Raw genomic sequence first — 103,327 nt, forward strand, 5'->3', positions numbered from 1 at the left:
GCTCAGAGTCTAAGGCAGCTATTTGCCTTTGGGAAGAGGAACGATTTGAAACTCACATTGTGCCCATGCCTTTTCTCACCCCAGGAAGCCACTGCTGATCCTAATGCTGTGGTTTATGGAAGGAAGTCTGTAACTGTATAAACAAAGGAAAAAGAAAAAAGTGACTATAAAAGGAAGTGACAGACTGAAACCAAAATGGAATTTAGAACGTCAACCATTGTCATTCATCACTATGTGAAATTGCTGCTACAAAAGCATTAACAATCCTGCCTTTCCTTTTGGCAAATCAGCTCCTGTCTTTCTCTTTTCCAGTAGGTTTTTCCATCTCCTCCTAACTGCACCATTCCACTGGCAACCAATTGCAGAGCCATGGGAAAGACATGATTCTCTGCTTCTTTGATCTTTGCATATAAGGTCTCCTGAGTATCTTCTGCCTTTACACACGCTGGCTCTTGTACAATTATTGCTTCAGGACTGGTCTCCTCCTGAAAGAAAGAGAAGGGAAAACATTCCTTATCCGGAAAATTACCTACCAAGATTAACGTGAAAGAGAAATAGCTAAAAACTGAGCGGTATCACTGAAACTTACTTTAATTATACAAATAATAGAAATGTTCATTAGGATATGAGACAATGAATTAACAGAACATTTAGAAATGGGACAGCAAAAGGCTATTTTATTTAGATAGTGTAGAATTTTGCTCAAGCATGAAATCAAGACAATATTCCTCTTTCAATATATTGAAGTAGCCAGAGCAAAATACTACCTTCCATACTAACGAGTAGGTGGAGTTGTAGTCCAATATATCTGAAGAACATTTGATTATAAATAATTGCATCAGTGGTAGATGCTACAAAATTAATTACCAAAAACATTAAATATGGACAGAGGAGGTATAATTTGGAATGTTTAAGTTGATTCCTTCACACAAAGGTAAAGGAATAACAATATTCCTTAGTCTCAATTTGTACAAAAAGATTTCTCAAATCTTGATAGGTATTACTAATTTATTAATGAAGTTGCAGTAAACAGCAGAGAAGTCATGCTAGTTGTGACTATAATAATTGTTACCTACCAATATATAGAATACAAAAAAATGTGTTAATTGCCAATCCAGAAAAACACACTTACAAGTACAAAATGCACAATACAGCCCACAATTTTGTCTGTAGATGGATGTGCTTGATTAGAGATGTTTCTTCTCTTACTTAATGGTGAAACTGATGGATAAGTTCCCAGCATCTTCCCTACAATTAATAATCATATTGGGAATTATCAAATGATATGGACATAAAGACACAAACAGATAATTAATTTAAATTTATTGTTTGAGATTATACATCTAAAACTTAATGCTTAGTAGAAAGTTTTTCTTATATATGCCAAAGTTTCAGCAGTAAATATAGGTATATCTTCTTAGTAGTAATGAGGAATAACAGCAATAGCAGTCAGATTTATATGCTTTACTGAACTCTCTGAGTGGTTTACAAATGTTAGCATATTGCCCCCAACAATCTGGGTCTTCATTTTACTGATTTCTGAAGGATGAAAGGCTGAGTCAACCTTGAGCCTGTCAGGATTGAACTCCAGACTGTGGGCAGAGTTAGCCTGTAATACTGCTTTCTATGCACTGCGACACCACAGCTCAATAAATATGCCAAATTCAAATTCCAAAGCAGATATCTGCCCAAAGCCCCCTCTTTGTTTATTTTTTAAATGTTTAAATTTTAATTTAAAAGTCATGTAAAATGTAGTGGCAACTTGGCCTACTCTAACACACCTAAAACCCTATAGAATGCAGAAATATGGTGGAGCAGATTTGGATATAGAGGCAGAAATGGGATGCTATGTGATTGGGGCAAAAGGTGGTGAATGTATCTTTGAGAGAAGGGATGGTCCTGCACTGTTTAAGGAAGTGGTGATCCAACCTCTCCTCAAGGAGCCATCACCAGATACAACCATGCTGAATAATTTCTGCCTGTCTCCAACATTTCCTTTACAGGAAATGTTGTTGAGAAGGTATTCAGGCTGTTGCTTGAAAATACTCTGGACAAGGCAGATTATCTGGATCCTTGCAGACAGGGCTCAGTACAAAGATGGCCCTGATCACACTTGATGATCTGTAGGGAGGGGGCTGAAGTGTTATATTCGATCTGGTCCTCCTTGATATCTCAGCATCCTTCAATACCATCAATTATGGTATCCTTCTGGATTGATTAAGGGATTGGGAATGCAAGACAAGATGCTATGGTGATTTTCCTTTTTTCTCTGGGGCTAATTCTTGTCAGTTTGATGGGGGTAGGGGATGAGAGATCTAGCCCAGGATATCTTAGGATATAATTCTCTATCCACTCCTATTTAATTTCTTCATGAGATCAATGAGGGAGGTCATCTGTCAGCACAGAATGAGATATCATCAGTATGTTGATGGTGCTCAGTTGTGCATCTCATCCCTGGGCCACCCAAATGATGCTATTGATGTTCTGTAACCAATATGTGGCATCTTTAGAGACCTGCATGGAGAACAGGCTTAAATGGAACCCTCACAAAACCAAGTGGCTGTGGATTTTTGGATCATCTGGCTCTGGAATCTTTCCGTTTTTGTTTCTGGAAGGGGTTACACTGTTCTAAACAGACTCAGTGAGCAATTTGGGGCTCCTCCTAGATTCTTGGTTCCTGCTTGTGGAGCAGATAGCAGCAGTGGTTCATCTGCAGAGCATTTGCAGAGGTGTACCTTGTGTGCCAATTGGGGACATGATCCTTAATGCCTTAGTCACTTTGCAATTGAATTGTTACAGTGCACTATACTTGGGCTGCCCTTGATATCCATTTGGAAGCTGCAACTGGCACAAAACACAGCCATAGGGATGTTTATGGGAATATTTCAGTATGCATATACCACCTCTTCTTCATGAGCTGCACTGGTTACCAATGAGCTTTTAGGTGCAATTCAGGATACTGATTCTCACCTATAAAGCTCTTTATGGCTCAGGGCCAGGTTACCTTCAATTATGCTTTTTGTCTGTCAAGATCTGAAAGGTTGGCATACTCTGGATTCTGTTGTTTAGGCAATATCATCTTGCAGGATCCAGGAGAAATTCCTTCTCTATTGCTGGCCTTTGCCTTTGGAACAGCATCTCCTCATTTTGTTGGCCCTGCATGTCCTTTGAAAAGTACTAAAGACCTGGCTCTTTCTCCAGGCACTGAACCTGCTGAATGAATTTTCCTGAAACTTTATGTCCTCGTGTCTTTGTATTTGTTTTTCTTGTTTATTATATTGTTTTGTATGAATCTACTGCTTTTTGTTGATGAGATATTTTACCCTGAGGCATGTGTGGATTCAACAGCTTTATAAAATAAACAAACAAGTAAGAATAAATCCATTACTGTTAACAGCAATATTTCATCTAACTTGCTTACCATACCATTTCCTAAGGAAGTTACTGGACAAAATTCTTATAAATCCCGATAGACAAATCAATTCAATAGAGAATTCTTCAAGGACACTATCAATTGTGCCTTCATATTCTGATCTGCTTCCATACAATTTATGATCAATTACCTGCAATAGTTAAGACGAAATTAAAGAGGGGAAAAAACCTCCTAAACAACCCATCTATGGGTAAACACTGAAAGTAATTCTCTCAATTTATTGAACTTTGAAGATGCTTATTGATACTAATCATGGAAGTCAGTCTTGGAAAAGTTATTTCCACCCCCATGGCTGCAATGCATTTCTATTCTTAGAAGTATAGTGTAGTGCCATGTTTTTCACTTCATTTGTTTATTTCTTTTCCTACGTATTTATTTTAACTTGGACTTCTCCCAATGTGGAAAAATTGACACAAAGCTAAATAGATGAATCTTCTACTAGTATCTAACAGCACCTTGCAAAGACACAGACATACCCTGAGCAGAATTCCTTGGCAATTGGCGCAAGGACAAATTTATGGTCAAAACAAAGTAAAATTGTAAATACAAATTGGAGACATTTGATTTGGGGTGGGGGAACTTTGGTATAAACCATGCAGAAGATACTATGCTCCATTTTATCAGCTGGGGATGTCATTTGCTGTTCTGGAGGGGTCTCTGGCAGCACAATGGATATAAATTTGAGTAATATTTCCCTCATATTTATTTCTGTACTTTAAATCTTGTAGTAAGTAAGCTGTTCTTGCATTGACTGCATTCTCTAGTTGGGGTTATCTATATACTAATAAAACTCACATTCCTGTAACCTTTAACTGGGTGAAACAATGCATCATATGGCAATAATTTTTGAATCAAGATACCACAAATAGAATAATTTACAGAATATGTCAAAAATTTGGGAACGATGACTCCTATAGAACTGAAATTTGGCAAGTTTGGAAATATTTATATGATATTAAGTTATCATATTTTTGTATTTGTTTATGACCAATACAAAATGTCATACATTATTTCCTATACTAATGTTTGACCGTGAGCTATTTTCAAGGGAGATATATCTCTGAATCTATTCCAACTTTTCCAGTGAAGGCAGTACATGAGAACGTCTCTCACTGTTGAAGGCAATATACCTGAAAGGATGACCAAGTGGGTCACAGATTATCCAGTTGTCTCTAAATATTAAAAGAGGTTAGTGCCTCTTGGCTTAGCTGGCTACCACTCCCAGACACACTTAGGCTGAAGTGATTAAACCTTTACTGAATGTGTGTGAAGGCAGTGTGAGTGTTTTGCTAGTAGGTTAGGGATGTATTCAAATAAATAGTATATTATATCTTAATGTGGAACTATATATACATTAATGAATTGGGTTATGTGGGGCCTTTTTATCTGTGGAGCATCCAAAGTAGTAAATGTAATTTTTTAAGAATGCATATTACAATAAGTAACACATGAATTAATGACAAAAGCAGACTGAAAGCAATATTTCAAAAAGGGGGGGGGGAGTGGTGCCATAACATAAGACTAAGTAAATCAGATAGCTATAAAGCTTCCTTGCACATTACAGCCTGAAAGTTGGGTTGTTTTCTTAGCTGAGTGAAAACAATAGAATGTACTTACTCTGGTTGGGATCCCAGCCAGGGTTGCATTCCTTAGTTCTTCCACCCCAGATCTGTTGGCAATTACTAGGACTACCTCAGAGCAACTTGCAGGCTCTTTTGCATATGCCAGGAGTGCTGAAAGGCTTGTACCTCAAAATAAAAGAAAAACATACAAAATGCATCAAAACTCCATCCTGAAATGCTCAAAAATGACATTTTCTTGAGACAAGCAAAAGAAATGCTACATTAATAATGCAGTAACTGTTTATTCATTCATTTATTTATTTAACACATATATAACCACTCTGCTTATGACCAACTCCAGATAGCTCACACTCAAAAGTTAAAACAACACATAAAAGCATATTAATACTATCAAACTGAGCAGATTATAACATTATAAACAGCAAAAGCCTGGCCCCAAATCAATCTTCTAATAGGCAATTATCTGATCTTATCTCAGTGCTTGGAGAAAAAAACAGGTCTTCAAAGCTTTACAGAAAGCTCAGAGGATGAAGGCCTGCAGAATTTCAAGGGCAGAGTGTTCCAGAGGGCAGGATCTGCCATGGAAAGACCATGCTTCCTAATTTCCATCAGATGGCAATATTTCGTGAAAAGGACCAGGAATGTAAATCCTTGGTGTCCTCTGAGCTCAGTTGTTTTCTTACAGACATTTCATTATCCAAACTAGGTTACATCATCAGTGTTAGCATCATGTAGCACTGATGATGTTACCTTGTTTGGGTAATGAAACATCTGCAAGAAAACAACTAAGCTCAGAGAGCACCAAGGATCTCTCATTTCAATCCTGAGCTACAAATATTCTCCTTTATTGGGACTAGGAATGTGTCCATCCTATCTCACCTAATAAGATTGGCAGAGGCCCTTAGGGAAAGGCGATCCCACAGATAACTTGGCCCTGTGCCATGTGATATAATAGTAATTATATCCAATAATAACAATAATAACAATAACAACAACAACAATAATAATCATAATTATATCTATTAATAGTAATACTAATAGTATTATTATCACATTGTATATTTGGGGGCTCAGAACAAGAAAGGCTTATTTTGACATTCAGACAGAAAATATAAGTTCATATTTTCCTTCCTTTTATTGTGAAAAGTTTCTTGATTATTTAATAGTTTGAAGCCTATTACTAAAAAATTATCAGCTGAAAATGTTTAAAAACAACACAGCACAGCATAGCATAGTTAAATTCAAATGATTATTTTAACATTGTTTCTTTTCTGTCTTGTTTGCCTATTAAGTTTAGAAATCAACTGAAGCGTATTTTTCATCTCAGACTTACCCATTTTGAGAAAACTCCATTGATCTTATTGATTAAGTTTACCATTCATGGATTTTGAGTAAGTGAGCTCAATTGAGTTCATTGGGATGTACTGCAAGGTACTATTGCGTTCCTAGGCAGCCTAAGAAACTGAAGGTTTCAAATTCTGTTCAGTTATACAAATCCAGGCTGAAAGAGTTTTCCTGTCATGCCATAGTGCCATCCTGCTTTCTTTAGGAATTTTAATCCTAAAATGTGAAGATCTATCCAAGTTACTCAAAATTGCTGAAATTGCTATTAAAGATATTCAATGGATTTGAACAACTGGTTTAATGGAAATTTGGGGTAATGGAAGTTAATTTTCAATCTGATCCAAAGCGTAACTACTAGAAATGTGATAAGTTTTCACAAATCTTAAGAATGTAGCTTCAAGCAGATATGAAAAGTACAGACAAGCAACTTTAACTATAAGACATGGTATGCATCAAATATATAAGGTGATATCAGCAACCACAGAAAATAATTGTATAATTACCTGTTCCAGAAATAAGAATGGCTACTTTAACTTTATGCTTTCTGTGTATGATATGAGGTTGATTGTCTGCATTTGAAACATCCTTCAAAAATGGCCATTTATTTTGTAGCAGCACTTCAGAGAGATTCTTGATTTCTATCCGGGGATACGCTGAAGAAGCACATGCTTAAAATATAATAACTACAAGCATTATATTCAGAATTCAGTTAAATTTGGCTTTCTCCAAACACAGCATCTTTCTCACTAAGGCCATTACATAGACAGGAATAGGAAACTTTAACATCTTCTGAAGTTTAATTCTAAAGCAACCCTAGTTAGAATGGTTAATGTCTAGAGAGTATGGGAATTGTAACCCAAGAGATCAGGAGATCAACAGGTTACTTAAAACAAGTTACCAAATATCCATAAAAGCTAGACCACAATTTACACAACCTTAGAGTAGATACCAAAATCAATTTGTCTATTCTGACTCCAATACTTTCTAATTAGTTTATATAATATAATACTGGAGAAAGACTGTGTGTATTTTGAGAACCCATTCAAGGAGACAATGAACATTTATGCTTCTCATAATGAATACTGCATACTGAAAGGAAGACTTGAAATTCTTGTTCTTGTGTCTATATGGATAGAAGTAAAATTATAACAGGGCATGAAATTACTATGAATAACTCCGAGATGAATATGAATTTGTATTTCTCTTTCTCCTTGAACTGCAGCTAAATGTTAATCTACAGTATTCATTAAAACAAGCTCAGCACTGTATATGTACCTGCTTGAAAAACCATAATATGAATTGGAAATAGTTTTAGTTCTTAAATTGGTCATAACTGTTTTCTGAAATCTGATGGATTTTCATAAGTATAAATTCTGATATAGCTGCAGAAACTTAACGCAGATTATTTAAAACCAAGAAGAATTATTTCCACACTTTAATTCTTCTTATACATGCTTAGTCAGTTAAGTAACCTGCAGTTCGGTGGACAACTTTTCCAATCACCCATGCATCCTCATGTTTCTGGACATCATTCAGCACCTTCTTGGCAGCTTCTCTGTGGACTACTAAAACAGCACCAATCCCACAGTTGAATATTTGCCCCATCTCCTCTTCTGAGAGGTTTCCTTCCTCTTGGAGCCAAGAGAAAACTGATGGAATCTTCCACTTATGGGTATCTAAAAAGCAGATGATTTGTAAAGCACAACCCAGTTCTTACACAGCAGTGTGATTATAGATTATATTCTGTTGTCCCCAAGGTGCTTTTTCAAGAGGCAACTGGATTTTCTGGCCCAAAAGTTCAGTTGCCTCTTGAAAAAGCACCTTTGGGACATGACCTGGATGTTTGAAACTAAACCATATGACTAGAAGAAAAGACAAAGACAAGCAGAGGAAATCCAGATGACAGGAAGTAATAAATAGCCATTGATAAAGCATCAATTTATCAAATTGCTATCTTCTTTTGGCATCCATTTTGTGAATTGGTAACCTTTCCACAATCATTTTGGAAGAATACCAATAAAATGTTCTCAAAATTCCAAATGTGCTTATCAGCCCCTCAAAGTTGGGGATTCCTACACAGGCTTTTCTTGTTAATTCCTAGACCAGAAATTAAAATCAAGCAGTTGATTTTTGATATGACCAGAATCCCAAGGATATATTCCTATATCCTTAGATTCCTATTCTCCTCTCTGAACAGTGTAGAAAATCTTGGAATTGATAGCATAAGAGACACTGAAACTCATTTCCTAAGGAAATGGTTTTCCTCTTCCATCCTTTCTTTCATGAATTTTCCACATTCCAGATGTTTTCTTTTCTATTCCGCCAAATTTATTATACAATATATTATACATTATACAATCTATTTACACTGTACATTATATTATACATGTCCAACAGAGGATATGTCTACATTCATTCTTTAGCAGATTTTTTTCACTGTCTTTGTCAGGGCATTTATTAATCCCATGTTTGGCTCTGGGACTAATCACCCTGGTTTAATTAGAGGAGATGAATCGTGGCTCCTCTAATTAAACCAGGGTGATTAGTCCCAGAGCCAAACATGGGATTAATAAATGCCCTGACATCTGGTAGCAGAGGATGGTTTTTTTTTTTTCTCTAATAAAACTCATTTTTTTGTTTTAAGAAAATAAAACACCTCACTAACTAAGAAAAGTAATTGCTACATTTTTGAAAATAAATCGGGCCAGCTGCCTTTCAGCAACCGGCACTCCCGTGGCAAGAGAACAAAGGAAAGAGTGTGTGAAGCAAGTGAAAGAATGTGGGTGGATACGGAAACACATAGCTTACTGATAAGAAGTTGGCAAGCTACGGAGAGTCTGACAGTCCAGAAATGATGAGTTCAGCTGGCAGATAAAATAACGCAGTGACAGTCTTATTAGACATGAAAATATTTTTTAAAATTTAGCCCCAAACTACAGTTGGTAAAACATTCCAAGCCTTTTCTACTTACCCAAAACAACACTAAAGCATTCAGGAAGGATCTGGGAAAAACCTCCCAACAATCCTCCATCAGCAATGTGGATAAAGGCTTTCACATTTCCCGAACGGAGGACAGGAAGGAGGGATCTGCTATAGATTTTGGTTGGAGTTAGCAACTGGTCTCCTGTTAAAATACAAGGAAATTAATTTTAAGAAATAGAAGATAACTCTTTTCTGTTTACTAAGGAAACAAATTAAATTAAATGTCTAATCTCAAAATGTTTTAGAGATGTTCCTCAACATTTAACAGAGGGTACAAAGAGATGCAATTAATACAATAAACTATAGTTTATTTATTTATTTATTCAAACTTCTATACCGCCCTTCTCCTTCCGGACTCAGGGCGGTGAACAGCCAAGATAAAAAACATTTATACATAAAGTTAAAAATAGATTTAAAATAATTAAATAAATTTGACCCGTAATTTAAAACTTATCAATTTAAAAATCCGTATCAAATTTTAAAACCAAACATAAAATCAGGACAGACCGGCTAACTGAAAAAAAAAAACGTTTTTAGGGCCTGACGAAAAGTCCGGAAGTCAGAGATCACTCGTATCTCTGGGGGTAGATTGTTCCAAAGGGTAGGTGCCACCACAGAGAAGGCTCTCCTCCTGGGGGTCGCCAGCCGACATTGTCTGGCCGACGGCACCCTGAGGAGGCCCTCTCTGTGGGAGCGAACTGGCCGGTGGGAGGCTATTGGTGGCAGAAGGCGGTCCCGTAAGTACCCCGGTCCTAAGCCATGGAACGCTTTAAAGGTGATCACCAACACCTTGAAGCGCACCCGGAAGTCCACTGGAAGCCAATGCAGCTCGTGCAGGAGAGGAGTCACATGGGAGCGCCCCATCGCTCCCATAATCCCCCGCGCGGCTGCATTCTGCACCAGTTGGAGCCTCCGGGTGTACCCCAAGGGGAGCCCCATGTAGAGAGCGTTACAATAGTATAATAATGGTATTCATGCACAATGCCTAATAACAAAACATTATTTCTTTCCAAGAAAAGTGTGGAATAAAAAAGTAACAGATGTTTACATGCCTAAAGTATGGTTGCCATATCCACCAGGAATTGGAGAAAAATAGTGTAGGGATGATGTTAAAAAAATCTTTCTCACAAGATCAAATCCTTGGTGATGAAGCCCTGAAGAAGCTATTCCAATCACAATATCTTCATTGACAATGTCCCCTTGCTGAGGAAACTTCATGCCTCGCTCCACAGCACCAACTGCAAAGCCAACCAGGTTGTATTCTCCAGCTGCACAAGTGGCAGGCATTTCATTGGTTTCTCTTCCTGGGAAAAAGGGAGGAATCAAAAACAGTGCATCCCAAGAAAGCCTAGAAACCAATTGAAATCCATTGAAACCAATTTCTTTCCATTGAAATCCAGTTTAAAATAGCCCAGATTAGTAAAAGTTGCCTGACTTCTGATTTTATATGACCAACAACAAAATGCACTATACTGATAAAGGCCAACAAAAGCATGCAACAAAATGAATAAATTGGAGGAATGCTTCCAAAATCTGTACACATGCGCATGCAACTGGTACAGCTTTGTAGAGTCAATGAACAGGCCATTTTTCTATTGGCCAGAAAGTCTACATCACCCCTCTTCTTAGGTTCTACATTGTACAATTGTAGAATTACTATCTGTTCTTTTTGTGACCCATACATGGCCTGTGCAGCTGGTGGCTGATTTGGACAGCGAGGAGGCTGGTGTGGTGCTGCACCAGCAACCTGTGCAGCTGGCACTTGAGTCGGACAATGAGCTGGAGAAGATGTGGTGCCAGAGGCGGGGATTCAGCCAAGGCCTTCAGAACCTCCAGAAGCTCCCTTAAGTGAAGAGGACGAAGAGGAGGAGCCTCTTCTCGATGCACGGGCGCGCAGAGCTGCCAAAAGGCAGGAGTGGCTCCTCAGGAAGAGGTCTCCTCGAGAGTAAGGCTTGGAGCTAATTGGCCACTCCCTTAGCCTACTTAAGGAGGAATGCCGACTGAAGCAATTTGCAGGGAACAACTTCGTTCACTCTCCTTCGTGCCTTGATCTTAGTTCTCTGCAAATTGCTTCTGGGTTTTCTGCCAACCATAGTAAGATTAAGATTATTTATTCTTTGGATTCTTGTAGGCTGTTAAGAAAGTTAATTAACAGCCTTTGTTTGAAAAAAAACCTGTTTAATTTAGTAAACTAAGGTTTGTACAGACTTTGTGTGTGCTGCGTTCTTTGGGGTCTGTAGCTGGGGCAGAACAGTTCTTCTCCAAAAGCTATGCAGTAGTATCCTTTTCCTGTGGCCTGCCTATAAACATTCTAAATAATGCCTCTCTTTTTCTCTTTGTTCAGTTGCTGTAGCAGTGGGCAACCATGGTTAAAAGTATTGACAGGTTTGATTGCAATAGTGCCAAACATTTTATCATAACATAACAAAAGAAGAATTATGCCTTTGTGGCTAGGAAGTTCTCCATTGTATGAACAGCTCAGAATGTTTTGTCTGGCTGGTTTGCAAATGGACAAATGTGCATAACGTGTACTGAAAATGTGCAGGAGAGGGGCAGTAGCTGTCCGAATGAGAGCGAGAATTTTCTCACTCCACAAGGAAAAGACACCACTTAGGTGACTTTCCTTTTGGCAGTGCATTATCTCAGTGTCTCAAGCTCAGCAGAAATGAAGTTCTTTCTCAGGGATTAGGGAATGGAAGTAGCTTAAAAACTGATTTAAAAGTGCTCATACCAAGGAAGGTGCATCCTGCCAGTTTACAAGCTTCAGCTATCCCATCTGATATAACCTGAGTGAGCTGAGCCACATCAGCATCCAGTTTCCCAAATGCAAAATGGCCATGGAAGAAGAGAGGTTCAGCTCCTTGAACCAGCAGGTCATTAACGCACATAGCCACCAAGTCCTGACCAATCATGTCATGCTTATTGCACAACTGGGCAATCTGTAATAAGACATACAAATTAGCCACATATTGTAATGAAAATAGTTCATACAAAATATTACTTCAATGTATTTTGATGGATCCAAAAACTCAGCTGAAAACCATCCAGTATTGTTTGGCCACTAGAAAGTTTGTGTTGTCCACCAGCAGCCTGCGGAACTGGCAACAGAGTTGGACAGTGAGGAGGCTGGGGAGGACAATGGGCCAGTCCTGGAGTCAGGGGAAGCCCCAGACAAGGGCTCTGCGTCGGAGGCAGAGATGGGGCCAGGGCCATCTGGGAGTGATGCGTGGACTCTGGAGCCTCCAGCGGTGGATAGCAAAGAGGCAGAGGAACAGGAGGAGCCTGATCCTAGTGCACACATGCGAAGAGCTGCCAGAAGGCAAGAGCAGCTAAAGCAAAAAGGACGACTCGGGAGTAAGGCCAGGAGATGATTGGCCCCTCCCATAAGGCTTAAAAGAGCAGCAACGGCTTTGTTTCGTGTCTGAGTCTCTTGCTTCTGAACTTTTGCCAAGAAAAGCCTTTGGCAGGGTGCCAAAGAAGTCAAGGTTGTGATAAGGCCGAAGAACAGTTTATGAAGAATTTGTTTTGGACTTAATTTGGACTAAGATGAGAATGAAGTAATTCTCAGCTGTTCTAATAAAATATTTTGTTTAGGACTGATTGTGTCTGGTAATAACTACTTGGGTCTAGGTCACAACAGCTTCCATCAGTACAGCAGAAGAGTATACAGTAGTGTACATTTTCTCTCTTCTCTGATTATTATTAGAAAGTATATAGAAGCTGCACTGGAAGGGATAATTCGTGATAAAATAAATTTGCTCATTCACAAAAGGGGTTGGGATTTTCAGTAATTCAGGATGATAAACAATTGTAAGTAAACAAATACAGTAAAATACAATCAATTGTATGAGTCTTGCAGAATCAGACCAGTTATCTTCCTAGCAATCTAATAAAAGTCACAAAAAGCAATAGATATAAATGTACCAAACAAATCACAACTTTGAGAAAGGGAAATAAATAGCTAAAAAACTCCACACTCTTACATACATTGCATTTAGTGCAACCTTAATGTTTGAAGATATGTTGTCCAGCAAGATTATATCATCAATCCAGGAAAAAGGAAATAGAAAGGAAAAAGTATGAAGGCTATTGCTTAACGCATTGTAAGCCGTTCTGAGTCTCCGGAGAAGGGCGGCATATAAATCAAAATTAAAAAAAAAAAAAAAAAAGACAAAGGGTCAAAACAGAGTTTATTGAAATTATGAGGGAGAACTATATAAAGTGGACTGACTGCACATTGCCAGCATGATCAGTGTAGAAAAATATAAGCAGAATTTTAAAATAAACAAGTAAGTGATTTTTGTCTTTATGAGCAAGCCATTCCCTTCTGATCTGACTAAAAAAAGTTTATTTTTTTTAGTCACGTGCTTATGTACAAGCAATCACGTCCAGTTTAAAGATGGATGTACCTCTGTTTACCTTAAGTTTTGTCCCAATGCTATTAGCATGCGATACTAGAATTGGATCACAATAACCAGAGACTTTCAAGTCAAAGAAGGCAGGAATGATCCCATCACGTCCAGGGCAACCTGCAACCCATAAAAGTGTAAGACATTATGGACCATAACATTGTTTCGAAAAACTTAAAACATCACTATTCTCCATTTCAATTCAACATGCTTGTAGGAGGATGAGGACATAGTGGACGAGCACTCTCTTAAGTTCTCATATATGCACAGGGATCATTTTGTACTGCATAATTTGGTGTAACAGGCATAAGCTGCAATATGTGCTGTATAGAAATCAACACAATTACCCAGGGGAAAAAAATCTGCATTCATGGTAACCAAGAATCCAGCTGCTCTCAATAACAAAATGGCCACTGTTATCACAGGTATCAAATAAGGTTATAGGTCCATACTTAAACTATGAACTATAAGTACATTCTCTCTCTCTCTCTCTCTCTCTCTCTCTCTCTCTCTCTCTCTCTCTCTTCCCCCCCCCCTTCTCATCTGGCTTCCACCAGGGCCGGATTTAGATTGAAAGAGGCCCTAGGCTATTCCACTTATGAGGCCCTTTCACCAGTGGTGGGATTCAATTTTTTAACAACAGGTTCTGTGGGCGTGGCTTAGTTGGAGGTGTGGCTTGGCAATCATGTGACTGAGTGGGTGTGGCTAGCTGGTCACGTGACTGTGTAGGCGTGGGTAGCTCGTCATGTGACCGGGTGGGCGTGGTTATGTGCATAGACTTTTTTCAGAGGGCTGAAAAAAGTCATTTCTGACTGGGCCTCGCACTTTTGACCGGTCCTCACACTTATGACCATCCTCACATTTATGCCCGTGCAGCTTTCTTAACAACCATGTCACTCATTTCACAACTGCTTTTCTTCACCATGGTGACAAGATAGGGCAAAAACGTAAAATGTGAGGACAGTTGTAAGTTCGAGGACTGGTCAAAAGTGCGAGGACCAGTCAAAAATAACTTTTTCAGCCCTCTGAGTAGTCCATATGCACAAAAGGACTACCCAGAGGGCTGAAAAAAGTCATTTCTGACTGGGCCTCGCACTTTTGACCGGTCCTCACACTTATGACCATCCTCACATTTATGCCCGTGCAGCTTTCTTAACAACCATGTCACTCATTTCACAACTGCTTTTCTTCACCATGGTGACAAGATAGGGCAAAAACGTAAAATGTGAGGACAGTCGTAAGTTCGAGGACTGGTCAAAAGTGCGAGGACCAGTCAAAAATAACTTTTTCAGCCCTCTGAGTAGTCCATATGCACAAAAGGACTACCCAGAGGGCTGAAAAAAGTCATTTCTGACTGGGCCTCGCACTTTTGACCGGTCCTCACACTTATGACCATCCTCACATTTATGCCCGTGCAGCTTTCTTAACAACCATGTCACTCATTTCACAACTGCTTCTCTTCACCATGGTGACAAGATAGGGTAAAAATGTAAAATGTGAGGACAGTCGTAAGTTCGAGGACTGATCAAAAGTGCGAGGACCAGTCAGAAATAACTTTTTCAGCCCTCTGAGTAGTCCATATGCATAAAAGGATACAGCAATAGAGAGGGATGAAGGAAGGGAAGGGAAATTAGAGTAGGAGAGAGAGGGAGGAAGAGAGGAGGAGAAGGAGAAAGGAAGAGGAAGTAGGGAGGAGAAGAAGAGGGGGAGGAAGAGAAAGTAAGAAGGAAAGAAAAGAGAGGTGGTAGGTTTGAGGAGAAAGATTGCTGTACAATAAAAAAGATGAAAGGGAAGAAAGCCAACCCCAAACAAATATAAAGATATTAAGATAAAGAATGAATTGTTAAACTTTAAAGAATAAAAGAGAACAAATATGAATAAATAACAATAATTAGAAACACACATACAAACATACAATGTATTTTCTTTGAACAGAGTATTTGGCCAGTTCACAAATTTGAACAGTGTTTAGTCATTTCAATTAAATTTACAATTTCTATATTTCCTTTTTGCCATATTTATTCCTCATCTATTTTTGTAAAAAACCAATATTACCCTCATCCTCATCTCTAATCTTAATCAAATTCAATTTTTCCCTTCTATTCTATATTATACCCCTTCCCATTGTCATCTATTTTTATATCCATCCTCACATTGGTTAATTATGTAATATTACAGTTGTTTAATATGAATTCAACATTTTAATATAAATCAATTAGTTATATAACTACCTTTTTTGTATATTAATCAATATGAACATGAATATTCCAATTATTTCCATGCATTCCAATTTCTTACAAATCCATTAATTATATTTACCAATAATAATAAACCAAATAATTTCCCCCATATATTCCTCCAAACCACAACTTAACCATTTCTGCTTTCAACACAATATACAATTAATAGTATCTCAATTATTACAATTCCCTAGTTAAATAGAGCTTTTTTTCTTTTGTGTTTTAAAATCTCCTCTTTTTCCCTAAATTTCCTGTTGTTTGCACCTACCTTTTTTGGTGAGGAAAAAGAAATCTGCCTGCCTAATTTTCCAACATGCAAAGCCAACAGCCTGCTTTACTTTCTCTTTCGTTTTTCAGTATAGTTAGGGGGGAAAAAATCAGCACTCTTTGCAAGCAAGGAGCAGATCCGTGAGCAAATCAGCTGGGGGTCGGGAGCCGATCTAAGCAAGGGCTAATTAGCCTCTGCTGAAGCTCCGGGGGCCAATAAAATTACAAAAAAAACACCGAACCCTTTGTTAAATTGCTGGCTCCCCCGCCCCTCGCCCACCACTATAGATTGGCAATAAATAGTGGTGCGGAGGGGCGGGGCAAACCAGCAATTTAACAAAGGGTTCGGCTACAGCACTGGCTCTAGGGCGGCCCTTTGAAGCCCCGAGGCAAGAATTTGACGTTTTTTTTTCCTCCAGCCATCGGAGGCAGCAATAGATGGGGAGTGGGCGGGGTAAACGAACGGCAGAGAGTGAGGGTGAGTGAAGGCGTGGAAGCTGCTTTCTCCATCCTGCTCTCTTGCGTCCGGAGTCCACGTGGATCCCAGGCAGCGGAACTCAGGCTAGGGAAGGGGTGGGCAATTGTGGCTCTTTTACAACCTGTGGCCTTCAACTCCCAGAATTCCTCAGACAGCCAAGCTGTCTCAGGAATTCTGGAAGTTGAAGTCCACAGGTTGTAAAAGAGCCACAATTGCCTACCCCTGGCTACGGTAGGCTGGCGCCGCGTGGGTGGGAGGCGAGGGGCGGGCGAGCCAGCAATTTAACGAAGGGCTCGGCCGAACCCCCTAGAATCCCCAGAATCCCACCACTGTGTAGGCCCCTCTTGATCTTGAGGCCCTAGGCTGAAGCCTAGTTAGCCTATAGGAAAATCCGGCCCTGGCTTCCACACTGACTTTGCTTGTCAGAAGGTTGCAAAATATGATCAAATGACCCTGGGACACTGCAACAGTCATAAATATGAGCCACTTGCCAAGCATCTGAATTTTGATCACATGACAATGAGGATGTTGCAACTGTTGTAAGGTTGAAAAACAGTCATTAAGTCACTTTTTTCAATACTGTTGTAACTTTGATCACTAAATGAACTGTTGTTAAGTTGAGGACTTACCTCTATTGACTGAAACAATTCCAACTAATGATACATTATTAGCATAAAAACAATTTTTTGTGGCAAATCCCATTGTAAATATGCATTTACAACTCAGCCACATTAGCCTCTTTTTTGTTTGAGTTTACAGCAGGTACCAACACACAGTGATGCTAATTGCTAATAGTCTTGCTAATAGAAGATGAAAGCTGAGCAGCAGGTATTATAATCCAACAGCTGTTTCTATATTCTGTTCAATAACTACAATAAGTGAAGGTGGAACAATCAAAGTATGTTAGCAGTTCTACAGAAGAAACTATGCCAGCTCCGACTAGATCAGCTAGTGGGAAAAGAACTATAAAAAGAATAACAGAGAGGGGAGAAAGGGTGGAAGCAATTTCTCCCTGTTTTCATTGTGAGTATTCTATAACATTGCACTTTATCAAGGTTGCATATATGAAAATGGTAAATTAATAAGTGGAGATCTCTAAGGTGCTTTTTTTCAAGAGGCAACTTCTTCCAAGAAGGCTCCACACACATTTGCACTACTCAGGTGACTCTGAAGACACAGATAAACCTCCATGTGGCCTCAATGACTCTCTAAAACATGGGTGTCAAACTCACGTTGCCGTTACGTGACATTTCGTGACTTTTTTCCCTTTGCGGAGCTGGGTGGGTGTGGTCTGCATTTGATGCATCCGGCCCACGGGCCACCCCTGTTCTAAAAGAATGCAAATGACCAGCTGTCTGCAAGGAGTATAAATCCTTCCATTCCCCACCACCCAGTCAGAGCTGAAGAAGCTTCTTGGATGAGAAGCGAAACATCTTCAAAGAAAACCTTACGCACGGTCACTCAAGCACTTGTCACTTCTCGTCTGGACTATTGTAACGCTCTCTACATGGGGCTCCCCTTGGGGAGCACCCGGAGGCTCCAACTGGTGCAGAATGCGGCCGCGCGGGGGATTATGGGAGTGACAGGGCGCTCCCATGTGACTCCTCTCCTGCGCGAGCTGCATTGGCTTCCGGTGGACTTCTGGGTGCACTTCAAGGTGTTGGTGATCACCTTTAAAGCGCTCCATGGCTTAGGAACGGGGTACTTACGGGACCGCCTTCTGCCACCAATTGCCTCCCACTGGCCAGTTCGCTCCCACAGAGAGGGCCCCCTCAGGGTGCCGTCAGCCAGACAATGTCGGCTGGCGACCCCCAGGGGGAGAGCCTTCTCTGTGATGGCGCCTACCCTCTGGAACAGTCTAACCCCAGAGATACGAGTGATCCCGGACCTCCGGACTTTTCATCGGGCCCTTAAAACCTACTTTTTTCAGTTAGCCGGGCTGGCCTGATTTTATATTGGTTTTAAAATTGGTACTGATTTTAAATTGAAATGTTTTAAATTATGGGCCAAATTTTATTTAATTATTTTTAAAATTATTTTAACTTTTGTGTATAAATGTTTTATTTTTGGCTGTTCACCGCCCTGAGTCCGAAAGGAGAAGGGCGGTATAGAAATTTAAATAAATAAATAAAATAAAAAAATAAAAAAACAAGAAAGTTGAGTTGCCTCTTGAAAAAAGCACCTTTGACACAACCATGACCTGGATGGCTGAAAATCTCCATAGACAATAAATGGAGATGCACCCAATTAAGTACAGTACATGTTAATGGATTCATATTACTTGAACTTGATTCCTTGATAATTCTACTAATTAAAAGTATACCTAGATAGAACTACATTTTCCAAAGGAAAACCTATTTGCTTTTAAATGATACACTGATGAATAACATAGGAGGTCATCTTGGAAAAAACATTCCCTCTGCTGTGTGTAAGAAAATGGGAATGATTATTATGAACTTGTTCTGTAATATGTAAGACTGATTATGTGCCATTATGTAATTTTCAATTCTGAACAACCACATAGATTTTCTCCATGACTATCTGTCCCTTACCTGGTTTTTCAGATCTTCCAACTGTGCACTCATTGCCAAAACTGAGTTCATCCAACTGGCTGCTTGGTTTAAATACATTCAGGCTTATTATCCAAATAACCAAAAATTTCAGTTTATTTTTAAACAGTCCTATGAGAGAATGGAAAACCTCCTCTGCTGCTGTTATTGATTCATGAAAATCATGACAAGTTATTTATAAAAATAATAAAGACGGGATGATATGTGTGTAAATGAAAATTGCTCTTGTGAAAAGAACTAGAGAAAAACATCCGAGCCAGTGGCGGGTTTGAAAACCTGTTGCTACCGGTTCACTTGTAGGCGTGTGGGTGCTCACACATGCACCACTTCTGCACATGCACAGAAGCGTCCAGGCGGGTGGGCGGAGCCTCCTGTCATTGCCGCTACCGGTTCGCCTAATCCGGGACGAACTGGTAGCAACCCACAACTGGTCCGAGCTAAATGAAAACAATCCAGGAAACTTTTGCCAAGGGTTGTTTGGTTCACCCTGAACAAAAAACTTATTTTAATTCCAAGTTCATTGAGAATTCTTCCATTCATCCTTCCCTTACCTAGTTTAGTACCCCTTGCAGCAGATAACACAGATGAATGATCCAAGATACTGCATGCTATGGAATCTGAAATTCTGTCTTCTTGTGATGGGGACCTCAATCAGAAATAAATGCAGTTGTAATTAATAAAGCAGGCACTTGCAGGACTCATGAGACTACATTGCAGTAAATATCAAACACTACTTTGATTGCTGTTGTTGTTAAACGAATTACATCCAGAGAAATAGTGAAAAAGTTCTGCATAAAAACAAGTAACCTAATACTTTCTGTACGTGAAACTATTGACAAATTATTTTTGTTCAATGGTGTATCTATAGAAGAGAATATTTGTAGTTCAGCACAGCTCAGGGTTGAATTGTGAGGTTTCTGCTGCTCTCTGAACTTGGTTGTTTTCTTGCAGACATTTCATTACCCAACTAGGTAACATCATCACAAGCTCAGAGAGCAGCAAGGGCCTCTCAATGGTATACATTAATAAGTGATAAATAATGTCAATCATTATTATATTTCATTAATTGGAACTGCTTATTAATTATTACTTATCTAATGAATTACTGTATATTTATTGAATATTATAATGGTTTTTAACAGAATGGTTGGCCTGCTATGATTTGAAATGAACTGGTATTAAGTCTGTAGAGGTAGACCTTCACTTATGACCACATTTGGACCTGGAATCTCAGTTGCTGAGTGAAGTGGTCATTAAGTGAGATGCCACATGACCACTTTGCTCAATGACCGCAATCCTGGCTCTCCCAGTTTGTCACAGTTTGCTCTTCCAGTTTGCAGAGCAGGTAAAAGATTCAATATAGTCCTATTCCTTCATTGACTTTTATGTATGTCATCCACCAAGAAACCAAAACTGTCTCAGTTTCAATGTTGTCTGGAGTTAAGATGCCATCACATGTTCCAATATTTGCTGAAGAAACACAAATTGGACACCGTGGCAATTAGCTAAATTGATATTATTCCTCTGAACAGTTTTTCTGTATCTTTAATATGTACTAATGAAATAATGTAACTGATAAGAACCTTTATAAACCATGTTCATGGATATAGTTTTTGTTTTTTAGGTGTTCTGAGATATAAATTTATTTTTATATTATTTTATTATGTTATGTTTATATTATTTTTTATTATGTTATCCTTGTAAGCCACTCAGAGTCACTGAGAGTGTGTAGGCAGCCATATACATTTTCTTAAATAAAATAAATAAAAATAAATACATTCCCAGAACAGCCCCCATTTTTGTTTAAGATGCTGATTGCAAGAAAATCCTAGGAAAAGTCATAGGTCATGGCTTAGTACATGTTATTTTCCATTGTTCACATACACAAACTGTCTGAAGAATGCAATAGTTTGATGGCTAATTTCTTTTCTGTAGATTGCACCCTGGATAGAAATGACTGCTAGTCCTTTGTAAATATCTTCAAGGCCTGATGTGAAGTCCTGCTTGACAGCTGTTACTGTAAGGATTCTGTTTCCATTACTCAATACTTTGCCTTCCTTTATTATAGTAGCTCCATGAAAGATTTCAAGGCCTAACTCTTTAGCCTGAAGAAGCCCTAAACAAATTGAAAGGAAAATTGGCATCATTATTTTTCTCACAATATTTCCTACAAATAGTTACTATTGTACTGCAGTTATATGGATAGTTCCCATACTCTGTGATGACTGGGAGACAAATTTTCTACTAACGAAAAATCTTCAATTTAATTATTTGTTTCTGTTTAGAAACTCTTGAAAAAAGACAAACCTAGGAAATAATTAAGAATGTTACATCTCAGAGGGAGTTCTAAGATGCTATTCTTTGAGCAAAGATTACTATCATCAAATATCAGAAGAAAAGACTGAGACATAAACTACATAAAAATAACGAACTTACCAGTGATTTCCATGCTTTTTTTATGACCTTGCAGATAGCTGCCATTTTCCATGGAAACTGACACGGCAGTACAATTATCCGACCAAGCCAATATAGAATTGCAGAGTTGGCCAGCAACTACAGCTTGGATAACTTCATAAAGATCACTCTTAAGAAGTTGAAGAATTATCTACAAAATTATGTAAAAAATCAAATACAAGTATTATAATAGTTCTAACTTCAGAATTCAGCTTTGTTGTTTTTTCTTTTCCCAAATGCTATATTTGTGTCTATCTAGTGGATCTGTGTAAGCACTAACATAAAGAATGATATTTTCAGGCAACATGGCAAAGTAGAAAAGCAATGGAAATTCCCTTTGGGTTCTATAGAAGAAAATATACTAGTATAATCTAGAAGCTAAAGCAGCATCTCCTTTGTTAGCTCACAATACTAATGCTGCATTATCAGCCGTAATGTACAAAGCATTAGAAAACAAAACACAACGGAAAGTAATCTAGTCCAAAACATTAATTTATTTTTTTAGTGTTTCATTGGAATTATATACCTCTCCTTTACCTGGCATTGTGGGTCACCAAAATGACAGTCAATACTTAAAACTTTCACACCATCTTTAGTAAGCATTAATTCTACCTGCAGCACACCTACATGGGGAAAAAAGGCAAAATAATGAATTTCGTAAAGCAGAATATATTTTCTGTCTTTTTTGCCTGTGGATGTAGGGTTTGTATTCTTAATTAGGAACCCTCACCCATCAGCTTTGTTCTCAGATCAGTCCTTACCTGATGCATGTAACATGACATCTCATAGAATAACATCTGAAGCAATCATTTGCTAACAAAGAAAATCAACTGATGTAGATTTCTCGGGGCTCCCACATCAGCGGTGAAATCCAGCAGGTTCTGACAGGTTCTGGAGAACCTGTAGCGGAAATTTTGAGCAGTTCGGAGAACTGGCAAATACCACCTCTGGCTGGCCCCAGAGTGGGGTGGGAATGGCTTGCCCACCAAGCCACGCCCACCAAGCCACACCATGCCCAGCAAACCACGTCCACAGAACCGGTAGTAAAAAAAATTTGGATTTCACCACTGTTCCACATACACAACAAGACAATCATCCAGAGTTATATCCAGGGTGCCAGAACTAAGTTTTGGTGTATTCGGGTCTTTTCCCATGTAAGATTGAGAGTATCTTGTCGACGTTTCGACGAGGTCCCACTCGTCATCTTCAGGCTGGTGTCTTTGGTTTCGTGCTTGTGCCAGGAAAGCGTGATCGGAGCTGCCGTCTCTCTATAAATACTGGTGGGGAGGTGTGGGGTGCTGGCTTTGTTGCTGTGAGCAGGTTGGTTGACTGCATTGTTACATCTTGATGAGTTAATGTTTGCAAATTAGTCAGCTGTTTCGTAACATCCTGTGTGGGTGAGGTCCTTGATGTGTGCCCATTAGTCTTTTGTATTTTAATGACCTGGGTAATGGGCTGTGTGTTAACATCCTGAGTTCTAGTGTTGTGATATCCTGAGTTTTTTGATGTAATGTCCTGAGCAGATGGCTGTGATGCCACATCCCGGGCTTTGGTTTGGCTCCGAGTTTGAGGTCTTGCCATGTGTTCATGGTGTGTGTCAGTTTGCTTTGTGTGGGGATCGGAAGCGGGTGCAGCAGCTGGTGATGCCGCCGTGGTCTGGCTCCGGGATGGTGGTTGTATTTCGTCTATGGGATGGGTTTGGGTTTGAATCTGGTGAGGATGATTGGTGGTGGTGTCATGTGTTATCTTGGATCTTCTGTTAATCTTTGTGGCTGGGACTCTTCTGTTGACTAGGGCTAGTTTCCAGATGTCTGGCAGGCAGGAGGTATCATCGCACCAGCCTGAAGATGACGAGTGGGACCTCGTCAAAACGTCGCCAAGATACTCTCAATCTTACATGGGAAAAGACCCGAATACACCAAAACTTGCACACATATATATATGTACAGTATATATATATATATATATATATATATATATATGTGTGTGTGTGTGTGTGTGTGTGTGTGTGTGTGTGTGTGTGTGTGTTTCTTCTAGCCAGGTTTTGCCTACGTAGCCAAGGTTTTTTTGTAGCTCCAGCTCAGTAGAATCTCATCTACTCGGTTCTGGGCTTTTTTCTTTTCTAACACCTAGCAAGCTCTCACTGCTAGGTGGGAGACCTAAATAGATCCATTTCTAGCTCGTTAGCTTTCATCAGTAGGCCACACCCATATCCTCCCTGTAAAGGCATAGTATCAATTTTCTTACTTCTTCGTAGGGTTTATGTGTGTTTTTCTTCTAGCCAGGTTTTATAATATATATATATATATATTATTTTTCAAAATATAAACATTCCATCTTTCCTTAAACAGTATGTCGTCTGGGTACAAATATCTCTGTGCAACAATCTTCAGCATTTACAACATCATTCACCCCATAAGCTTCTTCAGAGGCATTCAATTAAGCACATCAAGCAGCTGGACTAAAACAGGATTCACAACTTTTGTCAGCTCTCAGGCTTTGCACAGTAGGCCAAAGGTACCCCATCAGGAGCTGTTTCAGCTTTAATATTTTACTATTTATTTTACCATTTAAAAGAGTAGAATTCTACTTACCCAAATAAAATGTGGCTGTTTTCTCCTTCATTTTCTTATTATGCCTGAACTGAGATTTCAATAATAAGTTTTGGAAGAACTAAGAAGTCACATGCAAGACTTTAGTGGGGTGAGATGGTTGCAACCTTGAGACCATACTTTGTGCATAACTAGTCTACTATACTATCAACAATTCCTTTAAAAAATGAAAAATAAGTATAGCCCCTTACCTGCATATGACATACCTTCTTGCTTCATACCTTCAAGAATGTGTTGAAGGAGCGTGCTTTTAATTTTTTCCAGGAGAACTTCAGAAACCTAGTAAGTCAAGGAGACGAACACATTGAGAATTCTCTATTGTACATTCTCTTCAACAGCAAGACACAAACACGAGTTTGCTACAACAGCACATCTTCTAAATCCACATTGCAACCTAAACAGAAGGGCATACTTTAGAAGTCAAGATGCCATTGATTACCGATACTTATGAATCATTCAATACTGTCAGTGTGTATCTGTGTACATTGTGTGTGTGGGCTATGTGAGTATGGCTATGGCTGTGTTTAGAAGCGCAGCTTTTACATTCTAACCAAACACAGAACTTCTGATTCTCTCCTGCCAGGCAGAAACATCCCTATCCTTGTGTCCCAAGGATAAACACGTGTATTGTATACTGTATGTATGCTAAAATACAATGTCCTTGTACTTTGGTGCCAGAGGTTCCATATTTTAATGAAGGGCATAGCCCTCTGTGCACTATGTCTTTGTTTCTATAGAGAAAGGAAACCACCAATATCACTGAACGTTTAGAAAAGATAAAGTTGAATGATTGTTTACCCAGGAAGCCTACTAAAGTAACCAAATGTTTACTTATTTACTTAATATATAAGGCTTCTTGGCATCTTTCAGTAAGATCATAGACCAAATATGATGCACCTTAGGAAAAGGGGCAAAGGCTCCTATTCCAACAATGCTTGGACTCTGATGGTCATTCAGCAGCTGCTTCTGGACCCGAACTGGTGGCATGGGAATAAAAGTGGTTCCATCAACAAAGCATAAATACTGGAAGAAGAGCAAAAAAGAATGGATTATATATATGATAAATGAAATCCATGTTTTTATTGTATTTGTATTTCAATTAACACACGCTAGACCTGCAAATTGTTCAACAAGCCTTTCCAGCTCTACTCTGGCTTCTTAACTTAAGTTTGTTTCACATCAGGGAGGTTAACATTATCCCTACAACTATCTACTCCTCTCTGGTTTTCTTCCTGTTCTTTCCCAAATCTACAAACCTTCATCTTTCCTTACTTTGAACTCCATGAATGTGGAGGTGGGAAAGGATCAATGCAAGAAAACACATTTCTATGACTCCTTCACCATAATGCTTTTAAAATTATTATTTTTTTCTGGCTTTTAATAATATTTTCAAACAAAATTCTTAAAAATGTTAAAGCTCGGCACTACTGTATTTTTAAAACTTCAATTGCCCTAAAAATTTTGGATACATGCATTCACTCTCAGCCCCCTCCCCACATATACCGGTACATACTGTGTGTGAGTGAGTGAGTGAGTGAGTGAGTGTGTGTGTACATATACATACAAAAATATATCAAGGCTTGTCGCCTGTAATCAACTTGGTTTTAGGCCACATGCTAAACCTAGAGAGTCAATGCCTTGTGTAGCTTTTGCACTTGCTTCTTTTTTAAAAATGCTGACAATGCTCTTTGCACAGGAGTTACCACAAAGAATTACATTAAAACTTGTTCTACAAGGGACTCTTTCTTTAAGCATTTGTTGGATTAGTTAAAATATTTGTGTATTCTCCAGAAACTTATGCACTTATTTTATCCATAGGAGTCCTACAGCCACCTAAACTGATTGACTAGCATGAGTTTACTCAGAGAACAGAATGAGAATTTAAATCCAAATATGTCAATCCAACAAATTAACTGTATCTGAACTTCTACAATCAATAATACTTAGCACTACTGTCATGCTCAACACTTTTCTAAGCACTATGCTAGCTTTATTTTTGATGTTAATAATCACACTAGAGTATGTAATCAGGGTAAAAAGCAACCCAAGCAAACAATGGTAATTCTCACACATATATTTAATAAAACAACATACTGAAAATTCTTCCCCTTTAAGGAGTTCTTCGATGATAACTGTCTCAGACGAGTCTCCAGAATGACAACACATCTTGTCCTGCATTATAAATAGAACAGCCACTGGTCAAATCTGTTTTTGCTTTTCATCTTTCCTTTTTTTTTAATGAAAAACTATCTTTACAGCATTTCCAATATCAATACCACTTCGTTTTTCACATATAAAACTTTTTATAGAACATATTCTACTCATGGGTAATACAAGTCAAATCCTTAATAATTTCTTATCTTATATTATCACAATTAATTATAGAATTAGAGTCAAACCCCTGCTCAATGTGTCTTAAGTAATCATAGTATCAAATGGGGTACTATACACATCAGCATACCTGCATATATAATAGCTACTGTTATTACGTTGCAAAGTTAGGCCCCAAAGTGGCAAATGGAATTAGTGTTTTGTATAATGGTCTACTCTACATAGACAAAAATACCAGCCAGGGATTAAAAAAAATTCCCTTCTCTTCCAATTTTGTTTTGTTTAAAAAAAAAAACACCTTAAAATTGTCCAAGTTTTGTTCCTGAGATGGTAGCTTTTTTTAAGCAGAAAATATTTCCAACGTAAGTGTTTTATAGGCAATGTCCTCTACATTCTCTTATGATAGGAAGAGCTCCATCACTTGTGTTTATGGATGCATAGCTAATTCAGTTGAGTGCCACTGTTAGGAAGATGTTTAATTTTAACCATATCATAGATAAGCTTTTCTCTTTGTCAGTACTATTTTATTAGAATATTTGTATCCTATTTTGGATTACACAAGTCAATGGTCAGAAGAAAATACTCTGAAAACAAAGAAACATTTAGCAGAGATCTGACTCTGCATTTATAATAAATATGCAGAAAAGAAAGGACATACCATCAAATGTAGTTTATAATCAATTTTGGCCCACTGATTCACTGATTCACTTTAATATATTGCAACTTCACTTACTGAATTCAGTAAGCTTACAGCAATTATAAACCAAAATGAATCACATTAAGGGGTTCATATATTGTCTGAAGTCATAATGTGATTTATGTATTTTCTTAGTATTATGTATAAATACAGAGAATACTTTTACATAGAAATGTAAGTCACCTGAAGAATATCTTGTGCTGCCTTAGAGGCATCTGCTCTGTTGGATGCAAGAACTATTTTTTTTCTAGGACCGAAACTACTAGGTTTGATCACCAATGGAGGAAAATCTGTGCTTTAAAATAAGATAGAGCATATTAGAAGAAAATGTACAGGATATGATCTAAGATCTCCTTCTGTAAAACTACAGACTGGAAAACTATATGACAGAATCAAGGACCAACATTATTCACAGGACTCCTACAATTCTAATCAGCATTATGTAAATGCTTCAATAAGGGTGAATATGCATAGTACAGTCTTGAAGGTAGAAGAGTAGAGGTCTCAGGATTCAATCTGGGATTACAATTATTACAATTATTCCTAGACTTCCTCTTGAGAAACCTAATAAATTACCTCTAAAGTTGCTGAAAAAACAGAACTTTGTTCTTTTTTCTAGCCTTATCTACATTTTCTGCCTCTGTTTTGAAAGATGGAAATCTTAATTTTATTACCTTATGGAGGGGCTTGGTTAAACTGCCTCACATGAGACTCAAAAGTTGACTGACCTCTGGCATAAGGTGATAATCTGCATCATTGTGCATGCAGGCTAGAATTCTCAATAATATGTTTTTTAAAAAATGATTATAGTAATGTATTACTGTCAACATATTTTTGATTGTTTATATTGTTTCTAAGACTTTTTCTATATTATTTTATCAAGGAATAATAGTACTATTTTCTTTTTACTTTATAATAGTCATGTTGACACATAAAATCTATACTTGTCCAATCTGATTCTTTTAGCTATTTAAAAGTCAAGCTTTTAGCTTCTAACTTGCATGAACTGGCCATTCATAGTGAACCTCCAGAACTGGGGTAGAACTTGCTCAGAGATGTGGCAATCTGCTTCAAGAAACTGATTAAAAAGGAAGAAAGATTAGTGTGAGGTGTGCTCTCTCACTACTGTGGACCATGATAACAGTCTTCTTTATCTAATGTTTCCTTCTGATGTGTCACCAGAAAGAATGGTTTTTGTGCTTAAATTTCTTTTTTTAATCAATGAAAACAGATTTTGGCAAATATGTTTCAGTAATGTTATATAAGTTATTTCATACTATTAGGCATAAAAAAGAGGAAATATTCTTCGTATATAGAGTCTTAAAATGCTTGTAAGGTCCTCCTGTATCAAATTATTTTATTAGAAACACAATCATTGCTTAAGAACAGATAGTCTAAATACTTCAGTGAAAGAAAGAAAGTATTTACCTGTTAATAAAAGCACATGCTTCTTTAGGATTTGAAAAGGCTTTCCATCTTGCTGTGGGAATTCCATGCTGATCAAGAAAGATGTTAGTGAAATATCTATTTGTTCCCAACTGGGCTGCCTTGGCTGTAGGGCCAAAACACTGAATTCCAGCTGCTACCAAGTCATCAACAATTCCTAGTAATGAAATACTGAAAGGCTCAGATAAAACTGCTTATGTAATTGAATGTCATATTATTGTACTGTCCCAGAAGAAAGAGCATTTTAAAAATACATCATTGCTATGAAAAGGGAAGAGTTTGGAATATAATGAGGTTGTTGGAAAGATTATGTTAATCCATTTTTAAAGACAACATTATTAGTCATCAGTGGCTATATGAATATTCATTAATACACATATTAATGGTTGTAAGAATGGAGTGCACATGGAATGAAATTTAGGATTTTGCTTATCAGTCTCTTTAGTACATTTGGGGCATGAATCTAAGAAGTAGGTAGCTGAATTACAGTTATAAGGACTCTGTCCACTTCTTCAGGTCTAACAGGATCAAACTGTTCCTAGAAACCAAATAAGACTGTACCCAGTTACCTTGCCTGGACCCAGACCAGGTGGCATTCAAATTGGAATGAATGTGAGCAATTTTGCCTGCAAATTCTTTCCTACAACTTTGTCTGAATCACCTTTCTCCAGGACGACTCAGGTCACCTTTTATTTATATTATTATTATTATTATTATTATTATTATTATTATTATTATTATTATTATTATTTTGTCAAGAACGTATTTGGTAATAAGCATAAGCATGGATTGGATACATAAAATAGATACAAATAGAAGAAACATTAGTACAGGGACGGTAGGCACGTTGGTGCTCTTATACACGCCCCTTACAGACCTCTTAAGAATGGGGTGAGGTCAACAGTAAACAGTCTTAGGTTAAAATTTTGGTGATTTTGGGATGAAACCACAGAGTCAGGTAGTGCATTCCAGGCATTGACCACTCTGTTGCTGAAGTAATATTTTCTGCAATCGAGTTTGGTGCGGTTTACCTTAAGTTTGTATCTATTGTGTGCTCGTGTATTGTTGTGGTTGAAGCTGAAGTAAGAAGACCACCAGTTGGCTATCTGTAGATAGTCAATACAGGTTGGAAAGAATTGTCACTTTGCTGCCCTGTCCATGAACCACTGGGAGTGACAGGATCCATGAGAGGGGAGAAGTCACAGGGAGATGATTTGATCCAATGATATGCGTAGGCCCATGACTGTCATGGTGGCCGTTAACTTCTGAGCACCTCAGAAGTTAATGGGAAGGCAAATTCAAGATGGAAGATACTTTGTATTATCAATTAAGTTAAATTATAGATTACTAATTAAAAGATACTGTGTGCCTAATCTATATTTTTTTCCTAGTTTTTGTAGAAAAAAGATGTGGGAAAACACAAGAAGGCTGCAAAAGTAAGATGATGGTATATGGATTCCCTATAAAATTTGCCAAATGAGGAATGGTAATTGCATGACAAAAACATCATCTGAAAGCATCCTTGTACTCCATAACAGCAAACTACAGTACTGCAAACCATTATCAAATATTTAGAATGCCATTCAATCATGATGTATCAACACTGAACTCCTTGCCCAGGATTGTACATCATTCTATAGGCCAAGACTGGGAGATTAATTTTAATCTAAGTTCAAATCCTCAGCTTTGTAGGATGTTCAGAGCTTACCAGCAGCAAGCAAAGTTTCTGGTCCAGCAATCACACACCCAATGTTATGATCTTTGCAGAACTGGGAAAGGATAGCATGGTTGCTAATTAAAACACCTGAAATATATAATAAAAACACATAATTTAAGATCCAGATACTAAATATGAGAGCTGTGCTCCCAAGGGAAGCAGAAAAAATCATGCAGTTAATGAAAATAATAATTTCAAAAATGTATATAAAGGGTTGGCTGAAGAACTCTTACATGTGAGGGGCAGTTTCCATTTTTTTTTTTTTTTACAATATGCTAAGTTTGGTTGGTTTTAGTACTGATTAGTTTTTATGCAGTAATGCAAACTCAACTTGTTTGATAAGTTTTGATTGAGGACTTCCTGGGAACATGGCTAATTGAACACACGCATGGGGAGAGATCTCAGAAGGATTTCTCCCTGGAGTGTTCCTCTTCAGCCTTCTAACTGAAGGGATTGATATCCCATCAGTTTTTTATGACCCACCCAGTAAGGATGTGTCGAATAACTTCCCCTCGGGACTTTAAATACAGCTATAAGATGGCAGATTGCTTTTGGAGTTGAACTCCAAAGCTGTCTGCATGCCAAAAGCTGGGAGGAGAGAGGCTGCAATCTGTTCGGGGGCTTAAGAAGTCCTCATTTTTGGAAATTCATGTTTCAAAATGACAGTAAGTTATGCCTTCCTTATCTTAATCACCTTCAAAGACTATTATCCTATCTCAAGTCAATTTAAAAGAGGCCCTTTCCAGCAACAGCCTGCTATACCTTTTTGAAGACCTGCACCATTTTAGGGATTTCTTTTTGTCTTAAAGAACAAGGAAGAAGGCTGCTAAGGCAAGCCAAATAAAGAAGTGGGCGGAGAGTGGGGGAAAAGGCTGACTGAGAAAGAGAAAGATTGAAAGCTATGGTTTTAGTTTACTATTGTAGTAGTAGCTTGCTTGGTCTTCTTAGCTGTGGGTAGCTAAAATCTTCTGATTCTGATTAAAAGAGAAAACCAAGATGGTGGAGCAAAGTATTATAGATATATTTGAAACATCTCTAAATAAAATACATCAATTTGTGGATCAGTTGTTCTCTGAGGATAAAAAATCCTCTCAAAATACTTCTGAGATGCAAACATGTGGAGAATGTTACCAAACTGCCAAGGCAACTTCACAAGTAGCTGAAAATGCAGAGGAGTTTATCGTAGCTTCAGAAGAGCCAGATATTAACTTTCACTTTCGTCCTCATTATTATGGTTCAAATGTAAACCTCTCAACACAACTGAAAGAAGAACTTCGAGAAAAAAGACAAATTTAGGACATTTTCTTTAAGGACATTAACAAGGTTGAGGATCTCCTGTTAAAAAGAAAGGACTACAAGTCTTTGATACTTCCAGAGAAGAAAAAGATTTTACTCCATGAAGATAAGCTGGAAGGAGTGACTTAAACTTAATGAGTTAATTGGAATCAGGATGCATTTCTCTCTGCTTGATATGTGCAACAGAAAGAAAGGTTTAACCCAAAATTTGCAAATATATTTTTTTACATATATATAAAATGCTTAAGTAACTTTTAAAGTAGGCAAAAGCTATTGAAAATGTACCTGTATTAAGAGAAAGTAAAAGAAAATGATATATCAGTTTAAAGAAAAACTCTGTATGTTAAAAAGGATGCTTATAAAAAGAAAAAATATTCTATAAGGGTAGTTTGGAGGGAGGTAAATGCATTATTGAAGTTTAAAGATTGTATGTTAAAGAATAAGATATATTAGAAGTTTTGACTTTTTAAAAAGTGTCTTTTTTGGTTTTAAAAAGTTTAGTACTTTGAAGGAAAAAAAGGGTGTGAAAGGGGAAAAAAGGTTCCCCCCTCCCCCCCTTTTTTTAGGCCAAAGAATTTAAAGAATGCAATAGATTTTGTAAATAAAAATGGTGACAGTTCATAAGGATTACCAGGTGCAAATAGAAACACATTATTTCCATAGCAAGGAAGATAAAGCAGCAATTGTTAAACTAATTAGTTTATTTAAAGAGGAAAATGTGTTCTTATTTGTGTAGGAAGTTAGCATCCACCCCTTTCCTGGAAGAATGAAATATTTTAGGAAATATTAAAAAGGCAGAATATTATATTTCCCTGGATGAGAAATGGAGAAATATGTTTTAAAGACAAAACAGCTTCCTGCCTCCCCCCCACAAACCTTTGTTAATGGGCCAGAGGCAGAAACTCAATCCTTTGTCAAAGAACCATAATCTGCAAAACAATAGGACCCATCTAGGAAAGAAACTCACCACATGGCACCTGGGAAGATTACATTAGCCAGCAAGGCTAGCTTAGACTCCCACCCCTTGGGAGTCTGACAACCAATCATGATACTCTTTCGGGGCCCCAGGAAGTTCAAAGCCAGAGAGAGCATAAAACCTGGGGACTCGCTGTATCTCGCCCTTTTCTGTTCAGGAACTCAAACCATGTGATCCTGTACACCATTATACCATCTTTCCAAGCAGTCTCCATGTTTCCAGTGTCTTTTTCCCCACTTGGAGCTGAACCCAGAAAGATATTTCTTCCTACATTTGGATATCACTTCTGGAATTTGTGCTTGTGGGGGAAAAAAAATGAAACTTTGGTCATGGTTTTGTTGATTAGAATGATTTGGTATTATAGAAATGGCTAGTTATATATTAATGTGTAAAAACAAAAAGTTGTGGCTGGAGTGTGTTATCTTGTACTCTGCTAGGAAGGGTTGGAAATCGATACCCCCTTTTCTGTTTTTTTTCTTCCCCCTTGTATTTCACACCCCCTTTCCCCATCCACTTTCCCGTCCTTAATTTCCTATTTTCTTTTTTTTTCTTTTTTTGTATTTTATATTTTCTATAATAAAATAAAAATGTTGAAAGGTAAGTTTTGATTCAATGTGTTGTACAGATCCAGAAAATTGGGTTAACTTACTAACCTAACTAAATTGACTCTATGAATCTAGCTACTTCTTCTTTCTATTTAATTCATATTAAATTGTTTTCTCTGTGTAATCATAAATCAAATGCATTGTCCTAAACATTTATTTTTGTACAATATGTAGTATAATGGATTGGGGAGGTATTATGGATTTTCCCCCCAGGGGCATTTAAATATATTAATGCATTGTCAAATAATAATCTTTTTACCTGAATTAGACATTTTCCCATCATTGGCTGTTCCGGCATTTCCTGGTGCAACCAGTACCTGTTTCAGATGTAGAGACTGTGCCAGCTTCCAAGCCAATGCATGTTCTCTGCCTCCACTGCCAATCACAAGCACTCGATCAGCCATTCTCTTATTCAAGCAAGCTGATGGATGGTGATTACTGACTTAAGACTGCATCAAAAAGGAGAATCAGTTTAAAATTTATTTGGTTAATGTCATACTAGTGACAAGCAATAGAAAAACAGTGCAAATGGTCCTGATTTATCTATAATTTAAAGCATGTTAAATGCAGTAACTGCAAAAGAATTGGCTAAAGAATTAAATTATAATAAAAGGGAATCAAAGTAATCAAAACATAATTGGACAAAAAGGTATTGACTTATATAAATATATATAGATCCTACAATGTACATTGCTCTTAATGTTACTTCCATTTATTTTGTTTCAGTAAACTGGAGCTATCATATTGGCTGCATATATCCATTTGATGGCAGGAAAAAGTTACATAAAATAACGTTGCTGCCATCCATCAGCTGTACAGATTTCTGTAGCTCTGATACAGCAGCCTTATGGTCATTCTCTTCAACTGAGAATGCAGCTTCGGGAGACAGACACATGAAGTGATGAGAGAAAAATGGGGACAACCCCATAGCCAGCCAAATCAGGCAAACTGTGATCTGTACCCCCATGGATCACCCCCTGGTGATCCATGGGGGTAGCCAGATTGTCCCCAGATCCCTAGGTTTATACAATGACTAACCTTCTAAAGTTTTTAAGTTGTGACACTTCATAAGAAGTCATTCAAGGCATGGAAGCTGGCAACCGCACAGAGAGAAATTGCAAGAATGAAAAGAAGAAGCAATTGAAAAGTGTGTTATGAAAAGAGCTATGCAATTAGCCTATCCCAATATTATTCTTGATTAGATAGTTTTATGCATGACAATAACATTGTGCCTTCATTTGTTGATTTTATTTTTTTAAAAAAATAAGCATCATAAATGCTGGGGCAGAAAAAACGGGAGTTCTCTTTAAATGTGACCTTTAAAATCCACTGCTGCACTTCTTGCCCATCAAATATGTTAATTACAGTACAGTGAAATATGTCTTTCTATCTCTACCACACATACAAAAAAAAAACCACATTACCTTTAGGTGAAAAAGCAGGCACTTGGGAAGGAGTGAGGTTATGATGGATCAGCCCTAAAGGATGTCTTAAATATAATTTCCCTCCACAAGTATGGTAGTTTAAGTCAAGATATGAGGAAAAACGGCCTCCTTTCACAAAACCTTGCATATGTCTCTGATCATGAATGATGTTGATAAAACCCTGAACATAATTTACATAAGTAGCATATGTGCCTACCCTACAATAATAACCAGCTGAAAACAAAGGGAGAAATAGCTTATTATTTACTTAACTTACCAAGGCAGTTGTAGGATCTGAGTAAATGCTACTACATTGGCAGTTTGGTTTCACTCAAAGTAGCCCACATAATTTGCTAATTTACATTGTTATTGTTTTATGCTAATAAAACATCTAATAAGCCTGACTCTTCATGCCCTTTTCTCTTCATGCCAGTATAAGAAATCCTTAGGTTGAGAGACAGTGACAGCTCCAGTGTTTTCTGTCATTAACCACTACTTCATATTGTCATTAAAAAAAAAGCCCCATCCCTAAGAAAACAAATAACAAATAAAAAACACCATAGATTGAAGAGAATTTATATTCCCATTTAGAGGACGTTTTTGATTTGAAAGATTTTGAAAATTATTTTTTTTTTACATCAATAGATGTCTATTTGGGGCTTGTGTATTATTTTCTTTTATAGTAAATTTCAGAATTCTATACAGAACTTGAAAAATCACTTTCAGCAATTTGGGAGATCTTAACTTTTCTGGGAAGGAAGGAAGGAAGGAAGGAAGGAAGGAAGGAAGGAAGGAAGGAAGGAAGGAAGGAAGGAAGGAAAGGAAGGAAAGGAAGGAAGGAAGGAAGGAAGGAAGGAAGGAAGGAAGGAAGGACACAAGATGGCAGCATAGAGATACAGAAGACATGAACTCCTTCCTGCCATGTAGTGATTATCTAATTCTTTATTACCTGGATACAGTACAGGTAGTCCTTGACTTACAGCCACAATTAACCTCAAAAATTCTGTTGATAAGTGAGACATTTGTTAAGTACGTTTTGCCCATTTTACGACCTTTCTTGCCTCAGTTGTTAAGTGAATCACTGCAGTTGATAAATTAGTAACCGGTTGTTAAGTGAATCTGGCTTCCCCATTGACTTTGCTTGTCAGAAGGTAAAAAAAGGTAATCACATGACCCCAGGACACTGCAACCGTCATAAATATAAGTCAGTTGCCAAGCATCTGAATTTTGATCACATGATCAAGAGGATGCTCTAAAGGTCGTAACTGTGAAAAATGGTCTTAAGTCACATTTTTCAGTGCTGTTGTAACTTTGAATGGTGACTAAATGAATTGTTGTAAGTCAAGGACTAGCTTTATTGTAATCCAAGTTTTTTGAGGGAACTTCTGAGATTCTCTGTGTATTATCTTCAACAGTTTGCTAGGAATTCTGGAAGTAACACTTTTGTAAATGATTTTATTACTATTAGGGCTATCAGAACTGCAAAAAAATTAGATGACAACAAAGAGATTCAGAAATCTCTAACTGTTGGTTGTAATTTATCAGTCATTTGGATTTTTGTAGTCAAGATCTGGAAGGTCCTACTACTACCACATTTACCGAAAAAGTGCTGGGCCTCAGACTATGTCTTAAAACAGCAATTTTTGAGAACAATCAATGTTTATGAATTTTGAATGGAGTTGTTCATTGCTCAGATGATGTCTGCCTAGAAATTTCCACAAGAAAAGCTTGCTGATTGCTACTGTATAATAGCAGTATTTTTCTTGGGTTTATCTACTTATCTAAAGAAGGAACTAGAAGAGGTTAAGACTGTAGACAGAATGAGCAAGCATTTATCTGGATGGTCATATGAGTCTGATTTTGCATAATGTTTTCCTTGTTTTTTCTTCATTAGAGCTATAATCTAACATCTATATTATTTCTTAAGCAGTTTATCACAAAGCAATTTTTCTTCTTGAAACTAAAACAAAATTCCAAGATTCCAAAATGGACCACATGCTCAACATTTCTGAATGAAACCTTAAATTAAAACAAACCATTAACAACATTCAGCAAAAACAGATAAAGGAATTTTTAGCAATGGTTTACTCAGCATGGAAGGAAAGCCATAATGAGTAATTCCCTTCCCTTTGTTTTCTCCCCTGGGGCTTTAAGGCAGCCTAAATTGCCCATTGCAGTTACACCTGTTTTCAACTATAAAAGGAGAAGGTGGAGAACACCAGAGTGTGGGTGTGTGTAGCTGTGTTGCTGTATGTAGGAGAGCAGAAAGAAGGAATAATAAAAAAAAAAAAAGCTATCAGCTTAACAGACAAGTGTTGACAAAGCAGGAGCAGGCATGGACTTCACCAAACCAGCAGCAAACAAGCCAAAAGGAAAGCAGAGGCCAGCAGGTTCATCACTCCAGCAGCCACATTGAGAAGCTACAGACAGACAGCAGCTAGTAAAGCATCTTTTCAGACTGGGAAGTTGCTAAGCAAACGATTCAGCAGTTTTGAACAGAAGCTGACAGTAACGGAAGCCAATTTGAAGATGGCTAATGACTTTGATGTATGCTCAAGTGACTAAGAAGAATAGGCTATGTAGGAATAAAATATAGACCAATATAAGTGATATGTATGTATAGTTTAAAATAGCATAGGCTTATGACCTGTTTGTTAAATATACATGACAGAAACTATGCTTTTTTTTTGCAAGAAAACCTTTCCTAGGGAAACAGTGAAGAAAAACCAGTCTATTTATTCTAGTCTTTACCATTTGCAAAAAGATCCTCCTCCACTCAGATTAAAAATTTTTAGTTTGATCAGGAATCAATGTGGTTATAGCAGTATATAAGTATGCAAACAGATATTTTTAACAGAAGGAATGTGGCTATCAGATACATTTGGACAGCTGAATGTGAATTATGAAAAATATAAAAAGTTGGAAAAATAGAGCTAATTTCTGAATGATAAAATTGTGCTTTTGGAAATTTTTGGAATTCTGGCACAGATAAAGACAGAGTGCATGAGCTGCTTGCAAACTGAGAAGACTGTGGATAACAATGGCAAGGAACTGGTTGGATGGAGAAGAGACAAGTAATTTTGCTCTGGTAATATAGTCTGCCAATTCCCCCTCCTGAATTTTAAAAAAGTACTGTGGAAATATGCATTATTGGATAGTCTACCAAAATAGCAGAGTATGGCGAGATAATAACTATACAATGGCATTATTGCTATCTGGATGTGTTATGAATGTATCAAAAAGGCACAGTTTAAAAACCTTGCTATCAGTTACTCTCTTAAGAACACAATTCTACAATCACAAAAAGAAACAAGATAACTGATCAAGATAATCAAGATAATTTTAAAACTCTGGGTATATTACATAATCACTGCTTTGTTTTCCCAGCCTACCTGGGCTCAGATTGAAGTTTCTCATGCATGTTCAATATATAAAATCATTAGGCTAGTCTTCAGGTAGATTCAGCCAATAGCATGGCAATATTATAATATCTCTGATATTTAGAGTATTAATTTTTTATGAGAATCACATTAAAAATGTTTTTTGCTAACATAAAAGTATTAACTGCTTTCAGTATGTTTCATTCTTTCACGTTTACATTTTACAATTTAAATACATTTACAGATTATGATGCAGAAAGTTTCACTGCCCACTTTGCTTTGTAAAATATCAGATTTAATTTAGCACATTGTAAAAAGTCTCTTTGATTAAAAAAGTAAAGAGAACTTACCCAAACCTTCCAAATTATTCTGCAAGACTATAAACCGAAGTCAGTTTCAGTGTTCTTCCTTCTAAATTGTAAAGAGCAGCACTGAAAAGAAAATCTTCAGTTGATGTCAGATTAAGTTACAAAAGCATTTAGAGCGTGGAAGGCTTTGTGTCTAGCTGAAAGAATGCTTTACTGCGCACAACTGACAGACAACTGCCTGAAATTCCATCCCTCTGTCCAATCAAGTAAGAGGAAAATGCATTTGCATTAAGTGTATTCTTAGATATAAGGAAACATTTTTCTTATATACAGGAAAGCTAGAAATGTATTGGTAAAGATAAGGATAGGATAGGATAGGATAGGATAGGATAATTTTATTTCTATATCGCTCCTCTCCCGAAGGACTCGGGGCGGTGTACAGCCAGGTAAAAACACAATACAAATATCACAATTTAAATTTAAAAAATATTAAAAGTATTTCATTCAAGGCCAATTAGCTAAAAAACCCAAAAATTTAAGAATTCCAAATTTAAAACTCAATTATGAAGCTAGCCCTGCCTGTCGGAAGAGCAGGGTCTTAAGAGCACAGCGGAAAACTCGGAGGTCAGAGATCTTGTGTATGTCCGGGGGCAGTTCATTCCAAAGGGCAGGTACCCCCACAGAGAAGGCTCTCCTCCTGGATGTCACCAGCTGACATAATTTGGCTGACGGCACCCTGAGGAGTCCCTCTCTGTGGGAGCGAACTGGTTGGTGGGAGGCTATTGGTGGCAGAAGGCGGTCTCTTAGGTACCCAGGTCCTGAGCCATGGAGCGCTTTAAAGGTGGTAACCAGCACCTTGAATCGCACCCGGAAGACCACTGGGAGCCAGTGCAGCTCACGCAGGAGAGGTGTTACATGGGCGCATCGAGTTGCACCCATAATTACCCACGCGGCCGCATTCTGGACCAGTTGGAGCCTCCGAGTGCTCTTCAAGGGGAGCCCATGTAGAGAGCATTACAGTAGTCCAGCCGGGAGGTAACAAGGGTGTGAGTGACTGTGCGAAAGGCATCCCGGTCCAGAAAGGGATGCAACTGGCGAATCAGGTGGACCTGATAAAAAGCCCCCCTGGTCACGGCCGTCATATGCTCTTCTAAAGACAGCTGTGCATCCAGGAGGATGCCCAGATTGCGAGCCCTCTCTGTGGGGGGTAGAGATTCACCCCCTATAGACAGCGATGGCGTTAGCTGACTATACCGGGACGCCGGTAGCCACAGCCACTCGGTCTTGGAAGGGTTGAGTCTGAGTCTATTTCTCCCCATCCAGACCTATACGGCCTCCAGGCAGTGGGACATCATGTCAAGGGCATCATTGGGGTGGTCTGGGGTGGAGATGTACAGCTGAGTGTCATCAGCGTACTGATGTACCCTCACCCCAAAACCATGGATGATCTCGCCCAGCGGCTTCACATAAATGTTGAACAGAAGGGGCGAGGGGACCGACCCTTGCGGCACCCCCCAAGTGAGGCGCCTCGAGGTCGACCTCTGTCCCCCTGCCAACACAAACTGCGAGCGGTCAGAGAGGAAGGAGGAGAACCACCACAACATGGTGCCCCCTATTCCTAACCCCCTCAACCGCTGCAGCATGATACCATGGTCGATGGTATCAAAAGCCGCTGAGAGATCTAATAGGACCAGAACAGAGGAACAACCTCTGTCCCGAGCCCTCCAGAGATCATCCACCAATGTGACCAATGCCGTTTCCGTGCTGTTCCCCCGTCTGAAGCCCGACTGGTAAGGGTCCAGATAGACAGCTTCATCCAGGTACTGGGGGAGCTGTCGTGCCACCACACTCTCAACAACCTTCGCCACAAAGCGAAGGTTGGAGACCGGACGGTAATTTGCTAATACAGCCGGGTCCAGGGAAGGCTTCTTGAGTAGGGGCCTCACCACTGCCTCCTTCAAGGCGGCAGGAAAGGTCCCCTCACTCAGAGAAGCATTTATAATCCCCTGGAGCCAGCCTTGTGTAACCTCCCAGGAGGCCAGTACCAACCAGGAGGGACACGGGTCCAATAAACATGTGGCAGCACTAAGCCTACCCAGGATCCTGTCCACATCCTCGGGAGCCACAGGGTCAAACTCTTCCCAGATAATGTTCTCAAGACCTACCCCCATCTCCCCCCCTGGACTCACCCAGTCGGAGTCCAAGCCTTCCCGAATCCGAGTCATTTTATCATGCAGGAACTGCACAAACTCCTCAGCACGATCCTGCAAGGGGTCTTCCTGCACTCCCCCCCCCAAAGAAGGAAACGGGTCACCCTAAACAGAGCGGCTGGGCAGTATCATATGCGATAAGAGCAGAAAAATAGTTAAATTTTGCCGCTTTTATCGCCACTAGGTAGGTCTTGATATAAGACCTCAACAGTGTTCAGTCGGATTCAGATTGACTAGTCCTCCAGACACTCTCTAGACATCTTTTCCGACGTTTCATCTCTCTCAGCTCCTCGGAGAACCAAGGAGCCAATTGAGATCGACATCGAGTCAGAGGCCGCAAAGGCACGATGCGGTCTAAAGCCCCGGCGGCTGCCCTATCCCAGGCGGCCACCAGGTCTTCAGTCGAGTCATGTGCCAGAGTCTCAGGAAATGGCCCAATCTCTGTCAGGAACCTATCAGGGTCCATCAGGTGCCTGGTCGGTTCTGTCTCCCTGCGGCGAGGGGAAGCGGCTCGGAAGTCTAAGTGAAGGAGGAACAAAAGCATTTCTGAAAAAAAGACACGATTTCTAAAAGAAAATAAATTAATATGAAATATTAATATGAAATAAAATCCCAATTTATCAGAATGTAAGCCAGAACTTAATAGTACTAATTTTCTAATAGACCTAATTTTCCAAATACAAAGATAGCATTAGCCAAACAAATATATTTTTGGCATTTGATTTATTGGATGAAAATGCCATTGTACTATAGAGGGAATTTCTATTTGCTTTATGTCTTAGATGTTCATACTTAGGTCACATATAAGAGGCGGTGGTTTGACCCCTCCTTAAGAAGCCTAACCTGGATCCTGACGTACTTAACAACTACCGTCCAGTCTCCAACCTTCGCTTTTTAGCGAAGGTTGTTGAGTCCGTGGTGGCACAGCAATTCCCTCAATTCCTGGAGGAAACTGACTACCTGGATCCTTACCAATCTGGTTTCAGGCATGGCCACAGCACGGAAACGGCATTGGTCGCCCTAGTAAATGATCTCTGGCGGGCCAGGGATGGGGGTTGCTCCTCCATCCTGGTCCTTCTTGACCTCTCAGCGGCATTCGATACCATCGACCATGGCATCCTGCTGCAGCGGCTCAGGGGGATAGGGTTAGGAGGCACTGTTTTACAGTGGTTCTCCTCCTATCTCTCGGGCCGTCTGCAGTCTGTTTGGGCGGGGGGTCAGGGATCCTCCCAGAGGCCTCTCACTTGTGGGGTGCCTCAGGGATCGGTTCTCTCCCCTCTGCTTTTTAATATCTATATGAAACCGCTGGGTGAGATCATCCGTGGTTTTGGGGTGAGGTATCATCAATATGCTGATGATACCCAGCTTTACATCTCCACCCCTGACCACCCTAGGGATGCCCTTTCCGTGATGTCCCACTGCCTGGAAGCGGTGCGGGTTTGGATGGGGAGGAACAGGCTTAGACTCAACCCTTCCAAGACTGAGTGGCTGTGGATGCCGGCATCCCGGGATCTGGAGGTTCCATCCTTAATGATCGGAGGTGAAATCCTTGCTCCCTCCGACAGGGTCCGCAACTTGGGTGTCCTCCTGGATTCTCGGCTGTCTTTAGATGACCATCTGACGGCCGTAACCAGGGGGGCCTTCGCACAGGTCCGTCTTGTGCGCCAGTTGCGCCCATTCCTAGACCGGGATGCCCTCGCCACGGTCACTCACGCCCTTGTTACCTCTAGGTTGGACTACTGTAACACCCTCTACATGGGGCTGCCCTTGGGATGTGTCCGGAGGCTTCAGCTAGTCCAAAATGCAGCCGCGCGGGTAGTTACAGGGGCGTCTAGATACTCCCGTGTAACACCTCTCCTGCGTGAGCTGCACTGGCTACCGGTGGCACTCCGGATACGTTTCAAGGTGCTGGTGCTCACCTATAAAGCCCTTCATGGCTTAGGCCCAGGGTACTTGCAGGACCATCTCCAGCCGTTCTCCCATCGTCCTGTGCGCTCTCACAGAGTCGGCCTCCTCAGGGTGCCGTCGGCCAAACAATGTCGGCTGACGACCCCCAGGGGGAGGGCGTTCTCTGTGGGAGCCCCGACCCTCTGGAATGGATTGCCCACTGAGCTCAGGACAGCCCCCGACCTTCTTTCCTTCCGTCGCGAGCTGAAGACGTGGCTCTTCCGCCAATTAAACTGATCCGTTTGGGGGTACACTGGTATAATTTTAAATCGTTTTTAATTGGGTTACTGATTTTAATTTGGTATTGTATTGTGATTTGTATTGAAGTTGTCATTTTGTAAGCCGCCTTGAGTCCCTAGGGAGAAAGGCGGCATATAAATCGCAATAAATAAAATAAATAAATAAATAAATATATGGTTCCTGAATATCTCTGGCTTTGTTTGGTTCTTTAATATAAAATTATATCCATCCACAATAGCATCATATGCTAAATAAATAAATATTCACAGTAGCCTTAATTGCTAAACAAGCTTATTATCCATGGCTATTCCCTCAGGCATATATCTCCTGGATTTGTAACCTTTGTTACATCAACAAATGGCCTTTAATTCATGAGCTGTGCCTCTATAAAATGCAACATTCCTATTAATAAGGAGAGTGTTTACAACTCTCCCCATGAGAGGCAGGGTCATACTGTCAAAATAACCAGCTTAATTGGCATTCACATTTTTCAAAGGCTAAGTATACCACATTATAAATTATTTCCCAGATTCCTATGAACTTGTATCAGTAGTATTTATCATTTGTAAAATTATCATTTGCCTATGATCCAATGCATATACATGCTCATATTCAGTCTCTGTAACCTTAGAACATTGTTGATAAACCTCAGTTCTGTTTTGCTCTGCGGACAGCAGACCATTGATTCACTATAACTTGCTGTACTTTAATAAAATGATAATGGATTCTCTCCAATTATTGGTATAATCTTAGGTATTTTTTTTCACCACAAACGGTTTAATGTTTATTGGGGATGCTAAACCATGATTTTTAAATCTTGGCATAGTTGTGAACACACATTATAAAAGGAATTGGTCATTATCCTGAACTTCTCTATCAAATTAGAATTACTAAATAACATTTTAAAACCAGTTTTTCTTTAATATGTGACACCAAGTTGGCCTCTGCATGTTCAAAATCACTAATATAGAATTGCTGATATACAGGTGATGAGTCACAAGTCAAATTTTGCATTAATAGTAGATTGTGGAATCTGAGCTGAAGTACACATTAGCATGAAGTTTTCTCTATACTCACTCTTACAGAAAAGCAGAGAGGAGACTTGCACCATGAAATTCCTATATAGTTACTTATCAAATGTAATTTCAACAGACTGCTAAATCTACAGATCAAAAATCTGGGAATGCTGGCCTCGCCTTTAAAAGGCCATCTGGGTCTTCATATCTGACATCTCCATCTTTGGATGAGCAGCTTGGTAATTTCTACTAAACTACCTAAATTTTAGGAGTTGCCTAAGGTGACCAGATTTTAATATTGATAAAGAGGGACACCATTGTGGGCGTGGCTTATTTTGTGGGCGTGGCTTGGAGGTCATGTGACTGGTGGGTGTGGCTAGCTGGTCATGTGACCGGGTGGCCATGGCTATGTGTATAGGGACTACTCAGAGGGCTGAAAAAAGTCATTTCTGACAGGTCCTCGCACTTTTGACTGGTCCTCACACTTATGACCATCCTCACATTTATGCCCGTGCAGCATTCTTAACAACCATGTCACTCATTTCACAACTGCTTCTCTTCACCATGGTGATAAGATAGGGCAAAAAACATAAAATGTGAGGACAGTCGTAAGTTTGAGGACTGGTCAAAAGTGCGAGGACCAGTCAAAAATAACTTTTTCAGCCCTCTGAGTAGTCCATATGCATTAAAGGATACAGCAATAGAGAGGGATGAAGGAAGGGAAATTAGAGTAGGAGTGAAGGTAAGAGAGGGAGGAAGAGAGGAGGAGAAGGAGAAAGGAAGAGGAAGTAGGGAGGAGAAAAAGAGGGTGGGGGAAGAGAAAGTAAGAAGGAAAGAAAAGAGAGCGGTGGTAGGTTTGAGGAGAAAGATTGCTGTACAATAAAAAAGATGAAAGGGAAGAAAGCCAACCCCAAGCAAATATAAAGATATTAAGATAAAGAATGAATTGTTAAACTTTAAAGAATAAAAGAGAACAAATATAAATAAATAGCAATAATTAGAAACACACATACAAACATACAATGTATTTTCTTTGAACAGAATATTTGGCTGGTTCACAAATTTAAACAGTGTTTAGTCATTTCAATTAAATTTACAATTTCTATATTTCCTTTTTGCCATATTTATTCCTCATCTATTTTTTTAAAAAACCAATATTACCCTTCATCCTCATCTCTAATCTTAATCAAATTCAATTTTTCCCTTCTATATTATACCCCTTCCCATTGTCATCTATTTTTATATCCATCCTCACATTGGTTAATTATGTAATTATGTAATACAGTTGTTTAATACAAATTCAACATTTTAATATAAATCAATTAGTTATATAACTATCTTTTTTGTATATTAATCAATATGAACATGAATATTCCAATTATTTCCTGCAATCCAATTTCTTACAAATCAATTAATTATATTTACCAATAATAATAAACCAAATAATTTCCCCCATATATTCCTCCAACCACAACTTAACCATTTCTGCTTTCAACATAATATACAATTATTAATAGTATCTCAATTATTACAATTCCCTAGTTAAATAGAGTTTTTTTTCTTTTGTGTTTTAAAATCTTGAACTCTCCTCTTTTGCCCTAAATTTCCCATTGTTTGCAGTTTTGCACCTACCTTTTTTGGTGAGGAAAAAGAAAAAGAAATCTCTCTCTGCCTCATTTTGTCACATTGCAGCTTTACTTTCGCTTTCACTTTTTCAGCATAGCTTTGGGGAAAAAAATCTGCTCCAGGAACTCTTTGCAGCCAATTAACCTATGCGGAAGCTGTAAGGGGCTGTTTTTTTCTATTTTTGCAGGCATGGGTCTACTCATTTGTTTTCTTTTAACACTGATCAGCTGTAGGTCGGCCCTTTGAAGCCCCACGGCAAGAGTTTAAACAGTTTTTTTTCCTCTAGCCATCAGCTGGGACTCAGGAGGCAGCCGGGACTCAGGAGGCGGAATGAAAAATCGGGACTTTTTTAAAACGCTGCGGGACGCGGGACAAATTGCTAAAAATCGGGACTGTCCCACCAAAAGCGGGACGTCTGGTCACCTTAGAGTTGCCTCACCCATTGTATGAGAGAGAGAGAGGAGTATGCTGCCTTGTTAGTGATTAAAAAATTAAAACATATTGAAATAATTCTGTAACACTACAATATTCCCTAACTATACAGCACAGAGGTATTTCACTAGAACAGGGGTGTCAAACTCAGTTTCATTGAGGGCCTCAACAGGGTCATGTTTGATGTTAGTGGGGTGGGTGTGGTGTGGTGTGGTGTGAGTGGCCAGTTCGATGTCACTTGTGTCGGGGCGCCTATGGTGACCCAAGTACTTCTGCCAGAAAAAACGGGCTCCCAAGCTCCGTTTTCGGCTGCGACAGCCTGCTGCAAAAATTTTCACTGGCAGAGGCACTGCGGGAGGGTCCTTCAATGTTTCCAGGGTGGCCCCATGGGCCAGATCTAAGCACCCCATGGGCCAGATCCGGCCCCTGAGCCTTGACTTTGACACCCCTGCGCTAGAAGATTCAATCCTGCCCCCACTCCCTTCTTCCTCCTTGGTAGACCAAAAGAAGTAAAATCAAACTGTATTAAAAAAATAGACAAAATATAAAAATGCTTTCAACTTTAAATATTAAACTATAAACATTCAGTAGTGGAAAAGAAAAATTAAAAGAAAATACTATGCTTTGGGCAAAATACAAAATGGTACTCATTTGCAAGAAATGAATGAAATGAGATTTCAGGCATAAATTTAGAAGAAATGTTGCAGAGGTTTAAATTTATTACAAATCACAAGAATGTTCTAGAGAGAAAGGGGTAATATTTTGAGACATGCCTGCAATATGAATAAGTCTAGCATTATACAAAGTACTCAGCTAATTTGTACCCAGTAATAAAGAACATTAGACTTGGCGCTTTCAAGATTCTGTCATTCTATAAGGGTTTCTGTATTCCTTGTATTGCCTGTTCCCAGAGACACTGGGAGTAGGAGAACATACACAATTTATTGTAGAAGATGACCAGGCTGAGCCCGAGCGAGTTAAATGTGTCATCAGTCTCAAGTCCCTTGCACCCACAAGAGATCGAAGTCCAGCCCACCTTCAATTATGTTGACTCTCATCTTCTGCCAATTTGCTTTGGCTGTTGTTAATCATTCAGATTAATGTCAAACACGGGAATTCAGGAGTCCAGACAGTTGAAATGAATAAAGGTTTATTGTATGCTAATGCTTGTAGAGAGCATTAGCATACAATAAACCTATATTCACTTGACCTGCCTGGCTTCCTGATTTCCTGCGCTTGACACTTATATTATTATTAATCTGGCCTATCTCAAAGGACTGACAAAGAGTACCTGTACATCATTTATCCAAGTACCTGAGAACATGAGTTGCTGTAGTGAGATTTTCTTGGTCCAGTAGCACCATAAATGGCACACCTGCTGAAGCTGGACAAAGGTCTTCCTGGCCAAGACACCCACCTGCTTATCTGGCAGTAGTCATAAGCCAACGAGAATCCCCAAGTCATAGACTAGCTCTCTTAAGTAAAGCACCACCTCCTCAAAAGGCAATAGCATAGCCAGAAGAAAACCATAATGGACAAACAGGAATGCTGCCTTGCTTGGGTTTAACTTCAATCTACTTCTTCCCATTCAGAGTTGCTGAAGTGAGGATGGGTTGCATGGAAATGATTCTTCACAATGGTATTATGTTGTCAGGCAATAGACATAAACAACCATAATTCTTTAGCATATCAACAGTTATCAGCTATTTATAGTGCTTTTCATCTATGTATCTCTAAAAAACAGTAATATCATGATGTGATTTCTATGTGTTGAGGTGGTTAAATTAATTGGTTTAATTGACTCTCTCCAACTTTTTCCTGCAATCAGAATCTGTGTTTACTTTCACTTCCTTTATATCTCAACTAGGATGAGAAAGACTTTATACTGTGGTTTGACCTTTCAAGATTGTTCACTTTGATTTCCTTTTGCACTGCATGCTCTGCAAGCTGCTGATCCAGTTCTACAGAGGAATTATTGAGTCTGTCATCTGCACCTCTATAACTGTCTTGTTTGGTTCTGCAACCCAACAAGACAGACACAGACTTCAGAGGATAATTAGAACTGCAGAAAAAAACAATTGTTACCATCCTGCCTTTCATTGAGGACCTGTATACTGCACGAGTCAAAAAGAGGACTGTGAAAATATTTACAGACCCTTCTCATCCTGGACATAAACTGTTTCAACTACTACCCTCAAAATGACCCTATAGAGCACTGCACACCATAACAACTAGACACAAGAACAGTTTATTCCCGAACGCCATCACTGGCTAAACAAATAATTCCCTCACTACTGTCAAACTAGTTACTAAGTCTGCACTACTATTAATCTTCTTATCGTTCCTATCACTCATCTCCTCCCACTTATGACTGCATGACTGTAACCTTGTTGCTGGTATCCTTAAGATTTATATTGACTGTTTCCTAATATGATTTGATTGCTTATTTGTTCTCTATGACTATCATTAAGTGTTGTACCTTATGATTCTTGATGAATGTATCTTTTCTTTTATGTACACTGAGAGCGTATGCAACAAGACAAATGCCTTGTGTGTCCAATCACACTTGGTCAATAAAGAATTCTATATTCTATGTTCAGTGACAGTTTGGTTTTTTTCCCCCATTTGCTTGTTTTGCTCCTTCCTTGAACAGATCTTTCTTCCTTGTATTGATCTCCTCTGAGTAGTCTTCCGTTCTCCCATTACTGGGAAATTTTCAATCTTTTCTACAGTGACATGTTTGCAATAACGATATGTCTTCAGCCACTGTTTCTCTCAGGTTTCTTCTACTTTTCACATAATTTGGAGGCTTTCAGCTTCTTCTTCAGGACCTCGGCATGCTCCAGTAGTGTCTCAGGCTATTTTTCTTAAGCGGAAACTGTTGCAGGAGTCACTTTTAGGGAGTTTTTAAAGCCACAAAGCACACACACTCAATTGTGACAGCAGCCAAAGCCACGTGGAGAACAGTCTTATTCTGTTTTAAAAACTTGCTCCCTCCGCTGGCATCCCAACTACATCAGAAAAACTTGAGGTTATTAGTAATTATCTGGATAGATCTGGCTAGATCAATTAGCTGGGCATATTCTTCTAAAATAGCAAAAAATAAAATAAAATAAAAATAAAATAAAATAAAATAAAATAAAACCTGGCGAAAGTAAGGCTAGTAAGACTAGTTTGTTGCAAAGACTCCACTGGGGAAAAACGGTTGCAATTATTTCATGAATTTTAATAATTTAATATATACCATTGAATTCCATCATTAATGTTGTAGCGTAATTATTCTGGATTCATCACAGAATAACTATAGTCAAACAAGAATTTTATTTTCCCTTTAATGCCGATCCAGGAAGAGGCTTTATCTTCCTATCCTGCCATGATTGGCTCCTCGGGACGCACACGCTGTCCTTAGGAAAACTACGCCTCCCACAACCCCTTTCGACATAATAGATTATTCAGAGGGACTGGGGGTTACGTCGCAGTTGTGGCTCAGTCCCAGGGTTGTTAGCGGTGGTATTCGTTATTTAATAACGCATTAAATCTGAAAACTCAGCCGACGTGTTAAAGATGACTGGCTGGAGGAGTGAAAATAGTGGTGAGATTGTTAGATGTAGCGAGGGAATGAGAGAGAGGTTTTTCTTTATTTTTTATTTTCTTGGTTAGGAGGAATTTAAATATCACAGATTCCAAATACTGCGCAGTGTTCGGCGGTTGTGGCAATGTACCAAGCTCTTCGCTACCCCCCCCCCCCCGCCTCTCGGCCTCTTATCAAATACAAATGTCGGTTTGATTCAGGCCTGAGAACTGCGAATAAATGAACAAGATAGCAAAACTGAGCTAGCACCAAATGCCAGTCCCACATTGCTTCTTTGCACTTGTCTTTTATAGGAGAGGGAAGGGGGTTCAATTAGTACCATGAACAAGCGAATTGTAAGAAACATAACTTCTTTCAGGAATGAGTCACAATAAAGGATAACGAGATAGAAAAAACAAAATATTTAATTTTTATCTGTATTAATAATTCAAATACATTCGCTAGTTCTATTATTTTACTTAAAATGGAACTATCTATCTATCTATCTATCTATCTATCTATCTATCTATCTATCTATCTATCTATCTATCTATCATTTCATTATTCCAGTATGTTCCATTATTCCATGTTCCAGTATGAATAGGAAAGAGTATTAATATAATGTATAATAAATAATGGCCTTTTTATATTTTAGTGGGAATTTTTATTTTTTCACAGTCTAAAAAGAAATCCAGTAGAATCTAGTATTTTCAAGATGTGCTAAATAACCATGCTTTTATAGAAGAATGAAAGGTAAGCATTCATGGTTTTAATCGTATAGTACTAAGAAATTCCATTATATTTTACATATCATTGTTTGTAGCATAACAGCATAATGCTATCATTCGGCAAATTCTGGGTCAAAATTTGTATGGTTAGGTTAGACAGCTGGGAATATTGTTTGTTTTTAATTGACCTAATTGATTTCCTAGTATGGGGTAATAAATCATTGACTTTTTAATCAATTACATTTTAAGTGTCACACTGTTTGATAAAAATGGACTATTTCTTTCAGTCAGTTATCTATTGAGTATCTATATTGAACTCTTAATTCATAATTGTTTATTACTCAAGATAACAATTTTAGTTGTTTTAATACAGCATGGCAGAATCAACATATTTACTAAACTAGTTAAATTCCATTGACATAATGGAATATCCAGCAGCACATATAAAAGTGCAGTACGCAACCCTTTGGTCCCTACATTTTTACTGCGTGTGTAACCATTCAATTTGGTTTTCTAAAACTGTCTAACAGGAAAAAAGTTGTAATAACAATAGGTAATTTAAGAAGTATAAATTCATAATAATTCATTTAATTCTATTTAAATTTATTCAGATTTACAATTAGGTGATGGTTAAAATATAGCTACACTGAAGAATTATGAAGTGGGTCTGTGCGTTGCTGATGAGAAAAATACACCATCATGTCTGGATGTGTTCAGCGTTGGTTCCAAAGAAAGCAAAATCAGGTCAACGTTGCTTTATCTGTAATTGTAGACTGATGTCAGATTACAAGCTTCAGAACGTTATAGACTCTTACAAGCTACTTAAACTTCAGGAAGGGTGTTCCTTGGATGATGTCAAAAATTCATTTTTAGAGCTTGCTAAACAATACCATCCAGATAGTGGATCAGTTACAGCAGATTCTACCATTTTTGTTCAAATCGAAGAAGCATACAGAGTTGTTGTTAATGATATGGCCAAGAAAATAAAATCAAGAGATAAGGAAGAGGATGATGATGAAGACAAATCGAAATCTAAAGCTGTACAACATAGACAGTATTTAAATTTCGAAGGTATTGGTTTTGGTACTCCAAGTCAAAGAGAAAGGCAGTATATACAGTTCAGAGTTGATAGAGCTTCTGAACAAGTCATGGAATATCGACAACGACAAATGGAGAGACAACTAGCTATGGGAGATGTTATGCTAGCTAAAGATGTAAAGCAAAGTAAAAAAGTAAAAATAACCCAAGCAATCGAACGCTTGGTTGAAGATCTCATTCAAGAGTCTATGGCAAAAGGAGACTTTGATAATCTAACTGGTAAAGGAAAGCCATTACAAAAATTTTCAGACTGTCCACACATTGATCCTATGACACACAATCTGAATAGGATCCTGATAGATAATGGATACCAACCAGAATGGATACTTATACAGAAAGAAATACGGGAAACAATTGAAAAGTTAAGGAAGACTATAATAACTTCTAGGAATAAGTTAGGTGATCCAATGACCATCCAAAAAGAGAAGCAATGGAAGGAAGTTTGTGAAGAATTTAGGGGAAAAATTAAGATATTAAACAAAAGAATTAATGATTTCAATTTAGTTGTTCCTATTCTTAGCAGACAGATGGTCCATTTTAATGCAGATAAAGAGATTGCACGTGTACAAGACATCTTTGAAGCCCAGATGAAAAATAAGTCCGAGGCAGAAGCAAAGAAAACAGAAGCTGAAATGGAACATGGTAGACATGACATAAAAACCTTTGTTTTAAAGTGGATAGCTCTTATTTTCAAGTAAGATCAAGAATTTAGTCATTTAATTTCATAGTCAACGAACTTTAAATAAGATTCATAAGACATGCCAAAGATGTTTTGGTTTTGTCCTATTAACTATTGGAACAATCCCTTATTCAAACTGAAGAACTGAACTGAATTGCAAAACTACAAATAAATGTTTATTAACAATTGTATTTTGGTTGAGATTCTTTTGTCAACTTAATATTTAGATAAGGTACCTCAAAGGAGCTAATTTACATAATGCGTTCAAAATCTGGAACCTGTGACTCCTGTGGAATTGAAATATGGCAAATTTTGTAAAGCATCTTATGACATAATACAAAAAGTCATAAAACTTTTCCTGTGGTCACCTTCTGATGTTTGACTATGCTATACAGTTCAACATAGACTATTTTCAAGGCAGATGAATCTCTCAATACCTCCTTGTTTAAGAACATTTATTTTATTTTTATTTTATTTTTATTTATGTAATTTATATGCCGCCCTTCTCCCGAAGGACTCAGGGCGGCTTACAGGGAAAACATTCAACAGAACGAAAAATTACATAAAAATTAAAATCCAATTAAAATTTGATTAAAATTATTCCAATGTAAAAATCACCCCAGTGGATCAGCCCATTTGATGAAAGAGCCACATCTTCAGTTCGTGGAGAAAGGAGAGGAGGTCAGGGACTGTCCTAAGCCCGGTGGGCAGCCCATTCCAGAGGGTCGGCGCTCCCACAGAGAACATTCTCCTCCTGGGGGCCGCCAGCCGACATTGTCTGGCTGACGGCACCCTGAGGAGGCCCACTCTATGGGAGCGCACAGGACGATGGGAGGATGGCAGGAGATGATCCTGCAGGTACCCCGGGCCTAAGCCATGTAGGGCTTTATAGGTGAGCACCAGCACCTTGAAACGGACCAGAAGGACCACTGGCAGCCAGTGCAGCTCGCGCAGGAGAGGTGTCACACGGGAGTAACGAGAAGCCCCCATAACAACCCGCGCGGCCACATTCTGGACTAGCTGTAGCCTCCGGGTGCATCCCAAGGGCAGCCCCATGTAGAGGGCGTTACAGTAGTCCAACCAAGAAGTAACAAGGGCATGAGTGACTGTGGCAAGGGCATCCCGGTCTAGGAAAGGGTGCAACTGGCGCACCAGGCATACTTGTGTGAAGGCCCCCCTGGTCACGGCCATCAGATGATCTTCTAAAGATAGCCGTGAATCCAGGAGGACACCCAGATTGCGTACCCTTTCTGAGGGAGTGAGTACCTCCCCTCCTATCACAAGTAACAGGACCACTAGATCACGAGATGCCGGTATCCACAGCCACTCAGTCTTGGATGGGTTGAGTCTGAGTCTGTTTCTTCCCATCCAGGCCCGTACCGCTTCCAGGCAGCGGGACATCACAAAAAGGGCAAGCCCAGGGTGGTCCGGGGTGGAGATATAAAGCCGAGTATCATCAGCATATTGATGGTACTTCACCCCAAAACCACGAATGATCTCACCCAGCGGCTTTATATAGATGTTAAAGATCAGGGGGGAGAGAACCGACCCCTGAGGCACTCCACATGTGAGAGGCCTCGGGGTGGATCTCTGTCCCCCCATCCATACAAACTGCGAGTGGCCCGAGAGGTAGGAGGAGAACCACCGTAAAACGGTGCCTCCTACCCCCAATCCCCTGAGTCGCTGCAGTAGGATACCATGGTCGATGGTATCAAAAGCCGCTAAGAGGTTAAGAAGGATCAGGATGGAGGAGCAATCCCCTTCCCGGGCCCGCCAGAGATCATTCACTAGGGCGACCAATGCCGTTTCCGTGCTGTAACCACGCCTGAAACCTGATTGGTATGGGTCCAGGTAATTAGTTTCCTCTAGGAACTGAGGGAGCTGCTGTGCCACCACGGACTCAACAACCTTTGCTATAAAGCGAAGGTTGGATTCTGGATGATAGCTGTTAAGGGAGTCTGGATCAAGGATGGGCTTCTTAAGGAGGGGTCGAACCACCGCCTCTTTAAGTGTGACAGGGAAGACCCCTTCCTTTAAGGAAGCATTGACATCCGCTTGAATCCAGCCTCCAGTCACCTCTCTGGTTGCAGAAACAAGCCAGGAGGGACAAGGGTCCAATAAACACATGGAGGCACCCAGCCGACCCATAATCCTGTCCACTTCATCCATTGAAACAGGCTCAAACTCAACCCAGATGTTACCTTCAAGACAAGCTCTTGTCTCCTTGATAGACTCTGCCCAGTCAGAGTCCAACCCAGTCCGGATCTGAGCGATTTTATCTTGCAGAAACTGTACAAAATCCTCAGCTCTGCCCTGCAAGGGGTCCTCCCTCGCTCCATGATTGAGAAGAGAGCGGGTCACTCTAAACAGGGCAGCTGGGCGGTTTTCTGCAGATGCAATGAGAGCGGCGAAATAATGACGTTTCGCTGTTTCTATCGCCACAAGATAAGACCTAATATGGGTTCTTAACTGTGTTGGGTCAGATTCGGTCCAGGAGGATCTCCAACTGCCCTCCAGGCGTCTTTTCCGATGCTTCATTTCCCTGAGTTCCGCGGTAAACCATGGAGCCACCCGGGATCTGTGTCAGGTCAGAGGCCGCAAAGGCGCGATTCGATCCAAGGCCCCCACCGCAGCCTGTTCCCAGGCTGCCACCACGGCCTTGGACGAATCGTGGGTTAAGGAGGCGGGAAATGGCCCAAGCTCCATCAGGAACCTTTCCGGGTCCATCAGGCGCCTGGGGCGGAACCATCTCACTGGTTCCACCTCCCAGCGGTGGGGTATGATGGAGAGAAAGTCCAGCCTGAGGAGGGAATGATCGGTCCATGCCAGGGGGTGGATGGATAAGTCCCCCCTACCCCGATCATTTATCCGCTGTCCAGAGAGAAAAATCAGGTCGAGTGTGTGTCCTCCTTTATGAGTTGGGCCCTGTACAACCTGAGTTAGGTCCATGGCCGACATGGAGTTCATGAACTCCCGAATTAGCTCAGATGTCTCCCCGGCCAATGGCAAGTTGAAGTCTCCTACAACCAAAAGGTTGGGGAGTTCAACCACCAACTCGGCCAGGACATCTAGTAGTGCGGGCAGGGCTGAGGCTACGCAGCTGGGAGATAGGTACGTAACCAACAGGCCCGACTGAACTCCAGGGTCCCACTTCAAAAGGAGCGATTCACACCCGCCTATCTGAGGAACAGTGACCTCCCTGGGACTGAGACTTTCTCTAATAACAACCGCCACCCCCCCTGCCCCTATCCTGGAGTCGTGGCTGGTGAAGCACATGGAAGCCTGGGGGACATAAATCAGTGAGAGGGACACCTCCCTCTGGCCCTAACCAGGTCTCTGTAATGCAAGCCAGGTCTGCGTCCTCCTCGTCAATTAAATCTCGGACGAGGGGGGCCTTGTTCATCACAGTCCTGGCATTCGATACACCAGTCGGAGTCCAGGGCTCCGCTCTCTTACACCCCCGGGGAAGCAGGATGAGCCCAGGGGGCCGGAGCACGCCACCGCTTGGATACAGCGGGGGCGCTCTCCAGATCTCCCCCTCTCACATCCCCTGCCCCTCCCAACCATCACTCCACCGAGCCTCTTCTTTCCCTCCCCCTCCCCCCCTCCCCCTCCCAACTTCGGACGGGCCAGGTTGCTGAACCGTGAGAGCCGCCCCCGACTCATTCCTTACCCCCCACCTCCTGGGTCCCCTTAACATTTGGTTAAAAACTCTAATTAAAAAGCCCCTCAACCCCCGCTTTGAAACATGCCACCACTCGGGATTCCAAAACTACTGGGTTTCCATTATATTAGAAGCTCTGCCATTGTTGAAGGCTTTGAGGAATCTGCTAAGGAAATATCTTGGAAATAATGGTTGAATTGGTCACTGGTTGTCTAGTGTACTACTAAAATTGTCCTGTTTGAGTGAAACTTTAGCTGGGCAAAATGGTACATTGTAAGGCAATAATTTTTAAACCAAGGCACCTCAAACAGGCTAACATAGAGTATGTGTAACATTATAACATAAAAAATGTCATAAAACATTTCCTGTGCCATACAGTTCAATATGGACTACTTTCAAGGCAGAGAAATCTCTGAATATTTCCATAATATTTAAGAACTTTTGCGCTACATCTTAAGCTCCACCATTGCGGAATCTGATAAGGAAGTATCTCTGAAATGATCACACAATTGGTCATGGATTGTCTGGTAATGGCATTGAATTTAGAAGATATACAAATGGGAATCTGCCAGCAGGATCCAGATTTAATTGTGTTAGAAGGATAAATTTGGTTTAGAATGACAAATTTCTCAAAAATGCATTTTTTCAGCAAAAGGTGCTGAAAAAAAGACTGAAAAGTCTATTGGCCCAAATATCTTCAAATATTTGAAGGTTATTTAAAACCATGCTATCTGATGTTCAAGTAGAACATATTCCACAACATAAAGGATCAACCAGCTGAAAGACAGCTTTCCAGTGGTATTCACAAGGATGTAAAAATAAGGCTTTCTTCAGGAAATTGAAAGTTTAATAAGACAAAAAAGTTTTGTTTAGTAAGACAAAAAGGAACACACATTCTGGCCGTATTAAGTGTAAGAACATTGCAAATGGCTAAAGAACAGATAGCAAGAATAAGAACAAATACAGATTGTCCTTTTTAGTAACAATTTACAGTATAACAGTGATGAAAAAGTAACTTTAAAACCAGTGCTTGTTTTTATATCCTTCACAGGTCTATAAAGCAAAGGAAAGCCAAAGATCATAAGCACTTAGCAATTGTCTCACTTAATGACTGATTTGCTGGTTACAGTTGTTGTTACTAAAGTTTTCACAATGAATGAGGAAGTGGAGTTCCTCAAGGATCTTTGTTGGGACCAGTACTTTTTAACTATATCAAGTCAAGATCTCTAGCCAACTCATAAACGATCTTCACTAGAGATAAGCAATGAGCTTGCTGACTTTTCCAATTATGTTAGATTAAGGGTAGTAAAACACCAAAGAGATTGTGAAGAGCTCTGTAGGCTTTCTCTGAATTGTGAGAATCCTCAACCAAATGGCAAAAGGAGTACAATTCACATAAGTGTAATACATTGTACATAAGAACCAGTTTGATGTAGTGGTTAAATACCAGGCTAGAAACTATGAGACACTGAATTTAAATGCTGTATGAATTATTAGTCAAGAAACCAATTGGGTAACTTTGGGCCTGTCTCTTTTTGCCCTAGGAGAAAGACAACAGCTTGCTTCTACAAAATTGCAAAACCAGTTTACTGGTTAAGGTAGAGCTGTCAAACTCCTGGTCTGCGGGCCAGATGCATCACACACTGGCCACACCCACTCCTGGTTTAGTGCAGGGGGAAAAAGCCCCGATATGTCACGTGATGCTACCGTGACGATGTGAGTTTGACAACCCTGGGTTAAGGGATCAGGCTAGAAATGAGGAGATGGTGAGTTCTAGTCCGCTGTAGGCATGCAAGCCAGCTTGAGGACTTGAGCCAGTCATTCAGTCTTAGCCCAATCCACCTCATAGGGTGGTTGTTGTGGGGAAAATAGGAGAAGGTGTATTAGCTATATTTGCTGCCTTGAGTTATTTATAAAAACAACGGTATATAAACATTTCCAAGAAAACAGCAGGACCTTATGTGGGAAGTCACCATGACTCAAGACCAACTGAAGAGTACACAAACACAAATTATACATGCAGCCAAAATTATTCATGCAGCTAGGGATTAATAGAAAAATAACATCTTTTTGGAAAATGTGATGCACATAGAGCACTATGTAAGTTCTAATCACCACACTTAAAAAACCTGAACATAAACTGTTTGAACTCCTCCCCTCAGGATGCCACTATAGGGCATTGCATGCCAAAACCACTAGACAAGGGAGAGTTTTTTCTTTTGTGCCATCACTGCTGAACACCTAATTCCCACAGCACTGTCTTATGTCTAAGGATATTTACCCATGTAGTAGGGTTATATTATTATCTTTCTCATTGTCTTTCCTGTTACCTTCTCCTATTGATATCTTATGATTATATTACTTTGTTGTTTGTAAGTACACAGAGAGCTTATATACCGGGACAAATTCCTTGTGTGTCCAATCACACTTGGCTGATAAAGAATATTCTATCACCACATTTTAAAAAAGGATATAGTAACAGTTGGAAAGAAGAACAGAAGAGGGCAAATAAAATGATCATGGGCTGAAAGTTCTTATGAGAACAACAAGGTATTTGAAAGCTCTATCTTGGAAAAAAAGGCAAATAGGGAAGCAAATTATATAAAATCATGCATGGAGTAAATGAAGACTCTGTCTCCCTCTCAAACACTAGGATTGGGAACCAGTGAAGCCGATTGGAAACAGATTTGAAACAAAAATGTAAAAAGCGAGTTATGAGTCTGCTGTAATTAACAGCACCTGAGATCATCATTATTTATTGATTATATTTATATGTCACCCCTTTATATTATCCGGAACAACTCTGGTCCACTTACAAGGGCATTTAAAAACATATATAAAAATATATTTTGGACATTGGATAAATTAATGGAGGACAAGGCTAACAAAACTATTGCTCCTGAATAGTTCCTGAATAGGAACTATTGCTCCTGAAAATTCAGTTTTGCCTCCCTAGTGGGGCAACTTATCTTCCTGGTAGGAAAGGAATTGTGATGGGGGGAGAATATAATTCTTCCTTCTGCTTTCAAGTACCTCAAAACCTATCTAGATTTACACTGCGAAAAATTGTTGAATCAATGCTGGCTTTGTATGAATACCATAGAAGAAGCAAGCAAAATGAGGTCTTCTAGTCCAACCTCCTGCTCAGACAGGAAACTTTATACCATTTCAGACAAATGGTTGCCCAATCTCTTCTTAAAACTTCCAATGTTGGCGCATTCACAACTTTGGGAAGCAAGTTGTTCCACTGATTAATTGTTCTGTTGGGAAATTTCTCCTTAGTTCTAGGTTGCTTCTCTCCTTGATTAGTTTCCATCCATTGCTTCTTGTCCTGCCCTCAGGTGCTTTGGAGAATAGTTTGATTCCCTCTTCTTTGTGGCAACCCCTGAGATAGTGGAACACTGCTATCATGTCACTCCTAGTCCTTCTTTTCATTAAACTAGACATATCCAAATCCAGCAACTGTTCTTTATATTTATTTATTTCGTCAAGCATGTATTAGATAACAGATATAAGTATAAACATAATTATGAATACATGAAATGAATATAAATAAAAAGGAACATTAGGACAGGGACGGTAGGCATGCTGGTGCGCTTATGCACGCCCCTTAAAGACCTCTTAGGAATGGGGTGAGGTCAACAGACAGTCTAAGGGTAAAGTTTTGGGGGATTGGGGAAGAAACCACAGTGTCAGATAGTGCATTCCAGGTATTAACAACTCTGTTACTGAAATCGTATTTTCTGCAATCAAGTTTGGCGCGTTTTACTAAAAGTTTGTATCTTATGTGCTCCTGTATTGTGGTTGAAGCTGAAGTATTCATTGACAGGACATTGTGGCAGATAATTTTGTGTACTACACTTAGGTCGGACTGAAGGTGGCGAAGTTCTAAGTTTTCTAAGCCCAGAATTCCAAGTCTGGTGGCATAAGGTATTCTGTTGCGAGCAGAGGAGTGGAGGACTCCTGAATTATCTCTGGACTCTCTCAATTGTATTAATGTCCGATATGCAATGTGGGTCCAGACAGATGAGCTGTATTCAAGAATTGGTTTTAGGCTCCGGTCCGCAACCAAAACTGGATGCAGTATTCCAAGTGTGGTTTTACCATTGCATTATGAAGTGGTATCAACACTTCACGTGATCTTGATTCTATCCCTCGATGCAGCCTGGAACTGCCGACGCAGCCTAGAAATAAATAAGATCGAAACGAGCATTATGACTTTCAAGGAGTTTCCCACTCTTGGACCCTTCCCCCACTTTGCCTATTTCCTCCTGCGCCTTAGCCGCGCGGGCGGCGAGTCAGTAACTCACTAATCTTCACCTATGCTGCAAATTTTAAGAGGCCGGCCGAACTTCGCTCTATGCTCACTTTTATTCCCGGGGAGGGGGGGGGGAATCGAGTCTCCGCCGCTGTCCAATCCTCGCGTTTCCTAGTAAGAAATCCGTCCCCCATTGTGACGAGGTACGCCGGCTGTCGATTGGTTAAGGGCCCTGTCCTTCTCCCATGCCTCTTGCTGGTAGAGCCGGGTTAGCGGGGTCTCGGATGGAGAGGCGCTTTCTGCCAGGTGAGGACCTAGGTTGGGGGGAGTCGTCTTCTTCTTCCACCCGTTCGCTTTGCTCAACGGCTCGTGGGGACTCGGGCAGAGGGGTAGAGACATTCTTCCTGCTGTTTCGTCCTGCCGCTTGCTTATTTTCTTTAATCTGAGGGGAATTGAGGTAGGCTTTTTTAAAAAAAAAAATTAAATGGGCGCCGCCCAGTGCCCCTTCTTTTTCTGGGGGTCTTGAGATTCACAGGCGGGCAGAATGAAGAACCTCGCTCACTTTCCTGGACTCGCGACAAGCTTTTTAAACCAAAAGGGGAAAAAAATATAATATATCGCCTCAACTGGGAGATGGTGGGGAGACCCGTGGAGCCTAACGCTCACTTGTGCGACGACGGTGTCAAAAACAAACAAACTGCAAAGGAAAGAGAAACCTTTAATGCTGCCCCTTTTCTCTCCCACCTCGCTCGTTTAGCCTTCAAGCGCCCCTTTTACTTCCCTTCCTCACGCGAGGTTATTCGTGTCTGTGTGGATGCACCACCGTTGACCTTGGTCGTTTTTACATCTCTTTCCGTGCTTCCTTTTTCTTCGTCCTTTTTTTTTTTTTAAAGATTAAAACCCTATACAGGAATAGCTGGCTGAACAGTCTCCACCTACGGTACTTCTATGTAATGTTCGGTTTAATTATACTCGATGGAAATAGTCGAGTATCTTTTAATTTGAAACTGGTTCCACTTGTGTGACTACGCTCTTGCTAGATGAATAAAATGTTGTTTAAGACCTTTTGGAGAACAACAATCTTGAGAATGAGACCTTATTATCTTGTGCCAGCCTGTATTAAAATTGTAGCTTTAAAAAAAATGGATATATTCTCTCGGCAATTACAATAATAAATTATGAACGAGAGTATAATGAATTGGCTTGAAACGTTTCTTTTAGAGTTCAGTGTGTTTTAATTCTCAGGTAAATTTTCATACAATTATAACAAGTTCTTGATTTGAGTATTAATATCTAATCTTCAGTAGCTTTGCACTTCATAATCTAATTCTGAATAATAGACAATGTGCGAGCTTCTTCCTAATGAAACTATGACAAATGCTTAATGCATTAGAGCAGAGAGGAGCAAGTGCTGACTGTACTATCCTAGGTTTGTACATTAACTTGTGCAAGAAACATGTAGTCTATAGAATTTGTTCAATCTTGAATTGGACATAATAGTTGGATGTTATAACTAATCCAGCAATTTCAAAAGTGTTAGAACCCAAAGGCCATACTCTGATCATTGACTGCACTGTGTTAGGCTTATTGGAGTTATAATTCAAAATATCTGAAAGAGAATTGATGGATTGCTTCCCCCTAGTTTTGCTAAGAATTGTTCAGGAATTGCATAAATTGTTCTTTCATCTTCATTTAGAATGATTAGTATATTGTTTCAGTCACAGACTGAATATTTTTGGGGAGTAGCAAGTACAGCACAAAATTGGTTACAAAAGTTAGATGTACTTAATAGATATTTTTGTGTAAAGAGAAAGCCTCAAAGGATATACATTTTTATCTCCATCAAAAGAGGAAGTACCTCTTTCTAGTCTCAAACCTGTTGCCCCAAAACAGAGGATATTTTTTATTTAAAAGTTTATTTAAAATTTCCTTGAAATATCTGGAAATTTAAGAATGAAAAAAAGGAACTGCCTGAAAATCTCTAAAATAAATTAGGGCCTTAAAACCCAAATGTGTATGTATAAAAGGTGTATGTATGCATTGACAAGCGGTGCGGGGGACACATTTTCTCTGTTCCTTCTTGTGTTTTGTAACGATAAAAAATCCCTATTTCTGAATAGGGAACATGAGTTACTAATTTATCACTTCCTGGTTCTGTGTATTGTGCTAAAAGAGAATATAGTATACTATAGATAACTTTATGCTTATTATAACTACTGTATTCATAGATTGTTTCTGAGTAAATTTTTTTCTTAGAATTACCTGTCAATGCTAATTCATGACTATTAAAATAACATGTTAATTCATTGTTTCTTAAATGTTGATTTACTGTATTAATCCAGTTACCTGGAGTTTACAGAACCATATAAAAGCTGATCACATTTTAGCCTAATATATTATGTAAACCTAGACATAGCCTCTAAAATAAGAATTATTCTGTATAAATACATATCTAGATGAGTCTTTATTTTTGTGTCTGTGTATCTTTTGTAAAAATACACATTACTATTTTTCTATTTTAATGCTGAAGGATTGAGAGAAATAATTGAGTATAAATGCACAAGTATAGGAATGTAGAAATGGAATACAAGTGTCAAATCCAGAGTATTAAACTTAGTTATAATTGAAATCAATGCAGCTTTCATTCAGCTGTAATAGTCAAACATGAATAGGCTTATTAATATTTCTCTATTTGTTCATACAGAAAATGTGGGTTGTTCATACAGGGAATGTGGCTTTTTAATGTACTGTTCATGCTGATAATTCTAGAAGTGTTCTTTCTTATTTGATGGAATAATATTCGGTGCAATTCATCACTTTCCTTTTCTTCATAGTTTTAAGGGGCTTTGATAGTGGAGTGTCAGCCTCCAAGGTACTTCATTCTATAAAGGCCTAAATGTTGATCTTGTATTTTAATTCCCTCCTGTACTATAGGTAGGCTACCCTCCTCAAAAGACTGTAATTGAGCGTTTAGTTTGGTTTCTGATCATTTAACTAAGTTATGAACCAGAAAGTTCTTATTTAAATATCTCTAAGTTTGCTCAAAGGCTTTGAGTATGCCACTATTAATGTTCCCCTCCAAAACTCAATATTGCAAAATACTGAGAAATGCACAATAAACATTCTTAAGTATATTGGGATCTAATATTACAAAACTAAAGTATAATTGAGTTCCGTCAACAACCATTTTATCTGGTCTAGGCTATTTACATGAAAATAACTGCACTTATTTTCAGTTTGATGTTCTTTCTAATATTTTGTTTAGGGGTGGGAACTTACAAAAATCAAGAGTAAAGAAACCCAACTGAATTTGAAAAATGGCAGGCTTCCTAGACAATTTCCGTTGGCCTGAATGTGAATGTATAGATTGGGGTGAAAGAAGAAATACAGTTGCTTCTGTGGTGGCTGGGATTTTGGTAAGTCATATGACATTATTTATGGCTGATTTTAAGTCTTAGTAATATCATGACCTATATCTAAATTCTGTAAGAGCTTGTCGCATCCAATTAATTTGAAATAATTTTAATCAGTTGTGTAGCATGACATGTCATTGACACTGTAGAATACATAAATATAAGATTATATTTGATTAGTAAGAGTTACATATATTTGTGGGGTTTTCTTGTTTTCTTTTTCCATATAAAAGAAAAAGGAAAAAAAACTTGGATTAATTTTTTTTTGTTTTCAGATTACTAAAGAGACCTCCATAATTTTATATCTATAACATTTTACAAAAATATGGATGGATTCTCAGTTCTAATAATGAAGTGAGGTGACCTCTTGCTAATGATGATGCCTTAGATCTTCACCAATATGAGAATTCATGAATTATTGTGTTAATGGTACAATATCCATTGGCAAGGAATTGGAAGGAGAAGTGGTAACTAGCTACTGGTTCTCTGTGAGCTTGTAGACCTGCAAATGGGTAAACGTGTTGATGCTAAAAATATTTTGATATCCAAAATGTATTTGAAAGTAGTCATATTAAGTAGTCCGAATCAGTCTCAACCATCTATAAATCAGAGATTAAGAGCTGGGAAGACTGTGGAAGTGACTTACATTCTATTTCTTGTATTTTAAGAATGATTTCTTGTAGTTGTGTAGGTTAACATAAAGAAAAACTAGAAAAGTATATTATTTTACTTATTATTATTTCCCACTTCTCAGTAAAATCTCTCAATTTATATTTGTATGTATTACATTGGAACTTATCTTGGACAGCATTTGGTCTCTTACACTGCAATTCTCCACATATTTCCACAAAAAAATTGCTTATTAGGGATAGATAGATAGGGATAGATAACAGTGTTCTGAAGTCTGTTCTTGTAAAGTTTCTGGAATAAAAACACTTACAATGGATCATAAGCACTTTTTAAATATCTTGAGCTTTGAACAAACCCCAACTAACACAGTCATATCTATTTGAAAAGTAATCACAGTATATTTATTTATTGGCCAGGAAAAGATGCTTTGTGTTAAAAAAAATGCCTTGAAAGTGGAATGGATTGCAAAATTTGGAAATGTTTGTTTTCTTGTGCAAACTAGAAAAACCTCTTTCCCACAGTACAGCAGAGTACTGAAAGTTCACATGCTTTATGGGTAAATATATTTTTATTGATGGCTATTTGACATTATTCCAGACAGACTTTATACTGTAAATGTTCCACTATTAATAACTATTTTTCCAGTGATTCCCCCCTTTCCCCTGATTCATTCAATCATTGACGTGGAGAATTTACCATATTACAGTAAATGATTTAAGAATGTAAATTTTCAAATTACAAAAGGCTACTCTGATGTGTCCTTTGATGTGATTGTTGATAATATTAACAAATAGTAGAATTTAATACATATATGTGATAATTTTGGGTAAAAGACTATTATATAGTGAGGCGTCCATGATGCTCTCTGCACTTGTTTTCTTGCAGATGTATCATTACCCAAACTGATGATGTTACCTAGTTTGGATAATGAAATGTTTGCAAGAAAACAACCAAGCTCAAAGAGCACCAAGGGCTCCTCATTTCAACCCTGAGTTACAAATATTCTCTTTTATTGATTATAATATATGTACTATTTTTGTTTCTATTCTGCATTTCTTTGTGTATTTTGCAGAAATGCAATCTAAAAATTAAGTTGCTTAGAAAGAATAACAATTCATGTGGAAAGTGTGGGTTAAGAGATCCTTCTCTCCAAGTCATGGAGTCTTTACAGTGGCTTTTGTAATGAAATCTAATAGTGTAAATTACAAATAGTTTGTTCATATTACTACAGGTAGTCCTCAACTTACAACAGTTTATTTAGTTGTTCAAAATTACAACGGCACTGAAAAAGTGACTTATGGCTATTTTTCACACTTAACAACCGTTGCACCATTCCCATGTCCCATATGATCAAAATTTGGATGCTTGGCAACAGACTCATATTTATGACTGTTGCAGTGTCCCTGGGGCATGTGATCACCTTTTGCTACCTTCTTACAAGCAAAGTCAATGGGCAAGCCACATTCACTTAAAAACTCTGTTACTAACTTAATAAAGACAGTGATTCACTTAACAGCTGTGGCAAGAAAAGTTGTAAAATGGGGCAAATTTCACTTAACAAATGTTTCACTTAACAACAGAAAGTTTGGGCCCAATTGTCTGAATATCATTGGAAAGGAATAACTTGTAACTATTTTGTTTAGAAGCTTAGTTTCACTTATAGAATTGAATGACTGGGGCTTATACTTTATATGATTATGGTGCTTAAAAAGGTGTGATGATATTGGAAATAAATAGATATACGTCTCACCTTTTTAAACTAGTTTTGGAATTAATTGATCAATCATATTTTTACAGTTTTTTACAGGCTGGTGGATAATGATAGATGCTGCAGTTGCTTACCCTGAGCCAGAAGAAATGAATCACGCATTTCACACTTGTGGTGTATTTTCCACCCTAGCTTTTTTCATGTAAGTCAATATAAAATCATGGCAGGGGACAGCACTTTGTTTATATCAGCTGATGTTGAAAAACTAAGCAGGATTTCAATAGTTAGGGTTAGGTTGGATGCGACACCACTAAGAAATCCCAAGGTTGTTGACCAGATTAAAAATACTAAAGAATTGCTGTAGCAATTTCATTTTCAAATCTTGTCCAGAATACAATGTACATGTATCCTTACAGTCACTAAGAGTCATGTTTGCATCAAGTAAGATGTATGTATGTATGTATGAATGTATGTATTCTCTATGTTTCAGTTATTTTTTGAATAATTGTTGGCTATTACAAAAACCAAAATACATTTTAAGGGAATTTTTTTAAATTTCCCATTTATTTATTTTGGTTCATGTCTTAACATCTATTGGTAGTCCTCTACTTACTATTAGTTGCCTAGTGATAGTTAAAAGTTACGATGGACCCCCAAAAGGTACTTGCAACCTGGTTCTGAAGTTCCAACAGCTGCTTTTCTTGTCATGGGACCAGATTTTGAGTGCATAGCAACTGCCTGTGTTTAAGACCATTTGCAGCATACCACAGTCGAACTGTGATTTATGTTTTTGCTGAAAACCAGAATGTATTTGTAGGGATTCAAGGCTGAATTTACTTCTGGTTTTTCCAAAAATGCCCCATAGCAAACAATGGATTTGCTTAATGACCACAGATTCACTTACTGACCATGGTGATTCACTTATCAACTATCTCAAAAAAGGTTTAAAATCGGGTTGGACATGTGATGGCTGTTTTACGACTATCACGACTTATAACCATAATGGGCAGGTTCCATTACAGTTGTAAGTTGAGGACTACCTGCATACATAAAGATTCATTTTTAAAAACAAATCATTTAAAAATAAAGCTTTTTGTTTGCACTAAAGATTTCCATACCAACTTCAAACCACCATTCCTAATCAATGGATTTTTGTTGGTGTTCCACCTTTATATTTTTACAAATATATTAGAGTGGTGACATATCCAACATACCTCCTATTTTCCCCACAACAACAACTCTTGTTAGCTGAGATGGGCTGAGAGAGAATGACTGGCCCATGATCACCCAGCTGGCTTTCAAGGCTAAGGCAGGAGTAGAACTCATTATCTCGGGCTTTTTAGGTGGAACACAAACAAACAAAGCCTTAAACACTACACTAAACTTTTCCCATTTCAATATGTCTTAATATTAGCAGTTGTTAACATTGATTACAACTACTACTTTCAAGGCATTACTGTTCATTATGCTGGTCTGCTGCCACATGTTAGGTGCAAAAGACCAGGTCTATACATGAAGATTCAATTAAGCTGATTTATTGCTAAAAGTCTATGGACAGGAACCTCAACAGTCAAGATCTGGTTAGGGTTACTGTAGATAAGGGTAAATGGCACTCAAGGGGGGTTGGATGTATTTTGCTTATGACTATGTAGGCATTCAAGGCTGATCTGCCCCCAGATTCATTCTGCCGCCAGATTCTGCCATTCTCCTAAACCAGCGGTCCCTAATCTTTGTGGCTTGGTGGCCCGGTTTAGGGGGGAGAGGGGAACTGGGCCATGTGAGCAGCATGGCCCATGGACATGTGCACTCGACTCGTGCGAGTGGTGGGCCAGTATGCATGCAGGAACTTGCACTGGCCCACCACTCACACAAGTCAAGCTGCGCACACATGCGTTCATGCTGGCCCACCACTCACATGGCCCCTTTGCAAATAGGTCATGGCCCGGTAGTGGGCCACGGCCCAAAAGTTGGAGGCCCCTGTCCTAAACCACATCAGAAATAACGGTGCTTAGGCTTAGTCAAGTATCAGATAGATACCAATAATTACAGAAAGTTGAACCAGAAAATACATTAAAATAACTATTCCTGTTTTAAACATTGGTTATTGAGCTGTAATATTTTGGATTTCATATCTTTTCTGCACTAACTCCTTTAGATTCAAAGGAAAATAAGCTAAAATGAATTACAAAATGGGGAAACGTAATCAAATGGATTTTATTTCTGCTTTTTTTCTATTTTTAAGATTTGTTTGTGAATATGTTGCAGGATAAATGCTGTATCAAATGCTCAAGTAAGAGGTGACAGTTATGGTGATGGATGTTTAGGAAGAACAGGTGAGTGCACTCTTGTTTAGAAGAATCCTGATCTAAAATTTTGTTATTCAGAAAAGACACACCATGTCAAAACTTTCTATCCTTATTTTGTACCACAAGGCAAGAAGTGATAGTCACACATGTGTTTCTTCCTGCTTTTGAGGTAAAACGCTGGTAATGTTGCTTTGTAAAAGTAGCATTATTTCTTTAAAAAGTGTTAAATGTTCAGGCTGAACAAAGGAAGGAGTAAAAGTATCTTTTTTCAGGAATACATCTTTTTTCAGGGAAAATTTCAGGAAAGGTTCTTGCTTTATCATAATTTTATTAATGAACATTGGGCAGTGTGATTCCATTGTATCTTTGCAGGAATTATTTGAACAATGCTTCCAAAGTTATCTAATAAACTTCATTGTGAAAGTTGGGTTTGTTTGTTTTTTACCAAAATAGATCTCTTTAAATTGACCCATACTGACATTGCTCAACATTATTTAATTATTTATCTCAAATGTTTTAAGATAAAATTTATCTGATTAATCTTGTACTGTATTGCACCTTAATTTCTTTCACTTTATCAGAGCTATTGATCTGGCATTTGAAAATAGTATAATTTTTGCTAATGTGTCCTTTTTAATCACTGAAATCTTTAACACACAAAAGTAAAGTTTGATCCAAGGAATGTAAATCTTGTTTTAGGTGCTCGTGTCTGGCTCTTCATTGGCTTCATGTTGATGTTTGGCTCACTTATTGCTTCTATATGGATCCTTTTTGGAGCATATGTTACCCAAAGTAAGAAACCTTTCTTCCTATTTTTTAATAAGGGGAAGAAAAACACAGAGTAAGTTTTTAAATCATTAAATAACTAGTATTTTAAATCAATCAAATGCATATTAATTATGTATTTTGAAAATATTTAACATAGAACACAAATATTTAGTCTGCTTTACTGTTAAAAATGTTCAATATAGAATATAGGACAGGACAGGACACAAAAGTACAATATAAAAATACAAGGAGATGGATGGTTAGAATATAGCTTAAAGTAATTTCAGAATATTTGAGTAAATTCCCCAATTCATGTAATATGTATTACTGTTCTATAGTTGAAAAATTGGAAATAAATGGTTTGATTTGAACTGGGAAAGTAGAGTTTTGTTTAGTGAATGCTTTCCTGAAGATGCTTAGTGCAGAATTTTAAAATGCAGGAAAGGTTCTCTTAATTGTTCTGAAAAGGACTGTGTAAGAATAAAAGTACTTCAGTTTATTTATTCATCACATTTATATAGCTGCCTTATCTCATCATGAATGTGATGCTTAGCAATGACTCGTCAAACAAAATTCTATACAGGTAGTCCTCAACTTACAATCACAATTGAGCCCAACATTTCTGTTGCTAAGTGAGACAATTGTTAAGTGAACTTTGCTCCATTTTACAACCTTTCTTGCCACAGTTGTTAAGTGAATCACTGCAGTTGTTAAGTTAGTGGCAAGGTTATTAACTGAATCCGGCTTCCCTACTACATGACTGCAACCATCATAAATGTAAGTCAGTTGCCAAGCAGCTAAATTTTGATCACATGACTACAGGGATTCTACAACAGTCATAAGTGTGAAAAATGGTCATGTCACTTTTTCAGTGCCGTTGTAACCTCAAACAGTCACTAAATGAACTGTAAGTCAAGGACTGCCTTACTGAGTATTTGTCAAGAGTCGATTTAATATCAAGGTTCCAAGTAATATACCCATAGCAAAAAGAACTCCTAGACAGGTAGATTCTTTAAAGAACAGTTTTATTGGACATATCATATTGGCATGGACTGGTGAAAACCGACTCTAATGGTTCCCAAGGTTTTCACCTAATTAAAAGTTAAAGTTTCCCCCCTTTTCAATCAGTCAAACAATCAGTCACATGGTCCAATCAATGTGTTGTCTGGTTGCTTCATTCCTCCTGTCTTCAGCCACCTGTAGGAATGTCCTTGGTTTCCAGAGGAAACTATTTTGTTTTGGCTACAACCCCCCACCCCCCAACCCAGCTATCTCTATTCCCCCCTCCCTAACCCTCATCTCAATTGTGGCAACACTGAAGCCTCAAAGATGGCCTTAGGCAGGTCAACTTCAGAGTTGATAATATTGGAGAAAGCAAAGGCATTTCTGCTGCTCTCACCTTAAATGAGGTTTGACAGAGCCAATTGGTGTAATGCTTAAAGTGCTGACTTAGAACCCAGGAGATTAAGTTCTAGTCCCGCCTCAGGTGTGAAAGCTGGCTAACTTTGGGCCAGTCACATACTCTTAAATATTTTTGATGGCAGTGTGGTGGTTATGAGAAAAATAGGAGGAAGGAGTATAACATATGTTCACTGCCATGAGTTAGTTATAAGATAATAAATGTGGGATAAAAATCTAATAAAAAATATTATACTTAGCTCACAAGGGTAAATAGTAGCACTGTCTAGCACTGGAATTGCACTGCGCATGTCAAATGCAGCCATAGTATCTTGAGAAAAGATGCAGACGGATGCTTTGCTTAAGACCTCCATGTACTCCAAACCACCTTTTTTGTTTTGAATCTAAACTCCATTAGACAACCTTCTAAATATACTATCTTCTGCGAATGCTTTGAAGTTAAATTAAGCTTTTGCTTAATTAATTTAGTGCTTTTATCATGAACATATCAGTTTACCAAGTAGAAATTGTCTTTCTTATAAGATCTCATTTTCTTTCCTATATAGCAAGAATAAATTTCAATTCTGTTTTCACAAACATACAAAGTACTGTAGCTAATGTTATTTTTTCCTATTGTGCTGATTGAACCCAGTCTGATTAGTTCACAGTTCAACATATTATGTGAATCCAGAAAATTAGATTAAGTAAATTGTGATTTATACTAATAATACAGAAACATGTTGTATAAATACAATGTATAAGAGGATAGACTATTATTTCAGCAGGCTGTAATTTGTGCCGATTCTTAAATTACTTTTAGCTTTAAAGTTTACAGAGAATTCTTAGTTTTAAAGGAGACAAAGATAAGCTCAGAAACCTGGAAAAGAGCATTGTTTCACATAACCTAATGATTATACACAGATCATATAATTGGATTTTTAAATAAGCTGAGTAATCTTTTGAAATTCAGAGATATAGGTATGGATTAAAAAGTGTCTCCTTGCCCTAGCTGCAGTTCAACTTCAAACTGAGTAGCAATTCAGAATTTTTAAGATGCTGTGTTGGTTAGTGTAAAGGGCTCCATTCCCAGGGTAGACTCAGCTTGTATAGTCTTTTGAATTAAATCTTTACATTTTATAGTGGAATGTAGTAATTTTTATTTTCTTCCTTATATCAAAATAAAAAATACATTTTGTTATTTGTATTTTTAGATATTACTGTATACCCGGGATTAGCTGTGTTTTTTCAAAATGCTTTGATATTTTTTAGGTAAGTACCGATGCTTAAAGAGTTGAATGAGTAAGTTAAAGTTAATATTTTAAATTGTTAATTCAGACAGCAGATTCTCAGAAGTTAAGTAAATATTAAAGCTAATAATAAAACAGGAAATTTCTAAGCAAATAATTAAAAAGGGGCATACACTAGGCTACTCCATTGTGGTATTTGCAAGGCATCAGATTTCCTGCTACTATCATTTGATAGGTTAGGTATTAAATCCATTTCTGATTTCAATACTGCCATGTAGATTTTCAAAAACAAAATTACCGCTGCATAGGAGAATACCTTTCCTTGTCTCTTCTATGTCTGATCAAACATCTGGAGAACTCTTTTATTCAGACATACAGAACAAAGGCTGCCTTGATCAAAGGAAGTATCTATCAGTTCTGTGATAAAGCCTCCTTCAACTTATGCCCTTGAACTTCTGAAAACCCATGCCTTGCGCAAATGTCTTTTAGGCCCCAGTTTTTAATATCAAGTAGTTCTCAAGATGAAACCAGAAGGAACAATACATGTTTTCTTTTCCTTTGTCTTCAGAATTTATTCCACTAGCCTTTGCTCATTAAGGGAGGCTATACAGAAAGTGCTATACCTTATCAAACTTGTGACTAGTACTATTAGTATCACAGTTAAAGATTTGCATAGCCTTGTTTGTATATGCAGGTACATATAGAGACTAATCACAAGGTTATTACTGTTTTAAAAAATTTCATTCATTACACGCCCTTCCTCTCAAGGAAAAAATTAAACAATACCTTTGATGGGTGCTTTGAAAAGCCCTCTGCTCTGAAATGCCTGCCAATAACAAGGCAGGCATTTGAGGTCAGAAGTAAAGATGATTAGGCACAATTTCACCAATAAATCTGAGAGGTCAAATATTATTTACCCTTTTCTCCCCTTGAACTGTTTTCATTCAAGCAGTTCTTCATTAAAACACACAACTGAAATCTATATACATTTTAAGAATAGCCCTTTGGGTTTCTTGACTTTATCTTCCTTTTCTTTTCCACATTGTTTGGATTTTAAGTGATAGAAGCAGTATGTTTACAGTGTTTAATATATTTAGCAACTTTAAAAGCTGTGATGAAGTTTATTACTGAACTTCTTTCTTTTAAAGCAGTAGTTAGATTAACAGGCAATGTGGCTACATATCCTTCACTTCAGTGTGCCTTCACAGTTTATTTGGTTGAATTCCTTTGAATAATAAAGAGTGTATTAACTTATCTAGCGCTGATCTCTTTTTTTTTTCTGGAAATGATAATGCATTCCATTAGAGAACAGGTGTCAAACTTGCCACGTCATGTTGCTGTCATGCGATGTATTATGATGTTTTTTCTCTTCGTGGAGCTGGGGTGGGCATGGCCTGCACATGATGCATCCGCCAGTTTGACACGCCTGCATTAGGGGGAAAAATAAATGCTGACAATTTAATTCAGTTAATAAGGCTTTGTTGGTATGCTACTTTATTTTCCACCGTTTAAAAAGTGTTGTTTGAAAAGATCATATTGCCAAAGCACTGGATAGTGGATTATATTGGAATTAAATCCGTTGTCATATGTTTTTGTTTATGACAAGCTTATTGTCATATGTTTTTGCTTTTTAAACTAGTGATGAACCAATTAATTGAAATATATGCTAATTTTTACTGTGTCTTTTTACTGAAGAACAAAATGTTTGACTTCTAGATCTAAATTTCTGTTTTTGTAGTACTCTTATCTACAAATTTGGAAGAACAGAAGAATTGTGGGTGTAAGAATCATCCTGCATAGCAACTCTTTATGTAAATAATATAATTTACATTTTGTTTTTATTTTGCCAAGCTCATTGAATTACATATATTGTATGTTTATTTTTTTAAAAAAATGAACTGATTTTAGGATTTTATTCCAAATTTTTAGTAAAAAAATTTGTTCACACGTATATATTATGGTTATCTGTAATCTATGACCCTAACCCTTTATTGCAGTTGGCATTGTTTTGTTCTGATGACACTTAGGGAATATTATAAATATATAGGTTTTTCCAAGAACACCTACTGCTCTTAAGCACAAATAAGCCTAGTATCTTTTCAGATGGCATCAGCCAAGAGGCAAAGATTTAGTGATGGAAAAGTGAGAGACTGAAATTTATCATGAATAGTATCTGCAAGATTCCATCATTATATGGTAATGCATGACTACACCTCTTTAAGCTTCAATTTTAAAAAAATGATTGTGTAAACGAACACCATATTCCAAAATGTTGCTTTATATAACACTAATTTCACAAGTTTGTGAATAGCCTATGCTACTGCAAATGCACTAAGAGCTTAATTTTTTAGCACAGCATGCCTTAAAATGGGATGGTCCCTAAAAGTGCTGATAATTTGACGTATCAAAAATCGATATGAAATTTTACAATATTTAGGCATTTTGTTAAAGATTTTTTTATATCACTTAAGATTCTGTTCATATATTATTTATACATAGAGATTGCAATTATTTTAATGCAGAATTGTTGCATAGTTTATATGCTAATGCAATATGCAGAGTAAGGAAAGTTTTATGTTAAAAAAAATTCAGGAACTCCTATTTTATTGTTTACTTTATTAGGATATCTTCTGTGTATCTTTAGATGTGATCTTCTAGATTCCAAATTAAAAGGATCAGCGGAGAGAGTATATATTTTTATTACAATGTATGGCAAGAGTATCATCTAAAATGTTTTCCAATAAAATTTAGATATTTAATTTATATAAATGAACATGTACGCAAAGTGGTGACATATTAATCTAGATTAACTATATACTGAAAATTATGGTAGGCAATATAATTTAAAAGTTCTGTTAAATTATGAATACTCAAGTTGCTCTACAGTCTGACTATAGGTCTGCTGAAGCAGATATTCCAGCTTTCCTACCTTGCATGCCTTTGACTTTTCCCATAGCTAGAAAATAAATCTGCCCAGGTAGTTATCTCTTAAAGACTTTCTTAGCCCTCTCAAAGGACAGACTATGAAGCAAACTTGACATGCTAAGAGTTGTCCTGTTTCTTTTTTCTTGGAGCAGACCATATTTCAAAGATTAAACTATTTTGTTCATTGTAATTACATTAAAGTCAAATAATCAGCAATATAAAAATGCTTTGTTTTATATATTAACATGATTTTATGAGACTATCCCACAGCAGTGCTTCTTTATCTTACTTGTGTATTATCAAAAGGTGTAATATAATTGCAGTAGAAATGGGGTCTCCAATACGCTGCCCATGGATTTTCTCCTTAGTGCTTCTCAGACACGCTGCCAGATAATTTTGAGAGAGAAAGAAACCTAGCTATTGACTTCAGAAAAGGAAGTGAAAGAAGAAGAGAGATGATGGTAATGGTTATGACAGGGCACTCAAAAGAGGTGTACAAAATGAGAAGGCACAAAGTACCTCACCTTGAAGCAATAAAGCAGCTACATCTTTTGCATGGCTTGTGCAATTGCTTGAAAGCTATGACTGGCTGTGTCCGCATGCATAGTCAAATCGCTGCTGGCAGTGTTGTCTGTGCAGATAATCCTGAATAAAGCAGTGTGCAAATCTCACAAAAAATTGCTGCATTGGGATTTAATAGAAGGGTGCTTTTGAGCTAATACTTTGTAAATCACCTATTTCAAATACCTGCACAGCTGTAGCAATATACAGTAATAGCCAAAATTTGGAAACCTTTTAGGAAAAGTGTATTTTCTAAAACTAGCTAATAACACCACTTTTTTTGAAGTAATACCATAAAATTATATATCAATGAAAAGATAATTTAATCAAGAATGTAATGTAATAACTTTCATGAAGGATTTGCTATTAGAATAACACAGTATAAAGAAGAAAAGTGAAACATATAGAAGACACGAGATATACAAAAATTATCACCATAGAAAAAACAAGATATATAAAAATTATCACATCAGTTAATAGTTGAGTAACATTTAGCATGAATTATGGCCTTACAATGTCTTCCCATGGAGTGAACCAAGTCAATAGTTCTGCAGCTGTTATAATATGAAACCAAGATTGAATGATTGCTTCTATTAACTGGATTTTATTACTGGGTCACTTCTGACTAACATGTTTCTTTAGTTGGCTCCATAGATTTTCAACTGAGTTAAGGTCTGGGCTATTCCCAGACCATTCCAGCAGTGGAATATGATTATCTTGAAACTCCAAAAAAAAAAAAAAAAAAAAAGTGTTATTAGCCATCAAACTTCAAAAATACATTTTCCCCAAAAAGTTTCTACAATTTTGGCCACGCCTATATATCATGAAGAGGTAAAGATTACATGAAAAGCTGTGTCTGGGTTTTTTTTAAGTGCCACTTAAAAAATGTGGGCATATCATGGTATTGCAAATACTGTGATACAAAGACATCTGAGGTATTGCCCAGACTTTGGTAAACAATTCCTTCTAGCATGCATTGAACAAGTAATGAGTAAAACAAGCCTCTAACCCATTAAATGAGAGCCACGGTAGCGCAGTGATTAGAATGCAGCATTGCAGGCTAATTCTACTGACTACTAGCATTTCTATTCTCACCAGCTCAAGGTTGACTCGCCTTCCATCCTTCCAAGGTGGGTAAAATGAGGACCCAGATTGCTGGGGGCAATATGCTGACACTGTAAACCAGGGGCATCAAACTAGTGACAATACGTCATGTGATGTATCACTTTTTCCCCCTTCGCTAAAATGGAGGTGGGCGTGGCCAGCGTGTGACGCACCCGTCCCACAAGTTCGACACCCCTGCTGTAAACCACTTAGAGTGGGCTGTAAAAAACTATGAAGTGGTATATAAGTCTAAGTGCTAAATGCAAATATTTTCAAAAATTGTACAGCATACCACTCTTAATTCCAGCCATAAGTCTGTTACATTCAAAAAGAGACTTTTATTTACTCATATTTTGGCACATAATTTTTTTTAACTTAACTGCTTTCTTGCATATTAGCATTTTCCACCAATGAGATGCCAATCATTGGCTGAGTTCAACATTAGTACTACATTTTGTGTGATGCTTAACACAAGTATTTTAAGAGTTCAGTTTTGGCTTAATACAGAGCTCCCTAATTTTAGGAGACTGGACATCAGATACATTTGGAATATTCAGTTTTAGAACTTAAAAGATAAAGTGAGAAATCTGTAATACCCATTAATCAGCCATGGTTTTAATACAGGTTCTGCATTTGATTTTATGTTTCTTCCAATAAAAACAAATACATTATATACATACATTACCAGGAGGAAAACAAGAACAAATTCTTTACAATGTTATCAAGAATTTTAAGCAATTTTAATCCTTAAACAACATAAAGTACCATTAATCATAGGCTGGGTGCCCAATTAAAATTGAATTCTCACTGAAATCAAATAGCAGCATATTCATATAGTCCTTGACTTACAACAGTTCACTTAGTGACAGTTCAAAGTTATAACAGCACTGAAAAAAGTGACTTATGACCATTTTTCACACAACCATTGCAGTATCCAGTCATGTGATCAAAAATTGGATGCTTAACAACTGACTTGTATAGTTGTCAATGTGCCAGGGTGGTTGCAGTGTGCCAGAGTTATGTGATTTCTTAGTGACCTTCTGACAAGGAAAGTCAATGGGGAAGCCATATTCACTTAACCATGTTACTAACAATCGCAGTGATGCACTTAACAACTGTGGCATAAAAGGTCGTAAAATGGGGTAAAATTTCACTTAGCAACAAAAATTTGGGGCTCAGGTCAATCTCATTGTACACATGTTGTGCTTTGACAATAAAGGTTGAATTGAATTGAATGGTCATAAGTCGAGAACTAGCTGTAGTCATTTCCTTCTTCCCAGTATTTTCTAGGGTTTATACAAAGTAAGTTGCTTCTCTGATAGAAAATATGTTATATACAGTACAAATATAATATACATCAGAAATTCAATGCAAAAACAGTATAAAAATGTCTAAGAACTCAACATTTCCTCTGAAATCACATGCAAGTATCATGAAAACTATGAAATGATTATTTAAGTTGGTAATTAAATGGGTGCCGTACAAGGTTGAACACTTCAAATCTTGCCATGATAAAGGAAGGAAATCCAAGGAAGGGACAATCTGTAGTGATTCTGGAAAAGAGAAATATAGGAACTCACCCTGCTGCAATTCTGAGTAATCTCAATGTTTATGCAATTGCCTAGAATTCTATATACAGTACTGTTTAAATAAGCTTAGCAAGAAGAGCATGGAATAACATCTTCAAATGCTGCCAGTCCAATTGATTTTTTTAAAAACAAAAAATACAACTAGACCATAGTCTGGTCTGTTAAAAGTTGGTAGGAAGTGAAATAGTCACACAAGTCACAGAAAATTACAATAATTTAAGTTGTTGCTGTCCTATGAATGTTGGAAGAAAGATCCCAATTAATAAACAGGCTGTAACTGATCCACCAGACATAACTAGTAGGACCTTCAGTCCATCATGCAGGGAAGTTCTTCTGATTCCATCCTGTTCAAGAAGAACACAAACTTATTCGAAACACATTATTCCATTCACCAGCTGTAGTTGACAGTATTCAATTTTACATTCTTAAGATTGCTTCAAATTAACAAGTTTAATAATGTAAACATCAAGCCTATAAATTAAAACCAGGTCAAAAGTGTTGTTATGTATCTCTGATATTTAACAGCACTGAAATTTTGAATGATTTCACTAGCTAAATTTCATGTCAAATCAACTTTTCTCATCTCAGTCTACTACAAAAAGTTTTAATGAGGTAATGTTGGTGTAAACTATCCATGTTGTAGGATAGGACAAAACTCTAATCATTAGAAAAATATATATGTATGAGGCAATAGGATTTGTGTTCTCCTAACATTCACGCTGAAATTCTAAACATAAGACTAAATACTAGGACTTTCTTCTAAATGAATAAGCTTCTCTATGAAAATCAGTTTTTTAATTCACAGTGCTATGCAGATGGATGAGTGGAACTTCCTTAGAAATTTGGTGATCTTAAACAAGCAACTAAAATAACTTGATGGTAATGAATAAGATGTAAGTGATGTAAAATATTTTTCATCATATCTGTCAACTATGTTCACTGGGAAAACTTATCAGAATCTTATCATCTTCTGCTTTGGAGGTAACTGAAATAATGTCCCAAGGGTCTTCTCCTGCAGAGTTCTGAAATTCTTCAATTGTAATCATTTGGGGGTCATTAAGATCCTGAAAAAAGCATTAGAACTGTTAGGAACCAATAAAATATATACTCATATTTGCTATGATAATATTGAAATGCAAAATAGTCAACAGAAAAGCAATTCATAACATTTTATTGAGGAAAATTCTATTGAATTAAGGGGTTTCATTCATTTCATATAAATATTCATACAGATTTATAACTGAAATGGGATCTTGATTGTGTGTCCAATTTTATATTTAGAAAGTTCAGTTGCAATAAATTGGATTTTTAAACAAATGTTATCATATCTCAGATGTGCCAAACTTTAAAGTAATATTTTTGCTCACAGAAATGGGGCCAATTTGCAAGAAGAAAAGAAAGATGAGGGCACATAATCAGGCACTATTATAGCCTAGAGTAGTAGGAGTGAAGAAAAATGATTTATGCTCCTGGTAATTCAGATTGTTATTAGTCTCTAATTTTAACCATGCTGGAATATACCAGAAGGCTGCAAGCATATTAAACGATTTATGACAGGGATCTGCAACAACTCTGGGTGCAAAAGCTAAGTGGCTTTGTATGTCATGTCAAGGATGACATTCAAGAAATGGATCAGACTCAGTTTTATTTCTTTTCTAGTCTTAACATTTGAAATATTTTAGCAAGAATAAAATCCCCAAATTAAAATAGCTGTTAAAATTAAAAGAAGAAAGCTGCCAAAGTAAGATACAGTCAAGGACCCTCTTTTCACATTTGGTAGTCTAGACAAGGATATAAGAAGAGAAATAAGCATATTAAGACTTGTAAAAGTTTTGGGGTGGAGGTTTTTTTTTATAATAATCCATTAAACTTGTATGCTGCCTGACTCTTAACAATTCTGCTGCTCACAACAAAAGAAAAAAGAATGGCAAGCACAATGAAGGATTTCACTCTCTCTCGCCAAATTATTGGGTATAGAACATTACCCTTCATGGCTTTTCTAAACAATTGCTGAGTGGGAGCCATCTAGTTCTTGTGGTAGTGGTGGATCTTGTTGGAGAGCTTACAGAGAAGGTGCATTTCCAGGATTCTGAGAGATGGCATTGTCTAACTGAAGGAACTGAGAGTGTACCTTCTGTGCAAGATCTAATCAGCTGGACAGACGTTATGGGAGCAGGCAGTCCCCAAACTAACTAGGCCTTAATGTTATGTTTTTAAGGGGTGCATGGAGATCACAAGCTTCTGTTATACTTAACACTTTGCCCTTAATCCTAATGCATAAAAAAGGTCAGTTCTACTCATTCTGAGTGCTGGATCTAAGATCCTAACAAGTCTTTTTGTTTGTTTGTTTGTTTGTAAACCTAATCTATGCAACCTTAATCTTTGTTTTGGAATTGCCTTTTGTGTTTTTAAAAATGATATTTAAATAAATACATTCACTTTTATTAATTCATATGTCTGTTCTACTTCAATATCGTTTGTACTATTTTTAGATCAATATTTACTTACAATTCTTATGGTATTATATATAGATTATATAAGAATAAGTTCTATTTTTTAAAAAAAATGTTCTTGGTATGCTCATTCATAGTCCTTATACTTCACTGCTGGAATCTAATTTTTAGATTCTCAGTTCTCTTATGTTTGTCTATAAATGAAATATAGGATTGATCTTGATAAATAAAATAAACTTTAACCAAATACACTGTACAGTAATTTACAATGAAAGCACTATAATGACACTTGAGGCATAAAAGGACTTGCAAAATAAATAAATAATATACCAAGAAAAAAAATTCAGGAGTAAATCCAGATTGCAATTACTGTACGCTTTACATTTGATTAGTTCCCATTTACTGAAAAATACTAGCTGACTCAATATTAAGCAATTTCCATCTAACAGTTTCCACAAAAAAAATCAAGAATTAGTCAAATAAAGAAAGTCTAGAATTAATCAACAGTTATATGCAAAAGTCCCAACGTCCTCATTAAATTAATTGTTTCAAGTGGACAAAACCTGATACAACATTTACATGAAACAAACTTAATCACAGCAATTTTGACAAAGTAACCCCCTGCCTTTGGAATGCAGATTCCCCCTAAATCAACGGTTCTCAACCTGGAGGTCGCGACCCCTTTGGGGGTCGAACGGCCATTTCACAGAGGTCGCCAAAGCCCTCTCTCGCCCCCCCGCCTTCACTCACCCTCACTCTCTGCTCTGTTGGATTGCTGGCCGTTCGCTTACCCCGCCCACTCCCAATCTATTGCTGCCTCCTGAGTCCCAGCTGACGGCTAGAGGAAAAAAAACTGTTTAAATTCTTGCCGCGGGGCTTCAAAGGGCCGCCCTATAGCCAGTGGTGCAGCCGAACTGCTTGTTAAATTGCTGGCTTGCCCCGCCCCTCCGCACTACTATTTATTGCCAATAAATAGTGGTGGGCGAGGGGCGGGCGAGCCAGCAATTTAACAAATGGTTCGGTGTTTTTTTGTAATTTTATTGGCCCGCGGAGCTTCAGCATAGGCTAATTAGCTCTTGCTTAGATCGGCTCCCGACTCTCAGCTGATTTGCTCTCAGTTGTTTTGCTCAGGGCTCTGCTGCTTGCTTGCAAAGAGTGCAGATTTTTTCCCCCCTATCTATGCTGAAAAATGAAACTGAAAGTAAAAGCCTGCTTTACTGTTGCTGCAACTTGGAAAATTAGGCAGGCAGATTTCTTTTCTTTTTCCTCACCAAAAAAGGTAGGTGCAAACAATGGGAAATTTAGGGCAAAAGAGGAGAGTTCAAGATTTTAAAACACAAAAGAAAAAAAGCTCTATTTAACTAGGGAATTGTAATAATTGAGATACTATTAATTGTATATTGTGTTGAAAGCAGAAATGGTTAAGTTGTGGTTTGGAGAAATATATGGGGGAAATTATTTGGTTTATTATTATTGGTAAATATAATTAATTGATTTGTAAGAAATTGGATTGCATGGAAATAATTGGAATATTCATGTTCATATTGATTAATATACAAAAAAGGTAGTTATATAACTGATTTATATTACAATGTGGAATTTATTTTAAACAACTGTAATATTACACAATTAACCAATGTGAGAATGAATATAAAAATAGATGACAATGGAAAGGGGTATAATATAGAATAGAAGGGAAAAATTGAATTTGATTAAGATTAGAGATGAAGGGTAATATTGGTTTTTTACAAAAATAGATGAGGAATAAATATGGCAAAAAGGAAATATAGAAATTGTAAATTTAATTGAAATGACTAAACACTGTTTAAATTTGTGAACCGGCCAAATACTCTGTTCAAAGTGTTGGAAGAAGTCTCCTTCTAGGTTCTGCTCTAAGTGGGGAAAAAGACACTGGAAACATGGAGACTGCTTGGAAAGATGGTTTAATGGTGGACAGGATCACATGGCTTGAGTTCCTGAACAGAAAAGGGCAGATACAGTAAATCCTCGGGTTTTTATGCTCTCTCTGGCTCTGCATTTCTTGGGGCCACGAAAGAGTATCCTGATTGGTTGTCAGACTCCCAGGGGGTGGGGGGTCTTAGCTAGCTTTGCTGGCTGATGGTCACATGTGCTTCCCAGGTCACATGTGGTGAGTTTCTGTTGCTAGATGGGTAGAGGGCTAATCCTATCTTTATTGGATCTTTGGCAATTCCTACTATGGCTCTGCCTGAAGGAGGTAGATCTTTGTTATGTAGAATAGACTGGCCCAGGCCTTAACGGCCCATTGACAAAGGGTGGGGGCAGGAAGATGGGAGCTGCTTCAAAACATGCTTATTCCAGGGAAATATAATATTCTGCCTTTTTCATATTTCCTAAAATATTTCACTCTTCCAGGAAAGGGGTGGGTGCTAATTTCCTACAAAAGAAAATACATTGTATGTTTGTATGTGTGTTTCTAATTATTGCTATTTATTCATATTTGTTCTCTTTTATTCTTTAAAGTTTAACAATTCATTCTTTATCTTAATATCTTCATATTTGTTTGGGGTTGGCTTTCTTCCCTTTCATCTTTTTTATTGTACAGCAATCTTTCTCCTCAAACCTACCACCTCTCTCTTTTCTTTCCTTCTTACTTTCTCTTCCTCCCCCTCTTCTTCTCCTCCCTACTTCCTCTTCCTTTCTCCTTCTCCTCCTCTCTTCCTCCCTCTCTTACCCTCACTCCTACTCTAATTTCCCTTCCCTTCCTTCATCCCTCTCTATTGCTGTATCCTTTTATGCATATGGACTACTCAGAGGGCTGAAAAAGTTATTTCTGACTGGTTCTCGCACTTTTGACCAGTCCTCGAACTTAGGACTGTCCTCACATTTTACGTTTTTGCCCTATCTTGTCACCATGGTGAAAAGAAGCAGTTGTGAAATGAGTGACATGGTTGTTAAGAATGCTACAATGGGCATAAATGATGACCAGTCATAAGTGCGAAGACCGGTCAAAAGTGCGAGGACCTGTCAGAAATCACTTTTTTCAGCCCTCTGGGTAGTCCTTTTGTGCATATGGACTACTCAGAGGGCTGAAAAAGTTATTTTTGACTGGTCCTCACACTTTTGAGCAGATCTCGAAGTTACGACTATCCTCACATTTTACGTTTTTTGCCCTATCTTATCACCATGGTGAAAAGAAGCAGTTGTGAAATGAGTGACATGGTTGTTAAGAATGCTGCACGGGCATAAATGTGAGGATGGTCATAAGTATGAGGACCAGTCAAAAGTGCGAGGAAAAAATCACTTTTTTCAGCCCTCTGAGTAGTCCATAAAAACATAGCCATGGCCACCTGGTCACATGACCAGCTAGCCACGCCCACACAGTCACATGACCTCCAAGCCACGCCCACAAAATAAGCCACGCCCACGGAACCGGTAGTAAAAAAATTTAGAACCCACCCCTGGTTGGGGGTCACCACAACATGAGGAACTGTATTAAAGGGTCGCGGCATTAGGAAGGTTGAGAACCACTGCCCTAAATGATCCAGCCTCACTGACATATTTATAACCAATCACGATTTCTATTTAATCCATGATTGAAAATCAAGGTTTAATGATAATGTTCAATTAATGGTGTACTTCCTTTGTTTTCAACCTGCACCATTACCTTCAGATCACAATCACAGCAAACATAATGTGTAGGGGTCAGGGTGCAAAGACTGCATGGTTCTGGCTAAAAGAAGCTCCAATGTTAAATTAGAAGAAAAGGTCCCACCATCATATGTTAACGTGTCTCAAGTCCAGCTATGTCTGATTTTGCTACGGAATAAAGGATGTAAATGTAATTGAATTCCAGATATAGTTTACTACAATCAGACATTATTGCAAGTCAGCAGAAATACATACCTCTGCATAGTGTGATGGTATTGTTAGAGGAGGTTGCCAAAAGGACTTAATTATATTTAGATACTTCCGAATAATCATTAACAGCGAAAATACCAAAGCTAGTATTGCAAACACAGATATAAGTATCAATATGCAATAGAGCATTCTTGTTCCCTCTGAAAAAGAAAGACATTGATATATTATTAACACATTGAAAGACACATTTGCTACAAAATGGCAGAAACATACATGAAACAAGTTATCAGTTTGTTGGATTACAATATAGTAATACACTGCAATGAAAGTTCAGAAAAATGGTACTATACTATCTTGTCTACTAATGAAGTTTCTGTGCAGGAAGTGAAGTGCCAATATAGCTGGTGAAAAATATGCAGGACATAGGGCCATAAAAAGCTATTAGAACAAATTGAATGTGGGTTCCTGAACAGTGTTGAGTTATAGGTACTGTTGGTTGGAGGTTAGATTATTAAATAGAAAGAAAGCCCTGGGGTGCCATGGCGAATATAGATAGATGGGTAGATCAATAGATAATAGATGATAGAGAGAGAGAGAGAGAGAGACAGACAGACAGACAGACAGACAGACAGACAGATAGATAGATAGATAGATATTTGAGAAATAGGAGAAGTAATTCCTTCTCATACAGTGAAACATGCCTCATTACTTTTCCTTTTTTTAGTTAGGTTTAGGAACAATCCCAGTGAAATAATCTGCAAACATGAACATTATATAGAGGGATACTGTCAAAATGCAGTACATTGTGTTTTAAAAAATCGTTACTTTTCATCTTAATCCGATGTTTCATGGCAAAGACTTGATTTCTACAGAATTCAAGAACAAAAATTTAAACCCCAAGAAACTGAAGAGAAGAAGGAAAAGGACTAAAGGACAAGACAATACAGTACTATATGGACCATCTGAGATACCAACATCAATTTTCCACTCGAATTTAAGTGTATTTCATCTAGAAAGCTGTAATGAATTGTTCATTACTGCTATAATCTCAACTAGCATCTTCAGTTAATTTGTATTAAGGTTTATGTTTCAGTAAAAAAAAGACCTTGAGTGGCTTACACGCTTTGTTACAGTACAACTTTCCAGCACAATTTTAATCTGGATAATCAAACCACAAATGCTATAACAGTGAAATCATAATCATAACCAATATACAGCCATACTCCTGTTGATACAGGAAAAATCAGGTACTTCCTCTTCAGGACCGACACAATATTCACCCATCCTTCAGAAGAATCAGGTCTTGATCACTTTATAAAACAACATAAATAAGGACTATCCTCACCTCCACAGAGATGCTATTTCATAGGAGTAGGGCTGACCCAGAGAAGGATCTCTGATATTATTTAAAGGCTGAGATGCAAAGAAACCTCAACAAAGAGGCAGAGAAGATGTGATGAGATATGGGACATGTGTACTCAAGAAGGAAGAATGGATATTTGAGGCCAATCCTCACTGGTCACTTCCACTCCTAATCTTGTCTTAAGGCCAGGTTATGTTACTCCTACCAATAGTGATCCTGGCCACTGTTTTTGAATGGCAGGCCAATTATAATAAATCTCTAACCTATTATCATATTAGACTGGTTTGTATTTCCAAGATCTGGTTGATGAGGAGAATTTGGCATCAGTCATGTTTCCATGGCAGGAGAGATGATTTAAACAAAAAATATCTACATAATTATACATCAATTAAATAGTAATACATACCAGTAATTGTAGTCATTGCACAATAAATACCACTTTTTTCTCCTTCGCGGTTATACAGTCTTGCTTGTATCCTAAAGCAATATGTGGTTTTTTCCTTTAGATTCTTAAATCTGTGTACAGTATTCATGATTAGCTGTAGAATAATTTAAAAAGCCAGTTAAAACATTATTATATAGCTCCTGTTATTCAAATTACAGTCCTTTCATATTAATTTAGAAGTACAGCTGTTTTAATTCATGGTAGGTTCATTGTAGGTGTTTATCTGCAATACTTTGGATTCAATCTAGGGATAGGCAATCCCTAGCCCACATGGATCCCCCAGAATCCTATTCTTGGCCTTCAGATAGCTCTCAGTAGATACAGCCAACATTTTTGTTATGTGGTAGAACCACAATTATATCCAATATTTTTAATTAGAATGTGGGAGGGGTGAATTTAAGGAGTACTGACTTTGTTTTGCAAGATTTGAGGTACTCCTTTGCCCATTTAAAAGATAGATCTGAAAAATTTGGCTTTAATCTTCCTAATAAAGGTACAATGCCTCCTGAAGCCCTCAGGCAGAACAAAAAGATAGTATGGGGCTCCCAGATTGAAAAGATTACCCACCCCCAAATCAAGGATTTTTGTGGAACTATCTCCAACATTGTTTGTGACTGCTGAAAACTTGTATTCCAGAATATCTAAAATAACTACTTTTAAATTCTAAGCAATTTGGATAAAGGAAGCCCAGTATCACTGCTTAGCATATAGTTGATCATAAATAGCCTAAGGATTTATAATATGTTTGTTATCCCCAAAATCAAAGGTGCTCAAAGGGCTGCTATCCCATCTATGCCTTTTGTAACATATCTTCTATTTTCTCCACTTTCCATGCCACATTTGCTATGGCTTTCTATAAAAGGTCACAGCAGGTAGTAGCACCTTGTCAACCACATCCAATCTCAGAAAAATAAGAAAGGTTGGATTTGGTTAATAGTCGAGATAAGTAAGAAAAAAGTTCTAAAACAGTTGCAGGGACAAACTTTTTATATTATAAAAGCAACGTGGATGTATTGAATTTGAGGTAGATTTTCCTTTGGACAAAACTTCAGAGGTTTGTGGGCCTCTATCAAGGAATGAAAGCTGATCTCTAAATAATTTTAAGTTTTAAAAAATCTTGTTATACAACCTACTGTGATCATCCCACCTAGATAAGAAGAAATTCTGTAGATAGTTGGAAAAGCTTTAGTTACGTCTAGGCTGTTTATAGATTATGAAAGATGTGAGACCAATTATATGAAAAATCAAGTGGTCAGTCATATATAGGTAAGTAGCCACAGAAATTGAATAAATAAGTAAAACCTCCCAGCCTCTGCCTCCTCCTAATTCTTATCATCATCACCTTCATTTATTAAATTTATCTAAAGCATTTATATAGCCACCCATCTTCCAACCAATGCTACCAGTAGTAGGCATTAATGAAAAATTAAAAGATATATAAAATCAATTTAAAACTATAAAAGTCAACCAGTTAAACATTAAAACATTAAAAATAACAAATGTGTACACTGATCAAATTCCAGTGACTCTGAGACTCTTTTTTCTCTCCTAATGGTGAATCAATCATATATTCAGTATGTTTAAGTCTACAGTTTTGGAAAAGGATTAGTTCTTCTAAAAATTTACCCCATCTATGAAGCTAGATTTATTTTCCATGGACCAGCTAATCTCATTTTCTATTATTATTTTTAAAATATCCAAACAAATCCCATTAGAATAATTTTAATACTTTTTATGCATTTAAAATACATCTTTTTAATCTATGTAATCAAAGGTTGTGAGGTTAGTCATGGGCAGGCTTTTCTTTATTTCTTCCTTAATATCTGTAAGGCATTCCGTATTAATTCTCTCTCTCTCTCTCTCTCCCTCTCCCTCTCCCCTCTCTCTCATCTATCTATCTATCTATCTATCTATCTATCTATCTATCTATCTATCTATCTATCTATCTATCTATCTCCTACCTATTTATTTTTTCGTATTTCTAGACTGCCCTTCTCCCTCAAAGAGGAACTGTAGGCAGTGTAGGTATTCAGCATAATATTGGCATATAAAACAATATATAAAATTAAACTGATAAAATTTAGTTAAAATTTTAAAAGTTATAAAAATATAAAATTCCAAAAAGACAAGAAAATTTCCAAGAAGGCAATTTAAATTTATTTAAATTGGTTGATGGAGGCAGAAGGAGAGTTCTCATGACACCAACCAGCGCCATGACTGCACTGTCCTTTGTCCCCATCCCCCACAAGGCTACTGAGTCATGGAGGCCACCTCATTTCTGGGGGAAGTATATTCCATAATATGGGGGCAACAGCAAAGAAGGCTCTCTTTCTAGATCCTGCCAGTCAGAATTCTTTTTTTTTTTATTGGAAAAGTTTTACAATTACATTTTCTCCCCATTTCCCCCCCGCAACCCTCCCTAGCCTCCCTAACCCTCCCCAACCCCCCCTAACCCACCCCTCCCCCCCGGACTTCCATAGAATATAATCAAAATCAAAATCCCCTTTTTGTAAAACTTGAACCCCTCCATCCCCAATATATTTTTCATCTTCACAAAATTCAAATATTTCTATCTTTATATAACACTTTCAGTTAAAAGCTATCTGATACTTCCTAGTCTGATATTTGTTCTGCACATAATCTATCCACTTTTTCCACTCCCATTCATAAGTCTCTTGTGAGTGATCTTTTAGATATGCTGAAATCTTCGCCATCTCTGCAAAACTGGCCATCTTCAAAGTCCATTCCTCGATAGTGGGCACAGCTTCATTTTTCCAATATTGACCTATCAGTAATCTCGCTGCTGTTATCATATACAATATCAACTTTATTTCACCCAGTGTAAAACCCTTAACTATACCCAATAAAAACAATTGTGGAGAAAACTGAATTTTTTTCTTCAAAACATTCGGCATAACCCACCAAATTTTTATCCAAAAAGCCTTCACCTTCTTACAAGTCCACCAAATATGATAATATGTAGCATCTAAGCAGTCACATCTCCAACACTTTGGTTGAACATTAGGGTACATGCACGACAATTTCTTAGGATCTAAATGCCATCTATAAAACATTTTATAAAAATTTTCCCTCAAATTCTGCAACTGTGTAAATTTAACATTCTGAACCCAAATTTTTTCCCATGTTTCCAACATCACTGGTTCTGCAAAATTTTGTGCCCACTTAATCATGCAATCTTTAACCAGTTCAGTTTCTGAATCCCTTTCTAACAAAACATTGTAAAGCCTTTTAATATGCATTGGACCTTTCTCTTTTATATGTCTAACCAATTCCTCCTCATGCATCATTATACCAGTTTTTTGGTCCTCTTTCCACCTCAGTTGAAGTTGATTATACTGTAACCAAGTTAGATTAATCCCCTGCCAGTCAGAATTCTTTGACTGATAGGATCTGTAGCATACTTTCCCTGCCTGCCTGATTATATTTTGGTGATCACTGATGATTTTCTTCACCCAGGTCCACCCTGTATAAATACAGTATTTGATGGTTTCTCCATTATTTAATGACAATGATTTATATTATGCAGTGGCCCCCAACCTTTTTGGCACCAGGGACCAGTTTTATGGAACACAATTTTTCCACAGACTAGGGGAGGAGGAGATGGTTTCAGTTTTGCTTGCTCACATGCCACTCATCTCCAGCTATGCAGCCTGGTTCCTAGTAGTCTGTAGCCTGGGGGTTGGGGACCCCTAATCTAATGTATTTGTTTTTATTGCTGAATCTTAAGAATGTTATTATAAATTTGACCTGCAACAGTATGGGTAATGATATAAATAAGAGATTAACATATTTATTCAAATGTTTTCTAATAATTCTTATATTATCAGCTTGTCAAGGAAAGGCAAGTACTTACTGATTTATCTGCTGAATTCTCCCAATAGATTGTATAGTCAAATGAAGAGAAATTACTTCTTTTCTCAAAGGGAGGCAAGAAACTTATAAGAATTGAATTAGCTTCTGAGGTTACATTTATTTCTCTTGGAGGTCCTATAATGGCTAAAATGAATATACAAACACCATTATTTTAACCAAACATCATATCTCCATTATTTTAGTCAAATATGCATAAGAAACTTGTGCATGAACTATGTTAGTTCATTTTAATGCTTGAGAGTATTTGCATTCAAAAAGAAATGCTTGCTTGCAGCATTTTCTGCCACTGTCATTTGAATACATAGAATAAACCCCACAGTTCATCTAGGAGTTGAAGGCAACATAAATGGGAGACCCCTGTGAATTGAGTTTAGCATTTTCTGCTGTAGTCTGCATTAACATCTATGCAACACTGGATCATATCTTGTATGAAAGAATTTGGTACTTTCTAATAGTACTGGATCTAGATTTTAAGTTTATTTTTCACCATAAAAGCTTGCTGGGTGACTCAGAATAAATCATCCCAAAAGGTTATTGTTGTGGAAGTGAAAAGTAGAGAGGTGTATGCTACACAGGACTCCCTGAGTTTCTGAAGGAAAAGTGGGATATAAATTTCACAAAGGATCAACCAAAACCTAAATAATATTATAGAAGACATGATGACAAGAGAAGCAGCAGCAATAATGGGAAAAATTCATATGCCTTTATTTGTATAGAATATTCAAGATAGGCTAATTATTCACATAATACTGTATCATACGTGCTTCTGACAAATGATGAAAATCTTAAAATTCCATAATGCAATGGTTATGACATCATCTAAAATTTTCTTACATAGAGGATAGTGTATCATTGAAGCACATGAATATTTTTCTTGGGCTGAAATGAAATTTACAATTCTGCTTATAGCATACATTTATGAATAGCTGTGTATTGTTATGATAAATAAGTCTCATTCCTTTTTTTAAAAAACCTTATTGACACGTTTTTATGAAAGAGTCAATTTCATAAAATGCCTCTGGATCTTAGTTTATAAAAGCTGATGATGCCATTATAAATTACTGTATTTTTCAGACTATAAGACGCACCTGAGTATAAGGCACACCTTAGTTTTTAGGGAGGAAAATTTAAAAAAAGCTGATTGGGGGTGGATTGGCCTCCCAGAATACCCCCAATCAGTTCCCAGAGGTGAACTTTAGCAACAGATTCGTTGATGGTGAGCTCTGTGCCTTGCTTTTTTTTCAGCCTCTGAAACCTCCGTTTGAGAGGCTTTTTTTCAGCTTCTGAAAGGGAAAAGGCTGGGCGGGGCTACATTCGGACTATAAGACACACCCAGATTTTTACTCTCTTTTTGGGGATAAAAAGGTGTGTCTTATACTGCAAAAAATACAGTATTCAGTCTCTGAGACAAAATCAAGACTTGGTATTATCGTATAGGCCCTATCTTTTGTTCTATTGCCCCCAGTTTTCACTTTCACATATGAAATGACTAAAAGAAACATATTTAGTCAAAGGCTTAATTAATCAATAAACAACAAGTAACAAATAAAACATACTATCTTGTTTAGCAACAAAGGAAGATGTTTCAGTCCATTCAGATTTTAAGTTGCCTTCTTCAGCTCTAACACGCAAAATAATTCCAAAAAAATCACTGATAGACTGAAAATCACATTCAGGTTTTGTGATATCTCTGCAGTTCACTTTTTTCCATGTTTGGGTATAATTTCTGCAATATAATAAAAAGACAGTAGAATTCCTTAGTGGTGAAATTTGAATGACAACATATGATAAAGAATAGAAATTTATATTTGATATTTGACAACTGTTTACTTACAAGCGACGCTGAACGCTGTAAAACACCGGACCATTGATTCCCTTAACTGGAGACCAGCTCAATACATTCTGAAAATTATATGACTTAATTTTCAAATTCTGTGGTGGTGGTAAGGAGAAAGAAAATCCTAAAAAGGCAAAGAAACAAGAGACGCTAAAAAGAATAAAAACATAATATCCACAATTCACCATGCTTCAAAACACTTCAATGGTGAGGTGAGTTGCCCATTACTGATGCAGATATAATACTGTATGCTGGAGAGCAATAACTAAGCTTATTATCAGTGTGCCAATAGCCTATGAACACTTATTGCCATATTTTTATACCATACTATTTCTGGTGATTCAAAGCAGTTTACATAAAACATCTTAAAATTCTCAATAATTACAAATGCAAACCTATTTGAAGCCTATCAGGGTAATTTCCACTGTTTTGTAAAACACAAACAAAACTATCCTTGCTTCAATGTTAAAGTATCCATTACTCCCTTAATCTCTCATGAAGTGGAAATCTAGAACAGCCCCTCTCAAGGTGCATGCATGGGGGAGGGACAGGAAGAAGCTACCATGGGTGCCAAGATTAAAGTCAATTAATTTAATTGAGTCCCAATTAGTGTTAGAACTGTCACAATGGTAACTTCGGACACCTTTTCCAACTTGAATTCTGGAGATAGAGAGACTGAAGAGAGAGGGCATTGGGAGGTATAGATAGAAGGATAGATCCAAAAGAAGGATGGAGACTTCCGGCAGTGATGTCATGGTGTAGTGGGATGAACTAGCGGGGCTCCGCTTGTTCGTACCCGATTTTTCATGTTTTTGAGGCTTTTTCGGCAGGTCGGATCTTGGAGAGATCGACCACGTGGAGGGGTCCCATTAGGGTTCGTACAAGGAGTAGTACGAGCTCCCATTTGGCAGGAGGAGCCCTCTGGATATACATGGAAGAAATCTGCTTGATAATGGCAGATCCAGAGGCATGACGGCCCGATGATTGGTACAGGGAGAGAACAGTGGAAAGCGGCTTGAAGAACCAGTGAGAGGAGATTTAAAAGAGACAGAAAGGGAAAACTCTCAAGGATTATAAAAGGACTTGTGACAGAAGCAATAAAGTGAGTCTCCAAGAGGGAATTGAGCAGCAAGTCGGCGGTGGGAGCAGAGATCATGAGCTGTCAAAAAGGGAAAAAAGAGTGACTGTGTGAGCTGTAGCTAACAAGTGGATTGGGCATTACTAGAAAGAAATCTTTATTGTTTGGGACTGTTTCTGGGGGGAAAAAAGAGAAAGTGTTGGTCATGCTGGATGTGTTGGAGGTGACAGATTAGAAACTGTGTTACAGACGACAGAGGTGACTAGGCAGTTTTGATTAGAGTAAAGAAGACATTTTGGAGGAAGAGCTGGAAAAAAAACCCTCAGGCGCAGGACTGAGAGAGAAAGAAGAAGTAAAATAGAAGATATTATGAACTTAGACAAGGACATATAATGTCAATCTACAAATCTACCAGTCAACAAGAAACTTTGGTGTTAGTAAAAAATTAATTAAGGAAAGATTACAGAGTAATAAGTAAGATTTACATAACAATATATTTATATTTATATACTTGCTGAAATATTCATTGTATTTATAATCAGGTACTCATTTATTTTTTTGAAACATTTATAACTTATATGAACCCATATTAACCTTTGTTGACTCTTAGATATCGTGATATATAGTTAATTTAATTGTAAGACAAATAGACAACATTGGAGAGTATTGGGACGTTGTCAGGAATACGAGTGAACATAATTATGTTACTTTTTCATAACATTTACAATTTTTAATATTTTATAATATTTATATATCATTGTAGTATTATAGAAATATATTTAAGACTGATAACTAATTGAATCTTAAGAAAGGAGTATAGTTAAGAATTACTTATTAATATCTATTTATCTGTTTATCTATTTATTTATTTGTTTACTTATTAATCATTAGTTAATTGTTAATTAATTATTAATTAATTAATTAATTAATTAATTGTGAGAAACTGGTAGTGAATTAATTAAGGTTTATATTAAGAGACAAGTGGAGATGTTATATCTCCACTTGTCTCTTAATATAAACCTTAATTAATTAAACCTTAATTAAACCTTAATTGTATGGAAAGAATTTAGAGGAATTAAGGAAGGATAGTGATTGAAAGAGAGGAATAGAAGAACACGGTTGATTATATGGTACTGTGGAAACATTTTTTTTAAAATATCAAAATGACAAGTACAATTTCCCCCTCAGGATTAAGATCTGCGGAAGCTGGGTTGAGAGGTGAAAAATCTGGTTCTACCATTAACTTACAGAATATGCAGTCAACCCTACTAGCAATACAGGAAACAATGTTAAAAATGCAGGCGGTTATGACAAATAATCATGAAGACATTAAGAATGAGAAGTAAAGGGGGAGATACATAAACTAGACGACAAAATAGGTACAATGCAGGAGATGATAACCAAAAATAAACAAAATATAAAGTTGGTATAGGTTAAAACTGATCATATGGAAAAAAAATTAGACATAGCAACAAGTAAAATGGTGGCAGAACATAGGGAATTGGAAACAGCTATAATAAATTTGGAAATGGAAAAATCAATGTTTTACCTTCGCTTTCAAAATATTGTGGAATGCAAAGAACAACTACTCCCCAAACAAATGGCTGAAGTCCTGGCGGAACCATTACAAAAAAGTAAACAGGAGCTGGAAAATGAAATTGACGAAGCATACAGGATTCATATGAATTATGCACGGAGAAATAAACTTCCGAGAGAAGTTCATGTTAAATTTGTGAGGAAAAAAAACAAGGATGAAGTATATACCAAAACAAGAGAAGACCCTGATGTATAACGGAAAGGAGATCATAGTGTTAAAACAGATCCCAAAAAGAATAAGGGAGCAGAGATGAAGTTACCACTTTCTTTCCACACAGTTGTTAAAATATAGAGTGATGTTCCGATGGCTCATCCTGGAGGGGATGCTAATAACATGGCAGGAGAAGAAATTCCGGATTGACACCTTGGAAAAGGCACAGGAATTTTACGACCACTATATAAGTGGGAAGGACGAACAGAATAGTAGAGAGGAAGGAGAAAGTAAAAGCCAAGAAGATCCGATATCTGAGGAAAAAATCATGGAACAAGAGATAAGACACCAGAAGGAAACAGAGCATCAGGTAAGAGAAGGAGCCAGAACTAGAGCACAGACTGAGAACAGAACAAGGAGAGGACCAAGACCAATAAATAAATAACAAGATGGAAAATGAAATAAAGATGCTGTCATTAAACTTAAACGGCATCAATTCACCATTAAACGTAAACAGATACTAACAAGACTACAAAAAGAAAAGATGGATATCATTTGCCTCCAGGAGGTACACATTAGAGAAAAGCATAGTGATCTTATAAAATGTCCCAAATTAGGGGAATTACATGTGGTGCTGGCACAAAACAAGAAAAGAGGGATCGCTGTATATATAAAAGGTTGGCTAAACTCCAGAAAAATATTAGAAGAGATAGATATAATGCCAAGCACTTGGGTGGATCATAGTCCCTTAATATTAAAATGGAAAGGTAGGAGGAAAAAAAGGAGATGGACCTTAGATCAAAGAATTATAAAAGAAAAATTGTACAAGCAAACAATGGAAAGGGAATTAAATTATTTCTTTAAGAAAAATAGAAATATACGACTCCACAGAACTTATGGGACACTGCTAAAGCATATATAAGGGGAATATCTATAGCATATGTGGCGAGGAGAAATAAAGAAAAGGGAACAACAGGCGTCAATATTGGAGAATCTTAAAAAACTAGAATTAGCCCTACAGAAAGAACCCCAGAATGAGAAAATCATAGAGGAAAGAGATTTAATGAAATATAAAATTAATATATTACAACAGGAGATAATGATACAAAATATAAAATTGGCAAAACAAAATTACTTTGAAACAGCACATAAACCAGGAAGATGGTTAGCCCACAAATTGAAAAAAGAAAAAGCTAAAAAATTGATACATTTACAAGATGAACAAGGAAATTTGCATTATAAGATTGATGAGAAAAAAAAACATTATTCAAAAGTACTTTCAAACACTATATTGCCAAGAAAATATTGCAGAAGAAAACATAAAATATTTATGGGAGAGAAATTTGCCAAATGTATTAGAGGAAGATAGGGAAATGTTGGATGACAAAATTACCTTAATAGAGTTGAAAGAGGCAAGCAGAAAGCCAAAAAAATAATAAAACCCCAGGGCCAGATAGAATTCCAGCAGAATTATATAAAACATTTCAAGAATCTTTAGAAGAACTTATGTTGGAAATATATAATGAAGTACTGGAGACAGCTAAAATGCCAAACTCGTGGACAGAGGCATACATAACATTAATCCCAAAAGAAAATACAGACAATCAACACATCCAAAATTATAGGCCAATCTCGCTATTAAATGCCAATTACAAAATTTTGGCAACAATAATGGCAGAAAAACTAAAAAAAATACTAAACAAAATTATTCATTCGGATCAAAATGGGTTTTTATCCAAATGACAAATTAAAAACAATACAAGAATTATAATGAATATATTAGAGTATTATGAGGCCCACCCTGAAAGACAATTGGCATTAATATTGAAGGATGCACAGAAGGTGTTCGACAACTTGAATTGGCAATTTCTAATTAATCATTAATTCATCATTAATTGTGATGAAATTCGGCAAAAAATTTATAGAAATAATTAAGGCAATTTATTCAAACCAAACTGCAAGAATTATGATAAATGGAGACCTAATGGAAAAAGTCAATATAAATAAAGGGGTTAGGCAAGAATGCCCATTATCTCCGCTCTTATTCATTCTTTCATTAGAAGTTTTATTGACTCAGATAAGGGGAAATAAGGAAATAAAAGGGTTAAAAATTAAAAAAGAGGAATACAAAACACAGGCCTTTGCGGATGATATGTTCATAATAGAGGACCCTTTGGAAATGGGAGAAGTGCTACTACAGGAAATAGAGAAATTTGGCATAGTCGCAGGCTTAAAAATAAACAAAAATAAAACAAAGATACTCACCAAAAATCTTATGAAAGGCCCAAATAAGAAATTAGAGGAGAAATTAGGAATTCAAATTGTAAAAAAAGTAAAGTATTTGGGTATTTGGATAACAGCAAGAATATCTTCAATAAAGGAAGATAATTATTTGAAACTACTGCTGCAAATTCAAAAATATTTAGAGAGTTGGGCGAAATATAAAATATCATTGATTGGAAGAATTGCTATGATAAAGATGAATATTCTACCAAAAATTTTATATTTATTTCAAATGGTACCTATAAAATTGGGGAAAAGCTTTTTCTAAAAATTGAATAAAATTATTAGTAAGTTTATATGGCTGGGGAAAAAGCCCAGAATTAAATTAAAACTCTTACAAGATTCCAGAAATAAGGGTGGCTTTGGCCTTCCAGGTTGGGAACTTTACCATCAGGCTGCAATAATATCATGGCTCAAAGATTGGATAAATTTAAAAAATGGAAGAATACTAACGATTGAGGGCACGATTTACAGAGGGTTGGCACGCCTTTATTTGGGAGGGAAAGAACAAAGCCCATACATATTTCCAAAGACATCAGGTAAGAGAAGTATTATTAGAAATCTGGATGAAGATCAGAAGAAATTTTTACACAAAAGTTCCAAGATGGATACTGACGATGGACGCCTTGGTCTACCCAATTTAATTGATTTAAATAAAATAGTAACCTATAAAGAGTTATTAGATGGACAAGGAAATTTGAGATCTAAACAAGAATTATTAGAAGAAGGAATTAAAATAGATTGGTGGCCTTATTTACAGATCCAAACAAAATATTAAAAAGTCTTAGAATTATATGGATTTCAAAATGGACAACAAGAAATGGATAAAATATTAACAGGGACAGATGAAAAGATAATTACCAAAATGTAATTACCAAAACTGTCTCCTCAAATTTAAAACTCCACATAAGTACGGCCGCCAGAATCTCATTTGCCCAAAACTGGAAACAACAACATACTCCAACAAACACGATGATTATAAAAAAAGGTGCTGGAGTGTGCAGAATCAGATAAGTTAACGATGGAACTTAAGGACAGAGAGGACATGGAACAGATGGTATGATTGGCTGGAAAAGGAATCTAAAATTAATGGATAGTGTATAGCAAAAGGGAAGATATTATAATGGGATGTTATATTTAATGTGTAGTAGGTATGTATATAAAATGTATTGATTATATGAATAAGTATGTAACAAAAAAAAAATTAAATGCATATGTATATAGTTGGCTGAAAGATAAATTGGATATTACCAAAAATGCTGGTATTGGAAAGCTGTAAAAGTGTAACTAAGATTTAAGGATGTAAACATTGAATAAAAACAATTTATAAAAAAAACAACAAAAGAAGGATTGAATCCAAATCCAAGGAAATTCTCCAACTGTCAGAATGGCATGGTTAGAAATAAATAGTTATTGCCATGGAAAGTTAACAACCTACAAATACTTTGTAAAATATAAACTTACTAGAAATATCTTGCTGAGAGAACTAAGATGATACAGTATTTTAAAACTCAAGGTTGAAAAAGAAAAAGTATTCAGAAGCAGTGAAAAAGAGGTAAAGTTCTAGTGACCGTATATTGGCAGCATTCAAGTGAAGTTTCTCCTCTCTTAACACAGACCTTCACCAAATGCTCATGAAACTTTGGAGTTCTGAGGAACACAGATTGAAAAATATTAAACATCTTTATTTAGACAGATTGTGCGTGCTAGATAATGCTCATGGTGATTTTTACTGCTTGCATGATTTTTAATTGCTTTTTAAGTAAACTTTTGTGTATTTCTTTTGTTTGTTTTTCATTTTGGGAAATTTAGCCTTACAGCATAGAGCTGAGGGAGGGAAGCTCTTCTCAAAATATCAATGCAGATTATTTTGGCAACTACATTCACTAAAACATGATGCATCAAGACAAGTAATTATAATTCATAGAGGTATATGATACACGTTATAACCAGTTCTATATCTAACACCTCATTTTTACCTACCTAATAACTGTAATCCATTGGTCAGCTTTTGTAGTCTTACTAAAATCACTCATTTATTTTGAAAGTGTCTATATAACCATTTAAAAGGTGCCAAGCAAATATTTGTATTGCTAGCATTCATAGCAATCCTACAGGTTAACTTAGTTCTCATCCCATCATAAATGTCTGTTTAAATAACAATATTCATAACTAAATAGGCTGATGATGCAGCTCTAGATCACTACCCATTTAAAAAAAACTTTACAGAGCAGTATCTCTTTTTCCAAGAAGCAGCCCGAATTTATCAAAGCTTATCAAAAGTGCCCTCTGCTCCCCATAAATTCGCCATTTTTCAATCCAAACAGCCGACCTTTGCCTTTAAGACAAGCCTTCCTCTACCCTACAACTGGGAAGTCTCTGACTAGACCTTTGATTTTATAGTGAGCGAGCGAGCGATTTATTATTTATTTATTTTCTTATTGCCTTGAGGAAATCGACTTGCTAAGATTAGACCTGAACTCATAAGAGTGTGTTGGAAAGAGATAGCAACCTTATTCAGATGCTGGAAAATTCAGCCCATCCCTTATTTGGGATTTTAAAAACCACACAATCCACCTAATTAAAAGGCACAAGAACCTCCAGATTCCTTCTCCCAGGACCGCTCCAGCCACCCGCCAACGCTATTTTCATACACGCCTTGGAAAGTACCTCCCAGCCCCTGACAACTACCTCCGACAACCGCGGAAAGCAGCAGCCTCCAGAGGAAGAGGAACAGTAGCCATTCGCCAAGGGGTAACATGCCGCCAGCGCTTCCTCTGCTCACGCGCCTCCTGAAGGGGTAAGCAGCGATCCTCTCGGCTCGTACGCCATTCTTTGCACCCCAATATCGTCAGGCCGCGGCTGCTTCAGCTCCCGTAGGAGGCTAACGGCGACACCCTTCAGCTTCCCGAACGAGGGCGGAGGCGGAACTGCGGAGGCGGCGCAAAAGCTCGGGAACTTGCTTCCTATTCCGCCTGGCCAGAAGTTCACAGCCCCGAGGAGCAACGGGAGACGGTCGAGTGCTGATGTGGGACTTGTGGAGACTGCCTTGCCTTTCCCAGCAACGCTCTAACTCCACGGGTGAAATGTGCGATGCCCCTGGCCTTCTTGGACTACCATTCCATGATTCCTGACGTGGCGTCCTCAGACTGATGAGAAGCGGAATTTAGGAAAGCCACCGATTCCCTGCCTTGGAATTCATTCTGGTTACATATCTCAAAGGTGCTTTTTTCAAGAGGCAACGGGATTTCCTTGTTTTTCTTGGAAGACGTTTCGCTTCTCATCCAAGAAGCTTCTTCAGCTCTGACTGACTGGTGGGGAATGGAAGGATCAAAGTCAGAGCTGAAGAAGCTTCTTGGATGAGAAGCGAAACGTCTTCCAAGAAAAACAAGGAAGTCCCGTTGCCTCTTGAAAAAAGCACCTTTGGGACAACCATGACCTGGATGACTGAGAAGCTCCATAGACACGTGGGTTACATAGTCCCTTTATTTAGCACTGATTTGCATGGATGCATTAAAATGTTTATTTGAGGCATGTGCGTTTTAATTCTTTTTGTTAACGATTTGGGGTGATGAACATAAACAAAAGCGTAGTCTAAATCAGGGGTCTCCAACCTTGGCAACTTTAAGCCTGGAGGACTTCAACTCCCAGAAAGCTGGCTGGGGAATTCTGGGAGTTGAAGTCCGCCAGGTTTAAAGTTGCCAAGGCTGGAGACCCCTGGTCTAAATTATGTAGAACAGTGCGCAGCAGATTCGCGTCCGGCGCAATCTCCGAGCATGTGCAGAGACTTTGGGGAAAATCACCCTGGCGGTAGTTCCACCCCTGCAATTTGCTGCTTCCTGTTTTAGTCCCCATGCACGTCATGCACTCTTCTTAGGGAGTTTTTGCTTGCAAAGTCCCCTTTGCGATTCAAGTCTACCTGGGGGAAGGTGCCGTTGCCATTGTTCGTGATGCCTGTGGCAAACGCAGCTGGCTGAGATTTGAATGGGAGGGTCTTTGCAGGGTCTTGGCCGTTGAAGAGGTTGCATTCTCCAGACCAGGCTGGGTAGGGAGGAGAGGGAGGCAAAGACAACTACAGCAGCTGGGGAGGAGAGGGGGGGAGGTGGCAGCGGAATACAGAGTCTCTTCATCTGAGCCATGCGGTGCAGGGCAGCCAAAGTGCAGAAATGGGAGGGAGCGATCAAGTGGGGGCAGCTGAAGCAGAGGCAGTTCACCCAGGCCAGGAGAAGTGTGAGGTTTCTGCCTAACGACTGACCGGTTTTCACTTAGTTACCACGAGGAGCGTCTCAGTCACATCATGTTTTGCTTAGCAACCATTATGCATAACAATGGAAATTGTGGCCCCAATTAGGGTTGTAAGGACTATTTGTTCAATTAAGGAATTGCTTTCTTTTGAGAGAAACATCTTATTGAGAGAAGCAACATTAGATTCAATAGCAACCCCTTTGTTAGAGGCTTGCCCATCTCAGGGAAGGCTATCCTTTTTTAAGAAAAAGGTTGCTAATCTTTAATAAAGGATCAAAATAGAACTATAGGTACATCTGAAAATGTGAGGTACACATTTTTAACACAATGCCTACAAATTCAGCTCCTTCCCATCTCATTCTCCTACCTTATCCTGGAATATTGCTTTCAGACACTTCATTTTATCTGTTCACCTAAGGCAGTGATGGCAAACCTTTTTTTCCTCAGGTTCTGACACCCATAATATAATGCCCCTCCCTGCAGCACCCCCCCCCATGCATACACCCACGTCCCCTGGCAGAGACCCGAAAATCAGCTGGCCAGCAGGAGGCACATGGGCATGCGCAGTGGTGCTGAGCTGGGCTTCAGAAATGGCTCCTCGTGCCATCTGTGGCACGCTTGCCAGAGGTTCACCGTCACGGACCTAAGGTATTGCAGGGGCCAGACTTGCAATTCTCTCCATGCTATGTTACAAACTATTATATTTTTTAAAAAATTGTAAAATTAACTAATCATGGCAGCTACAGTGTGCTGAAACCAAGTCCTGTGATTCAGAGGTTCCTCTTCTCTGTGTGCCTTAGTATGGGGAGAGAAGTTAACTTTTTCCTGGTTGCTTAATTTCCACTGACCATAGTAGATTGTTAGCTGTTACAGTAAGCTATGTCCTCACATTGCCATATTTCATATTTCAGGCAATACACACTTCAGGGATGATATAAATCTATATATTAGAGGTGGAATTCCTGTATATTAAGAAAAACAACCTTAACAAAAAGAAGAAAAGACTATCTCAGCGTGTATTTTTTATAGATTAAGAAACACTTCCAAATGTGTTGCCTTCTATACATAATCTAACACGATCCAGTTTGTGGGGGTGGGAAAAACAGTTTTTCTCTTGGAGTTACACAGTCTCATATTCCATTACTAGCAATATATTATTTTAAAAATTTTATCAACGTTTTCTCCTGTATGTATAAAATATACAGTAAATTACAAATGTATAGTGCCTTTTGCCATCTGTGATTAAAACTAATCCGATTCCTTATTCTTTCTTTTTGCTTTGTATAGCAAATTAAATTTCAGGATATCTGAGCAGAAATGATAACGAATAAAGCCAATTTTTAAAAAATCAAATGAAATTAACATCTAAGAAATGAGACATCTGCAAAATGCTATTGAAACACATTCACATTTGATCCAATATCATTTCCTGCTTTGAATTAAGTACCTATGGTACTTAGTTCATTTTATTCCCATATTTATACAGTGTCTTGAGAGTTCAGAATCTTAAGAATTCAAGAGGAGTTCTGAATTAGAGTTTCTGCTCATTATAAATTCAGTATTCAGTATTTTTATAAAAAACTAAGTGAATATTCTAAACTGCAACCAGAAATTGACCATTTTTGTTATTGTTAATCATACCCTTTGTAGAAAGGTGAAAGTATGAGTCAAGTATCACGAGGGCTTTATTATTACAGCAAATAAGTATTACTTCCTCTTGAACTCCTGGGAAACATGTAGAAGCACAGTAAATAAGAAAATACTGAAACCTTCTATTGCATTCCAAACCAATGAAGCATATGCAGAACTCGTACCTGAGATCAATAGCCTAGGTGTACATAGTAGGACTATCGGATTATATTTTCAATGACATATTTGATATTGATAAATACCTTTGAAGAGAACTATATGGCATTAATTGTAAAATTAAATTAGGCATGGGAACTTGACCTACACAATGCATTTAAGCTTTTTTTTTTGGTCATCCTGCAGTCACAAAATTTTGATAATCAAAAAGAGTTAAGAATATGCATAAATTCCTAATTGCAGTGATGTCAAAATGAAGACATAAGCTCCACTTTTCTATTATCATCACATCACAAGCAAGAATCTAAATGTGGCGTTGGTGTTGTGATATGACACATTTTGTTGTTTGCCTATATCCCCAGTGTATATCCAAGGAAACATGATTTTTCATGCAAATATATGATCTTATGTTTCTCACCTACAGATATGCACAGCCAAAATGGCTAGATCTAGTCACTAGATCTTGTGGCAGGTCTTTAGAGGAATTAACATGTATCAACAAGATTTCTGATTCTCAAGGTAGCAACAGAATGATTCATTCTGTACTCATCCCTCACTAAAATTATATTAGTAACTTAAGAAAACTTAAGGCGGGAAGTATTTATGTGTGGAAGAACTAAACTCCCTTTACCACTGAAACTCCAACCAACATTCCTGAATTCAGAA

General features: G+C 37.7%; 4 protein-coding genes across 7 annotated transcripts; 2 read left to right on the plus strand and 2 right to left on the minus strand.

Annotated features, from left to right (window-relative positions):
• Nucleotides 1-257: 257 nt before the first annotated feature.
• On the minus strand, nucleotides 258-33,844 carry LOC139316786 (trifunctional purine biosynthetic protein adenosine-3-like). The gene is made up of 21 exons (XM_070943630.1): nucleotides 33,700-33,844; nucleotides 30,555-30,650; nucleotides 28,829-29,003; nucleotides 27,584-27,695; nucleotides 26,467-26,544; nucleotides 25,270-25,395; nucleotides 24,564-24,651; nucleotides 22,298-22,383; nucleotides 21,743-21,911; nucleotides 21,191-21,422; nucleotides 19,289-19,371; nucleotides 13,762-13,871; nucleotides 12,074-12,281; nucleotides 10,395-10,646; nucleotides 9,332-9,484; nucleotides 7,833-8,036; nucleotides 6,864-7,013; nucleotides 5,051-5,181; nucleotides 3,422-3,563; nucleotides 1,133-1,248; nucleotides 258-485 (listed from the first exon to the last, which is right to left on the minus strand). Exons 1-21 carry the CDS (start codon nucleotides 33,842-33,844, stop codon nucleotides 258-260), a joined length of 3,084 nt encoding a protein of 1,027 aa, XP_070799731.1.
• A 15,665-nt stretch (nucleotides 33,845-49,509) lies between these two features.
• Nucleotides 49,510-52,238, plus strand: DNAJC28 (DnaJ heat shock protein family (Hsp40) member C28). Its single transcript, XM_070943545.1, has 3 exons — nucleotides 49,510-49,615; nucleotides 50,273-50,347; nucleotides 50,934-52,238. The coding sequence occupies exon 3, from the start codon at nucleotides 50,979-50,981 to the stop codon at nucleotides 52,116-52,118; it is 1,140 nt and encodes a 379-aa protein (XP_070799646.1). The 5' UTR covers nucleotides 49,510-49,615; nucleotides 50,273-50,347; nucleotides 50,934-50,978; the 3' UTR covers nucleotides 52,119-52,238.
• An 8,034-nt stretch (nucleotides 52,239-60,272) lies between these two features.
• TMEM50B (transmembrane protein 50B) lies at nucleotides 60,273-73,442 on the plus strand. Of its 2 annotated transcripts, none has more exons than XM_070944340.1 (7): nucleotides 60,273-60,327; nucleotides 63,287-63,437; nucleotides 65,862-65,974; nucleotides 68,038-68,105; nucleotides 68,778-68,870; nucleotides 71,456-71,513; nucleotides 73,230-73,442. In XM_070944340.1, the coding sequence occupies exons 2-7, from the start codon at nucleotides 63,339-63,341 to the stop codon at nucleotides 73,273-73,275; spliced, it is 477 nt and encodes a 158-aa protein (XP_070800441.1). In that variant the 5' UTR covers nucleotides 60,273-60,327; nucleotides 63,287-63,338; the 3' UTR covers nucleotides 73,276-73,442. The 2 variants fall into 2 exon arrangements, with proteins under 2 accessions (XP_070800441.1, XP_070800442.1); XM_070944341.1 differs by lacking the exon at nucleotides 60,273-60,327 and adding an exon at nucleotides 60,393-60,478.
• Nucleotides 68,714-99,508, minus strand: LOC139317286 (interferon gamma receptor 2-like). Of its 3 annotated transcripts, none has more exons than XR_011600426.1 (8): nucleotides 99,302-99,508; nucleotides 91,500-91,626; nucleotides 91,222-91,391; nucleotides 89,646-89,788; nucleotides 85,733-85,865; nucleotides 84,009-84,163; nucleotides 77,565-78,734; nucleotides 68,714-68,887 (listed from the first exon to the last, which is right to left on the minus strand). XR_011600426.1 is itself a non-coding variant. In XM_070944338.1 (7 exons), exons 1-7 carry the CDS (start codon nucleotides 99,369-99,371, stop codon nucleotides 78,597-78,599), a joined length of 936 nt encoding a protein of 311 aa, XP_070800439.1. In that variant the 5' UTR covers nucleotides 99,372-99,508; the 3' UTR covers nucleotides 76,128-78,596. The 3 variants fall into 3 exon arrangements, 1 of the variants encoding a protein (XP_070800439.1); XR_011600427.1 differs by lacking the exon at nucleotides 68,714-68,887 and adding an exon at nucleotides 74,774-75,061; XM_070944338.1 differs by lacking the exon at nucleotides 68,714-68,887 and having other exon boundaries at nucleotides 76,128-78,734.
• Between the last annotated feature and the right edge of the window lie 3,819 nt (nucleotides 99,509-103,327).

This window comes from Pituophis catenifer, unplaced genomic scaffold (genome assembly GCF_029215685.1).
Source record: "Pituophis catenifer annectens isolate HBS135680 unplaced genomic scaffold, rPitCat1.0.hap2 SCAF_4, whole genome shotgun sequence".
Classification (NCBI taxonomy): domain Eukaryota; kingdom Metazoa; phylum Chordata; class Lepidosauria; order Squamata; family Colubridae; genus Pituophis; species Pituophis catenifer.

Coding starts and splice junctions, on each gene's coding strand:
- LOC139316786 (XM_070943630.1), bottom strand. CDS start 33,844: ATGGCTGATCGAGTGCTTGTGATTGGCAGTGGAGGCAGAGAACATGCA. Junction 29,004..30,554: donor AGAAACTTTGCTTGCTGCTG/GTAAGCTCTGAA, acceptor TTTCATTACTAG/GAATTGTTGATGACTTGGTA. Junction 10,647..12,073: donor GGCAGGATGCACCTTCCTTG/GTATGAGCACTT, acceptor CCTTTTTCCCAG/GAAGAGAAACCAATGAAATG.
- TMEM50B (XM_070944340.1), top strand. CDS start 63,339: ATGGCAGGCTTCCTAGACAATTTCCGTTGGCCTGAATGTGAATGTATA. Junction 63,438..65,861: donor CTGTGGTGGCTGGGATTTTG/GTAAGTCATATG, acceptor ATATTTTTACAG/TTTTTTACAGGCTGGTGGAT. Junction 71,514..73,229: donor AATGCTTTGATATTTTTTAG/GTAAGTACCGAT, acceptor CTGTTTTTGTAG/TACTCTTATCTACAAATTTG.
- LOC139317286 (XM_070944338.1), bottom strand. CDS start 99,371: ATGTTACCCCTTGGCGAATGGCTACTGTTCCTCTTCCTCTGGAGGCTG. Junction 91,392..91,499: donor TACAGCGTTCAGCGTCGCTT/GTAAGTAAACAG, acceptor ATTATATTGCAG/AAATTATACCCAAACATGGA. Junction 89,789..91,221: donor CTTTGTTGCTAAACAAGATA/GTATGTTTTATT, acceptor TATTCATTTTAG/CCATTATAGGACCTCCAAGA.
- DNAJC28 (XM_070943545.1), top strand. CDS start 50,979: ATGAAGTGGGTCTGTGCGTTGCTGATGAGAAAAATACACCATCATGTC.